At 45.7% G+C, this 103,755-nt stretch overlaps 3 protein-coding genes and 2 pseudogenes across 4 annotated transcripts; 3 read left to right on the top strand and 2 right to left on the bottom strand.

Annotated features, from left to right (window-relative positions):
- The first annotated feature begins 2,212 nt into the window (after positions 1–2,212).
- Positions 2,213–3,747, top strand: LOC128111503 (40S ribosomal protein S27-like; annotated as a pseudogene).
- An 8,117-nt stretch (positions 3,748–11,864) lies between these two features.
- Popdc2 (popeye domain containing 2) lies at positions 11,865–33,352 on the bottom strand. The gene is made up of 5 exons (XM_052739911.1): positions 30,951–33,352; positions 24,632–24,739; positions 23,205–23,238; positions 18,120–18,531; positions 11,865–15,050 (listed from the first exon to the last, which is right to left on the bottom strand). Exons 1-5 carry the CDS (start codon positions 31,439–31,441, stop codon positions 14,965–14,967), a joined length of 1,131 nt encoding a protein of 376 aa, XP_052595871.1. The 5' UTR covers positions 31,442–33,352; the 3' UTR covers positions 11,865–14,964.
- A 7,188-nt stretch (positions 33,353–40,540) lies between these two features.
- LOC128112020 (cytochrome c oxidase copper chaperone) lies at positions 40,541–46,331 on the bottom strand. Its single transcript, XM_052740676.1, has 3 exons — positions 46,128–46,331; positions 43,733–43,821; positions 40,541–40,676 (listed from the first exon to the last, which is right to left on the bottom strand). The coding sequence occupies exons 1-2, from the start codon at positions 46,232–46,234 to the stop codon at positions 43,737–43,739; spliced, it is 192 nt and encodes a 63-aa protein (XP_052596636.1). The 5' UTR covers positions 46,235–46,331; the 3' UTR covers positions 40,541–40,676; positions 43,733–43,736.
- Positions 46,332–53,093: 6,762 nt separating this feature from the next.
- Positions 53,094–53,525, top strand: LOC128111687 (60S ribosomal protein L29-like; annotated as a pseudogene).
- A 1,449-nt stretch (positions 53,526–54,974) lies between these two features.
- Cfap91 (cilia and flagella associated protein 91) lies at positions 54,975–103,071 on the top strand. Of its 2 annotated transcripts, XM_052740674.1 has the most exons (17): positions 54,975–55,183; positions 58,875–58,951; positions 60,070–60,227; positions 61,310–61,393; positions 62,439–62,495; positions 67,967–68,148; positions 73,738–73,915; positions 77,943–78,100; positions 79,751–79,933; positions 80,762–80,904; positions 90,408–90,524; positions 91,736–91,804; positions 93,204–93,350; positions 96,092–96,313; positions 98,908–99,056; positions 99,688–99,779; positions 102,453–103,071. In XM_052740674.1, exons 1-17 carry the CDS (start codon positions 55,066–55,068, stop codon positions 102,746–102,748), a joined length of 2,430 nt encoding a protein of 809 aa, XP_052596634.1. In that variant the 5' UTR covers positions 54,975–55,065; the 3' UTR covers positions 102,749–103,071. The 2 variants fall into 2 exon arrangements, with proteins under 2 accessions (XP_052596634.1, XP_052596635.1); XM_052740675.1 differs by lacking the exons at positions 54,975–55,183; positions 58,875–58,951; positions 60,070–60,227 and having other exon boundaries at positions 61,311–61,393; positions 62,365–62,495.
- The last annotated feature ends 684 nt before the right edge of the window (positions 103,072–103,755 follow it).

Here is a 103,755-nt window from a genome sequence, read left to right as displayed (position 1 = left end):
GATTAGTTTCTATGTATAAAGTGCTCTAAAACCATGGCTGAGTAAATTCACCTCAAAGTAAATTCACAGTGGAACCCCGAAGACTGGCTACTGTGGTGATATTGTGTTCCCCAAAATATTGTGCACCCTAATAAACTTATCTGGGGTCAGAGAACAGAACAGTCACTAGATATAGAGGCCAGAAAATGGTGGCACACACGCCTTTAATCCTAGCATTCCAGAGGCAGAGATCCGCTGGATCTTTGTGAGTTCAAGGCCACATTGGAAACAACCAGGTGTGGTAACAAGAGCCTTTAATCCCAAGAAGTGATAGCAGAAAGCAGAAAGGTATTTAAGGCATGAGGACAAGGAACTAGAGCTGGTTAAGCTTTCAAGCTTTTGAGCAGCAGTTCAGCTGAGATCCATTCGAATGAGGACCAGAGGCTTCCAGTTTGAGGAAACAGGATCAGCTGAGGAATTGGCGAGGTGAGGAAGCTGTGGCTTGTTCTGCGTCTCTGATCTTCCAGCATTCACCCCAATACCTGGCTCCAGGTTTGATTTTATTAATAAGAACTTTTAAGATTCGTGCAACAGGCTACAGAACTTTTGAAGTCCGGATGAAATTAACATATGGACTTGTTGTTAAGAAAAAGAAAAGTTATTAAAAATTTCAAATAGTAACAGCCGAGCAGGAGACAGAACTGCAGGTCATATGACCAGGCAGCCAGCCCTGCAGCCAAGAGAGCCACCCTCACATGGGAATCCCAGTCAAGCTGGTGTAGACAGCTGACTGAGAACTCAGACCTTCAGCTGGTGAGTTCTTTTTGGAGAACGGGGCTGGTCCATCAATACAGAGAGAACAGAGATGGGAACAGGAAGACAGAGGGACGAGGAGACATGAGCATGGCTGGAGATCACCGCAATCAGAGAGACCGCTGGGCACACAACCCTCTCTGGAGTTCTATGACTCCATTAGCTTCCGGTGGTTCAAGGATTGTGCCTTGGCTATAAATCCCTCCTTGAGAAAAAGAAATGCCTTTTTCACCGGCAGCTAGCACGTTAGGATAGTATAGTCCCCCTACTTATTAGAAGACAAATAAATAGTCGCATGGAGTATTTTCTCTTCTATGACTTAATTTAATGTTAGCATTGGCTTTCCTTTGTAGTTTTCTTTTTCTTGCTCACTAATTCAATCTCTTCACTTGTTAGAGATCTGTTCTGATTTTCTTTTTCTCTTGAGTCAGTTTCTGCAGTTTAGACATTTCTAATAACCTGAGATCACAGACTTTTTTGTTGACTACCTCCCTCCAAAGAGACAGGGTCACGGGTTTCAGCTCCTGAAGAAACCTTGGGTATTCTAGCAAGACATTATTCTGCTACATGTGCTTTAGTTATCTTCATGCCTGGCTACAAATTTCAGAAGATTAATGTATTTCCCTAGCATTAAGTCTCCATAAAACTTGAAGTAGAGAATACACTCACTCTCTCATTCAAGTCAAAGACCTCAGAGGTTGTTTTCTGGATACCCTGAGCTTGGATTCCTAGGGGGACCAGTGTCTAAAAATCATATTGCTCAGATCGGAAGGCGTTTTCATGGGTCCTTTCTCTGAGAACTGAAAGGAAAGACCCCGTCCTTAGCCTCATCTGAATGGACCAGCAGTGGACATCTGACTTAAGCTGGACCAGGTAGACTTTACTCTTCAACATTTGAAACTACAACTAAGAGATAGCCAGTTCTTCTCTTCTGGTGGATGGAATTGTTATGTGCAAACCTGAGCAATGAAAGCAGCCCATTTCCCTATGTACAAACCTGAGCAATGAAAGCAGCCCATTTCCCTATGTACAAACCTGAGCAATGAAAGCAGCCCATTTCCCTATGTACAAACCTGAGCAATGAAAGCAGCCCATTTCCCCACGAGAATGGAGAAACATGGAAGGCTAGTCTGCAAGGAAAGAGAAACACGAGGCCTATCTCCTGAGAGAAACAGAAAAGGGAGAGAGTGTCTGGGTTCCTTATGACTTTCTGTTTCTCTGATCGGTCCAATTTTGAAACCTAGCAGTAGTCTTGACATTAATTCCATAAGGTCACTCTGTACTCTTACAATAAATTTCCCTTTGCCCCATTAATACCACTGTCAATAAAAATAAAACTCCCAGAACACATGTTTTATGATGGGTAAGGCTGTAATCACACGTCATAGATTATCTTCCATAAACTTCCCAATAATTCCATGTGTTACCTTATTTTACATGTGAAAACACTAAGGGACAAGGAAAATTATATAATTTGTCCACTCTGGTGCATCTAGTTGTTGTGGAACATTAGTTTAAGATGTGTTACTTTTGTTTATGCTGTGGAACATTTGTTTTAATGATGCAAAGATGTGTTGTACTCTTTTATGTTATGTTTGTTTAGCTCTGTGAAGCTGAGCTTTCCCTGCCTAAAATACCTGATTGGTCTAATAAAGAGCTGAATGACCAATAGTGAGACAGGAGAAAGGACAGGTGGGGCTGTTGGGCAGAGAATAAATACGAGGAAAATTCTGGGGAGTGAGAGTGAGGAGCAAGAAAAGAAGGAAAGGAGGATGCCAGGGGCCAACCTCCCAGCCACACAGTCACCCAGCCACACGGTCACACAGCCAGCCTTGGAGTAAGAAGGAAAGAAGGATATATAGAATAAAGAAAGGTAAAAAGCCCAGAGGCAAACTGTAAAGAGAAATGGGATAATTTGTTAGAAAGCTAGCTAGAAACAAGCCAAGCTAAGGCCGGGCATTCATAAGTAAGAATAAGTCTCCATGTGCTTATTTGGGAGCTGGGTGGCATGCCTCCAAAGAGAAAAAAAAACAACTACATCTATTGGTGGGTGAACTCATGATTCATACCAATGCCAGTTGACCTCAGAATCTGGGCTCTATCCACCATGTTACATGGCTCCTGCTTAATTGGCTTCTAGTATTTAAGACCAGAATGACTATGTACATAGAGCTCTACTCAATTGAGTGCCACTCTGCCTGATCAAAATGATCTGCCATGCTCCCCAGTGTGCCAAAAGTGATAGTCCCCTAAAATACCCTGTGGCCACTTTCAGCTCTGTGACTCTGCTCCTGAGCCTGCAGGTCCTCCTTTGGGGTCCATCAGTCATTTGGAGTCCACCTCTAGTTCCGTGTCCTCCAGAAAACCTGACTCGCGGGTCATTTGAGTCAGTGTCTACAGTGCCTTACGATGGTCCTCAGTGGCTTATTGCATGTATGTCAGGCTTCTGTGATAGCTAAGACTTAGCTTCTTAAAAACAGGGGCTCGAAGTTGTAGCTGAGTGCTCACTAGTGAGCACCTCACCTCTGAGATCTGGCGCGCTGGTGCTGGCGGAGCCGTCCCCATGCCTCTGGCTAGAGAGCTATTACACCCTTCCTTGGAAGAGGAAAAGAAAAAACATAAGAAGAAATGACTGGTTCAGAGCCCAAATTCTTACTTCATGGATGTGAAGTGCCCAGGTTGCTACAAGATGACTACAGTTTTCAGTCATGCTTAGACAGTGATTCTCTGCGTAGGTTGTTCAACAGTGTTGTGCCAGCCCACAGGAGGAAAAGCCAGGCTCACAGAAGGCTGTTCATTTAGAAGAAAGCAACACTAATCATCTATACAAATTCCTGAGTTTGTGTTTTTCACAGAAAGCCTTATCAAGTTCAGTGACTCTACCAAGACAATGTAACTGTGTTTGATTTTATAAAGTAAACAACAGTGATCTCCTATTTTGGTGTCAGTTTTTCAATAAAGTTTTAATTATGGACAAAAAACAAAAACAAAACAAAACAAAAAAAAAAACCAGAGGCTCTGCTTTCTCTTTCTTTGTGTCTCCCACCCACAGTATAATTCGCTGGAAATACAAGGAAAACTCAAATCAAATTAAAGACAGCAAAGTTAAAGGTTCAGAGAAGATGAGAGGCGCAGTTGCTGTCTTTTCATAGGTGTCTTTTCAGAATGGTTTTCATTTATGGATCTTGCTTGAGAATTTGCCAGTGCTACAGTCTAACATTTCAGATCCCCGGAAGATATGACATGCAGAAGATATGACGCTGGAATATAAATCTTCCCTACCTACCGAATCCTTACCTAGCCCTAGAGCACCTTATCCTGGCATTCTGAAAGCCAGAATACTGCTTACCCAGCCTCACACATACTCCTGATCTCACCCTTGGGCGTACGTCTGACCATGGGATGACCATCGCAGCCCCCTACCTCCACCTCAAGAGAGACAGGCTTCTTTGGCTTTGTGAAGAGTTGGGGGGTGATAAGAAAACCCAGTCCTAGCACTTGATGTCTCCTCTGATTCTCAACACACACACACACACACACACACACACACACACACACACACACACACACACACACACTGTTTATGAGCCATAGCTGTAGCCAGAAATTTCTCCAATCCTGCCTCATCCCGTGGTCCGGATGAAACTCTCATACCCGTGGTCCCACAGCCACTTAGGGTGGCCCACGCCTTTAATCCCAGCATTCGGGAGGCAGAGGCAGGCGGATCTCTGTGAGTTCGAGGCCAGCCTGGTCTCCAAAGCGAGTTCCAGAAAGGCGCAAAGCTACACAGAGAAACCCTGTCTCAGAAAAAAAAAAAAAAAAAATTACTCAGAGGCTTATATAAATTACAAACTGTATGGCCTATATGGCTCAGGTTCATTATTATCTAGCTCTTACAACTTAATCCAACCCATTTCTATCAATCTACGCTTTGCCACGTGGCTTCATGGTGTTACCTGTTCTCTCACACCTTGCTTCTCCTGGTGGTGGCTCTCGGCTCCTCCCTGACCCAGCCTTTCTTCCTTCTCTATCCCTCTTGGATTTCCCGCCTGGCTCCATTCTGCCCGGCCACAGGCCAATGCAGCTTTATTTGTTAACCAATGGGAGCAACATATATTCACAGCAGACAGAAAGACATCCTACAGCCACATAGCAGCTTGCCTCATGTGTCCAGTTGGTACCCTGACAACAGCCCACTCATTCTATCCAAAGCTAAATCAGCCTCTTGGCCCAGCTGTCTGTCCTGTCCTATGATAACAGCCGCCATGATAATTCAGCTGTCCAGTCTTGAGGACTGAGTCATCTTTGACTCAGAACATAACAGCACTAAAAATAAAAGTCATTTCTCTCCCCCAGCCCCGCCCCAGTACCTGATTCACACTCATACAATGGCTCTTGATTTCTTCAAGTCTGGGATCTGTTCCTTCCCCTCTAGGCTATCTGAGAGTCCTGGATTTGGGCACCAACCTCTGTATTGGGCTCTCTTCTCCCGGCCCTTCCACCACTGGTCCATTCTGGTCGACTCTGCCAGATAGCTCTGCCCCAAAACCACTTGAAACCCTTTCTCCTGCTCCAGAACTGTCATGGAATTCTCCTGATGGTCTTCAGAAAATCTTGGATTTCAGGACCTTCCCCGGCTAAATCGTTATATCTTCTTTCTTGATTCTCATTTACCTTTTCCTGAAAGCAATTCTTAACCCCTGTTGCATTGAGAGGTAGAAGGAAAATTAGGTAAAATCTCCTGGAAAGGGCAACCCAATCGGTGAATTCCCTCACTTGGCGGCACTGGGGTCAAGGTGGCTCAACTGTGAATGTCCCCTCTTTCTTGTGACTCCAACTTGAAAACTCCCACAGTGTTCAGCTCAGGCTCCTGGCTGAGATTCAGAAGTCAAGCCAGCCCAAGCATGAGTTCGCTCCCTTTTTTTTTTGTTTGCTGGTCTGTTTTTTGAGACAGAGACTTGTGGAGCTCAAGCTGGCCTGGAGCTCCTGAACTTGTTCCCTCCGCTCCTTATTATTTTCCGTGACACTCACCCAAAGTTCAACCCAGAACCTGCCGGCTGCCATGTTTCTTATCTGGAAGGCACAGGGAAATGGATACAAGCAGAGATGAGCATCACAAAACCAGAAGGCGCATTCACTCATTCAGCAAGTCCTTACAGTGTCCCTACTGTGTCTTTGTTAATACTCTTGATAGAAACTGTAATGCATTGAGTGTGAATGCTCGCTATGTGCCAGGTACAGGGTTAAAGGCTTTTCCAGTTCTAGACATAGATTTATTAAATTCTCACAATTATTTCGTGCAAAATGCTTGTTTTGCTTTGTTTTTATGGTTGTAGCTATTTTGCTTGTTCTGCGGTTTTACATTGGAGCAAGCTGAGATGCCCCACAATAAAGTAACTAGATAATAATGTAAAGCCAGGTAAGTGAGAGCTGAAATCTGGGTCGATGTTCTTAACCTTGTTTCCTGTTGACAGAACATCCTCACTCAATGCCCACCCATATTACCCCATATTTATTTGGGGGAAGCATGCCATGGCATATATGCAGAAGCCAAAGGACAGCTTCTGGGACTTGGGTCTCTCCTACCACGTGAGTTCCAGGAGTTGAACTCAGGTCCATTGGGTTTGGCAGCAAGTGTAATAATACTGAGCTGTATCATAGGCCCTTCTTATTTTTAACAAACTTGATTTAATAGACATTTTTCTGGTAATGTCAAGTGTTTGGTCATATCCCATATGGTAAGAACGTAAGTATGAGTAACACAGGAAGACCTTTTCCTTCTGGAACAGTGGTTCTCAACCTTACCCTTTAATACAGTTCCTCATGTTGTGCTGACCCCCAACCATAAAATGATTTCGTTTCTACTTCATAACTGTAATTTTGCTACTGTTATGAATCATAATGTAAATATCTGACATGCAGGACACTGATATGCAACCGCTGTGGGAGGGGTCACAACCCACTTGGTGAGAAGCGCTCGCTCCCGAAGCTCACCCTGGAAGGAGAGCCCTAGCCAGAGCTCCCCAGGCCAGCGCTGCTGGTTTACAGTTCACTTCGGTTGTGGTGGCTCAGATCATGTGAGAGGTGCGTAGATGGTTATAGCGGTGCTGCTTGACCAGGAACAGCCATCTGGCACTTCCTCAGAAGTCTATCGTCCCAGGTCCGGTGCAGGGAGTGGCTCCTGTAGTAGTCCCAGAACTCGGACGCTGAGAGAGGAGGACCGCCGTGAGGGTGAGTCCAGCCTGGGCTACAGAATGAGGCTCTGTCTCAAAGGACTCAGAAGAAGATAAAGAGGAGGAGGAGGAGGAGGTGGAGAGAGCTAGTTGCTCACAGTCTCAAGGAGCCAGGATCTCCGGTTCAGTTACCTTCCTGTCTTCACATGCCCATCTCAATCCTAAGAACCCCCGGGTACTGTTTCTAGGTTCCAGGCCCAGTGCCCCCAAGAAGTCTGTCTTTACTGGTCTTCTAGAGAGCCTATTATCAGTATTTTTTAAAAATTTTTACAGTGCACATACAAGCCCATGTATAAAAACATTTTTATGTATTCATCTTATTAAGAACCAACCATATACAAAAAAATCGGAAAGGTCTACAGCTCACACACCACCAGCCTGCCTTAGCAACAGTCACCCCCCCATGGTGCTCTTCTTTGGTCTCTCCGTGTACTTTAATATGTGGTCAGAGTAGAGACCGTGGATCTAAACGATTCACGCAAAGATAGAAATATTGTTGGATATAAAGGAAATAGGAAAGGGGACAATGAGCTCTGACTATAGAGGTTTCCATGACCCTTTCCTGGATCCTGAAGTCTCCAAGGCTAACAGCTTCTCTGATATCTGGACCCCAAACAGAGTCCCAGGACAGGGCTGGCATCATGCATCCACACACAAGGAAACCAAAGACTGTATATATATATATATATATATATGCTAAATTACATTAAAGTGGTGCTTACTAGGTTAGATAAAATGACACCCTGTAAATGTGAGTTTTTAAGTGCATTTTTGCGTCCAAGTCAGATGTTAAAATAATTTAGGAACTATGTTTGGGGAACAGGAAAAATATAAGTGGTTAAGTGAAGAGAAATTGGATTGTGAGAAAGGAAATTCATGGAAAGGGGAAGAAACTGAAAAGGATAAAGGTTAAGAGCAACTAATATTTTCCTCTTTGGCACTTAAGAGAAGGGACGTAAAGAGAAAGCTTCACTGGGCAGTAGGTGGGGAAATCAGGCCTGAGCAACCGCTCAGGGTCTCAAGAAACCACAAAGAAAATCCTTCTTCCTCACTGCTCTTAAAGAGCCAGAGAAAGAGTTGGTTATGAAGGCGCATGCCTTTAATCTCAGCACTCAGGAGGCAGAGACAGGTGGATCTCTGTGAGTTCGAGGCCAGCCTGGTCTACAGAGTGAGTTCCAGGAAAAACCAGAGCTACATAGTGAGACCCTGTCTCAAAAAAACCAATTAAAAAAAAAAGAAAAAGGTGAGCCAGAGAAAGGGCCCTGACTTGGATAGAAGAGAGAAGCTGAGGAAATTGTAAACGGCATTGGAAATCCAGAAATCCCCAGTGTTCACCTTACCCGTCTTGAAAGGAATGTGCAGGTCATTCCGATAACAGCGCCAGAGGTGAATAGACAGCTAACAACTGCCAGCCGAGTGCCAAGCCTGAGACCCTGTGATATGCCCCAACCACAACCATGACGAGAAAGCTCCTAGCTCTCACGTGCCTGAGAGGGAACCTGGAGAGAAATGAGCTGAGGGAGGTGGTCCAGGGGCCCCACAGAGAAGGATGACAGAGTGGGTGCGTGGCAGGATTGAGTGGGAAAGGAGGGATCTTGAGGAGTGAACAGGATTCAGGCAGTGGGCCAGCAGAGGGCTGCTTCCGGCGTCGGAGCAAAGATTCGGTTTCTAGGCTGTGTGAATCAGATTTGTGGAGTGAGCTTCCTGGGCTTTCCCGTCCGAAGTGAAAACATGTGACAATGGTATACTGTACTTTGGGTAGAAGAGGCACTCCGGGGAAGGATCATGTTGGAGGAGTATATCAAAAGTGAAGTCTCACGGCTTCTAGGTAAATTTCTGAAGGGGAAGACAGCTCTGTGTACGGACACAGTGCCATCTGAAAGTGAAACACTGGCCGACATCCTCACTCATCCTTCCAGCCCTGGGCTTTGGGTAGGCAAGCCAGTGTGTCAAGAACACAGAGAAGGTCATCAAGAGTTGATAAGAACCTCTGAAGATTAGCAGGGGCCTTTTTTTTTTAATCATCAAATGTATATGAAAGAGACACAATACATATACAACCTTATTTCAGAAAAAAAAAATCAGAAACAACACCAGAGCTGTATGGGACACCTAAGTTCTAGCAAGCATAAAATTGAAACCCTAGAGGGGGAGAGGAGAGAAAACAGGACTCCTGACATTTAAGTGGGGTAAGAGGACACAGGATGGTGTGGAGATAGGACGGGCCTCTTCGCCGGGCTAGTGACGTCTGCTGTGAGGCTCAGATGAGAAGACACTAGCCAAGAGAAGTTATGAGTGAAAACATTTAGACAAGCACACAACTACAAAGACCCGAAATACAAGATTGGTGTGACTGGAACACCAGGGATGGAGATGAGCACATGCTGGAGTGTGGATGGGGACGGGGGGAGGAGGGTGAGGGAGGGGTAGACAGATAGGGAAGACTGAAAAGTAGAAATTGCCTGGCAATCCATTTGCTTCTCCATAGTCTCTGCCTGCCGCTTTGATCAACAAAGCTGTGGTGGTTTGAATAGGTATGGCCCCATAGACTCATGTATTGGAATGTTTGGCCTATAGGGAGTGGCACTATAAGGAGGTGTGGCCTTGTTGGAATAGGTGTGGCCTTGTTGGAAGAAGTGTGTCACTATGGGGGTGGTGGGCTTTGAGGTCTCATATGCTCAAGCCATGCCCATGCATGGCACATAGTCTCCTTCTGCTGCCTACGGATCAAGGTATAGAACTCTCAGCTCCTTCTCCAGCACCAGGTCTGCCTGCATGCTGTCATGCTTCTCACCATGACAGCAATGGACTAAACCTTAGAAACTGTAAGCCAGCCCCAGTTAAATGTTTTCCTTTATAAGCATTGCTATGGTCATAGTGTCTCTTCACAGCGATAGAAACCCTAACTAAGACAAAAGCCAAAGCTGATGTTAACTGGTTCAGTGTGACAAAGTCTAATCAATGAATGGTGGTGAGTGCTCCCAGTTCAAAGCAGAGGAAAGAAAACGGGTTTCTTCCTGAAGATGACAGCACCCAATGATCAAAATAAGTTGAATCACTGAACCGCAGCAAGACAGACAGATGCCCCTGTCAGTCACAGGGCCCCTCAGTGAATAAACCTTATGCCAATGTCATACAGTAAGAGGTTCAGATTTTATTCAAGTGGAATAGAGAATCATTTGAAATTCTGAGCTGGAGAATAATGAGCTCTTATATGTTTATTTATTTTCCTCATGGTTGTTAGGTCCAAATCGGGGTCCCCAAAATGGTAGTGCTGGTGACAATGTCCTCAACGAAGGACTTTGGCTGGGTAAACACAAGGATTGTTATTGGGTAAACCGAGCCTAAAGTCGGGTTTCTGTTTACCAGAAAATTGGATCTCACATGGCATGTTTCTGTTTACCAGTGATCTCCCTTAATTCCTTAATCTGCCCCCAAAGGCCAACTACCTTGAGCAAGGGACACCTAGTTCCTGGCTAATCTGGACAATCTCAGCTCAAAGATTCCCACCCTGCTGACTGTCATGTAAAATCTGTTTGCTTTTCCGCCATTCTACATCTCTCTGCCCCTATCCACAGCCTTGGCAGTTTGACCCACAATAAACCTTTCTTTCTACCCACGGAGTGGTCTAGCTTGGTGGTTTCACTGGACTCTTGCACACCATGGTGAAAGGCATTCGGACTCCCACACATCCAAATGAGCCTTGTGCTGTGGGTGGAATAGATTGTGGTGAGGAGGGACATTGCCGAGTTATGCTACAGGGAGTCTAATTCTGGAGTGACACTAGCTCCGTGTTAGTGCTGACCGTGGAGGAGGGTGGGATAGAGTCTGCGGACAGAACTGACAATCTGACAGAAGGTCCCCAAGGTTTGAGGCAGGGACAAATTAGCAAAGAGGAAGATAGAGTGAGCAAAGGGGGAGGCAGGAGGGTGTGACTAAAAATGATGCTTGATTTAAATATCTCTTCCAGAGAATGGGTGGAAAGGGAAAAGGTAAAGGGAAGGAGAGAGAGATCCTAATTTGTGTTATAAAGTGAGTGTGATTCTGATCCTCAAACCTGACAACATGTTCTCAAACTAAATCCAGAAATACATGAAAATATCATAAAGCTGGGTTTATTCTAGGAATAAGATAGATTCATTCCAGGAATGCAAGGGGTTTTTGTTCTTTTTTTCTTCGCTTTTAAAAAATATGTATCCTACTTGTAGAATTTACAGTGTTAACAGGACAAAGGAGAAAAATAATCTCAATAAATGGAGAAGCCTGGTGTGGTGGCACATGCCTGTAATCTCAGCATTTGGGAAGTGGAGGCAGGAGGACCAAGAGTTCAAGGCCATCCTTGGGTATATGGCAAATTTCAGTCCAGCCTGGGCTATATGGAATCCTCAAAACAAAATAACAGCAACAAAAGACAAAGAAAACCATTTGATATGATCAACAGTCATTCATGTTTTTAAAGAAATAGGAATATAGAGAACTTTCATCTGAAAAAGAAAAACATCGGTACATGTCTGTGAAAGCACCACTCAGGGGCAGATACAGGAAGGTTGCTAGTTGAAAACACCGTGAGACCCTGTTTTTGTTTTGCTTTTTTCTTAAGTTAAAAAAAAAAATGCAGCGCCGGGCGGTGGTGGTGCACGCCTTTAATCCCAGCACTCGGGAGGCAGAGCCAGGCGGATCTCTGTGAGTTCAAGGCCAGCCTGGGCTACCAAGTGAGTTCCAGGAAAAGGCGCAAAGCTACACAGAGAAACCCTGTCTCGAAAAACCAAAAAAAAAAAAAAAAAAAAAAAATGCAGCACCCCTTAGACTAGTGGTGAAATATCAAAAATACTTTCCTCTAGATAAGTGTAAAAGGAAGATGCCTTCTGCCATCCACTCTGCCCCTGTCCTGAAGGCTCTCCCTAACCAACAGTCTGCCGTCCATTCTGTCTCTGTACAAGGTCTTACCTAACCAACAGGTACCAGAAAGGGAAGAGAGGGAAAAGGGGGAGGTATGGGCCGGGAATGGAGAAATAAAACTGTCACTATTTCATCTTTGGAAAATGCTACAGAACATACAGATTAATGATGAGAATTCATGCATGTATTTATCATAATCACTGGGTGGAAGTTGAAGTTACAAAAATTAGTTGTATTATGTAAGCAGCCATGGACGATCAGAGCGTAAAAAGTATTTAATGATAGTATTTATAATCACATCAAATTCATCGAATAACTATAAAAGTATTCAAGGACATCTACTTCAAAAACAAAAAAAAATATGATTATGAGAAAACAAAGGAGACTAACGTAAATGAAATGCTAAACCATGTTCACAGGTTTAAAATTCAGTGTCGTAAAGATAACGCTTTTTCAGCCGGGCGGTGGTGGCGCATGCCTTTAATCCCAGCACTCGGGAGGCAGAGCCAGGCGGATCTCTGTGAGTTCGAGGCCAGCCTGGTCTCCAAAGCGAGTTCCAGGAAAGGCGCAAAGCTACACAGAGAAACCCTGTCTCGAAAAAAAAAACCAAAAAAAAAAAAAAAAAAAGATAACGCTTTTTCACACTTAATCTGTTTGGGCTTCAAAACGGACGTGCTGGTTGTAAAGCTTATGTAGATGTATGTGTAAAGGGAAAGAGCTATAACAACCAAGACCCGAGGAACAGTTGGATTGCCAGACAGCAAACCTTACTATAGCACTACGTCACGACCACGACGACAAGGTGGTGTTACTATGGATAGAAACACAGTCAGGAGAGCCGGGATGTAGCACAGGGATGGTACAAAAGCAGAGTGACGGCACAGCTCCAAAAAGAGCCTCGGGGACGGCGACACTTGACTTCTGACAAGGTGGTGACGAGTACTAGCGTGAGGGTTAAAATAACCATTGCGGTAACCAATGCCCAGGCAACCGGACACCCAAACGAACCCTTGCTTCGTGCCATACTTCAAAACCATTACAGGCTGTCATCGGCCTCACCATGAACTATAAAACGTCTAGGAGGTCGAGATGGAGGCCATCTTCAGGGGGACATAAGCTCCTTAAACGTGACACAGAAAACCCTAGCCTCAGGAAAAGGGCAAAACCAACATTACAGGGAAATCAAACCTCTGCTCATCGGAAGGCACCAGTTAGAGCAAACAGTATGCATTTGGGGGGAAATGTTTAAAAGCCAACAGAGTATTTTTAACCTGGTTATTTAAAATATTTCTATAAATCGGTAAGAAAAAGAGTAACAAGCAAATAGAGAAAATAGCTAAGACACTAGCCTAGCCACTTCCTAACAGAAAACACTCACACGGGGTGGGGGCGCATTGGGGGGCTGGAGAGATGGCTCCGTGGCTCAGGGCACCTGTTACACAGCCATGAAGGATGGAGCTTGGATTCCAACAGCCCTGTAACAAAGCCAGTGTCCCAGCACTTTAGCCCCAGCTTTGAGGAAGCCGAAGGTGGTGGTGGGGGGGGGGGGGAAGGTATTAGTATTCATCAGGAAAATGAAAACTGTAGCCACAATGAAATGTTGCTATTCATACCCAAAAGGCAAAGATGAGAGGAAAAAATCATGACAACTGCTGAAGAGTGAGTCTCAAACATTGCTGAAAGGAATGTGAGTTGGCACAACCATTTAGGAAGACTTTTTGGCAGAATCCACTGTAGTTGAACGTGTATACGCTCAATGCCTGAGTCGTGCCTTGAGGGTACCAATCCTAGGTACAGGGAATGCAAATATATGCATCCCAAAGCATCTGTACAAGGGTGTCCACAGGAACACCATTTTAATCACTTCAAGCTGGAAACGATCCATGTGCATACCAAGAGTATATTGGTATATTCCTACACTAGAGAACTGCGTGTCAGCAAGAACCAAGCACTGGAGAGGGAGCGAGGCTCCCCAGCCCACCAGTCCTCAGCTGGTTGAGTTTTCTAGTCTCACCCCAGACAGGTTGACCGAGGAGGCCTTTGAGATGCCTCCTGTTCCAAGCACTTGTAGAGAGCAGCAGCGTGAGAAATAGCATGGAACTGAGTGAGCACTGCCTAGCCGCCCCAGCTAGTCCCCACTGCAAAACATGACACCGGTCTGAAGTCACTGTATCAGGGACAGGTTTGACACAGTATCGGGTAACCAGAGCATACATGGAACTTTGAAAGGAAAAGCAACGTAGAATAGATTCAGCACAGCACGGTGGTGTCCACCTGTAATCCTACATTCAGGGTGGGGAAGCAGGAGGGCTGTGAGTCCAAGACCAGTCTCATACAGTAGCAACATACTGTCTCAATCAAAATAAATAACCAGATAAAAAGAGAGCAGAACAGACTCAACTTGCAAGTCACTTTTAAATGTTTAAGGAAGGAAAATGAATTGGCTAAGCTTATACAATCCTACTAATTATGAATCCAATGCTAGATTCATAAACAGGGCACGGTAATTTCTATTTTCAACTTAAAAGTTGAAGAAAATATCAGGGCTTAAAAATTTTCTATTTCAATAGAAACTTATTTGGGAACAAAAAAAAATAACCACACGGAAAATTCGCTGGATCCTTGCAGACAATTTAAAGCAACAGCATCTGGGAGAGGCATGGGGTGCTTTAGTGAGCGCATGCTCAAGGCCATGGCACGTCATAGGTGCTCCACCCAAATCAACTCATGGGCTCCTCACAACAACCCTATGAGGTGAGTTCCTAGCCCCACTTGACAGATCAGGCTCAGAGGCTGTGTAACCAGTCATGGTTCTACAAGCCATAAAAGAAGGAGTCAGGCCTGATGCCTCTGGACCTTCCTCCTATGAGGAAGGTTGATGAACGTAAGTTTCTCCATGTCACCCTTGGGGCAGTTGTGGGGCTGGCATGGCATGTCCGTCTCCCATCTTGCCCCCGGATCTTTCTGATGGATGTTAGAAGGGCCATTCAGGGAACATGGAAGAGAGCCATCTGCCCCACAGACAACAGCTCTGTGGTCCTTAAAGCTCAGGAGTGTGGGTTGGAGCCAAAGGGGCCTGTGCTCTGGACATAACCTGAGAAGAGTTCTGGAGAGGAGTTCTGGAAGCTGTGGAGAGAAACAGAAAAAGGATATCAACAGCTGGCTCCAGAGGGCTTGCCCAGTACCACAGGATCTTTGCTGGGTTTCCGTTTTCCCTGCGGACCCCATGCCCAATGCCTAGACATGGACAGTTGTGCTCTTTAGTTCTTTCGTTCTGGGATGGGCGGGAGGGGGGGTCACTTCTGAAGTTATCTATCTGGAGTTCTCTCGGTCTACGGTTCTATCCTCCTCTGTCGACACTTCCGAGATGCCCTAAGGAAAACACTCGGCTTCCCATTTGCTGTTCATGGATGATAAAGACAATCCCAGTCCCACACTGAAATTCAACAGGCTTTCTGAGACCCTGCCTTTCATTTCTACCAACAGAGGGGTGGGGAGACAAGGCCGGCAGAGCAGAACTGGAAGAATGACCTGGGAACTCCGCAGGGAGGGACTGCTGCCCTGGACCTGGCTCACACAGGGGACCTCTGCCAGCAGCAGATCAGCCACTGTGGAGACCTCAGAGCCTGCCAGCCTACGAAGAGCAAACTGTCTGCCCAGGAGCTGTTCGCTTGCGCTGGCAGCCATCAGCTTTCCCTCTGAGGGAAGAGTCTGAAGGCAGTGTGACAGCTCTGTCTCTGTCAGAACACACACGGGGCAGGGGGGCGGGGTGGGGGCAGCATGGGGTACAGCACCACTCAGTTCTTCTGAAGCTCGGGAGCAAGACGTGGTCTCTCTCAGCCTCCTCCCAGGCTGCTCCTCGGCTGGGAGAGGACCCTGCCAGCTGTCGGAAACCAAACCACTTCCACCGGGTCCTGTTTCTGTTGAGTTGTGGGAAGGGCTGTCCCCACCAGCCCTTTTCCATGGGGTGGGAAGGCAAAGGGTAGGTCACAGGGAGGGAAGGAGAAGCAGACACGTGGAAACTGTCTAAAATATGACCGATTATGACTACGCCTTCAGCTCTTTCGGAACATTCAGTGGCTTGAAGGTAGAAGCCACCTGGGGTTTCCTTCCTCTCTGCTATTTTAAATAACAGAAGGATAAACACAGGAGGATCTGGGGGCAAACAGCGGTTCTGGGAAAGATCTTAGGACAATTTGGAATCATTCTTGTAGGGGACAAGATGAGTTCAAGCCTGAAAGTTAGACGGATTTCAGCTTGGTATGAGCAATGGATTGCTCCCTGCATGCGAATTACACATTATGTGAAGAGCTCCTGCAAGGACCCCAAGACATCTCTCGATTTTCCAAAGTGAGTCAGGCTCCGGGAAAAGGAAGCCTCAGATTATCCCCGCTGAGGCGATTTTCTGACGCTCACATGAAGTATACTCTATCCCGATTTCCTTCGCCGAGGAGCCAGACACAAAGGTTCTAAGTCTCCTTCTTATTCACCGTGCTGCCGGTCCTCTGACTTTTGGGAAACATCCTTAAAGTCGGGGCTTTGGGGACCTTCATTTGAGTGGTTTTCTTTATCCTCAGAGAAATGAGTACTGGCCTTGGAGGAGTTAGGATTCAGAATTAGCAAAACGGAGACACAGGGGTGCTTAGGGAAGAGAAGAGAGAACAGAGACAGAGATTGGGCAAAGGCGGGGGGGGGGGGGGCAACAGAGCTAAAACTAACATGGGAGAAGTCCAGGGCAGGTGGGGAGGAAGAGGGACACTTAGAGCCACCAACTGAGACATCAGGGACGAGGAGGAGTCAGGGATGGAAAGGAAGCAGAAGTCAGAGCCCTGTGAGCCGAGGAGGTGCTGAGGCAGGCTGGACAGCATGAATACCCACAGGTCACACTGGTCAGCAAGGAGCGGGATGGAGCAGGAGGTGTGGAAAGACAGAGAGGGGACCAGTGAACCCGGACAGTAAACTAAGCTATCGTGGGGCTCAGCGCCTTGGAATTACTCCACGGGGGATGATAACTTCTCTGTCTCTAAAGCTGATGTCTGTCTTCACGGCCTTCATCCCTCTCACTTCTTTCATCGGCTGCGTGGATTGTTTTGGAAATACACGTCTACTCATTCACTCCGTGCACCTCAAAGGCCTTCCACACTGGGGTAGTTCCTCAAATCTGTCGGTGCTTCCCAAAGAACGACAGGTCCCTTTGGTGGTGCCCCTGGCACTTAAAATGCCTTCCAGACTGTGGACGGAGGGGTTTTCCTCAGGAAAAGCCAAGCCTCCACCAAGACTAGGTAGAGCCCAGAGGAAAATGTCACAGTATTGTAAGCTCAAGCAGGGGAACATGAAAGTGACTTCCCAGAACTACTGAACACAGCCTTCTTCCAGGTACACACTCGTAGGAGGGAAATCCTGCCAGCATGGGGAGGCCACCCAGGTCCAGGCCCAGGCCACTGCCCACACAAGTGGGCTGCTGGGAAAAGCCAGGCTGTCCTACACCTGTCACAGTAATGTTTAAATCAAAGCAGTGTCCAGGCCTCTGCCTGAGGGACCAGACCGTTTGCCACTGGGCAAGAGGAAAGCAAGACAGGGCCGTTTGCTTTCCAGAACTATTTGCCTGCCATCACTAGTCTCTTTGGTTTTAACAGTCCGTCCTAGTCAAGTCTTAAGAACGGCTGCTTCCCAGAACTTATCTATCCACCAGGGAGACCATCAGTAGAATGATACCAGCATTCTCTTCCCTTTGAAATACATGCCACAAGACAATACCTCCTTAGTCCCAGCAGTGCATTTAGTAGCTATTAGCAAAGTCTAACCCCTCCCACCCCCAAAAGATTAGCAGCCCGCCGGCCCGCTCTAAATGTCCGTCAATCCGTTCTCTGAAATATAACCACAGCTGTGAGTAGGTTTAGAAAACCCTTCATTGCAAGCATGCACCTGCTGTGAGCACGGGGCTGGGTTAGAGCAGCGAGTCCTCTGAAGGGGGCTCCGAAGCTGCGCTTCCACCCTAAGGAGCCAATACAACCAGCACTGGCAGAACCGGGCACATTCACCTCTGCATACTTACACAGGATCCTTAGCTGGTGGTGTGCCCATGTTAGCTCTGCCCTCATCTCATGTACTCCCCATCACTCCTATAATCCATAAACGACTCTGATCCTGAAACCTCTTCAAAATCCTCCAGCACCAGACTGGTGGAGTCCTCACCCAGGGTGCCGCTGTCAGGTCTGGACATCCTGGCCCGAGACAGAGGCACAGGGAAGTTGGTGGTAGCGGGAGGTGGGGAACAAGGGGCTGTTGTTGGCAGGATACAGATGGGCCTGGCCTGAGCAGGGGACACAGCCGCCTCAAAGACTTCCTCATCATCCTTCTCAGACTCCGGTCCTCCATCTGAGGCTGAGGACCCCAGAACGTGGTAGAGGCTGGGGAGGCGGATGTCGAAGCGCAGCCCAAACTTAGCAAATAGCTTGTCATTGAGGGTGTAGAGCTTCTCGGAGATGTCATAGCCCAGCAGGGCTGCGAAGAGGCGGGAGATGTATTGCTCTCTGTTTAGAAGAAGGTGGAGATTTTTCCGGGGCCAGGAAATGTAGCTGCATTCGGTCTCGGCAGTCAGCGTGACCTACGGGGTTAGGAGCAGAGAGAGGTTTACAGTGCAGAGAAACAAGTGACTATTTTGATTTTGGTAGCTCTCTATGGCCTAGCCGGGAAGAAATCCAGGACAGACTTCTTGTGTGCACTGTGATGTGCATTTCCTGTGTCAGGAACTGGGGACAGTCCCTTGCTCACTTATCCATGACCCCCTGGAGTCTCAGTCTGCGTATCTCGTCTCCTAGGTTCTTCTGTTGTTGTTTTTGTTTGTTTGTTTGTTTGTTTGTTTGTTTTTCGAGACAGAGTTTCTCTGTGTAGCTTTGGAACCTGTCCTGGAACTCACTCTGTAGCCCAGGCTGGCCTGGAACTCACAGAGATCCGCCTGGCTCTGCCTCCCAGAGTGCCACTGCCGCCCGGCCCCTCTCCTAGGTTCTTACATTCTGTGGTTCCACTGCTAACAACAGTGGCTGCCAAAGATTCTGAGTAGAAAGGCTAAGAAAGGGAGGGCAGCATCCGAGGGCTGAAGAGAAAACAAACTAAACGTAAAGATGGTTCATCTTGGGGGTTGGGGATTTAGCTCAGTGGTAGAGCGCTTGCCTAGCAAGCACAAGGCCCTGGGTTCGGTCCTCAGCTCCGGGAGAAAAGAAAAGAAAAAAAAAATTCACCTTTAAGAACAAAGACGTAAGAACCAGGCTTGGTGGCCCGTGCCTGTAATCCCAGCTCCTTGGGAGGCTGAGGTGGGAGGATGGCAAGTTCAAGGCCAGCCTGGGTACCTTAGAGGAGAAACTCAAGGTCTGGGAAGGAGATAACTTCGTGGTAGAGAGGCAGAGCACTTGCCTAGCATGCGTGTGTAAGGCCTTAGGTTGAATTTCTAGTACTAAGGGGAGAGGAACCATGACTGGGGCACGGTCACCAAAAGAGCAGTGGTGGTGGGGGGAGTTTATTGAGAGAAAAGGTTACAAATTAAGCACGCCAAGATGTATCAGATGGCCAGAGCACTGGGGTTCGGGTCTCCGAATCTGCTCTTCACTTGGTTGCAAACCCAGAGGATCTCATGAATTGAGGAATAAAGCATAGAAAAAGAAACTCATGAGCAGAATGGAACAGGTCCCCTCCTTCAGTTATTTATGTAAGGGCCTAGGAATGTCCGCATATTCACTGTGCCCAGGATGCAAACTAGATTATCAGCAGGAGAAACAAGCAACAACATGTTCTTGGCACACAGTAGGCCTCCATAATCCTTGTTAAAATGATGAGTTAGGCATGGTGGCTCGTGCTGTGTAAGCCCAGCACTCAGAAGGTGGAGGCAGTGGGCCAGGAACTGGAAGCCACCTTCGGCTACATGGTGAGTTCTGGGATAGCCTGAGCTACAGCGTGAGCTCCTCTCTCAAAACCAAAACCAAAGATGAGCAGCATGCAGGCTCAGATGAAAATGGAAGCATTCCAAGGATAGCATAGAAAAGGGAACAGACTTAGACAGTTTGCTATGATCTGGCTGACACAATCCTTTCGCTGGCAGGGTCAGGGTGTGAGTGGAGAAGATGGACATCGAGGCTAACCTTTACTGAGCCGTGACTATGTGCCAGGCCCTGTATTGGGTGCTTTATGCTGATTATGAAATGTGGTGTTGGCTTTTGAAGTATTCTCTGTTAGAGATTATATACAACCCCTCAAATTCTTGTTATTTGGAGCCAGAAAGATAGCTGAGCAGGTTAAAAGCACTTGGTGTTCTTGCAGAGGACCTAAGTTTGATTCCCAGCACCTGCTTGGGCAGTTCACAACTGCCTATAACTTCAGCCCCAATGGACCTAAAGCCTCTGGCCTCTGCAGGTACCTGCACTCATAGGCATATACCCCCTCCACACACACGATTAAAAATAAAATAAGTCGGAGTTGAGAATTTAGCTCAGTGGTAGAGTGCTTGCCTAGCAAGCGCAAGGCCCTGGGTTCAGTCCTCAGCTCAAAAATAAATAAATAAATAAATAAATCTTTTAAAAAGACACAACTTAAAAAATCTGGCATTGCCTACTTTACCTCCCATCACCCCCCCTCCTCTTCCTCAGTGTCCGATGTGCCATCCTCTGCTTCCTACTCCCCACAGCCGCCTACTTCGACTAACTGTTAGACCAAGGTCCTAAATTAGTCACCAAGGCCAGGGGCTGTTGCTGGTTTCAGCGTTCCCCCCCTCACCGGCTGGGTAACATCCGTTAAATTACTGCGGTGTCCGGGCATGTCGCCTCTGAGCATTCTGAAAAGGCGCTCACAATCTGTCCCTTACCAACGGCCGAGCGTGTGCTTGTCATGCTCAGTCATAGCCTCTGCCTTGGCAGAAAGTCCCAGACAAGAACCTGGTGCCAACCGCAGAGCAGATAAACGTCTGCCGGTGTCCCCACTTGGATGATGTCAATGTCTGTAAGATCAGACACAGTGATTATGGGCTTCCCCACTGTAGGCTCTTACTGCTTCCATTAAAAATAAATAAATAAATAAAATATGAAACGCCTTTTCTTTGTCTTACTTTCATGGTTGGCTACCACTATATTTATTTTCTGTTTCAGCAAGCTCCACAGAAACCTGTCTCTACTTACTGTCTCCTTTCTTCTGACTTGCTCTTTGGCAAATAAGGCTGTCAATCATTGTTCCTGTCAATCAAGACCCCCTGGTGGCCTCCTAGTTCCATGGGTCAGCTGCACTCTGCTGGGTCACCTCTCTTGGGCACACTATCTTCCTGGGGTTCTCGGGGTGCCAAACACGCCTGGGGCAACCTCCTGACTTCTTTTCAGGTTCAGTTCTGGTTCTTCTTTTTCTCCCTAACTGTAACAGAGGAGGCCAGGTTCTCGACTGCTTCTCTATCTTCTCATTCACTAGGCAATGCTAGCCCGTCCAATGGCTTCTAGCATTATCTGCAGAAAACCCATTCCCAAATTCATCTCTCAAGCCCAGACCTCATTCCTGGGTTCCAACTGGACTATTCCAACTGCCTTTGCAACATCCCCACTGTCCAAGATGAAGCAAACTAAACACATCCCAAGATGCACTTCTCCCCCTCTGGCAAGCTCTTCCTGCAGCCACCCCATCCTTCTTGGTGCTCGGGTCAGCAGCCTCCTTCTTCACTAATTAAGCTTGTTAGAAAATCTTCTGGGCTCCATCTAGAAAATACATGCTCTGGCCCTTATGTAATCTGGTTCCAATGACACCTCTGCAGCTTCCTCTTCGGCTAGCTGCACCCCACCTCTAGGTGCTTCCCTTTCTGTGCCTGAAACCTGCAGCTCTCCCTCAGGACTCCAGCACTTGCTCTGTCCTCTGTCTCACAGATGACCAGAGTGCACACTGTCCCCTCTCAAGCCCTTACTCGGCTGTCACTCAAGGACACCCATGAGCACTGTATTTAAACTGCAGTCTTACTCTGTGTTCTCTGCTGTTCTTTTAATTAGCGGTTATTATTTTCCAACACATTCATCTATTTGTTATATCTAGGGTTTATTTTTGTCCCTCCTGTTGGAATGTAACTTGAATAAGGACAGGATCTGTGCTGTTCATTGATGTATTCGAAACTCTTTCAGCAGTGCCTGGCATATACTAAGTTCTCCAGAGGCATCTCTGAAGGGAATGCATGATGAATGAAGACAGTCATATTGTCAAACAACCTAGCGTCATTTTCTCATGTCTTATAATGTCCTTCCTTGGAGTCTGGAGAGATGGTTCAATAGTTAAGAACACTTCCTGCTCTTCCAGAGGAACAGGGTTCGGTTCCCAGCACCCATGTCAGGCCACTCACAAGAGCCTATAATTTTGGCTGATGCCCTCTTCTGACCTCCCAGGGCACTGCACCTATGTGTACCTACCACCACCACCACCACATACACACAACTAAGGATAAAAAGTCCTTCCCTGAAGGTGCTCTACAAGTCTACTTTCTTTTATTTGTGTGTGTGTGTGTGTGTGTGTGTGTGTGTGTGTGTGTGTGTGTGTGTGTGTGTTGTGTGTTGGGGGTATGTGTGTATGGGTGTGTGTGTTAGGGGGGTATGTGTGGGCATGTATGTATATATGTATGTGGCTGTGCTGGCCTGTGCATGTACATGTGGAGGCAGAAGTTGACTTCAGGTACCTTTTTCTATTGCTTTACACTTTATTTTTTGAGACTAAACCCATCACTTGACATTCAACTAGACTGGCTGGCCAGTAAGTCTCCCAGATCTGCCTGTCTCTGGCCCACCTGGTGCTGGGGTACAGGCACGTGTCACCATGCCCTGCTTTTTTGCTGGGTGCTGGTGATCTTAATTCAGTCCCTCGTGCTTGCATAGCCAGCACTTACCTACGGCACATGCCCCTCACCACAAGCATCCAGGACTGTCTGTAATAAAGTTTTGATAAGTACCAAGCTTTTTCTTCATGAGAACATATGTAAACAGGACACAAGTCCAGTAAAACGGGACACGGATTGGAGGCTAATGATAAATTCTGTAGGAGGTGCCTCTGCTCGGCGCTGGATGAATAATGAAAGCGTCACAGTGCCACCAGCCAGCAGAGCTGGGGTAACTGAATTGTTGAGAGGCTGACATTTGTGTTAAATGTGTGGTGAATGGTGATTCAGGCAGTCCCCGGAATGGCTCTTCCAATCAACAAAGCTAGGTCAGAGGCAAGATCAAGATGAACTGTAACACAACAACATTTGATACCTGCAAAGAGGAAATGGGGCTTTACACAGCCGACAGCAAGGGCGTGGACCTCACTGCTTCTAAATGAGGCACACCCGGGATATAAAAGGGAGGAATACGAGCATGCTTACGTTCCAGGCCGAGAGGCCATCTGGGGTGACAGCCTTCCCTTTGGAGCATAACCCACCTGTCCCTCCCTGTCAGCGCTGTAGCCTGGTCTGGCTGGCCCCAGCCCCCCCCAGCTCTCCTGGTCTTTCTCCTGGTCTGAGGGAGTTCCCAGAGAATGCCTCTGGGCGAGGCAGAGAGGGTGGGGATAGGACAAAGGTTATGTGACTGGAGGGGGTCACAGGCTAGTGGTCCTGTCAATGGCAGCAGAACTGCCTCTCTGACAGTATCACCACAGAGCTAAGTGCCAGGATTGGGACAGAAGCCAGCCCCAGGCAGTGGCATTGCCTGACAAGCGTCTGTTCCGGGGTTAGCTCATATGCTGGTTAGAAGACTCTGGTAGACATCATAGAAGACACACAGAACCAAAGACGAGCAAACTGTCTAGCAGAGTCCCTAAGGGGGTTGAGTGAACCACTCTTAATGATGGTCCTTTCATTTCTTAAAGAAAGAAAAAAAATAGACAGTAGATCCAGACTCCTTCTTGGCTTTGCCACTTTCTGGTTGAGTGCATGATGCTTTGGAACCTGAGATGCTTTATCTGTTAACAGTAACAGCCAATCGAGCAAGCTATGTGAATCAGCCCCGAGGGTGTGAGTGACCCATCGAGTCTTCTGAACCACCAACTGCTCATGGGCAACCAGTTCAGTAAAAACTGTGTTCGTGGGACAGTATTTTGGAGTGTGGAGACAGAGACAGAGACAGGGACAGAGACAGAGAGATGGAGATGTCTTCACATCAGTAGAATAGAGAGCGATGTGCACAGAGCCAGCCCAGAGGGAAGAGCTCAAGCAGGCTGGGGGGCATAGAGGCAGGAAGGTGAGCCCAGCAGCCCTCAGAAGAGTGCTGGGGGAGGGGGCATGGCTCTTGTTTAGAGGGGAAACTGCATTTCAGATAGAGGGGCAAGAGCAGGGTCAAGGATGGGGGACCGGTGATTGGAGAGCTGGAATGAGCCGCATGAACCAGGAGGGCCGGAGCTGCAGCCAGCGAGTGCTAAGAGTTACTGTTACCCTACGTAGGATGGACCTTTTTTTTTTTTTTAGCCTGTAGGCATTAGTCTTTTGGAGGGTTTGCAGGCACGCGAGTGACGTGACTGCCTGTCAGGGACCGACACCACCCTTCCCTGTTCCCCAGACTCGGGAGCCCAGGCACGCTTCTCCCACAGAAAGCAGAGGTCATGACCCCACCCACTCTCAGCATCACGTTTGGTGGTGGTCAAAGTGCAGACGTGAGCGAGGGAGGCAGCAATGTTGGGTGCTTCCAGTGATGGGGGCGGGGGGCAGCGCTGCCATGGGGCTCCCTTATTACCTGAAGATCCCCTCCTCAGAAGGCTGCAATGATTCCCACTCGGGAGAGTCCATGAACTGGTACGGGAAGATGTAGTGCAGAAACTGCCCATCCTGGCTCACTCGAACCCTGACAAGAGGAAAGAAGACACTGGATGGAAAAGGGTCATGGCTGCTCGTGTGCCCTCTGCTGAGGGCACTCATTGCTGACTAGCTCAAATCCTCCGGCAGAAATGCCCAGCTAAAGTGTGGAGAGGCCAAAGCGGATGTGACCCAGTTAAACATGGAAACCAAGCTCTTGTGGAAGGCAGGAAGCAATACCTCCTGAAAACTGCCTTAGGCATGGGCCTTATCCCAAAGCAGAAAGAAACACCACTAGGGTGAGATCTGAACACTGGTAGTTTAAGAATCTCCCGAGTCAGGTGGGAAATCGGGGGAGTGGAGTGGTTGGTTATTTGTTTGTTTGTTTTATTTTGTTTTGTGTTCTTTTTTGTTTGTTTTATTTTCTCTTTATTTCTTTTAAAATTTCCTTTGGTGGGGAATGCTATAAGGGTGAAAAACGGATATGGAGGGACTGGGATACGAGTGGGATTGGGGTGCACGTGTAATTTCCAAAGAATCAATGAAAACAATTATGTCTAAAGAAGAAAACAAAAGAGACTCTCCCCAGTGATTCCACTACGCATCCAAACCTCAGTGCTGGGGCTCTGCTGTCCACTCACCACGTGTGGCTCTTCCGATTAAGATTTACACTCATTAAAATCAAGTGTAGTTAACAGTCCAGCTCCTCAGTCACACTGATCCCACCCCAAGCGCTTCGGTCTGTAGCCGTGTGCAGTCTGTGGCTGCCATATTGTACGGCACGGATGTAGAATGTCGCCGCTGCTGTGGAAGGTGCTGTTCTACCGTCCTCCCTGGCAGGCTACAGGAGCAGCAGTACTGAGGACAGCTCATGTTTGCAAGGGGAAGAAGGACAGCGTGTGAGAAAGACAAATGGATGCTCCGCATGTGCCTGCCCATTTAGTCATCACAGCGATGCAAGGTAGACTGGTTTTGGGTTTTTTTCTTCCTTCCTTCCTTCCTTCCTTCCTTCCTTCCTTCCTTCCTTCCTTCCTTCCTTCCTCCCTCCCTCCTTCCCTCCTCTCTCTCTCTCTCTCTCTCTCTCTCTCTCTCTCTCTCTCTCTCTCTCTCTCTCTCTCTCTCTCTGTTTTACAGCCAAGGAAACAGATGGTCGGGAAACTTAAGGTCATATGGTTACCAGGCAACAACACTGAGATTCTACGTTCTCACCATGATGTCATGTTACTAGAGTTTTGGGGTAGGTGGTAGTGGACAACCCTTCTCTACCCTCAGCAACCATAAGGAAATGAGGTCCCAGAGACCTCATTCAGTGGACGGTCCTGGGATGCACACCTAGCCCAGCGCCATTCCAACCTGCATCTGTGAGACTTTGGGACTGGAGGAAGTCGCTGTGTCTTGCACGTCCAACAGAGACAACATCAGACATTGGATAATCTAATACACTCCAGGAACTAAAACCTCGTCTCTCATAGAACGGAAGTCAGACTTTGCAAAGGGATGTGTCCCAGCAGGTCCCAGGGAAGGGGAAGCTAAAGTCATACAGAAGACCCAATAGACAGGATTTTATGTTATTCCAGCCTGAGGCCACGCTGCATGCCTTTCTTGAAGTTTGGAAAGAGATCTTTTTTCTTTTTCTAAAGGGCCTTACCCCACATCAACCAGAAAGAGTGGGTTTCTGGGGCTGCAGCCAAGAATTCTAATTAAATTTTTTTTTCATTTTATGGATATAATTATTCCATACTGCCGATGAGTTAAGCAACAGCTCTGGCCTTTCTTACGGCCTCAGGCTTGTTTTACAGCTCAGGGTTAGCAACCCCACTAACGCTCCTTGCGGTCACTCTAGCCTTATGGCCAGCACCTACCCTGGTGCTTTGCCCCTGCCGAGAAGGGACCTGTCTGTCAGCAGGACGCCTGGATAAAGTGAGTGGTTTGGGGATGTGATGTAGCATCTAGACATAGATCAAGACCCACGAAGGGCCTTTTGCTCCATTCACCAGAAAACCCAGGCTTTCACATTCGCCTTCCCTTTTGAAGCGAGTTACATCGGGCAAAGAAGGAAACAGACAAGCGACCCTCAGTGGCACATATGCCCACTTGGAAGGAGCTGGTCTTCGGTCACTCAGGAGCTTTTCCTAACTACACCAGTATTCACAGAGCCTCCCCTGCTCCTGAACACTGGGGGCAACAGAGGTGGGAAAAATCTGGCCCTTGCCTTTGAGAGGTTCACAGCTGAGAGGAAGACTCAGGCACATAAATATCTGGCTGCCAATCAGTGTCCTGAGTACTGGGGTAGAGCAGGCTCACAGAAGCGGGGCATGGAAGAGTCTGGTTCTTTGCAGGAAACAGTCTTCTCAAAGATGACATTCCATGTGAGTTTTGAAGGATAAACGGGCTACTGATGAGCAGGTAAGGATGGAGATGGGCAGAGATCTGGGAAATGTAATGAGAGAGCCAGTTCCTAAACACCTTCTGCTTCTCCTCCTCATGCTGCTAGAGTTTCGGCCGGATATGTGGCTGCTCAGCTAAAGACTATGCCTTCTTATATCCTTTGCTGCTAGACTCCCCCCCCCCCCCCCCCCCCCCCCCCGGTCTAAGTTCTGGCCAATGGGATATAAGCACCCTTGAGTCTCCTCTCAGTGGTATTTGATGCCATTGATATTTGTGTGAGCATGCAAGTTACTGAAGACTGTTACTAGTCATTAAGTAATGACCTGTTATATCCTCACTCAAAGAAGAAAGCCTCTCACAGAAGAAACCTACTCACTCCAAGACTAGGAAACATATAGACTGCCTGGATGGTGTAAGAGAAAATAAAGTACACGTTCTCCTACCTCAGGGCCTTCACACACGCTGCCTTCAGCTAGACCAGTTTCCCTCATGGCTGGGCTGACTCCTTGCAGGGAGTCTGTCTGACCTCCCTGAAAAGGAAGATCCACAACTTCCATGCTCTCATCACATTTAGTATCTCTCTTTGGGAATGCCGTGTCCATGATTAATCATTGTGGCACATATTTACTATTGGCTTACGCTCCAACGAGTTCAAGACAATGCTTGTCACATCTGGATCCCGAGTCTTACTACTCTTTTTCTAAAAAATATTTTATTTATTTATTTTATTGCACATTTGTCTGTGTGAGAGTGTCGGATCCCCTGGAACTGGAGTTACAGATAGTTATGAGCTGCTGTGTGGGGTGCTGGGAATTGAACTCGGATCCTCTGGAAGAACAGCCAGTGCTCTTAGCTGCTGAGCCATTTCTCCAGCCCCGAGTCTTACTACTCTTAAGAAATGTGTGAAGAAGGCAGGGGAAAAATAGAAGGAAGGAGGGAAGGAAAGAAAAAAGAAAACAATGACTGGATGAACAAAGATGTACGTGTGTGGGGGTGGGGTGGGGTGGGGGGTGCGCCCGTGTGTGTGCATTTCTGGAGAGAATAAAATCTCAAGGAAAAGCATCTCTAAGGAGAAGACATCAAGGGAGAAGGATGCCTGAGGTATGTATCCTTTCTCCTCATCGTCTCTTCAGGTAAGGAAGCTGGTTCCCAAAGCATGTCACCAAGACCCAACACTGTCTGTCTAATGTAGACCCAGACCGCAAGGCACACTGAGGTGGTTTTTAACGGTTGTGCTGTATCCTTTAACATTGGTGTCCTTGATCACATAGGGGGCAGGTCATTTCCTTGTATTGTAATAGCTTAGGCAGTCAGTCACCTGTTCAGAAGGCTGTACCTGTAGGAGTTGGTCCCATTTCGTCATCTATGAAACTGAAAGAGTAAGTATAGTTTAGCAGGGTGACAGTCTTTGAGGAAGTCACTTTGCTCTCTGAATGTTGGAAGGGATGGCTGCCCTTGTCAAAAACCAAATGAGAAAGCTTCTGGGCGTTTGAGCAAAGGGCTCCCTCCAGGTGACACTCCACAAAGGACAGGGAGGTCTGCATAGGAGGCCTGTACTTCCTGGCACAGAAGGAGTCTTTTCTGTAACTAGGAGGCGTTCACCATTACGCTAATCCAGACGCAGCAATTCCATCTTAAATCCAGAGCCCAGTCATTGGCTAGAAGCCTTTTCCCTCTTGTCCATTCAGCAAAGCTGAGACAGGAGAACAATGATAACGAGTTAAAAAGAACAGTAACAAGAGGGCTGGAGAGATGGCTCAGAGGTTAAGAGCACTGGCTGCTCTTCCAGGGGTCGTGAGTTCAATTTCCAGCAACCACATGGTGGCTCACAACCATTCGTAGTGAGAACTGGTGCCCTTCTCTGGTCTACAAGCATACATGCAGGCAGAACATTGTATGCATAATGAATAAATCTTAAAAAAAAAATAACAGTAACAAAACCCTTATGGCCTGGTTTCTAACTGTTGATGTAAGTTGATTCGAAGTATACTAGGAAAAGCTATGTAGAAAGGCAAGCCTTGTTTCCCCCTTCCCAGGGGCACAGGCTTACACAGTCTGTAAATCTGTCAATCTGTCATATACGAGACATCAGAGCATACAATAACTGTATGTTTCTGCTAACTGAACATCAGGCCGAGGAGAGGCCGCCCTTTACTAGCCCAGTCCCTTCTACTGAACAGAGGAGTCATGAGGAACAAACGGCACGGACCCTCATGAATGGGCAAGGGCCCTCCATTCATGGTTTGTCCTGTAAGCGTGGAGCTGGTGGTGAACACCAGACAATAGGCCCAGTGCATACTTGTCTACAGGTCATTGCATTTGCTCACACTGTCAATTCACTCATACACAGGGGTCTCCCCATAAAAGCTCTCCCTTCATAACTCTGAGTCCAACAGAAAGTCAAAGTCCACAGAACAAATTGGATCCTATAAATGCAGACATAAGTTCGTGTTACGACTTGGACAGTAGCTGTCCACCATCGTCAGAAGCTGCTTTCCCCCCTGTGTGGTCGACCATCTTAGTCTGTTTCCCTCCCCTCCCTCCATCTCTCCTTCTTTCCCTTCCCTTCTTCCCTTTCCCCTTCCTTCCTTTTCTCTTCCCCCTTTCATTCTTTCCTCTCCTTTCCCTTCCCGCTCCTCCCCTCCTCCTTCCATTTCCCTCTTTCCTTTCCTTTCTAGAATGCTCTGATTATCGTCTTTTTAAGGCACCGTTGATCTCCAGCAAGGTGATAGAAGGGATTGTCTATGAACAAGGGCTATGAGGCAACGTTTCAAAGAATGCACAAATGCTATAAAGTATGACACACGGAGCCCATGGTGTTTTCTCATTAAACAGCAATGGCCACTGTTGCCATGGAGGCCGAGTGGACACACTCTGGAATCCTAAAGCCAGCCAATGTCCAATTATCATTCTTCCTCTGAGGCACCCGTCCTCCACTAAATCCCCAGTGAGACATCTGTGGGCATCACTACTCTTCTGTCATGTGGGGCCCTCACATTACAGTATAGACTCTCAATAGAACAATCGGACTGGGAATAAGACAGAGTTATTTCCTTTCTGTAGCTGTCAGTACACGGACTACACTCCAAAGCTTGTATAGGATTTCTCAAATACATGGGGTGTTTCCTTGATACCCCTGGCAGGACAGGAGTCACTGGAAACCTCCTGTTTCTGGGTTTATTTCCTGTACATAGTTGGTGCTTAGCAAATGTTAAATGCACATGGAAGGAACAAATCAATCTTATTTGAAATGGTCAGTTTTCTAAAGCTCATAGAAAGGTTGCTTTCCTTTCTAGAATGCTCTGATTATCGTCTTTTTAAGGCACCGTTGATCTCCAGCAAGATGATAGAAGGGATTGTCTATGAACAAGGGCTATGAGGCAACGTTTCAAAGAATGCACAAATGCTATAAAGTATGACACACCGGAGGCATGGTGTTTTCTCATTAAACAGCAATGACCAATTAATAGGCATTACACATTAGACACACATTACACACATATGTGTGTGATTCTGTGTGTGTGTGTGTGTGTGTGTGTGAGAGAGAGAGAGAGAGAGAGAGAGACACCGGGGTGGGGGTTGGGGGGCCTGGGGGGGGGGCGTGTTTTGGGTCTGGCCTCACCAGACTTTGCAGCAGCAAGTGAACACAGTCACCCTTGATAGCCTGAAAGATGTCCCATGATCTAGTTTCCTCTTGGAAAGTGTCAAGAAAGAGGAAGCAAAGTCACTCCTAGAAAAATCGATTTGGGTTTGTTTGCCTTGCCACATCCTTCCCTCGATGAAGGGGGACACGAAATGGAAAGGGACATTAGGCACGGGAAGTGTGGGCTGGGGGAATTCCAGGCCTTGACAACACGGAATCAATCGCTTACCGGCCAGAGAGGAGCAGGGACAAGCGGTTGATGGGTGTCTCCCCCTCCACGGCATAGGTCTGCTCTGTGGCCAGTGTCAAGACCTGCTCCTGGCAGCAGTGGACAATTTCCTTGTAGACCTGCAGGGGCACCTGCAGGGGCAGGCACAGAGTCCTGTAGAGGAGGTTGAACTCCTCAGGGAGGGTATTCACCCGAAGGCGATACAGCAGATGTGCCAGCTGAAGCAGGCAGGCCACCGTCAACAGGAAGTTCCAAAGGACGATGTCTAGCCCGCAGGCATCAAACCAGCCCCACAGCCCATAGCAGAGGTAGCCTGGGCCCAGGATGCCGAAGAGATAGAAGCATCCATACACCCCGCTGCCTGCCATAAAGCCCATGAGCAAGAAGCAGTTGGCCAGGTGGTAGACAGACCCTTCCGTATTCTGCTCCCAGCTACTGCACACCGGCCTCTGCCAGAGGAGCTGACCCAGCGTGCTGCTGTTGGCGCTCATCTTAGGGGCTCTCAAGCCTTTCCAGGCCTCTCCACTAAGGAAAGCGAGGGGGAAAACAATCAATCAATCTGTACTCCCAGGTGGCTCCTCACCACCGACTCCACCTTTGCTGGCAGGAATGCTTCTGATGGCTCTGAGAAAGAATTCCAGAACATAGCACACTTCGCGGAAGATTGAAAAATCTAGGTTCGTTGTTTGGGATTTTTTTTTTTCTTCTCCCTCTCTCTCTCTCAGCAATCCTCTCGTCTTCTCTGCAGCATTCCAGTAAACTTCTTTGGCTCCGGCTTTCTTAGGATAGTCTTCATAATTAGTTCTCAGCAAAAAACACACATTGTCCTGAGAGAAAGTGGGATCACAACACCAGAAACTTCAGCAGCGCGGGACACCGAAGCCACATCCCGCTTTCTGTTGTTCCCAAGCAGAATGAGGCGTGAGAGCCAGCAGGAGAGACACACTTGTGTTCCATTTGGAATGCATGTTCTCTTGGCACCGGAAGAAAGGGTGACCCCAGAGGGATACCATGTTTGGAATTGGAATCCAAGAGGTACTGGCAGTGAGAGAAAACAGGCCAGGCAAACAGGCAGGCTGGTACAGCACTTAGCATACCTCCAGAGGACAAGATAAGACCCTGGATCAACAGAGACAGGCAGAGAGGGTCCAAGCAAGAGCGAGCGGAGAATTTAGGTCCCCAGATCAGGCAGCACACAGTGCAGATGTCCCGTCAGGAGGATTTGGGGATTTGCATGAGGTAGGAGGAGAGTTCAGAGTGGGAATGCCTGGGGCTATTAACAGAGACAGTCCTGGCAGCAAAACCCGGAAAGACCCATAAAAGGTTTAAGACACTCTGCAAATATCGTCGTGCACTGATTCGACATTCATTCAACAAAAGTGGCCCCTTCAACTCGGAGTTGACCCTCCTCTGCAAATATCTGCACCTAGTAATAGTTAATAAACGACAACACATTACCCAAATCACCACCCCATCTACATCAATAACCACAAAGCAGAATGACTACCTAGGAAATACTCATTTGGTGCTCGACCTTCAGCGGATGTTTATATATATATGAAACTCAGTCATCACCATTCTCCCAGAGTTGAGGAAAATGGAACCTCAGAGAGGTAACATGTACCAACACAAAGTAGCCAGCAAGGCTGGAATTTAAACCCAAGACTGTAATACTTAATTCTCTATTTTAAGTGGGTTTCACAGTGTATTTACTATTTACTATATTTACAATTTCTATTGAAAGGCCGGACATGCCAAACTAGATCCACTGACTCCCAACTCTACGCTCCTAAGACGTCTGATAACTTTCAAGGAACTTTTAAACAAACCCAGGGGATCCACGCTGAGAAGTAAATGTAAACTGTGCAAACACTAAGCCAAAAAACTTGACTTTCTGGCTTCTGGAGGTTTGCTGGGTCTCCGTCTTGGCTGCTGGGGTTGGTAGCACTTTGGCCCTATCATTCCCAAAGTTTAGGTGAGTGCTCAGAGGTCTAGAACCATCCAAATGCTAACTCCGCAGGGACTCACTGAACTGAACAACCTAACAAAAATAAGGAAAAATTAGAAGTTGTTAAATGTGCTGTTGAAGCTTCCATCTCGACAAATACTAAGTGCACACTCAACGTCCTGAATGTCATTTTTCAAGAGAGAGGCCACAAACAATGGCAACTCGATGACGGGAAGAAATTACCACATAAAGCTTAAAGAACAGTGTGACCCAGGAAGCAGGGCAGTATGGGGAGGGCAGAGCTGAGTGAGGGGTGAGGTGTGAGAAGAGGGAGAGCGGAATTTGTCCTGGTAAGATAGACTGCAGAGGCAGAGTTACCCAAGTGTGGAAGCTCTTGGCATGCTAACGGAAGACATGTTAAATCTTTCATTGGAATCAATTGATCTGCAAATGGTTTCATACTCCCCTCTCTCTGGAGAGAGGTAGAAAAGGCACTAGAGCATTTGGAGTACAAAGGCCACAGACTGCTCTCTCTCAGTGCTGCTTTGGACCTGTAATGCCTTTTTGGTGTTTGGTCTGGTTTTATGGTTTTTTGTTGTTTTTTTTTTTTTTCTTAGCCTGGTTGTCACTTCAGCCCAGGCTGACCTGGAACTCACTAGGTGGTCCAGGCTGGCCTAGAATTCTTGGAAATCCTCCTGTCTGGCCTCCCACATGCTAGGATTCCAGGTGTGACCGTGAGGTCATCTGTGCTGTGGAGGGTGGGGATTTCCACACTCGGCTTTTGTCGTCTGCCTGCTTCCCGATCAACCTGCCTACTTTAGCAAGAAGCAGCTGTTTGTGCAGCATGCAAGGGTGGGAGTCCCTGCCAGCTGTGGACAGGAAAGTCAGGGCAGGCAGGCATAGAGAAACAACCATGACTCTGCCCGAGATAGAATTTCAAAGCGGGTCAGCAAGACTACCCAAGGGCTTGGCCCTGACTCTTTAAAGAGACAGGCAGGTCCACTCATCACTGCTGGCTTGTCCAGCATCCCTACCGTCCACCTGTGATTAGTTAGCAGGGGGCACTAACATTTATCTAGCAGCTATCCTTTCTAATGTTAAACAAGATACTGACTGTTTTATTATCTAATTTTTTGACAGGGTATCACTACATACTCCCTGCCCACCCCCTTTTTCTAAATAGAAGGAAAAGGCTTGGAGTAGCTAAGAAACTTGCCTAAGATCACAGAGTTCATGTGTGAATGATGATTAAAGCCTAGGTCAGGGTGAGTCTAAATTGCAATTTTCCACTACACCATTCTCCAAGGTATGTGGGGGAGTTGATAACACCTACATACATTTATTGTTACAGAGGAGCTGACTATGTTTGAGTGGTGAGATTAATGTCCATAGACCAGCAGAATACAATAACAGGAAATTATGTCTTTTTTTTAAAAAAAGCCAGTTAGATAGAGATAAAAGAAAAGTATATATATATATATATATATATATATATATATATATATATATATATATATATATATAGTGTTAAGACACTATGTCCTTCTGAGGAAACCCACAGACATGAAAACACACACACAGTGGAAAAACAGAAGTCAAGTCATTTGACCATTTAAGTCAATAAGGGTTAATTCAGACAAACTGTGAGGTAGTAACGGGCACAAAGATGAATGGAAAGGGATTTGTTTGATCTAGAGGGAAGACTAACCTGGAAAAAAACTGCAATCTCCTAAGAGATAACCCCAGGGTCAAAGGAAAAATCTCTGATGGGGGCACAAAGAATAAAGGGGAAACAATTGCAGGAAGGTGATTTAGGGTGGTCTGGAATCTGGGCAGGTGCTCTCTAGCCGGGGAGGGCACTCGAGGAATAGGGAACAGATGTGTGGGCCAGCCTAGTGTTCTAGGTGTTCACTATGATATAGTAAGGTGGCCCGAGACCTCTCATACAGCTGTGTGACAAACACTTGTAGGTCCCACGGTCAGGTGACGACATGCCTAAGGATGAGGACAAAGACGAACAGCAGCAGCCTAGCTTGCTCAAGTATGGCTTCGCCATGGTCATAAACACGGCACCTCCCATCTCCCGACTGGAGACTGAGTTCCACATCTGTGTTGCTGATGGCCCTGTAGTGGGTGTCCAGCTTCTTGGAGCTGAATGTGTCCTGACTCAGATCCTTCACGGGCTCTTCTTCAGGGAACAGCTTCCTGAACAGTTGCTGACTATTGGATTCTACAAAACTGGACATCGATGTCTCATGCTTCACCAAGTTGTCTCTTTGACATCTGAGTCAACTCTAAGAGGAACTGATCTTGTACACTCAATGTGACCGTTCAGGATGACCTCATGGTTAGGTGGGTGAGATGGAAAACTAGCTTCTTACTCAATATCCATTGACCCCTTCCTCCCGTGAAACAGTTTCAGTTAGTTTCAGTTTGCCCAGGGATCTGACAAGACACGGAAGAGGCGGGCCCTGTTTAAACCACTTAACCTTAGGTGTGTCCCTGAGAGCTACTGTTTTCTAAAAATACACATGACAATATGGCTCCATCAGACTGAAAGGTGGACTTAGAGATTCCATGCTGGGGGACAGGCTTCTGCCTCTTCTGCCTGTCTTAAACAAGAATGTGCATGATTCATTTCATTTGTCCCGGAAGAGAGAACTCTGAGATGAAAATAAACCCGGGCTCTGGGTGGTGCCAGCAGCTACCATACAGTTGCATGCAGAGTTGCCCCAACTCTGAACTCTTACACTTAATGCTCATTTTCCTTGGTGGGAATTTTATATATGTGCTATTGAACTCACTAGACTTGGCAAAAGGTAAAATACTATGAGTTTTACTTTTTTTTCTTTTCAAAGACAGGGTCTTGTAGCCCTGGTTGGCCAGGAATTCACTATGTAGAACAGGCTAGCCTTGAACTTACAGATCCACTTGCCTCTGCCTCCCGAGTGCTGGGATTTAAGGGATGTACCTTCTTGGTTAGGGGTGGAACTTTGGACCTACTTCCCTTTCTCCTGTGCTGGAATTCTGTCTGGCTTGAACTTGCACAGGTCCTGTACATGCTGTCACAAGTCTCTCTGAGTTCATGTGGCACTCACTGGCCCTGCTGCGTCTGGAAAAGGCAACTGATATCTACTAGGAGAGGGAGAATTGGTTTTCTTCAACCGAGTGGCACTGGGTATATCAACCACACGCCAAGGGAGGAAGGCCTCATGGTCAGGAATAGTTGGCCAACAAAATTAGACTCCATGGTGTGTGTCTGTGTGTGTGTTATAGGTGTATATGTGCTCATGTGGGTATCGTGCTTGTGGAGGCTGGATGTCAATGGTGTATCGATTTCCCCCTATTTTTTTTTTCTTTTTTGAGACTGGGTTTCTCAGTGAACCAGGAGCTCAGACTGTCTAGACTGGCTGGCCAGTAAGCTAGAGCTCTGGAGAGCTGATATCTCTCTCTCTCTCTCTCTCTCTCTCTCTCTCCACACACACACACACACACACACACACACACACACACACACACACACACACACTGTCGGGGTTGCAGATGCACACCTCTGGCCCTGGCTTTCATACGGGGCTGAAGATCGAAACCCCAGTCCTCACGCTTGTGAGGCCGGTACTTTGTCCACTGAACCATCTCCCAGCCCTGAAGTTTTTAATAGCTAAATAAAGAACCTGGGGGCAGAGTTACACATGAATTCTTGTGGGAAGCACCTTGAATACCCAGCATAGTAAAAAACATTCAGGTTTTCATTTCTGACCGTTTTTATTTATGTACTCACCAGACTAGAAGCTCTTTATGAGTAGAGTACACATCTTACAAGTCTGTGTATTCTGAGCACAGCAAAGCTGAAACGGTGTACCTGGAGGATAGTCTGTATATGTAATGTATGTTGTCATGTGTGGTCTGAGCTCACTGAGAAGCTGGCTCTGGAAGTGGTGTGGCTCCCCCACCCCCACCCCACCCCACCCCTGTCGTCATGCACACACTTTTATTTAGACCATGGTTCTCAACCTTCCTAATGCTGTGACCCTTTAACACAGCTCTTCATGTGGTGACCTCCAACTATAACATTATTGTCGTTGCTACTTCCTAACTGTAATCTTGCTACTGTTATGAATTGTAATGTAAATATCTGTGTTTTCTGATGGTCTAGGGCAAACCATGTGAAAGGGTTAGTCGACCCACAAAGGGGCTGTGACCCACAGGTTGAGAACCACTGCTTTAGACCCAAGCACGTTTGTTTATGTCCAGTGTCCTCCAAAACAAACTCACCCTGGGTCAGACTGGACTCCTGGCTCAGAAGCAGGGCGAGCAGTCAAGGGCGTTTAAAACTGTGCCCTCGAGAACCGCTAGAAAGTGAACTATTTCCATCAGAGACTATTTATCCCGTAATGTAAAAATGCCTGCAGTGGGGATGGGAAGCTGGAAAGGCCCTCTCATCAGGAATTCCAGCTGCCTCAGCTTCCCGGTCGGTTTCTGCTGGATAACTGTGAGCAGCTGACTTGAGGGTTACCTTCCTGTTGTCTCGTGTCCTTTACAAAGAGGCACTGCTCCACCGACTCTGAAACAAGAACTCCAGCTGGCTGACCAACAGGGCTTCCCTCTTCACTTCTGCCAGGTGTTCTGGGCGCCCGCTTCGATGGTCCTCTGCTGTCTGTCCTGACTTTTGCTTCCTATATACTTACTAAATCCACTTGTTCACGACTGAAAGTGAGGCTGTAGGTCACAGGTCATTCTCCAGTCCAACAGAGCCAACAGTGAGTCAGACCACGTAACTCAATATTTAGGGCTGTCCCAACACATCATCAGCCTTTGCTAAGTACGTATTGGATAACTATATACCTGCAAATGTGAACTTTTATCAGGTACCCGGTACCGTAAGCACTGGGCTCGGATGACAATCGAGACTTACATGCCGGGTCATCAGCTATTTCTCTAAACACCTGTACTCACCTCACCTGTAAAGTGGGGGTACAGTTTCTCCAGAAGCATCACCCCAGACCCAGGGAAGGCAGAGTACTTCTAGGTTTGGCCCTGCCTAGGGACATGGCCTGTTTTCATTAACTTCGAAGTTGAAAGCCTCAAGGTTAGACAAAGGGACCTGTTAGACAAAGTGGATCTATACCGAGTTTAGGAATTACTGAGCATGAGAAAGGTGTGTCAGCATTCGGTGGTCACCCACTAGGTCAAATTCTTTACTTTCCCATTGCTGTGTTAATATCTAAGTATTATTACTGAAATGCTGCATACTGTATCTGGGAAGGCTGTGCACTATGAAGGCTGGGCAGAGGGTCTTCTCTGGGAAGGCTGTGCACTGGGAAGGAAGGGCAGAGGGTCTATCTGAGATGTACTTTTTTTTTTTTTGGTTTTTCGAGACAGGGTTTCTCTGTGTAGCTTTGCGCCTTTCCTGGGACTCACTTGGTAGCCCAGACTGGCCTCGAACTCACAGAGATCCGCCTGGCTCTGCCTCCCGAGTGCTGGGATTAAAGGCGTGCGCCACCACCGCCCGGCGAGATGTACTTTTTATGGGTGTTTTAGTTCCTTACAAATCAGGCAAGAATATCAAACTGGAAAAGGTCAATTATCAATGTGTTGCCTCTGAGCTGAGGGGAATGGGCCCCTCAGACACTAAGGAACACATGGATATTGCCTTTCTAAATATGAATTGGGCAGTATCCATGGAGAGCCTTGAAAACACGCATAACCTCTAAATACCCTTCACTGAGTGATAGGCTGGTGGGTTTCAGCTGATTTCTTCTTTACATGACCATAAAACCAGTCAACACCACAGCATCTCTCTCTCTCTCTCTCTCTCTCTCTCTCTCACACACACACACACACACACACACACACACACACACACACACACACACCCGCCAGAATTTATTTATCTGACACCACCTGCCTTGGCCTGAGACATAATTGTAAGTACACATACAATGTTCTGGTTACGTTACGGTAAGCTACAGAATGAATTCATACATCTAATTAACTGAGAGCAAAACATTAAGGGGAAGAGATATTACAATCTCATTAGCAAATAGGAGCACACTTAGAAAATATTAAAAAAAAAGTCTTATTTCCACTTTAAAATATGTATAACCAGGGCTGGAGAGATGGCTCAGCAGTTAAGAGTGCTTGATGTTCTTACAAAGCAACCATGTCCGGTTCCCAGCACCCACACAACAGCTCACATCTGTAACTCCAGTCCCAGGGGCTCTGACACCTTCAGGCCTCTGAGGGCACCAGTACACAGGTGGTACAGACATACACACAGGAAAACACTCGGACACATAAAAGAAAAATACATCTTTTTCTATAATGCAGAGTATGACTGCACATGCCTCTAACTCCAGGATGCAGGAAGCAGAGGCAAGAGCCCAGGTTCAAGGCTACCTGGGCTACAAGGAAACCCTGTCCCACCTCTCCCCAAATGTAAATACAGAGGGTGTCTGCGACAGTTTATTTAAAGCTTAGCATTGGCTGACGGGGTTGTAGACCTGTCTTCCACTTTGTAGTCTAGGGTGTGTGTGAGCAATCTGAGCAGCAATCCTCTCAGGGACTGTCCTCTGTAAACTATACAGCATTTACTAAAAGTGCTATATCCAAATGAATGTTAAGTAAAACTATGACTAAAGAATCAAAGAATTAGAGAATTCTAGTAACACTACATGCTAGTAGCCAGGTGATTTACAATAACATCAGCGCTCACAAACCTTAAGTATGCTACTGTTTCTTTTCAGACGAGAAAGCAGATTCAAAGACACTGCGACTTACCGATAGCACATGGCCGGCGGCTAAACCCTGTCTGTCATCCTTCAAAGTCATCGACTTGTTGGGGCCGTAATCCTAACTACTCAGGAGGTTAAAGCAGGAGGATCCCAAGTTCAAGGCCTCAGAGTATGGTCCAGGTCTAGCCTGGGCAACTTAGTGAGCACCTGTCTCAACCACACTACAAACAGCAAACACTGGGCTAGGGATAAAGCTTAACAACAGAACACTTGCCTCACTTGCCTCAGGCCCCAGGTCCAATCCCCAGCACAATGACCACGACCAGAACAAAAGGGGGAAACGAGGAAAAAAGCCACACACTTAACCCATGAGTCAGGTCAGTCAGAGTTCGGACCTGACCGAGCGCTTTCACTCTGTGAAGGATTCAACCTCGCCACCCCACCACACATGGAGATTAAATACTCCTCTAGTGACATCCCTCAGCACCTTTTGTTTCTGAGGTTTTCACTTGTCTGGGGTTAGAACACACAGCCTTGTGTATGTACACCAGGCAAGTTCTCAGCCACTAAGCTGAATCTCCAGCCGGCATTTGGGATTTTCAACTCAATGCACTAAAAGGCAAAATAGGTCAACCGCGAGTCTTGACTGAGATGATGTGGCTGTGGCATCACTCTGAACAGGTAAAAGATGTTCATTCCTAGTTCCATATACCTAATTTTGGAGATTTTACTGGTTGAAAGAAGAATCTGCTTTCTCCTAACAATAACTATCTAATCCCGTGATGTCCCAATAATTCAAAAGAAACTCAAAGCACAAGAGTTGCTGCTATACATTGTAAGAGAAAAAGGAAACTGTACATAAAGTTACGTGGGTGTGTGAGGAACAGAAAAAGAAACAACAAAGACTGTTTACCACATTTTCTTTCCTTTTGTTTTTTAATAAATTATAAATACTTTATCCACTTATCAAAGTTCATCAAAGAACTTCCAAAATATTCCATCTTCTTCATTCTTCAGGGATTATTCATTCACAAAGTAGGCCACCTACAGAAAAGATTTTATTTTAGAAACTCAGAGTTCAAACATCAAATCAGATGCAGGGATTTAGGGACTTAAGACCATCAGCAATAAATGCTTCCCTGAAATACTAAATAACTGTCACAATCCTTCTAAACCAGTCATGAAATAAAGATTGCTTTTCAAAATTCTAGTTTAGAAACTAACACGATCCCTGAAACTGTTCATTACAATAACTAATCTTTAGAAGCTTTTGTGAGGTAAAAACACTATTTTTCTTAGAGGTACCTTTAAAAACAGGCCATGGCACTGTACTTTTAACATTAAATAGAAGAGACCTGCAAATCTCTGCTGATCCAAGAGCTTCTGGCAACGGTCCACGTTAAAGTTGGAAGGAAGGTCAGTTCAGTACACACAGTTCCTGTGGGCAGTCCTCCTTGACCCAAGGGCAAGGAAAGAGAAGCCTCTAGGTCCACAGCGAAGATCCAGAGGGAGAGTGGCAGAGGAGAGCGCTGCTGGCCTAGTCTCCACAGTCAGGCTTCTCGCCATGACCCCTTACCCACCCGCACCCTAGTCCCTACGCAAGAGGATGGGGAGCAGCACTGAAAAGTGGCTACTGGGCAGCCAATACTTAGGTCTAACTCAAGAACTTCCTAAACTTGTGCCCTCTGTTTGACTTAGACAGGAAACAAGCCTCACCACACAGACACCTAAATTCCCTTTTTCCTAAAGAGCTTGAAGGAAGAACAATGCACTTGAGTAAAGGTCTGGGGAGGAAAAAGAGGCAGAAACGGAGCTATGCACCATTTCAACAGCCTGCCGCACCCTTACTTCTCAGGTACTGCTTCCTATCAGCGGGGCTGACTGTGAAGGAGGGTATAAATAAACTCCTGGTTCTTCTCTGGGTGGAGAGTCCCTGGTAAGTGGGACTGTCTTTTGCATTTTGGCATTTCAGAGGGTCTTAATAGGTGTTTTGTCTTGTTTTTAAGTTTAAGTGTTACAAATGATCCCTGTAATGCTTATCTTGAAATACTTCTGTAAACAATACAGGTATAAAATAAAGTTCAATTAAACAAACAAATAGCGTCATCATTACTTTAATTGGATTTTAGCGGGTTTTCCATGTTTCTTCTGACCCTTAAACGCAGGAAGGTAAGAACCACCCACTTCCTGATATCTCTAATTAGGTGCTGGATTTGTCTACCTTCTCTCTTAGTAAGAGAAAGGTGTAAGATTGAAGACTGTCTACACTCACTGCCATAAGATCTATTTTTTCTTTATAGTTTCTGAGTCTCTTTTTGCTACTATTAAATCTTGAGACACTTCATATTTAGCATATTCTCTGTTTCTATAGAGTTAGCAGATGGATGTAAAGGACTTGAAAATCATCTAGGAGTTACGAGTCAGCAGGTGAATTCTGGAAAGTGTTCCTCAGGTGTTTCTGAGGTACAGTTCTAGGTGAGAACCAGTGGCTGATGTAGAGAACTTTGAGGTAGAACATGGAGAGGGTAACACTTATCCCCATCTGCTATGAGCCAGCTCCGATTAAGATCTATTGAGGGTTTGAACTAGGGGCCTTTCATGACACTGTGGAACAACCTAAGTTTGGGAAGCATTTTTCCTCAGGAGAGGTTCTCAGAAAATATGGTCTACCAGTCTAAGAGACACACCAATTTAATCAGGCTTGCCTCGGAGCAGGGCAGGTAGCTGTGCTGGAGTTTACTACGGGCAGAGGCTTGGTTCTGAGGTACATGCTCCCATGCATTCCAGCAACACATCTTTGTCATTAGTATTCCTTCTAAGTCTTACGACTGAAGATTAAGGAAATGTACAATCCTAAAAATGAGCGAGCTGGCAATAAAAGCTCATGAAGAGTCATGAGTAAAACCCAGAGTGCCTCTGTTTGGAGAATACAAAAAATGTAATCCCACCACTACCCTTCACTGTACCTCCAATTCTCCCATGAAGCTCTAGGCAGAGCTTAAAACAACTGAGTAGAAAGAGCTAGAACACAAAGAAAGCCATGACAGACGTTGGGGCCTGTATCTTCAAACACTCTTCTCTTCCAGTCACACTTCTTATCGGGGAGGGGGTATTTATCTCCTTTCTATACTTCAAAGACCATGAGGAGTCATGGGTGAAATTCCAAAGGGAGGGAAAGAGAAAGAAACCACCTCTCTGCTACTATTAAACTGGAATGTGGCCTTGGTATCTCTCTGCTGTCACTAAATCAGAGGTGGCGGTGAGTTGTGACATGAGAACTGCATAAACAGAATGCTTGCCTGGAGGCTGAGGTTCCAGTTTGGATCCTGCTGAGCCCAGCTCAGGAATCCTGTCACACTGAACCACCATTAATGTCCCCATTCATTCACTCATTCATTTGATTAATGATACCCTAATGGGCATCTACTATGTGCCAGGCAGTGGTCTTGGTGCTAGGGATAGGCTGGGAGTGAAACCAGATGCTTCCCAGAATATACACCCTAGCTAGAGGGAGGCAGGATGATCACTGTAAGAAGATGCTCGGTATACAGGTGGTAACTGTAAAGACAAGAGTAGCCGCTAGCCACAGAACAACTATTAACCTTTTTCTAAATTAAGAATTCAGTTCCCCGGCCTCATTAGGCCCAATTCAAGTGCTTAATAGCCACACTGGAGAATGTGGCTACCATCTACCTCTGCCATCATAGGAAGGCCTACTGGACATAGCTGGAACAGCGGCAGGGAAAGGGGTACTACTTCACACAGGGCATGGAGGAAAGGCCCCTCTAATGAGACTTTGAGACAGCAACTGGAATAAAACAGGATACTTGAACTTCCCACAGCTGTGAGCCTCTCTGATTCTGATGTAACGCCAAAGGCTCTTATCAAACCAGTTCTCAAAAGCTTCGTATTGTCTCAGATTTACTGGCTGCTCTCAAACGCCATCATTTACTACCCCATACTAGGAACTGAAAAGCTACTTTTTAAGTGCTATTTAAACACATTAGATTAACCAGGCAAGCTACCTTCCAGAGAGAACGCTGCCCTGTAGCTAACTCTGTAAAGTAATACACAAACTTGAAGCAATACAGTTGACTCACCCTGTCATATCTTAAACCCCAGGGCTCTCATGCACTCCTTGTGGGCCTCGATGAGATGTCCACAGTGTTCTTCTCCTTTCTCAATGATGCTGTAAAATAAAAGGCACTGGTTACCTAATAGACAGAAAGCCCAGAATATATGATAGTGCAGGGGAGCGAGACTGTGAGTATACAGAAGGTGGCTGAAGTTACAAACAAAACTCCACTACACCAAACAGCTTGGCTCCTGTGCTCTGTTCTTCTTACGACGGTTCCACGCCCATTTTTGGGCCTATTATCACACAGGAATTAACTTCCTGTTTCTCCTTATATTCAAACACACTAAAACCTACTTGTAATCATTAAACACCCAACAATATAAATGTCAAAAAAGATCCACCCGGGCGGTGGTGGCACACACCTTTAATCCCAGCACTCAGGAGGCAGAGCCAGGTGGATCTCTGTGAGTTCGAGGCCAGCCTGGGCTACCAAGTGAGTTCCAGGAAAGGCGCAAAGCTACACAGAGAAACCCTGTCTCAAAAAACACAAAACAAAACAACAAAAAAAGATCTGGTAGCCAGGAGCTGTAAGATGAATCCTTCTTTGAAAGATTAACGGACATTTCATTGATAAAAATCTATAAAGTAGCCATAAGAGCTAGAATGTACTGACACATGCCTGAAATCACGTTTGGGAAGCTGAGGCAGGAGGAACCTAAGTAGGAGGCCAGCCTGGGCTACATGTCAAGACCCTGTCTCAAAAGGAGTTGGGGAATAGGGTCTACTATTAATCCTTACCAGCAAATGAGAGACTGGGTGGGACTGACGGTGAGGTCCATATAATAGAAACCTTACAGAAATGCTGGACTATTCCATTTACTGGACTCATTACACACACGGGAGGCAGACATGATAAGTACCTTGCACAAGGTCATCAAATTGGAGGATCAGGATTCAAGGTCTGCCTGTATTTCTAAGCTCTTAATCTTGACATCACATTTCCCAAAGTTTCCAGGAGCATGCATTACCATTGCAGGAACCTCAGTATCAAACCTATCTTTAAATTCTCCATTTACAGTATGGCTTGCAAAGTTGTGATAATAACTAAGGTACACTTACTATCTTACTATACTAACGAGTAATTTCTCTTTCGTGTATGTTTTTTAAAACATAGTCTCACTCTGTTGCTCAGGCTGCACTTGAACGGTGGCAATCCTCCTGCTTCGGTCTCCCCAACAATGAATAACAGGTGCTCCCCAGGCATGACCACCCATATCTGTTTCTACTATTACTTTCCTACTTTGGTGGGAGAAATAGACGGAGATGCATATTCACATTAACTAAGGACTCCTAATGAGATCTGCTCCAGAACTGAGACTTCATAAAAGTGAGAACAAACAAAACCTTTTGTGACTTGATAAGATAAACATTAATGTCACCGATATTGTAGACAGGGTTTGTTTTTTTTAATTTGTTTTTATTTTTTTTATTTTTTTTTTTTTTTTTGGTTTTTTCGAGACAGGGTTTCTCTGTGTAGCTTTGCGCCTTTCCTGGGACTCACTTGGTAGCCCAGGCTGGCCTCGAACTCACAGAGATCCGCCTGGCTCTGCCTCCCGAGTGCTGGGATTAAAGGCGTGCGCCACCACCGCCCGGCTAATTTGTTTTTATTTTATGTGTATGGTTGTTTTGCCTACACGTTTGTCTGTACATCATGTGTATGCAGTGCCCGGCTAATTTGTTTTTATTTTATGTGTATGGTTGTTTTGCCTACACGTTTGTCTGTACATCATGTGTATGCAGTGCCCACAAGAGCCATAAGAGGTCGTCGGACTACTCTGGGACTGGAGTTGAAGATGGTGGTTAGCTCTCGGGTGGGTGTTGGGAACTGAAGCCAGGTGCTGTGAAAGGGCAACCAGTTCTCTTAAAACAGAGCCATCTCTCCAGCCCCAGACAGGCTGTTTTTCAACCTTCGACCCTTGAAAAGGGGAAAAGGGATCCCTACAGAAATGTATCCTGTGTCCTACTATACGCTCACGTTTTGGAAAAATTCTTAGAAATTACCTGAAAATTTTACACTTTGGTCTTGCTACATTTACCATAGCTAAGTGGTACAGGAATGGCTGCTGACAGACCTCCGCATATTTTAAGTTCCGTTAAGTCAAATAGCATCTTGACGCACTTCTATATATCTGGACCTAAGAAGGCTAAAGGGCATTGTAGCAAGGAATGAAGGACGAGAACCTCGGGGCCAACCTGACCCCTTGCCCTCTCCCGTTACCCCGGAGACTGAGGTGCGCGCTCAGGGAACAGGGTGACTGCGAAACTATGGGTCCCCTTAACTCCGGAGTGCCCGAGAGCAGAGCGGAGCCGAGCCTGCGGAAGCCCGGCCGGCCGTCCCTCCCCGGCTGCGCACTGACCACGCATCGCGCGCCTTCTTGGTCTCCGGGCAGGCGCAGCAAGGCTTCAGCGGCTTCTTCTCCTGAGCCTCAGGCGGGGCAGGGCTGGCGGCGGCCAGACCCGGCATCTTTCCAGCCCAAAGCAGCCACGAGCGCACACGCGCAAAGATCCCGAGCAGCGCCCAACCCGAGCTGCCTGCACCCACTTCCGCAGTCACGCTAAAGAGAACGGGAAGTCCCGCCTCTCTCCGAACGGAAGCGAGCCCGAGCTGCGCGTGCGCAAAAGGAGCGGGACCGAGGGCATTGACCCAAGGGCATGGCTTCAGCGCAGGCGCAAAGGTTAAAAGGTCACCCAGAGGGTTCTTTTTGAGATTGCAATTTAATTGCAACATTTTTTCTTTCTCTTTCCTCCCTATAAACCCTCACATATCCATACCCTTTCCCCACTGTCCTTCAAATTTATGACCTCTTTTTTGTTTTTTGTTTTTGTTTTTGTTTTTTTTTTGAGACAGGGTTTCTCTGTGTAGCTTTGCGCCTTTTCCTGGAACTCACTTGGTAGCCCAGGCTGGCCTCGAACTCACAGATATCCGCCTGGCTCTGCCTCCCGAGTGCTGGGATTAAAGGCGTGCGCCACCACCGCCCGGCTCATGACCTCTTTTTTAACTAATTGTTATTGCATGCATATATATACACACATATATAAATGTATACATATATATTCCTAAATATAACCTCTTCAGTTCAGTATAATGCTACCCGTATGTATGTTTTAAGGATTGACCTTTCAGCACTGAACAACCAATTAGTGTGCGCTTCCCTGGGGAAGGCCTCCTTTCCCGTTCCCAGCTTTCCTCTGTTTTTCCTTGAGTTGATGCCTTTTCTCCATCTGATCTGGCGTACTTATTTCACCCAGAGTTTTAAAGTGTGCTTGGGCAGGCCTTGCAGAGGTGGAGGATGTGGAGACAGCTGTAAGGCCTCTCAGTCCCTCCCATGGATGTTGAAACTGTAGCCCAAGAAAGCAAAAAAACTTCTTGAGCACCATAAGAGAAACCATTAGTGAAATTCAGTTCCTTTGAGTAAGGTCCTGGGGCATTTTATGAACTCCCTCCTTCTCTGCAGATGTTGGGGGCAAAGGTCCCCTAATTCCTATTCCTCTCCGGCATATATGCTAAATCTTCAGCTAACATTTCATGATGCCGTAGTTATGAAAGAGAATATGAAGCTTTTTAGTCTAGTTTCAACGCTCTCTCTCTCTCTCTCTCTCTCTCTGTGTGTGTGTGTGTGTGTGTGTGTGTGTGTGTGTGTGTGTGTGTAAGTTCCATGGCTTCAGCTTGGCCATTCTTGCTATATAGACGTTCACTAAGATGGTACTGGGCACATATTTGAGTGACTTCCTTAAACTAGCTTTGAGCTGGGGGGCGGGGCTTATTTTTTAAAATACAAGTATTTATAGACAAGGTCTCTACCTTAAGCTGGACGACCCCGAACTGATCATAAAGTGTTGGAATTACAAGTATGTGCCATCCATGCCTGGTTTATAAGGGCTTTCCGAATGCTAGGCAAGCACTCTACCAACTGAGTTACAGACCTTCAGTCCCCAACTGGTTGTAGTATAAATTGTCCAATCATATATTTGTCACTACACCAATTAATAAAATGAATACTTTTTCTTGGCATTTCTTAAATTCGAGTAGGAACAAGATAATCTTGAGCATAATAGCTGTATAGTGCTAAGTTTGAGAGTCATTTAATCTTCCTAACAAGTTGAGGTTCAGAAGTGCGTGTAATTTGTTGAGTTACATTCCTCCTGAGTTTCCCCTCTCCCCATATTTCATTTACTCTCCCATGCCATGTATCTCAGTGCACAGTAGCTTTCATTTTACAACCACTGACCTGTATTTGCTTGTGCTACTGCATTTTTTTAAGTATAATAAATGAACCAAGAAGAAAAAGAGAGAACTGGAAAATTTATGAAATTAAGAGGATCGAGTTTGATACAAATTGTAGGCCAAAGGGGGGGGGGGAAACGGAAACTTTTTTGTAACTGACAATTTTTCATACCATTTTTCCCTTTGTGAAAGGAAGTTCCTGGAATGAACCACACCTTACTCGGAACTTCCTGCATGGCTGATCAATTGGTTACAAGTTTAATGATGTAGTGAGGGTGGCATGTTGCTAGTCCACAGGCAAATTGTCTTGGAGTAGCTTTAGCCCTCTTAGCGGCCTTTATTGCCCCCTTCTGTACGTGACCTAATATCTTGGTGAGTATTAGGTAAATCCTTTGGGATGTACAAACAGACCCTCTAGTTCCCAGCCACCAAAAGGCTAAGAATACAATCAGATACTGTCTGAGGCTGTAGCTGAGATGTCCTCACTTTCTTGTGACCCGTCTGCCTAATGTTTTTGGGACCGTATTTGGGAAGTGTCTTGATTTATGATTTCCTTTGTTCCTTTACTATAAAACTATGTGAGACTATTACCATATTGGCAGGTGGAATTTGGGGTGATGTGAAACTGTGTTCCCAGACCATGGCCATTCCTATTTGTCTCCAGAATAAACTGCCTCTCACCCCTTTGATGTAAGAGGTGTATTTTGAAGTGGAATTGGTGTTGACTGACCACAACAGTTCTCTGTGTGACATCCTTAGTTAGCAGCAGCAGGCCCCAGACAGTGCAATCTTCTGCCCTTGCTTTCTCTAGATTGATGTGTCTGAGCCCGTAATAACTCCTTGGCTGTCTCTTGAACACCATGACCTACAATAGTCGCTTCTTGGAGGTACAATAGCCTCCTGCTCATGCACAAAATAAAAAGCAAACTGGGAATGGTGGCACAAACTTATAATTCCAGCCCTCAGGAGGCTGCCACAGGAGAATGCAGAGTTTAAGGCCAGCCTGAGTGTGGAGGCCCACAAAGATTTCCTAGTGAGATCTGAGCTTGCTTTACCCAGCAGGGCTGCATTGGAGGATTGCTTGACCATGTGTGTGGTTACCAGGTGATTGGAAAGGGTCTGCATTTCACTGTGCTGGGGGGAGGGCTTTTGCTCCACCCCTTGGCATTTCGGTAAGTAGCCCTTTAGAAGAGACAGAGGGGGCAGTGGATTAGGATCCAGGCCCTCCTGAGGATCTCCTGTGTTTCTATCTATTTCTCTCCCCTCTATCTTTCTATCTAAATTTGTTATCCCTCACTCCTCAGGAGCACCCTGGGGTAAAATGTGGGAGCCGGTCTCCCAGCTGGACTCCCACACCTGAGCTGTTTACTAGGTTCAAGTCCAGCCTAGGTCTCAAAGCATGCTCATGTTTAAAAAGCAAACAAGAGATCTCCTTTCAAAAGGGAAATATTTACTAACTTGTACTCAGCTACTTAACTCTCAATTTAGGATGCAATCACTAACTTATACAAATGGGTTACTTTTTCCTTTTACCTTTTGTGAATGAGTACGCATAAAGCTTTACTTTTCTTTCTCAGCCTACATGCTTGACGACTAAGATGATTTGTTTTATATTAAATGGAAATTAAGAATATAAAACATGCCCAATTATTGTTTCCTATTTAATCCCAAGAAAAACATCAATAACCTATTTCCCCCAAGAAGAGCTATAATTAGGTTATTAAACTGAAGGGCCTGAGAGAGAGCTCAGTGGGTAAAGATACGAGCCACCCAGCCTGATGACCTGAGTTCAATCCCCAGTACTCAGTTGGTGGCATGAGATAAACAACTCCATACATATACTGTCACACACACACACACACACACACACACCCCAAAGATTTAAAACTTGAAAATAGGTTAACATATGGAGACTAAGAAAAGATAAGATTAGTAAGAAGAAGTTTAATACTTTTTATATCCAGTTATTGCTCCTCAATTTTTATTTTAACTAGCAAATTTTACCCTTCTTAACTCTCGGACTGTTATTACATTTACTAAATTAATAGGTGACAAGCTTGAAGTAGTGACTTGAGCAGAGTTAGGTGGGCACCAAATAGCAGTTCTGTGAGTGGGATGACAGGGCCACTAACACAACCAGCAACTAAGGAATTACTTCTTTTCCTTTTTCTTTTTTTGGTGTTCAAGACAGGGTTTCTCTGTGTAGCCCCTGGCTGCCCTGGAACTCACTCTGTAGACCAGGCTGGCCTTGAACTCACAGAGATCTGCCTACCTCTGCCTCCTGGGTGCTGGGATTAAAGGCATGCGCCACCACCACCCGGCATGAATTACTGTTTAAAGTTCTTCAGTGATAAAGATGTTCTATGCCTACCACGCCTAAGTTTGATGACGTCACCCAAGAAGGGGTGGGTGGTTGCAGTGGCAGAGTAGGAGCGCCACCGTGTGTTGAGAGCGGAGAATTACAAGGCCTACATTCTCATCAGTGGATTTAATAGCCAGCCTCTGTGTTGCTTACAGAACTAAGTGATTTTACATAATAATATTTTCATGTCTGCCTCTGAAGGAAAAAAAAGCATTCCAATTTCCCTGGGGAAATACACACTATACCATATTCTCTGATTTCTGATCTCCCTGAAAAGACCGAGTTTTTACCTCATTTGCAGGCCAGTTCATAAGTGATGGTAGAAGCCATCAAACTACTGGGTCACAGAGAAGGGACAGTTTATTTGTAACAGCAGCAGCAGCAGCAGCACAGAACATTAGCATCTTTTTACCAGGTTCCAGAATCCCATATCCCAGGGGTGATGTGAAAAAGACCAAATGATAGCCACACAGGTATCGGGTTGCTTTGTAGGAACACAACATTTGTAATGAAGAGAAAAATGTCCACCACCACCCCCCCCACTTCTGCTTAAAGGGCAGTGCTGCCTATCACCCAGCATTGTTTCCTACTCAAAGGGACAAGGACAGACAGAGCCCTGTAGAGGGTTCTCTCAACATGATCAACTCTTTCCTTTTAACTAAATTTCATTAACAAGCATCCCTTTTCAGTACTGGAGTTTCTTTTATGCAACTATACGAAATGACTAGAACCTAACTTCATGAAGGCCGTCCATTAGCCGTTTATTGTTTACTGTGGATGTAATGTTTAGGTCCTGCCCAAATGAAGCCCTAGTCTCCACCGTGGTACTTAAGGGCAATGAAGTCATAGGATGGAGTCTCCGTGATGGGATTTGGACCCTTATAAGCAGAGACTCATCACTGTCCCCCTCGATGATGTCCTATGAGAACAGAACAGAACAAGAAGGTAGCACTTATCAGGAACAAAACTGACTTGCACCTTCCTTTTGTTAGACATTCTAGATGCCTTATGCGAAATGAGTATCTGTTGTTAAAGTCGTGTGCACTTAACAGCCCCATGGCACCAGGACATCTATGTAACATTATTATCACAGTCTAAAGGAAGCAGACATTCGTCACCTCACTGTTTCTATAGGTCAGGAGTCGGGGCACAGCCTCAGGATTTTTATTAGATTGCAATTAAGACTGGTAGAAGTTTCTATCTTATCTGAGGTTCCAATGAAGATTAATATGTTCCCAGTCTCACTTCAGTTATTAGAAAAATTTGGTTTCTTGCTATTTTAGGGGTGAGGGCTTTGACTTCTTTCTGGTTATCAGTTGGAGGCCACCTCAGCTCCTAGAGGCCCTTTGCAAGTTCTTTGCAATGTGAGGTTTCCCAGCGTGGTCACTTGTTTCCTCAAAAACCCCTTATGAAGAGAGAGCAAAATGAATATTAAAGGTCTCTGTAAAAGAATCAGTCACATGGCCACTTACTTCCCACCATGGTTTGCAGAGTGTTTTGGTTAAGACAAGTGCTAATACTAAAGGAGTAGGTCTCACACAGGCCTCTGAGGCATGCTTAACTCAAACCCATGAGCACCCAGCCCAGGACAGTTATGAAAGCATCCTAATCTGAACTTGCTTAAACCATTGAATTTTTTTTTTTTTTTTTTTTTTTTTTTTTGAGCTGAGGATCGAACCCAGGGCCTTGTGCTTGCTAGGCAAGCGCTCTACCACTGAGCTAAATCCCCAACCCCAAACTTTTTTTTTTTTATTTTTCGAGACAGGGTTTCTCTGTAGCTTTGGAGCCTGTCCTGGAACTCACTCTGTAGACCAGGCTGGCCTCAAACTCACAGAGATCCACTTGGCTCTCCCTCTGGGATTAAAGGCGTGCGCCGCCGCCGCCGCCGCCGCCGCCGCCGCCGCCACCGCCACCACCACCCGGCAAACCATTAAATTTTTTAAAAAGTATTTTATTAGTACCGTGTGTGTAATTGGGGGGAGGCCCTTGCTGTGCGAGCATGTGGCGGTCAGAGGCCAGCTCTGTGGAGCTGGTTCTATCCTACTACCTTTACGTGAATTCTGGGGATCAAACTCAGGTTGTCTGGCTTTCGTTGTCTCAGAAGGCAAGCACCTTAACCTGCAGAGGACCCACCATGAAGACCTTTTTGGGCTTTTTAAAAAAACCTCAATTGTGAGTTGCTAGAGTGCGACCTTTTCAGAGAGAAATGACGACCCCATGTTGCAATGTCACAAGGTTGGACACACCTACCAGAGCACAAATCCTAAGGGCCCAGGTTCCTGGGGGTCACCTTAGGACTTTACCACAGGTCGGTTAATTATCTGAAGATAAACTTCAGACATAGACTGTGTGGAATAGATCCCAAAATAGAGAGAAGTGTTGAATTATTTATTACCTTAAGTTCCTGGTCCGGGAAAATTCCCTCATTTCTATAGTTGTGAGTCCATAAACCAAAATTCAGAAGGGAAAAAAAAATTCAACAGATTCCCAAAATATGATCTAAAGCAAAATATTATTTTAAAAGCTGTGAAGTTCAAGCTAATTAGAATATCAGATATGTGGAAACGCATGCAGCCAGAGCAGCAACACTAAAATCAATAAAGCGTTATGGCTCCAAACTCACAGTTACACCTGCCTCAGGTGGGATTAAAGGCCTGCAGTAGCACACCCTGCTCATTTCTTGATTTTAATGCATAAGAAAAATAATCCAGGGGAGCCGCCGGTTACCGTTCCGACATGGCCAAGTCCAAGAACCACACCACACACAACCAATCCCGAAAATGGCACAGAAACGGTTATCAAGAAACCCCGGTCACAAAGATACGAATCTCTTAAGGGGGTGGACCCCAAGTTCCTGAGGAACATGCGCTTTGCCGAGAAGCACAACAAGAAAGGCCTGAAGAAGATGCAGGCCAACAACGCAAAGGCAGTGAGTGCGCGTGCAGAGGCCACCCAGGCCCTTGTGAAGCCCAACGTGGTTGAGCCCAAGATGCCAAAGGGCCCCAGCCGCAGGCTCAGCTTTCATCGCTCACCCCAAGCTCGGGAAGCGGATTAGAAACTGCATGGCCAAGGGTCCTAGGCTCTGAGCCCAAGGCTCAAACCAAGGCAGAGGCCTCAGCTCCAGCTGAGGCTCCCAAAGGTGCCCAGGCCCCTGTGAAGGCCCCATAGAAAAGGGCCTTCTGTCTGCCAGACAGATGGACTGGTGTGACACACCTACACACTATTTGCAGAGGGTCAGGACCCCATGCTGTTTTTACAAATAAACTTGAGGCAGGATCTGAAAAAAAAAAAAAAAAGAAAAAAGAAAAAAAAAGAATCCAGCATTTATCTTATCTCTATGATCTGTATTCAGGATAGCCATGTTGGTTTAGGAAAGTTTTTTAAATTACAAAATGCCAGAAACACTGTTCTAGAACAAAATGAGGACTTAAAAAAAAATCTTTAATGAGACAAACCGACAATAACATCTTTCTTTGAGTCAACCACGTAAATTTGAATGTGTACTACATGATTAAACAAAAGAATTAGTATTAACTTTGTTAGCTGTGATAATAGTAAATATTTTTTTAATCTATTACTTGGGCTAGAGTGTATCTCAGTAGGGGAATGCTTGTAGCATATGTGAGACCCTAAATTCAATTCGCAACACACAAAAATAATGAATGAATTAATTAATGAGTAAACAACATTATTAATTTAAGATACTGGTTACTTTTAAGGCAAAGTGATAAATGAAATTTCTTTTAAAAAGAAGAATGCGCCGGGCGGTGGTGGCGCACGCCTTCAATCCCAGCACTCGGGAGGCAGAGCCAGGCGGATCTCTGTGAGTTTGAGGCCAGCCTGGGCTACCAAGTGAGTCCCAGGAAAGGCGCAAAGCTACACAGAGAAACCCTGTCTCGAAAAACCAAAAAAAAAAAAAAAAGAAGAATGGACCGTGGGCAAAAGGTTCTGAGGACTCTCAATAGCTGACCCATTTTTGCCTCTTTAGTTTTCCTCGTACTTTTTTTCTTTTCTTTTCTTTTCTTTTTTTTTTTTTTTTCCAGAAGCAGAGCCTACTACGCGTGCGCCGAAGTGTCCGCATCTGCTCTAAGGGCAGCAGCCTGGAGACAGAATTTCAATTACTGATGTCCTGGCCGACTCTGAAGCTGATATGCTCTTGGTTACTGAACCAAGGCCCAGCATTTAGGAGCTTGGATTCCTCGATCCTGTGGAAAGGGGCTTTCAGAAGGTTACGAGACCTCCCAGTGGTCTCCGAAAAGAGACTGGTGGCGAAGGTCGTCAGTAGCAAATTGGTCTTGGTCTTCTAGAGTAGCCCTTTTCCCAGCATTTGACGTGGACCCTTGCTGGGCGCAAGCGAGGCCATCCTCCCCCTCTTCCTAGCCCCACTTCTTTCCACGCCCGCGTTTCCCCCTTTCTCTCGCCTCCTTCTTTCCAGTTCCCAGTTCCTCAGGTCGCCCTGCATCCCGCCTCTTCATCCTGCCGTGTCTGTCCGCCTTGCATCCCTACATCCATCCATTCTGCCCCTGCAACCTGCCTCTTCAAACTGCCCTTCTAGACCCCGCCCCCACTCCCACCCCACCCCTCCCAGCCCTGCCGCCCCGCCCCTTATCCCGGCGTGTGCATCTGAGGTTGCCATAGCTACGGCGCACCCAAGCTACCAAGCCTCCCGTAGCTGGTGTTCTGCTGGCGGGAGGAAAGAGGCAGCACCATGAGCCGCACAGTGACCACCCAGGAGCCCAAGACCAAGCTTCAGGGGTTTCGGTACCGGTGCCAGGGGTCGAGGGCCAAGGGCAGCACCGCCAGTCGAGCGTACGATTTCCTGTACGGTAAGGGCTAGCCACTCCTCCGGGGGGGCTACAGTGACTTGGTAGGGCTGTGGTGAGTGAAACAACAACAACAAGCAAGCAAGCAAACAAACAAAAACCTAGCTCCAGGACAAGCCCTCTGTCCCCGACCCCATAGTTGCACGCAGGTGGCCGCGCGCTCTGCAGCGCCACAGGTGCGCTCACCTTCTCCAAGCGACAGGAGGGGTCACCTTTGTTCTCCTGGTAATTTATCCTCCTGAAACCTGGTCTGAGGTTTTGGATGCTCTTTCAGAAACGTATGAAATGACTTACAGAGCTAGAAAGTCAGGCAACGTGCCCGCATTCAAACTGCATAAAATGTGCAATGGAAATGATCTTCCTGCCTGGACAGCTCCAAATTCAGTGTTCTTGGTAAAGAGGTGCCAGTTTCTCCCCTGTTTGTTTTCGGAGGCCTTTTGTTTTCTTTCAACCTTTTTATCTATCAAAACATTGTTAATAGACCTGGTGAACTGATTCCCCCAGGGCTAATTAAGCTCCAGTCTATGTTCATGCCCTGATTTTCCACTTGTGGTTTATTTCTCCCGGCCTTAAGTTCTGGTCCATTCATGTTTGTAGCCTTCTCGAACCTATTCCTAGTGCTGGTACACAATGTTAGGTATGCAAGTGTTAACTAAATATTGCTACAACGATTTTTCTGATTTTGCTCGCTGTAGAACAAAGCTGTCGCCCGAACCTAACATTCTTTACAACTATGTCCCTTTGGATTCCCATAAAACATCCATAAGACCCATTTTCCTTGGCCTGGGCTGTGTCGTGACTGCTCACATGATCTGCCCAGTGGTCTACTTTGTCGCTCCTGGTTTCATCTCAGGAAATAAATCTAATAAATGTTTGGCCCAGGGTATTTGTTTCCCTTAGGGAAAAATCTACTTGGGAAATCAAATGTCTCTCTGAAAGCTGCTTATGAATTTAGTGTCACATTGTTTGATTTCTTTTTAAAAGATAGTTTTATATTTACTTATTTTATTTTATGTGTATGAGTGTTTGCCTGCATGTATGTATGTGTACCACGTGTGTGCCCGGTACTCTTGGAGGTCAGAAAAGGGCATCAGATCCCCTAGAACTGGAGTTACAGATGTGAGCCACCTCACGGGTGCTGGAATGGAACCGAGCCTTCTGCTAGACTCTAGACTTGCAGCTAGACTAGCAACAAGTGCTCTTAATAGCTGAGCCATCTCTCAGGCCTCCCACGGCTTGATTTTAATAAATAATACACTCAGTCTTCAGTGCCCTTCATCATTAAAGATATACCCGGTGAGCAGGTACTTATAGTATCGGGTTAATCAGTTATTGACCTTTGGAGAGATAACTTGGGTCCACCATCGACCTAGAGTCTTTATAAATCTAAGGGATAAATTCTAAAGATGACTGATATTATTTATTTCTTATTGGAGAGCGATATTTTCTTGCCATGTCTATAATTCTCAAGAGGGCATGCTGTTTGCATCCTTCCAGTATACTGAACACGGAAAATGGTTCTTAATTTATCTACCCTCCGTGTGTGTGTGTGTGTGTGTGTGTGTGTGTGTGTGTGTGTGTGTGTAGCGGGAGAGGGGTAGAAATCAAGACTGGAAGCCCTCCTCAGTTGGTCTCCACCTTATTTTTTAAGACAAGGTCTCACGGGACCTAGAGCTCACAGATTCTACTGGACTGCCCGGGGCATCCTCCCGGCCCCACCTCCCCAGTTCTGGGTTACAAACACACAGGCTGCTGTGCTGGCTTTTTATGTGTGTGCTGGGATCTGAACTCGCATCCTCATGCTTGTGCCCTAAGCACTTTGCTGAGTGAACCGTCTTCTCTGCACAGCTAAATTTGTTCTTTTGACTGGAAATGGGAATAGTGTCCATATACAAGATTCCTCCTCTTGAAGTATTTTTTAGGTGACCCAGACCCCAAAAGAAATCCATTCAGAGGAAAAAAAAAAGACGGAGTATGTAGGGTATTGTGCTTGAAATATGATCGGCTTTTTGTTTGCATTCCAATTCCATAAGCTGAATTGGAATTCCCAGGAAAGAAACACATGAAACAGATTCCCTGCTAGATGGGAGAGGGTAACAGGACCATCAGCTGCTACAGTTAAGTGATGTCTAAACTCTCTAATTTGCTTTCCAGTTAAGAAATTGCAAGCCAGGCATACTGGCACTTGCCTCCAGCCCTTCCTTCCTGCTCAGAAGGCAGAGACAGGAAGATCTCCTGCATCCAGGAGCTCAAGGCTAGCCTGGACAGCATAGCAAGACTCGGTATTGAAAATGAAAGAGGGCCAGTGAGATAGCTCAGTGTGTAAGGGTCTGATGACCTGGGTTTCCTTCATAGAAACTACATGGTTCAAGGAGAGAACTGGCTCCTGCAAGTTGTCCTTTTGTGTCTGCACATGAGCAGTGACAAATAAACAAATGCAAAACAAATCATTTCCAAAATGTACAGCAGTGGCACAAAGCTTGTGGGAGCGACCCAAGAGTATCTGATTGGATTGAGGCTCGCTCCCTGAGCGGGAACCGATCTCAAACGCTGCTCGGGCAGCCAAGAACCTGAGACTAGACGGGTCGTGAACCTAGGGGAAAATAAAATACTGCTGTTCTGCTAAAGGAATGTAGCAAATGACTCTTAATGACATTCTGCTATCCTCACATATCAGTGTTTTGTCCAACCATCATCAGAGACGTTTCCTCCTGCAGCAGAAGGAAATAAACACAGAGACCCACAAAAGGACAATATGCAGAGAATAAGAGACCTAGGAACACTCAGTCCTACATGAGATGCCTGCATCCAATCCCTCTCCTCAGGGAATTCTGAGGAAGAGGAGGTGGAAAGATTGTGAGAGCCAGAGGGGATGGAGGACACCAAGACAACAAGGCCTTCTACACACAGCGGGACTGATACCCATATGAAACCACAGGGACTGTGGTAGCATGCACAAGCATGCCTGGGTCCAAGCCAGACGGGGTCCCAGTGCTGAGAAGGGAAGTGGACACAAGCCCCCAACCCTAGCCCAGAAACTGTCTCCACCTGATAACCACTCACAAAGGAAAAATTAGTTCTCTCCAACAGAGTCTCACTGGATATATAAACCACACCTAAGGGCAGGCCCCATGCCCAGCCGTAGATGGCCAACAAAAAATAAATACAGTGGTATTTTTGGAAGTCCTTTGTCCCATAATGCTTTGGTAGGGCTTTTTGTTTTCCCTTACAGATCTTTTGCATATATATCATGGTTTCCATTTTTGAGTTTTTAATGGGATTTCTATGTAGTAAACAAATGTGTGTGTGTGTGTGTGTGCCCTTATATGTGTTTTTTGTGCTTTTCTTTGGGTCTTTTTCTTCCATTTGTTTTATCTTATTCCAATTTGTTTGCTTTTATTTTATCTTATTTTACTCTATTATTATTTTTTAGATGCTTGTTTGTTTTCTAAAGAAAGAGAGAGAGAGAAAGAAAGGGCGTGGATTTGAGTGGAAAGGGAGGAGGATCTGGAGGAGTTGGAAGAGGGAAAATCATAATCAGAATATATCGTATAAATAATCTATTTTCAATTAAAAATAGAAAAAAATAAATAAAAACGAGAGAGATACAAGGGAGAAATTCGCCTTCTTTCCTGGTATTCTCACTGGAGATGTAAACATGCTTTATTCTTCATCTCACTTTACTGCTTTACAGATCCGTTATTTATTGTGTCCAGTGAGCGAGACCATGCACAGGCGAATATCCAAGCCACCCTGGTTCGAAGCAGACTGGTAAGTCTAGCTTATCTACTAGCACAACCCGATCAATCTGAATCATCTGGTTTGAGTTCTGTACTAACCAGATGGATCGGTCAGGACTTTGGGTACTGTAGGAGTTACTGCACCATGATTACAGGGACCGGGCATGTTAATAATACATGTAGCTCATTGCCAGGCTTAAGTAAGAGTGAACAAAGAACCCATAAGCTGGGCTGGAGAGATGGTTCAGAGGTTAACAGTGCTTGCTGCCCTTGCAAGAAGATGGGAGTTCAGTTCCCAACAACCACGTGTGGTGACTGAACCACCTGTAATTGAGTGGCCTATAACTCCATTTCTGTGGGATTGGATGGTCATCTGGCCTCTGTGGACATCTGGATTCATGTACACACACACACACACACACACACACACACACACACACACACACACACCGAGAGAGAGAGAGAGAGAGAGAGAGAGAGAGAGAGAGAGAGAGAGAAACCCATAAGCTAAGTCAATGGAAATGAGGTATGCACCCATGTTAGGAAATTTAAGTAGCCGGGCGGTGGTGCTTAAATCCCAGCACTCGGGAGGCAGAGGCAGGTGGATCTCTGTGAGTTTGAGGCCAGCCTGGACTACAGAGTGAGTTCCAGGAAAGGAGCAAAGCTACACAGGGAAACCCTGTCTCGAAAAACCAAAAAAAAAAAAAAGAAAAAAAGAAAGAAAGAAAGAAAATTTAAGTAGTGGTAAAGCATACACAGCACAGAATAATACAGTCCCTGCACCCGCCACATAACTATTGCTGCCAGCTTTTTTTTTTTTGGGTTTTCGAGACAGGGTTTCTCTGTGTAGCTTTGCGCCTTTCCTGGAACTCACTTGGTAGTCCAGGCTGGCCTCGAACTCACAGAGATCCGCCTGGCTCTGCCTCCCGAGTGCTGGGATTAAAGGCGTGCGCCACCACCTCCTGGCTGTCACCAGCTTTTTGAGTATCCTCTTAGAGATAGTCTGTGCAAGTACAAGTAACTCCTCCTCCCATGCTAGATACATTGTTTTGTACTTTTGAAAAAGCTTACGACATAATTAAGTTGTATTAGAAAAGCTGACCATATCATTTTGACCTTTTCCTCTCTGCCTCACTTTCCTAACATTAGAGAAAAATTCCCAACTTTAGGTTCATGTTCAGTAACCTGTTTCATTATCCACGATGTTCTATGTACTGGAGCAAGTCAGATCCCGTCCCATCCTTTATCAATCGAGAATGGAGGGGACAAGAAGCCAAACACAGGGACGTCCTCTGGCTCCATGCTGCGTAAGTACCAGGGGGTCCTGCTCCAAAACAGATGCAGGTTTTTAATGAACATATTGATATTTTTAGACATTATAATTACTCTGCATGATTTGAAAACTTCTAGCTGTGATGTAAATCCCTCTTTCTAAAACAGGCCTGGTTAAGAAGCAAAAGCCATACATTTTATCTATATAAATGTTATATTTATTAACCATATATTATTATATATTAATTTTATAATTATTTACAAAACATATACATATATTAAATAAATAAATTATAAGATATATGTTTATATGATAGTATATATTATTAACCATATATGGGTATATTGTTTTATGTTTATATCTTTATTTACAAATGTTTATATTTATATAAATATGTATGTAGATATATTTACAATTAAACAATATTTATACATGGTTATATATGTAGGCATGCGTGTTTATGGTATGTTAAAGGACAGCTCGCCATCAAAGATACGAATGGTCCAGTCTATTGTTCCTTTGGCTCACTTCAGAAATTACAAGTGATCTTTTTTGATGGAACCTAAACTATGGTTGGTTTTTTTTTTTTTTTTTTTTTTTTTTTTTTGGTTTTTCGAGACAGGGTTTCTCTGTGTAGCTTTGCGCCTGTCCTGGAACTCACTTGGTAGCCCAGGCTGGCCTCGAACTCACAGAGATCCGCCTGGCTCTGCCTCCCGAGTGCTGGGATTAAAGGCGTGCGCCACCACCGCCCGGCTGGTTTGTTTTTTTTCTTGTTTTTTGTTTTTGAGACTTACAAGTAAAGCACCTTCAAAAATAAATCTCTTGAAATCTTGATTATTTAAATGACTTGCAAGTAAGTCATGGTAAGTTAATAAATAATAATGTGTCCCGGACAGGGCATAGAATTAGTCTCTGAAACTCTGCTATTTCCATTAAAAGTGACTATTTTTGTATTTGGGATTTTATAAATCTACTCATTTCCCAACTCTGATTTCTTCCTCTTACCAGATCCAGTACTTCTGTCTAGTCTAAGACGGACAGCTAGGTGCACTCTGTCACAACACCCAGAAACACGACATGTAGAGACGATGAATGTATTTCTCTGCTTCATTTTAGAATGGATGCTTCTTTCCAGATGCCCAAGGAAGAGTACAAAGATCCAGAAGTTTCTGGAAGGAATCGCTATAAATTCTTTGACAGGTAGAAAGCAAAGGGTAATAAATGTTAGAGCCTGGAGGTTATTAGGAGCCGTCCTTAGGGTGGTGGCAGCAGTTACATTCTTAGGCGGGTGCAGCCCGCCAGCCATCGTGTTCAGTTCCTTACTTAAATGTTATCTAATCTTCACAATAGACATAAAGGGAGGACATATGAGTTACCCATGGCAACAAAGGATGTATAGTTGATACCAAAACATAGGCATCAAATGAAGTCAAATATAACATATATCTTGAAACCACAGTGTAGGAGAAATTCCTAAATGTGTCCAAATGGACACTACTTGTGAATGTTGCTCAAACCCAGATAAAAGATTTTCTTTATTTCATTTGTAACTCCTACTCCTGTGACAATCATATACTCAAGGTGGACTAATCTAAAATGAGGATATCCTTGCCAATCTTGGGTTGGAAAATAATCTTGATACCACATCTGAATAAGCTTCCTTTCAAAGGTGAATTCCTGATCTACAGTGTCATATGTAAACATTTCCTGATGGAGATGTTCTGATACTGACTGGTTGGGTTGTTTTTGTTTTTGTTTTTGAGAAATTTAATTTCTTATCTAAAATAGATGCAAATTCGTAGGCTCTTGGGAGAAGGGGGAAGCTTTAAATGAGGGCCTTGGTCATTTCAGAAGGTCTCAAGAACTTGAGAAGTTGCCAGAGACTGATAGGTACTTGAGGCCCAAGTGCAGACATGTTTCTGAGCGCATGGCTGCGGAGGAGATGGCAGCATGTAGACTGAGGATGCATCTGAGCACATGGCTGCGGCGGAGATGGCAGCATAGAGATTGAGGCTGCAGTCCCCAGCTGTACCCGATACTGCCTGGATCTCCTGGGCCAGATCTGGGAATTTGCATTTTAAATAGGAACATCTCCAGTGGTTTCGTATACACACAACTTTGAATATTGCTAACTTCTTTTTAGTTTGGTCAAACTCATTGATTTTTTTTAGGGAGGAAATATTAAAGTAAGAAGAAAGCTTGAGCCAGTACGAAACTCTCACGTGTGTCCCCCTTTCCCTCCCAGGCCCTTCCTTCCATTTCTTCAACAGATGCCACTCAGTGTTGTCTTAGCAACGTCCAAGTAAGTGACTTTATTTCAAAACTCTCTCACCCCATCATTCACTTCACGTTTACTTCAGGAAGACAGTTCTCCAGATCAATACTTTGCAGCCTATGAACCACTGACCACCATAGACAGGAGCCTTCCTGGTCCCGCCGGTGACTTTCTGGGTGCAAAGGTCTGAGCAATACTGTTCTATGACTTTTCTAGTGAGTCACAGGTTACACTTAAAAAGAATAGGAATAGCCAAGCATCAGACATAGGCTGCTGTTTTATGTACCCTCTGTTTAATAAAGGTGAATGGCTATGTCTATATGGATATAATGGTTATGACATTAAATATGTTTCTGATAATGAGTTATCTGTGCTGCTATAACCAATTGTCATAAACTAAGGAGTGAGTGATTTATAAGTAATAGAGATTCATTTCTCATGTTTTTGGAAGCTAGGAAGTCTAAGACCGGAGAACCAGCATTGAGTGTCTGGTGAGAGCTCTCTGGTATGGCTTCCCATGGTGAAAAGGGGAAAGGCAATGCTCACACATAGTGAGAAGCGGGAGGACAAAGGGCCCTAGGTCATTAACTCTAGCACATGGATAAGATTCCAATCCATCCGTGAAGGCTTACACTTCCCAAGAGACTCCACCTTTGAGTACCATCAAAACTGGAATTAAGTTTTTCATCCATAACACACACACACACACACACACACATACACACACACACACACACACACACACACACACACACACACACACACACACACGTGTCCTCTTTTGCTTCCCTAGAATACACACTTGTTGGTGTACAAAGGTTTATTTCACATAAAGGAGTGAGACACACCAAGAGCATAGTGCAAGGAACAAATGGCATTCATTTCAGGGCAAAACTGTGCCTATCAACACTGTTCCTCTCGCCTACGATGGCTACAGCGGTGTCAGCTCTTGTCGCCTGGAACTGGTACAGGAGAAGTGCAGGACAGGAAACAGCCACAGCGGCTCCTCTAAGATTCCAACACCAGAGCATCCAACCCTGAAGACCAGCCAGGACACAGCAAGGGCCAACCGGGGAGCCATGAGGAGTTGGGGGTGGGGGACGGTCTGAGTCCTGGTCAAGGCTGAGGAAGAGGTAGGAAGAGGCCACTCTTGTTTTACCTTCCCCTAAAGCCAACAGAAATGGCGGGAGACCATAGTTTGAAGAAAATCAGCAAAGAAATTGCACAGGAAGTTACTACAGGTGTTCTGTCTGAGAAGACTTCCTCTTTTGCATCCCTTTCCTGGACTCTCCTAAGAACAGCCTAGGCATCAGAAACCGTCCTCTGAAGAACTGAGGCAGCCTTATCATACTCTAACCGCATTGGATCAGATAGTTCAGATGTGTGGTTGTAACTCTCTTGTGATTGGGATAACATAAAGACACTTGGGCATGCTAGGAAAGCACTCTATCGCTGAGCTATATCCCCATTCTCCCCATTTAAGATAGTTTTGACACATAGCTCTGGGTGTCCTTGAACTCATGAATCTCCTGCCTCAGCCTTCTGAGTGCCAGGATTACAGATAGGCACTATTACATAAAAATGAGGGGGGGGGGGGGGAGGGGGGGAGGTGGAGTGGGAGGAGGGATGAGAGGGGGATCTGTGGTTGGTATGTAAAATGAATTTTAAAAAAAAGAGTGAAAAAAATAGAAAACAGCACTCTGAGCACTGTTAAAAAAAAAGAGAGAGAGATTTCATGAGTCTCAGAAGAGCCTTTGGCCCTTTAAACAAGTATGAGACTGTTACAGACTATGGGGACTTTTGAATTGGACTAAATGCATTCTGCATTATGTTATGGCTACAAGCCTAAGGGAGCCAGAAAGTGGACTGAGGGTTTGAATAAAAAATGGCCCCCACCGGTCCATAGGGAGTGGGAAAAAAAAGAAAGAAAACATCAAAAAGTAATCTTACTGCTTATACCATTTAGTAGTGGGAGTACCCTCTCATTTTCAATGAGTCATGACATTTTGGGGTTGCTTTTGTATAAACTTCCATATACTCTGGGATGGCATAATACTGGTGTCCAGTTATGTTTGAAATAGAAGTTAATAGAATAATTTTTGATGAAAACAGAAGAAGCTATAAACAGTATTAGATTACTATTTGAATAGCTACATAAATTCCATTAAATATATGTATTTATTTTTACATTTTAGACAGATAGTTTCTTAAGGCAATGTAGCTCAGGCTGCCCCATGCTATGAACCCCAGCTCAGGACTAAGGCTAGCCTCAAACTCTTATTAGTCATCATCACTCTGGAGGTTGAGGCAGAAAGATTGCCATAAGTTCAAGGCCAACCTGGGCTATATGAGACCTTGTCTCAAAAAAAAAAATCCAAAACAAAAATCCAAAACAAATAAACTAACCATTTTTGTTGGAACCTGTTTCCTTCTAACTTGTGAAGCTGGACCCTCTCCATCCTTTAAACCTCTACGTATGAGGAAGTTTCATCAAACAGTATCCATTTCACCTTCCTCTGCTTTCTGTTGGGTGCATTATCTTTCCATGCATCTGTTAGAAGTTCTCCTTTTGGATTTGTGGTCGCCCTTTACTTACTTTTCTGTGGAACTGGCAATTGTCTTATTGATTTCTAGGGGCTTCTTATATAGAGAGGATATCTAACATTCTCTCATAAATGTTGCACATCCTATTTTCAAGTTTGCTGTTTATATTTTAAAACTATGATATTCCAAGTCTGAAAGTTTGAGCTTACCCCTTATTTCTTTTACAAGCCATGCATTAAAAGGCCTTGACTCAAGGATGGTACACTTTTCAGACCTTTTTTGAAGTTTAACATCTACTTATCTGTCTGTTTCTCTGTCTATGTATGTGTGTGAGTGTGGGCACACGGGTGCCATGCCTGTCCGTGGATGTCAGAGGACAACTTCTGAGAGACAGGCTCTCATTCTCTCTTGTTGAGGGAGAGTCTCTGCGCAGTGTGCTCCAGGCTACCCGAGGGAGGGTCTCTGTGTACAGTGTGTTCCAGGCAATCCGAGGGAGGGTCTCTGTGCAGTGTGCTCCAGGCAATCCGAGGGAGGGTCTCTGTGCAGTGTGTTCCAGGCTACCTGAGGGAGGGTCTCTGTGTGCAGTGTGTTCCAGGCTACCTGAGGGAGGGTCTCTGTGCAGTGTGTTCCAGGCTACCCGAGGGAGGGTCTCTGTGTACAGTATGTTCCAGGCAATCCGAGGGAGGGTCTCTGTGTACAGTGTGTTCCAGGTTACCCGAGGGAGGGTCTCTGTGTGCAGTGTGTTCCAGGTTACCCGAGGGAGGGTCTCTGTGCAGTGTGCTCCAGGCTACCCGAGGGAGGGTCTCTGTGCAGTGTGTTCCAGGCTACCCGAGGGAGGGTCTCTGTGTACAATGTGTTCCAGGCAATCCGAGGGAGGGTCTCTGTGCAGTGTGCTCCAGGCTACCCGAGGGAGGGTCTCTGTGCAGTGTGCTCCAGGCTACCCGAGGGAGGGTCTCTGTGCAGTGTGTTCCAGGCTACCCGAGGGAGGGTCTCTGTGTACAATGTGTTCCAGGCAATCCGAGGGAGGGTCTCTGTGTACAGTGTGTTCCAGGCTACCCGAGGGAGGGTCTCTGTGTGCAGTGTGTTCCAGGCTACCGGAGGGAGGGTCTCTGTGCAGTGTGTTCCAGGCTACCCGAGGGAGGGTCTCTGTGCAGTGTGCTCCAGGCTACCCGAGGGAGGGTCTCTGTGCAGTGTGTTCCAGGCTACCCGAGGGAGGGTCTCTGTGTACAATGTGTTCCAGGCAATCCGAGGGAGGGTCTCTGTGTACAGTGTGTTCCAGGCTACCCGAGGGAGGGTCTCTGTGTACAGTGTGTTCCAGGCAATCCGAGGGAGGGTCTCTGTGCAGTGTGTTCCAGGCAATCCGAGGGAGGGTCTCTGTGTACAGTGTGTTCCAGGCTACCCGAGGGAGGGTCTCTGTGTACAGTGTGCTCCAGGCTACCCGAGGGAGGGTCTCTGTGTGCAGTGTGTTCCAGGCTACCCAAGGGAGGGTCTCTGTGCAGTGTGTTCCAGGCTACCTGAGGGAGGGTCTCTGTGTACAGTGTGTTCCAGGCTACCTGAGGGAGGGTCTCTGTGCAGTGTGCTCCAGGCTACCTGAGGGAGGGTCTCTGTGTGCAGTGTGTTCCAGGTTACCCGAGGGAGGGTCTCTGTGCAGTGTGCTCCAGGCTACCCGAGGGAGGGTCTCTGTGCAGTGTGTTCCAGGCTAGCTGGCCCTTGAGCTCCCTGCTGCTCCTTTCCCTGTCTCTTATCTTCCACTAGGAGTGCTGGGGTTACAGATGCATGCCCCTGCAGTGGGCTCCAGGCATCAAACTCAAGTCATCAGACTTGCCCAGTGAACACTCTTACCCCCAAGCCACCTCCCTGACCCCAATATAAATATTTTTACTTGTGCAATTTTTTTTGAGACAGCTTCTTACTATATAGCCAGATTTGGCCTCCAACTCATTACGTCCCTATCTCCCTAGTCCTGGATTATAGTCCTGACTATGTATGCTAACAAAACAAAAGAAAAACACTTTTACTTATTTATTTTGGTTTTTTTTGTTTTATTTTTGTTTTGTTTTGAGACATGGTTTCTGTGTAGTTTTGGTGTCTGTCTTGGATCTTGCCCTGTAGACCAGCCTGGCCTTGAACTCACAGAGATCCGCCTGCCTCTGCCTCCTGAGTGCTGGGATTAAAGGCGTGTGCCACTGCCGCCCGGTGGGTGGCGGGGAGTGTTTTTATGTGGGTGTGGGAGCACATGTGTGACACTGGACAACATGTGGGAATCAGTTCTGCCCTTCCATCATGTGAGTTCCAGAGATCATACTCAGGTTATCAAGCTTGTTGGCATGCTCCTTTTCCCACTGAACTATCTCACTGGCCCCTCCTTATATTCTCTATCTAATACACACACACACACACACACACACACACACACACACACACACACACACACACACACACTTTTGCAGTCTCATTTTGGCAGTGTTGCCTGTTGTGGAAGGCATTTGCTCACCGCTGCACACACTCACCCTGTTACTCCAGCCTTCATTCAGGAGTCACCGTCCACAAAGACAAGTGACTTCTAGCGCTCGCTTCCTTCCACGCACATTCTCTCCTCCGCGTGTCTATAGGGAAACCACTAAGTCGGGATACGCCTAAGAGCAGAGATGAAGCAGGGACAGTAGCAATGCTGAACAGGTCCAGAGGTGTGGATACAAGACTCCCACCCCAAAGCCATCTCTAGCTGTTTCCCACACAATGCTTTCATGAGGAGATCCGGGTATTTCTGTCCACTCACTGCCAACCAGGTTATTCTCTAAGAATTGTGGGGCACACTTAGTCATACTGGACTCTGTGCATGTGAGCATTTACGGGGGGATGGGCTTAATAAAGCTCAAAGACTTGTTTTTACCTGGTTCTTTAGTATTTTAGATGTTCACGTTGAGTTTCTGCCTTTAATTTTACCCTCCTAGGCTAGAACCATTTGTGTTTTCTCCTGAATCTTCCAAGTATGCCATCATCCCTTCAAAGTCGACTGTGGGCACTCAGACCGATTACCGGGATTCAGATGTACAAACAGATCCGTACACTCCAGAATATGTCGTGTGTCAAGACACTATTCCTGAGCTCTTGACCCTGGCTAGCCTGACTTGGGGTGAGTTGGTAATTGTCACTGAATATTGCGAATAGTAGTACATGACCCTGAGTTCCTGGGAATGACGCATATTCAGGCAGTTCTGGTTTATACGGTGAAGTGATAACTCAAGTATTGGGAGAAAATATTTGCATGTAAAATATTAGGGAGGGGCTGGTCTCAGTCTTCAGACTATACAGGACTGCAAACTATTCAACGGCAAGAAAACATAACCTTATTTAAAAATGGGCAAGGAGCCCAAATAGACATTTCTCAAAAGAAAACAAGTGGCCAGAGATTTATTGAAAAACAAAGATGGGTTCCAGAATGCAGCAAGGTAGAAGAGAAAGTGGGATAAGGGTCATCCAGCAGCAGCAAAACTATTTTTATTGGCAGACAGTGTTCATTCAAAACCTTAATAAGGGTCTGGGATGATGGCTCAGTGGTTAAGAACACCGATCTTCCAAAGGACCTGGGTTCAACTCCCAGGACCTACATGGTATCTCACAATCATCTGTACCTTCAATTTCAGGGAACAGGACACCTTCTTCTGGCCACGCATGCAAGTGGTGCATAGTCACACATGCAGGCAAAACAATACCCATGCACATAAAATAAAATGTGACACATTAAAAAAAAAACTAATAAAAGGCCACTGTGGCAGTGCACACCTTTAATCTCAGCACTCAAAAAGCAGAGATAAGTAGACCTCTGTGAATTCCGGGCTAGCCAGTGTTACAAAGTGACACCCTGTCTCAAAACAACTCACTAAATATCAGAACTAAAAAGAATGATCCACAAGAGAGCTGATCATGAAATCAATGTGCAAGAAAGACCAGTAACGTCACTGCATGATCAGCATGTAATCAGAAAAGTTCTTGGGAAAGGTCACAGCATAACTGTAACAAATAATAATGTACTTGATCACTTAATGACTAGACATGCCAAGACTTTATTGAAAAAAAAAATAAAAATGGTCCTTTAGGCCTACAGAGGTGTGATTAAGGCAGAAGTAGACCACGCTTGTGAGTGGGAAACTCATGCTCAAACGGATATGATTTTCTTCCTTAATGAGCTATACCTTCAAGTAACTCTGACTGAAATCCCTACTCCTACTCTAACTGTCCCTGTGTAAGTTAGCTCTCTGTATTTGACTACAAGCCCTTTGGGAGAGAGTGGACCCAGCAGGAATACACCGGGAGGGTAGATTTAGCAGTTTCCAGGATTAAAGCAATCCTATTTTATGTTCTAGCTTCCAGATTGGAGCATTTCTTCTAAGAATCCTAGAGAAGCTCACACTGGGCACAGTGAGACAGAGCAGGGGTGAGCTCACACTGGGCACAGTGAGACAGAGCAGGGGTGAGCTCACACTGGGCACAGTGAGACAGAGCAGGGGTGAGCTCACACTGGGCACAGTGAGACAGAGCAGGGGTGAGCTCACACTGGGCACAGTGAGACAGAGCAGGGGTGAGCTCACACTGGGTACAGTGAGACAGAGCAGGGGTGAACTCACACTGGGCACAGTGAGACAGAGCAGGGGTGAGCTCACACTGGGCACACACAGTGAGACCTGAGCAGGGGTGAGCTCACACTGGGCACAGTGAGACAGAGCAGGGGTGAGCTCACACTGGGCACAGTGAGACAGAGCAGGGGTGAGCTCACACTGGGCACACACAGTGAGACCTGAGCAGGGGTGAGCTCACACTGGTCACAGTGAGACAGAGCAGGGGTGAGCTCACACTGGGCACACACAGTGAGACAGAGCAGGGGTGAGTTCACACTGGGCACAGTGAGACAGAGCAGGGGTGAGCTCACACTGGGCACAGTGAGACAGAGCAGGGGTGAGCTCACACTGGGTACAGTGAGACAGAGCAGGGGTGAGCTCACACTGGGCACACACAGTGAGACAGAGCAGGGGTGAGTTCACACTGGGCACAGTGAGACAGAGCAGGGGTGAGCTCACACTGGGCACACACAGTGAGACAGAGCAGGGGTGAGCTCACACTGGGCACACACAGTGAGACAGAGCAGGGGTGAGCTCACACTGGGCACACACAGTGAGACAGAGCAGGGGTGAGTTCACACTGGGCACAGTGAGACAGAGCAGGGGTGAGCTCACACTGGGCACAGTGAGACAGAGCAGGGGTGAGCTCACACTGGGCACACACAGTGAGACAGAGCAGGGGTGAGCTCACACTGGGCACACACAGTGAGATCTGAGCAGGGGTGAGCTCACACTGGGCACAGTGAGACAGAGCAGGGGTGAGCTCACATTGGGCACAGTGAGACCTGAGCAGGGGTGAGCTCACACTGGGCACACACAGTGAGACAGAGCAGGGGTGAGTTCACACTGGGCACAGTGAGACAGAGCAGGGGTGAGCTCACACTGGGCACAGTGAGACAGAGCAGGGGTGAGCTCACACTGGGCACACACAGTGAGACAGAGCAGGGTTGAGCTCACACTGGGCACAGTGAGACAGAGCAGGGGTGAGCTCACACTGGGCACACACAGTGAGACAGAGCAGGGGTGAGCTCACACTGGTCACAGTGAGACAGAGCAGGGATGTTCATTACAGCCTTGTGTAGATGTAGATGTAGACAATCCAGGTGTCCATCAGAGACGTACACTTAAACCAGATGAAGTCCTAGATCTCTCTGTGAGTGCAGTCAAGTGCCCCCACCATGGAGCTGAGTAAAGACAAGTTTCAGAATAATACATGTGTAATGGCTTTTCAGCCTTTGGCTAAGAGCAAGCCTAGACTAACACATGGATCATGCTTTGCATGTGACTGTTTTTAAAATCAGTTCATTTGTTTTCACGTAGTTCTTTTTGTTTCTTCTCTGAATCAAATTTGGTCTCTGATTGCTACCCTATCAGGGGAATAAACATCAATCATAAGAACACAAAATAGACTACTATCCTTGACCCCGACCTCCACTTCAGGCGACTTACTTCACCTTCTAGCCCCTTGGTTTCTTTATTTGCAAAACAGGAATCATTATACTTCTGTGATAGAGGTTTATTGAAGAGTAAATAAATTTGAACAGTTCTTGCTATATTGTAAGTGATTAAAAGTATAATTTATCACCGGGAGGTGGTGGCGCACGCCTTTAATCCCAGCACTTGGGAGGCAGAGGTAGGTGGATCTCTGTGAGTTTGAGGCCAGCCTGGTCTACAGAGTGAGTTCCAGGACAGCCAGGGCTACACAGTGAAACCCTGTCTGGAAACAAAACAAAACAAAACAAGAAAATGTAACTTATCATAAGTCATAGACACATGAACCTCCAAAGATTCACAAAATGCCAAGGTTGGGAAGAATACTCTAAAATTCCTTCTGTGTTTTTCTTGGGAGAGGGAAGAGGAGAACAGGGCTCGCTATGGTGATTAAAGGAATATTTAACTTTATTTTCAATTTTTTAATTTCTTCCATTATGAAAGGCAAAGATATTTGATATATACTACAGCTGCCTAATATGAATATGTCATTTTCATACTTTTTGTTTAAATTACTAGACCAATTCCTACAGAAATACTATAAATATATATATTTATATATATTAAACATGGGATTATCCATTTCTTTTTTAAGCTGTTACCTTCTAAGAACATATTTTACTTAGGTTAAAAATTATAATTATGCGATTGTGGGAGGGCATGGGGGAGGGTGTGTGCATATGAGTGCAGGAGCCTGTGGAGCCAAATGAGAGCATTGGATCCCTTGGAGCTGGAGTTACAGGCTGTTGTGAGCTTCCTGATTTAGGTGCTGGGAGTCAGACTCTGGTCATCTGCAAGAACAGTGTGTACTCCTAACTGCTGAGCCTTCTTTCCAGGTCCTACTCATTTCTTTAAACGTATATTTTTCTTCATACATTAAATGAATTGAAAGTATTTCCACTGATTAGTAAACAAGACTTGAAAGAAATAGAACAGAAAATTAAGAAGTAACTCATTGTATGTGGTAGAAACATATTTTTTCTTTAGACTTTTCTGGATACTTTTTTTTTTTTTTTTTCGAGACAGGGTTTCTCTGTGTAGCTTTGCGCCTTTCCTGGATCTCACTCTGTAGCCCAGGCTGGCCTTGAACTCACAAAGATCCGCCTGCCTCTGCCTCCCGAGTGCTGGGATTAAAGGTGTGCGCCACCATCGCCCGGCTGGATAATTATTTTTAAAATGAAACTCACTCGACACCTATTTCCTTTGGTAGTTTTTAGTCTTATGAAGGTAATGCACCAAGTCACAGCTGTGTTTAGATCCGCTAGCCACAGAATGTGCAACTGTATCCCCAAAACCTGTGCCAGAGAAGGCTAGGTTGAGCTAGGTCTTGGCTTGTGTTTCTGAGCTGCTCAGGAGCTATAAATGCCTCCATTGGCATTTGAAGCCTTAAAGGTGGAGGTGAGGCATAGTCCTAGACTGTATATTCACAATAGGGGACAAAATGCAAGGAATCGTATCAGCTAATGGTCATTTCTTCATCTGTTCTTTTTAAAAAGTATGTTTCTTTTTAACTTTCATTTAACAAATTCTCGGTCTCTGATCTATTTCTCCCTCTGCATTTAACATTTTCTAGAAATTTTATGTATTTTTATTATAAATATGTGGGTGTTTTTGCCTGCATATATGTCTGTGCACCACGTGTGTACAGTGCCCACAGAGGTGCCAGACCCTCTGGAACTGGAGTTACAGATGGTTTTGAGATAGATGCTGAGAACTGAACCTGTATCCTTTAGAAGATCGGCCAGTGCTCCTAACCACTGAGCCATCTCCCCAGCCCCCTCTGCATTTTAAAACATGGACTTGTCTAGTACAGGACATTCTAAGGTCTGATCATTTGTAGGCATCGACCATTCCACCAGTGCTTTCCTTGAACATGTGCAACCCAAGCAATATTGCTGCTTGTTTTTCACTCTCAGCCTTTTACTCTTTGGGGGCGCCACCCAGCTCCCCAGTAAATACACACAGAGCCTTATTATTCCTTATAAATGCCCGACTTTAGCTTGGCTTTTTTCTAGCCAGCGTTTCTTGAATTATCCCGTCTACCTTTTGCCTCTGGGCTTTTATCTTTCTCTATTCTCTATACCTTTCATTCTTTCTTACTCCGTTGCTGGTTGTGTAGCTGGGTAGCTGGCCCCTTGAGTCCTCTCCTCCTTTTCTTGTTCCTTGATCTTTTCTTCCCAAATTTCTCCTCCTATTTATTCTCTCTGCCTGCCAGCCCTGCCTATTCTTTCTCCTGCTTACCTATTGGCTGTTCAGCTCTTTATTAGACCAATCAGGTGTTTTAGAGAGGCACAGTAACACAGCTTCAGAGTTAAACAAATGCAACATAAAAGAATACAACACATCTTTGCACCATTAAACAAATGTTCCATAGCATAAACAAAAGTAACACATCTTAAGATAATATTCGACAACCAAACAACTTCTGCCTCAGTAAGAGGAGGCGCGGAAGGCACAGGTCACACAAGTTTTGAGGTACCCCCGGGAGCCTTTCCCAGTGACGTCATGCTGGAGCCTAGCCTTTGGATTCAGAGCAGGGCAGGAGGAAGGCAGACAGTGGTGGCTTGTGGGTGTGCCCCGTGTTCCTGAGCTGTGACACCCACCCTCCTCTGCAGGCCGAGGTCTCCCAGCGGGACAAGCCGAGGTGGAGATGATAGAACGGGCCCGGGAGAAGCGTGTGTGGGAAACCACTCTGCCCCCACTCAACGACAGCTTCCAGATTGAGAAGAGGAGGAAGATGATGAACGCCATGGAGAGGAAGGAGTGGGCCTTCAGAGAGGGAGAGATTGAAAAGTAGGTTCTCTGGCTCCTGGACATTGGTGAGAGCAATGTTCTACACTTTATTATATTATTATTGTTGTTGTTCTGATTATCATCATCATCATCATCATTATTACTATTATTTTGGTTTTTTGAGACAAGGTTTCTCTACATAGCCCTGGCTGACCTGGATCTCACTCTGTAGACCAGGCTGTCCTTGAACCTGGAGATCTGCCTGCCTCTGCCTCCCAAGTGCTGGGTGGCCACTTTACTTATTTATTTATTTTTAGCCTGGAAGCATTTTCCCCAAATACCTGTTTAAAAATAATCCTCAACCTGTGCAGACAGGAAATGGGGCTTCTAGTTCTTTTGGGAGCAGTTACCCACTCATGGCGTGGCGCTCAGGTCTCTCTGAGTCCCACCAAACATCCTCCTAGACGGCCCTCTCATTCCCACCCTCCAAGGTTTCATAGGACGCCCGAGTTCTAGCTGGAGCTGATTCCTACTGGAAAGGCAAATTGTGGAGACTTTGTCCATAAAGAGAAGAGCTTGTGTGGTGATGTGCATCAATGACACTATGTCTAGGAACTTCTTCAGTTCTCAATCATTTTATCTTATGGTAGTGCTGCTGCTGCTGTTGATGATGATGAAGACGATGGTGATTGTTGTTATAATGCATCACATAAGGCCATTTCAACACATATATATGTGCTTTGAGCACATTCTCTGGATGTGTTTTTGGCAATGAGGTTGTGGTTGATGTCTAGAAACGATGAGAAATTATTAGGAACAAAGACTCCTTACCAAGCATGCAGGGAAGGCCTTGCTGAGGTTGGCAAGCTGTTTCAGTTTATATTGAGGCCTGTACTGCTCCACAGCAGCGCTATCAAAGCCCCTAACATACAAGAGAAGGGCCAAGAGAGGACTCAGTCTATTGCTGAATTTTTTCTTCCAATTCCTTTTTGATCAAGCCTGAATTGAGACTATGTGAAGTTTTGGTAAAAGCTGACGACAATTCATTGGAAGACAGTATGTGTGGCAGGCGTACTCAGTGTACTCTGTGGTCTGTAGACATCTAAACTTGGAGAGGAATGTATCTTGTAAGAAGGCACATATTTAGAATATTTCTGGCCAGGGTGATCGATCACCTCAGAAGGCAATTTAAAACTGAGTCCAATTTTAATAAAAGTGCTTACTCCCCCACCCCCATGTGCAGGGGCTCTGCCCTATGAGATGGTGAAGCTGGGTAAATGCATGGTTTCTGGGCCTCAGCGGAGCTGCTTGTGGCCTGTTGGGGCTGAGGGTGAAGAGGGGCCAGAGGATGAGGTAAGAGTCTGTTCCCGTGTCCCCCTCCCCTAGGCAGGCACCAGGCAATGTGCTGGGCCGTGTGCTAATGCAAGCAGAACCCAGCCAAGGGAAGAGCTCTTGGAGATGGGAGACTTGGGAGAGGAGGCATCTGGGAGTGTTGTAGGGAGAGCAAGAAGCCATTAATGTCCATGATGACGAAGAGGAAAGGTGTGCAAACTTTGTTGCCTGTCTATCTTTTGTGGGACCTCCAGCTCCCCAATAGTGAGTGACTTGGACACTTCATATTCATTATGAAAGCTTAGCCTTGGCTTAGGCTTTTCCCCACTAGCTCTTATAGCTTCAATTAACCTGTCCTTTGTAATCTATCTACATTCTCCCATGTGGCTTGGTTACCTCCGTTCTGTACCGCATGTCTGACATCTTCAGAGTCTGTGGCAAAATCCATGCCTAGATTCCTCCTCCTCTTCCTCTCTCACCTGGAAATCCTGCCTAGTCTCTCCTGCCCAGCTATTGGCCATTCAGCTCTTTATTAAACCAATCAGAAGGCTCATCCGAAGCCTACTCAATCAGGAGGTGTGGACTCATGAGTCCACACCGGAGCAAACCTCCCCGATAGTTGTGTTTCACACTTAAGCTTGAGAAGCTGGCGGGCACTTACTCATTTAGCGCCCACAACAACCTCGTGGGGGAGGTACTATTATCTCCATTTTGCAACGGAAGAAACCGAAGTAAGAGGAAAATGGAGAGGTGACTCTGGTACCACCTGGTGCAGCCACTGCCTGCTTCACAGTGGGATGTGTTCTGAGAGATGTGCCGCTAAGTGAGCCCATTGCTCGTGAATCTCAGAGTGCACTTTGTCAACCTGGGCAGTTATCGGTCACTCAGTGCGGCCCTTTGATGCAATTAAAGATGTGATATGTATAAGGTGTACGAGGCTTGCCGCCAGCATAACATGGCATAAAGTCTTACACTAAACTTTCCAAATAACACAGTAAAAGTAATAATAAAAGCCCGGTCTGGAGGTTTAGGCCTGTAATGTCAGCAGTCAGCAGGCTGTGAGGCAGGAAGGATCAGGAGTTCAAGACCACCTGTGATGGCGTATTGCGTTTGAGGTCATCCTGGGCTACATGAGGCCCTGTCTCTAAATAAATTAATTAATTAAATAACAATAAACAAGCAGAGTAAATCTGCCAGCCTCCATAGTGGGTTGTTAACCATTACCAAGTGCTGAAACATTATTGTATTTGCTGCGCTTTCACAGAGCTGGCTGCCCAGGACGTCTGTTTACAGCAGCATCACCATAAATGGGAACAACGTGTTCAGCTATGGCATCTCAGCAACTGCGCCATCACTAGGTGATGTGACTTGTGCAGCTTCTTTACAATGTTACAGGACCCAGTATATAAGACCCACTGTTGGTCCCAGTTCATCGTGTAGCCTGTGACTATATATCCTTCACTCTAGGAAGCAGGGAGACTGTTCCCAGGTGGCTTCATGTTAAAAGCATCTGCCTCTCCAAAAGCATGTGTCACCTGGCTCCACCCTCCTCCACTGTTTGCACTTAGAGAAGGTCTGACACGCGCCTGTCCTCTCTCTGCCCTTGGCCTTTTCTGAGATGGAATTTCCCTGTGTAGTCCAGGCTGGCTTTGAACTTGTGTCCTCCTGCTCAGCCTTCCACATGCCGATGAGCATACCACTCCAGGCTCCCCAAAGCCTTTTGAACCGTTTCAGCTCCCTGGTTGAGGCTGGACCTCCCCTTTCTCAGTGTGGCAAACCTCACCCCAGCTTTCCTCCCCCCACTTCTCCCCTGCTTGTCCCCTGCCCGGCCTGGAACTGATCTTGTGTGGTAACGTTGGCTTGTGAGCCTGTCTGCCAGCAGTGTGTCTTGTCTGTCTGTCGTTGTCCTCCTACCTGGCACACGGTGGGCACCTCATAAACACTGGACAGATGAGTGTGCAATTAAGTGAATGGATTTCCAAGTGGGAGTGAGACGTGTGCAGAGCTCAGTTTGGACCAGGAAAAGCTTGACAGCCATTTGGAGCAGAGACTGGAAGGAGGGAGACCATCAGCTGCGAGGGCAGGTTAGGAGAGCGTGGTGGAATGGAGCAAGAAGTTTCTAGAAGAGGAAAGATCGGCAGAGGGGAGGCAGGGGTAGACTGGAATGAGCCGGGTTTGTTGTTTGGTTTGTTTTGAGATCAGCGGAGACAGCAGGGGGTCTAAGTAGGCCAACGGTGGTTCTGAAGTAGCTGGGGCACAGACTTCACCACCACCTGCATGGGGTTGGATTTGTAAGCAAGGCAGCCAGAGAACACATTAGCAGGGAACACGGATTTTAAAAGGTCAATGGAGGAGTTCCCACTATGTGTGGGGACCCACCCTGTCTCAACATCGCTTACAACCCCAGCTTCCTTCACTCCCTCTCTTAACTCTTAGCCTAGAACCGTCGACAAATGTCTTGTTCTCTAGGTTCAGCTGCCTAGAGAGCCAGTCTCTTACCTTGTGGGCCTGCTCTGCTCTTTGTCTGTTTTTTGTCTTCCGGACTGTGCGCAAGCATGCGCCCCCTTCCCCACGCTCCCACTGCGTAGAGATCTGCCGCGGGAGTGTCCTCCCCTGGATTTCAACTCACTTGTCCCAGTTTGGCCACAGTGGTCTTTTTAAAGCACATGGATATGATGCTCACAGGAAGGGCCTGCTGTGGCTCTCAACTAGACCTCCCGGTTTGAGACGGTAATACTCTATAACCCACCCCAAGATTGCAGGAGCTGCGACTAGAGGTTCTGAAGCAGCTGCTGAAGAGGCGTGAGGAGAACCAGAATGAGGTGGACCTGAGGCACCTGAACGCCCAGTGGTGTAAACTGCAGGAGGCGAAGGAGGCCAGGGTGGCGCAGATCCAGCGCACACACGTATCAAGTAATATGTGGCGCGAGCCGGCCAGGGTGGGGACTGGGCTTTGGGGCTTTGACTGAGTCTCACTGAGCTATGATGGGGTTCTGATTGGGTCCGAGTGTATCACATAGGCAAGGGAGAGAGAGGAGTTACTTTTGAAAGGTGGGCAATGGACAATCGCTAAGAAAGTCAGGTCACCGTGTTCTAACAAGTAGTTGAGTATGGCACACGCACATATGCCAGTGTTGATCTTAGGTTCCTACATTCCTAGCCCAAGTCTCTGCTTAGAAAGTCTATGGATTGACTGGTTTTTTTTTTTTTTTTAAATTCTTGCCCCCTAAGATATTTTAGTCTTCCTTCTTCCTAATTGCTTCTCTCCAAGAAATTTTTAATGCCACAGATATATTTATGCTTCTATGTCCACTAATTATACATTTTCATTTTATGCGTAAAAACAAGAAATATTCACTTTATTATTTGTTCAGGGCAAGATTAAGAATGACTACATGATGCCGGGCGGTGGTGGCGCACGCCTTTAATCCCAGCACTCGGGAGGCAGAGCCAGGCGGATCTCTGTGAGTTCGAGGCCAGCCTGGTCTCCAAAGCGAGTTCCAGGAAAGGCGCAAAGCTACACAGAGAAACCCTGTCTCGAAAAAAACCAAAAAAAAAAAAAAAAAAATTAAAAAAAAAAAAAAAAAAGAATGACTACATGAGCGGCCGAGGAGATGGCTCAGTGACTAAGCACACTTGCTGTGCAAACACAAAGACATGAGTTCAGATCCCCAGCACCCCTGTGAAAAATTAGGTGTGGCCATGTGTTCAGATGTTGACATTTTTTCTTTTCAATACATGACTAGTTAGTAATGGACTTGAGCATGTTTTATAGATAAATAGTCGAATGCCAACTATTTCACAAATTCTAGCACTCCACGTCACATAAAAAGCCCTGCAGATGAACCCTAAGCAGCAGGTAACAGGTGCAAGGCAGCAGTGGCCCTGGGCCCTCCTGCAGTATAACCCTTCACTCTTGTAACAGGGCTTCCCTGTTAGCACTGGCCTAGGGAGAGCTGGGGAAGGGGATGGCTCTATGGGGAGACGTGAAGGAAGAGCACATGAGTGTGAACGTGTGACTCCCCAGATGAGTGAGTGTTTGGATATGCACAAACGCACTTTCTCCCTCCACCCACCAAGCACATGGATATGATGCTCACAGGAAGGGCCTGCTTCTGAAACCCTAGTGTTAGCCAGCATGAACCTGCAATACTCCCTCTGCTAAGAGGTGGGCTGATCTAGCAGTCCACTTAACATTTATTTTCTATTTACTTTGGGTTACTTTCAGTTACTTCAACTTCTATTGACTGCTTCTTCTTAGCCCAGAGCTTGCCGTCATCAAAGGGATGTGTGGGGGGTGGGAGGGGGGTGCATGTGCGCATGCATGACTCCACATTGAGGACACTAGCTGCTGATTAAGTTTCTGCCACCCCTGCCTGTCCGAGCCACACAGGTGGCAGGCAGACCTGCTCCTACCGCTGCATTCTGGCTGTCCTGGGCCATGGTAAAATTCCATCAGCTCCATATCCTCCTGGTGAATCAACCTAGAGTTGCTTTACTCTTCGGCCTTTATAATTCAGAGCAGTATCTGGGAGAGAATCGTGACAGTGCTTTTTATTTCAGCCCTGAGGAAACTTGCAGGAAGAGGAAGGAATATAGAAGGGAAGCTGAAGAGGAGAGACATTATTAGAGAGTATTCCGATTTTGCATCTCAGGTCTACGGACCTTTGTCTCGCCTTGGCCGTTTCCCAGACAACAACTCGGAGGACTTTGTAGTCAGAAACCGCTACCTCAACACCTATGAAGGTAAACAAACCTATGAAGGTAAGCAATAGAATACTTTAAAAAGCACCAACAAACAGGCTTCATCTGCTTGTCAACACAGCTTCAGAGGCAATAAAAACTCAGACTCAACGAAGAGAAAAGCCCTGTAGAATGATTAACAAAGAGCAAATTCAGTTAGCCCCTGAACATGGTGGCTAGGGGTAGTAGCCAATGTCTGCGGTTCCAACCCCTCAGAGCTGGAGACAGGCAGACTTGCTTAGCAAGATTTCTACCTAAAAGCAGATGCCAGCAATCAAGTTTTAAAATGTATTTTTGTTTAAAAACAAACCTTTACACCAGGTTTATGAAACAAACAAGATATTTATAATGAGATTAAATATGTCAAAAGTCTAGAAGACAGGGCAGAGTCACCAGATAGTCAATTCATGAAGAATTCTGTGCCTCTTATGAAGCCCAAGAGACTTGTTTAAATTTTTGTAAGTTCAGCTCACAAGCCAACACACCATCTAGCCAAGATCACGAGTTAGAAGTCAAATTCTTGAACCTAGAGCCCTGGCTGGTGTCTCCAGAGCAAAATACCATGGGTTGGTGAACACCCACTTTAGACTGTATAGACTTGCTGCTGGCGACTGGTTACACTTTCTATAGGACACATATTTATTTTAGAATAGTTTCTCACTGTACCATCCAAGTCACTGAGAACAGACGCTAACTCCACATACTCCACACTTTAGAAATAGTTCATGCTCTTAAGAGACGGCACCTTCCAAAGCTCCCAGACCTCACGGGACACTCTCAGCACATTAAATGTAAGCACTGGACACTAACACCCCACGCTTCCTGCCGCAGGGTTAATGGAACTTGAATCATGTCTCCCCGATTTTGTGACACAACCAAGATTCAAAGCTCCAAAGCCCAGAGTCATTACCACCAAGGCCGGCTTTCTGAAGAGGACCGCGCGGATGGACTACGAGCTGGCAGAGGTTCACAAGGTATAGTGGGACTCTGAAGACCAGACGTTTCCACTCACTCCGACTTCTGCAGAGGAATGCTGCACCCTGAATTGCCTATCGTCATGGGCAGCAGTGACTATGCATCCGAAACACAACCTGCATTCTCCAGACTTCCTCTCTCAGAGGTCCCTGATCTAATGTGCAAGTCCACCTTCACTTCAAACTGTGACAGGCCTTTCTAGGGGTCAGCTTCCTCTATCCAGAAGTTCTGGCTTTCTAAAAGGGTTTCCACTTGGGCTCTGTATAGGGTAAAATCTGAAACCATGGAGGTTAGCAAATTCTAGTATTAGGAATTACTTTGTTAAGAGCCTTAACAGGTTCTGTTTTCTTCCTTTTATGTTTGCTGTGAGGGCACCATGAAGAAGAGGAGATGTGACTGATTTCTTTTCCATCTAGTTTAAAAGTCAACTAAGCAAGAAAGTTTGATGGCCATCAAATGCCAGCATCAGAATCCCATGGAGAGCTTGTTAAAATGTGCTGCTAGGCTCTAGGCTCCTCTCAACAACCGCACCCCCCCCCCCCCCCCGCCCCCGCAAGAGTTTCTGCTCAGCAGATCTGGGCGAGGCTGTGGAGATGGGCAGTCTTCACAAGTCTCCTGGTGATCCTTTGCTGTTGCTGTAGGCCCAGGAGCCGCACTTTGGAATCCCAGGTTTATGACATCCTCCTGTCCACAGACCTTCGCTTGCTCCACTGATTCCTGTACCATATAACAATCTATGGGAATCAAACTCATCAGGAAAAAAAAATAGGACCTTGAGGACTGGGGGGGATGGCTCAGTCTGTAAAGAACTTGCTGGGCAAGCATGAGAACCGAAGTTCAACCCCCAGCACACAGGTAAGAAAGCTGGGTGTGGTTACGAGTAGTTATAATCCCATCACTGAGAAAACAGACCCGGCATCCCTGGCACTCACTGGCCAGCTAGCCTGGTGTAATCAGCACGCTCCAGGTCCCACTGAGAGATCATGAAAAAACCAAGGAGGAACCTCTCAAGGAACAACACCTGAGTTTGACCTCTGATCTCCACACACATGAGCATGCACATATACCTACACATACACATAAGAACACAAACACATGTGAACACACTCACATGCACTTTGAAAGAGCTTAGGACCTTGATAATGATCGCATATACTTCTTCCCCTACCACATCCATCTGCGTTCACCTTTCCTGAACCCTGTGCTCACCAGTCTCATTTTCTGTGAGAATTTCTTCCCCGTACTTTGTATTGTGTTACGGAAACTCTCTTTCCCTCCTGATTTGCTAAAGCTTTTGATCATGTGCTTACGTTACTTTATCCGATGCTCAATGATGTTTTCAGAGCAATGTTTTACATATCCTAATCTGTCCTGCATCAATGGCTGACCTTGCTTTGATCAAGATACATCGCTCATTTTAACACATTGTTGGATCTGGTTTAACGTTGTGCTTCTCTGCTGGCGGGTGAGATGGCTCCCTTATTCTTCCTTCCAACTTGTCCACGTGTGGCACCAGAGTTGAACAGGTCTCCTGAAGTGACCTGGGAGCATCCCTTCTTCCTTCTCCTCTGAGAAGAATTTAAACAAGACGGAGACGATCTGTCCCATCAGTGTGGAAGGATGTACAAACATAGCTATGTAGGACTGGTATCTTCATGGAAAAGAACTTGACCTGGGCTTCAATCTCTTGACAGAATGTACAGCTCCTTTGCATCACTGTGGTGAATTATATTATTTAGAATCTCATTTCATCTGTTCAACTTTTTGACACGATCACTGCTCATATTGCTTTTATAATATTTTGTTTTATATATAACCATGTCCATTTTTTTCATTCGTAACATTGTTTATATCTTAACTCTTTTTCCTTAATCTTTTTTACTGGAGTGCAACTCATTTTCTCAGAACTATTTTTTCCAAACAATGAATTCTCAGGTTTAGATAGATATTCACACCACTTTCTCCTCTTGTATTTATTATATTTCTTTCTCTTTGAGTTGTTCTGTGATTATTTTCATACACTAGGAGAACTGAATGTGTAGATTATCAATTTCAATAATTCAGCAATTTATGTAAGTAATTATGTAATAATTCAACAATTTATGTAACTAAACATTTCCCTTCAAAACGCTGGTTTTTTCTACATCTCATTAGTTTTGATATGTGATGTCTGCCATTCTTAATTTCTAGTATCCAAAAGTATCCAATGTGTCTCTGATCCTGTATTCGATGTGTTATAAAATTTCCCAGTATGTAGGAATTTTAACTGAGTTTCTGGTGAGCTTCTAGCTTATGGGCACTGTGGTTAGAGTCCAGAGTCACTTTGGTACCAACAATTTGAAGTTAGTGAGGCTTTGGGCTGAAGGCGTGAGTCAGGGCACATAACATCCAGCATGGACAAGGCCCTGCTTGTCCTAGCGGTGCCGAGAGGGTGAGGCAGAGAGCGAGGAGAAGGGCAGGGAAAGGAGGGAGAGACTAGAATGTCATCATTCTTATAAATCGATACATGCCCATCTTCAGATAACATCTGTTTTTATACTGTGCCTCTCCGACGTGTGGGACAGATTGTTTCCAAGGCCCCTCCATCCCTGGGACATAACTGTCATTCAGCTCACTGGCAGTGTGCTTTAAACACACAATACAGTTTCACTCTCTTGAGTTCTTTGATACGAGGCTCATGCAGCCCAGGTAGGCCTTGAATAACCGTGCAGCTGAGGAAGAACTTGAACTCCTGATTCTCCTGCCTCCACTTTCCAAGTTCAGGGATTATAGGTGTATGCCAACACACTTGCCACGTTTTTTACCTTTTTTGCTTAAAAAAAAAAAAAAAAAGGTTTTCTCTTTGATTGATGAAAAAGAAAACACAAACAAACAAACAACAACAACAACAAAAAAACAGGGACCCAGGAGATGGCTCAGCAGATGAAGGTACTTGCTGAGGAATCCTGGCAGCCCGAGTTCAATCCTCAGAAAGGCTGAAGGAGAGAACTGATTCCACAAAGTAGTCCTCTGACTGCCACATGTGCACATGGCACACACACACACACACACACACACACACACACACACACACACACACGTGCACACCACGATGACACCGAATATTTTAAAAATTAAGAAAGAACAAAACAAAAGAATTTATTTTTATTTACCTTTGTTGGTTCCTCCTCTGCCACACTTCCTATCTTTATAGATGTGTAAGTCTCTGACACCTGTCATTTTTTCCCGCCTTAAGAATTTGATCATTTTAGGCGTGGTCTGCCAGCAGTGAGCTCCAGGGTTTGTGTCCAAGGTCTTTCTCCTCTGCTTTCAGCTGGAGGAAGGAGGTAAAAATTCACGCACAATAAAGTCCACCCTTTAAAGTGTACAGTTCAGTGGCTGTTAGCGCGTCTACAAGGTTGTGTCTGTCATCACTATCCATCATCCCCCCAGAAACAAACCCCATACCTCTTAGCAGTCACTGCCAGTCCTTCTCTCTCATTCCCTGGCCATCTCTGTTCTACTTTCTCTTTATGGAAGTGTCTGTTCTGAATATACCGTACAAAGAGAGTCCCACAGTAAATAGCATCTCTTGACTAGCTCCATTCATCTAGCCTTGTGTTCTTGAGGTCCACTCATATCTAGCACAGTTCCAGGTCCTGGTCCTCATTCTTTTTTATGACTGCATAATATTCCATTGTGTGGATATGCCACATTCTACTTCTCCACTCTTAAGCTGATAAACATTTCATTCTTTCTACTATTCATACTGTAGACTTCTGTGTTCTAGTTTTGGATAGACATGTTGTTTTTGGTTCTTTTGGATGTATCTCTAGGAGTAGGATCATAGGTCAACAGCAGTTGTTTCACTTTTCGAGGAACTTCTTGATTTTTCTTTTTCTTTTCTTTCTTTCTTTTTTTTTGTTTTTCGAGACAGGGTTTCTCTGTGTAGTTTTGGAGCCTGTTTTGGATCTCGCTCTGTAGATCAGGCTGGCCTCGAACTCACAGAGATCCACCTGCCTCTGCCTCCCAAGTGCTGGGATTAAAGCCGCCCGGCCGACTACACTATTTTTATCTCAGTGGCAGTGTGTGCGGGATCATTTCTGTACATCCTTTCTGCCTCTTGTTGCCTGTTTTCTTCTAGCCATTTCAATAGGAGGGAGATGGTGTCTCCGTGTGGTCTTGGTTTGCATTTCCCTGACGATTGATGACACTAAGGATCTTTTAAGGCACCTGTTGGCAATTTGTATGTCTTTTTAAATCATGTCTGTTTGAATATCTTGTCCACTTTAACGGCTAGTTGTCTTTTTATTACTGAATTTAAAAATATTCTAGAGACTAGACCTTCATCACTTTGAAGTTGTCCTCCCATTCTGTGGGTTATCTTTTCACTTCCAGACAGTGTCCTTCAAAGTGCAAAGGTTGTTTAGTTGGTTGTTCGGTCTTTTCACTTTTAAAAGAAATTTATCTTATTGTTTTAAGAGAGTGTGTGGTGTGGTTTGTATGTGTGTGTATGTGTGCATCAATGCAGGTGCCTGAGGCGGCCAGAAGAGGGTGTTAGACACCCTGGAGCTGGAGTTACAGGTGGTTGTGAGCCGCCTAATGTGGGTGCTGGGAACCAAACTCTGGTCCTCTGCCAAGAACAGCACATGGGCTTAACTTCTCGGCCAAGTTTCCATCCTGAATCTCGTCTCGCCCTGTACAGAACTCTACCCTCAGCCTTTGTCTCTCCTTCACCATCTGATCGATTGCAACTTCTAGCTGGAAATCTGCGGTCATCTCATCGTCATTAGAGGAAAGGTAGTGATTCCCACACCCTCCGGTGTCTTCCAGGGGCTTCTCTGTTTGGGGCTTTCTTCAATTTAAGGAGGCTATGTATGCACTTTTGTCTTTATTTGAGGTGTTTATCTTATTTGCTGTTCCTTAAGTTTCCTAGCTCCTTAGCAAGGTCTTTAGAATAATTCTGGAAAGTTTCAGCCATTACTGCTTGAAATATTTCTTTTGTTCTTCCCTTCCTCCCTCTCTTTTTCTCTCTTTGGCTTCCTCTCCTCTTCCTCCCTTTTCTTCATCTTCCTTTCCTTTTTCAGACAGGGCCCATGTAACCCAGGCTGGCCTCAAACTCACTGTGTGGCTGAGGATGAGTTTAAACGTCAGATCTCCCTGTCTCTACCTCCTGTGAGCTGCGTCATGGCCGTGAGCCACACTGCTGCTTCTGTGTAGTGCTGGGATTGAACCACCCGGAGCTTCAGCAAGCCCTCTGTCAATGCCCAGCTCCTCCACTCTTTTCTTAGGATCTGGTATAACATTTGTTATGCGTTTTGCTCTTATTTCACAATTCCTAGATGTTCTGTTCTGTTTGTTTTCTTATTACAGTTCACACTGGGATACTTCTGTTGAACACTTTCAAGTTATTCGATTCTTTGGCTGTGTTAAGTTGGTTTAGAGCCTATTAAAAGCATTTTCCATTCTGTTACTGCATTTTGCTCTTCTAACTATGCACTGTGGTTCTGTTTGAACGTTTTCATCTCTCTTTGCATTGCTTTTCTGTCCTTGTGAGTTGTCTATTTACCACATCAGTTTCCTTAGCAAATGAATCAGAGATATTTGTAAATCTCTGATGATTCCAACATGTGCATGCGTGAGTCTTGTTGGTTTGTCCATTTAGATAGACTGTGTTCTTTCTTGCTTTTTAGTATACTTTCTAGGATATAGCCTAAAAGTGACAGTCTAACATCTGGCACCAGATAATAAGAACTAAAAAAGTAGGTCCCATTGTAGTGTTCTATTAATCCTGCTGGGAGGAGCTGGATCATGTTTCCTGTCTGATGGATCTGCAGGTATTGGAAGTGTTGCGTTATTGTGGTATCCTTGTTTCTGTTTTTCCTCTTGGGTTTGGAGTGAGGTGCATTTACATGGAACCTCCTGGTTTGGAATATCAGGTTCTAGAGACTCATCAACATCAGGTTGTTAGGCAAGCATCTTCCCAAGGCTAAACTATTTGGAGAATCCAGGATTATATGAGGGAGGGGTGATGAACATCTTTCAAAGGTTCTTTGTGAGCTATGCCAGAGGAACCATGGAGGAGAATTGCCCAGAATGGCCTGAAATAATTGCTACAGTATATTTTCAAGCCATTCTTGGTAAAAAAGATTAAGTTGGAGAAGCACATGTAGGTGGACAGATGAGTTGGCTCAGCAAGTAAAGGCACTTACTACCCAATCTGACCCGAGTCCCATCCCCAAGACCCACAGGGTGGAAGCAGAGAGTCAACTCCTGAAAGTTTTCATTTGATCTGCACATACACGTGTACACATACACGCTCACACAAACACACTAAACAAACAATTTTTAAATATGTCTGTAGTGAGATAAAGTTTCCCTATGTGACTCATGCTAGTGTGGGCCTCATGACTCTCCTACTTCAGCCTTCTAAGCACTGAGATTGCAGGAATGATCCGCCATGCCCAGTCTCATTGGAGTGTGGGGTGAGGTTGGGGGTGGGGGGGGGTGCGTGGGGGGTGCACGTGCACTCACATGTGTGGGCCCAAGGTAGATGTTGGGTATCTTTCTCAGTTGCTCACCACCTTGTTGAATTTTGAGATAGTGTCCTTCACTGAACCTAAGCCCCAGGCATCCTCCTGTCTCTGCCTCCCCAGGGTTAGGCTTACAGGCACACGCTGCTATAAACAGGCACCTGCTTAAATAGATTCTTAGAAGTCAGAAGAGGGTCCTCGTACTTGCTCAGCAAGGACGTCACTGACTGAGCCACTTCCCCAGCCCCATATAGGCATCTTTTAAAGCTTTTGTTTCTTTTTGGTACTGGAGGTTGAACTCAGGCTTCACGCATGCCAGACTAACATCTATCACTGAGCTCAGACCCAGCCCTGAACATCCTTATAGAAGTTATAAATACATAAAACATCCTTATAGAAGTTATAAAAGGGTCGGGTGATGGTGGCTCATGCTTTTAAGTCCAGCACTTGGGAGGCAGAGCCAGGTGGATCTCTGTAAGTTCGAGGCCAGCCTGGTCTACAGAGCGAGATCCAGGACAGCCACCAAAACTCGAAAAACCAAAAAAAAAAAAAAAAAAAAAAAAAAGAAAGAAAAAAAAAGTTATAAAGTATGTCTGCTCTTGGTTTTGGTTTTTTAAACTTGGTGTCTTGATATCTATCTATGTGACTATTACCAGCTATCTTACCATTTTTAGCACTTTAAAGATGGATTGTTGTATGTGGTCAAAATATGGAATCAGCCCCCTTACTAGTAGATATCTAGGTTGTAGATCTTTTAGCACTGAACCCAAAGCTTCAGTGACTCCTGCCTGCACCATTTGGTAGATGGGTGAACACATCTGATGTTCTTAGACACGGAATTGCTATATGCTGTACAGACTTCTCTTTGGGCCACCAGCTCACAAATAATGACACACAGAGACTTATTATTAATTTTCAAGGCTCAGTCTATAGTTTAGGCCTGTTCCTAACTAGCTCTTATAACAAAAATCAACCCATATTTTTATTAATCTATGTTCTACCACATGACTTTTACCTCTATCCCATTCTGTGTCCCTCTCATTCTGCGTCTGGCTGGCTTCTCTACCTCACTTCTTCCCAGAGTCCTCTCTGTGCCTGGAAGTCCTGCCTGTACCTCCTGCCTAGCTATTGGCCATTTAGCTCTTTATTAAACCAATCCAAAGGTGCCATAAGCAAAGACACATCTTCACAGTATACAAAAAGATTATTCCACAACAGTGTGCATTTATCATTTTGATGAATATTGCCAAATTTTCTTATATAAATATCTGTTTCTGCCATACATATAAATGCCCATTTCCCCCCATCCTTACCAACCTTGGTTTTGTGATTTCATGTGGTATGGCCCCGGGCTCTGCTCTCTGAGTTCCCCAGCTGTCTGCATGTTAATATCTGCCCACGGCTGCCCAGAACTGACGTCAATTGCTGACAGTTTTGTTTTGGACAAATCCAGAATTTCTATCACCTATTGCAGTTAAGAGATGCTAAATTTCACTTATGCTTTGTGAAATTTCACTAGTTTCAACTTTTAGTGGTGTGTGTGTTTAGACATTACTTGCCTGTGCTTTTATGAAAAACATCCTGTAAAAAACGATTTTATGACAAAAATGAACTAATGTATAGGATTTAAATCATAACAGGAGAACTTTTAAATTTAAAAATTTCCCCCGTGGCTAAAATGGAATTGCTGAAATAAACCTTGTGTATAATTTTGACAGGGTTTTTGGTGATACAAAAAGGGAGAAACATGAAAAAATACAGAACACACGCTCTACCACCAGAAAATGAGTTAATTTTTTTTAAAATTCACACTTCCAGGCCAAAGGGAAGGTCTCTCTCCGCTTAGAGACAGAAGCCGTTCAATCTTCTCCAGCTCCTCTGCAACAGCAAAACACACTAAACATTTAACCACTCCCTACACAGGAGAATCTCCTAGTTTTTAATATTTATTTAAACACAATAAATTAGTGATGTGTGAAAGCAGAAGCTTGGACTTACACATGTGTGCACACAGGACAGAACCTTTTAAAAATAAAAAATAGCCGGGCGGTGGTGGCGCACGCCTTTAATCCCAGCACTCGGGAGGCAGAGCCAGGCGGATCTCTGTGAGTTCAAGGCCAGCCTGGACTACCAAGTGAGTTCCAGGAAAGGCGCAAAGCTACACAGAGAAACCCTGTCTTGAAAAACCAAAAAAAAAAAAAATAATAAAATAAATAAAATAAAAAAATTAAAATAAAAAAATAAAAAAATCCCACAGATCTCTAATTGAGAGATTAGGTTGTACCTATTTTTGGTACAAAAGTAGGTAGGGGCTGAAGAGACAGCTCAGCAATTAAGAGAGCTCACTGCTCTTGGAAAGGACCCAGATTTGGTTTGCCAAGGACCAGGGTTCAGTTCCCAGCACCTACATGGTGCTCACAATCACCGTAACTCCAGGTGTGAGGGATCTGACTCCCACTTTTGACTTCTGAAGGCTTCTGCACACACACACACACACACACACACACACACACACACACACACACACAAGTGAATATATGTACACTCAGGTATGCACACATACTCATAACATAAAATTAATTAAGTCTATTTAAAAATAGATGCCACGTTTATTCAGTGGTTAATGTATTCTAATTTGTTTCTTTTATGTGCATTGGTGTTTTGCCTGCATGTATGTCTGTATGAGATGTCAGATCTTGGAGTTACAGACAGTTGTGAGCTGTCATGGGGGTGCTGGGGATTGAACCCAGGTCCTCTGGAAGAACACCAGTGCTCTTAACCACTGAGCCGTCTCTCCAGCACCCGGGTTAATGTATTCTTAGCAATGTTATAGCACATGGTGGGGAATACATGCGCCCCAGGCAGAACTTTCTCAGCTAACCTTGAATCCAGGCATGGGGATCCAGATTGATATCCAGATCTACAGTCCAAATCTGGCACTGGGGGAAGGTGGAAAAATAAGGGATGACATTGGCTGGCATTTCTTTCAGGCGCTGCTGGATAAGAAGAATAAAGTCCTAGAAGGAAGGAAACCCCTGCGACTCCTGCAAAAGAACCCCCTCCCCCAGACTCGGCTCCCAACCCCCACGTTGGAGATGAGTTCCTCGGTAAGTCGGAAACTTTCACGTGACACACTGAGTTCAGGACTGCAGTCAGTTCACACTTAGGGTAGTTTGGGTTGGAAACGAATGTGAGCTAGCAGCGTTAGTGTCTCAAGCTCCGATTTAAAATCAGTTCCCTCTCTTTTAAATTTCTATTGAGATTCATTTAATTTTTTTATTTTATGCATACGGGCATTTTGCCTGCACACGTCTGTGCACCACATGCATGCATTGACCACGGAGGCCATTGAGGACACTGGATTTACTCTGGAACTGGAGTTACAGATGGTTGTGAGCTACCATGTGGATGTTGAAAATGGAAACCCATCTCTTCACCCACCCACCCCCAGTTCCCTCTTAATTTGTATGTATCAAACATCTAACTCATACAAATATAATCCATGTGAAATCTAAACTTTTCAGTTTTTTCAAGAGTAAAAACACAAAGGATACAAAGTAGCTATGAGAAGGTAATCCCCATGTATAATACAAAAAACGAGGAGGAGGTGGGAAGGGATGAGGGGTAGGGGGGAGACAGAGAAGGAGATAGCCTGGCATGGCGGCACACCCCTGTAATCTCAGCACTGAAGCCCAAGGCTCCTCCCTTATTCTCCACCATGACGTCCTCCCAATTCGCGTGTGCTCTGTTTTAAACCCACCGAGTCTGGCATGTGCATGGGCACAGGACCGTGGATTGGAGCATGGGTAGCTTCTCAGGGGTTACATCCCTGAAGAAAACGGTCCTCCCCTCTCCTAGCACTGGAACGATGGTTTAAATTGATTTCTGTAGCGGATGACTCTTGCCCACTGTAGTCTGATTTTGCCAGTTCAGCTAACTCACGTGAAAAGCACCCTACTCTAGCTTACTTCCTTCATCGTTCATAAGCGACCATGAAAATCCCGGTGTTAAAGGACATCATTAGCTGCACTTGTGACTTCAGAATGATGTTGTTGGGAGTGGCTATCTTGGCAGTCCCATCATTTCTTTCTTTTAGTCTATCGTAATGATGTATTATTCATAATTAAAATGATGACTTTTGACGATACAGTAGGTAATATCTACGACCCTGTGTGTTGGACGACAGCAGACCCACACCTTAGCCCTCTTTCCATTCTTTTGGCATAGACTGAAGTCTCAGGCTTGAACTAGGTCCCCCAAAGTGTTTGCTGCTCGAGCTGCTGCTGTCCTCACCCCAATTCTCTCTCTGTCTCTTCAGGAAGGAGACATAGAAATGGCTGTGATCCACTTGCAGAAGTTACTCCGGGGCAGAGTTGTGCAGAACATGGTGCGTAGGTCAGACCCCCGGCCAGCCTTCCTCCTGCTATAGTGAATAGTGGAGACTGCGTCTGTCTGGCTGCCCAGGCGAATCCCCTCCCACACCTCGCTCTCCTGTTCCAGTACTCTGGAATTAACTCCCTCTCCCTTCTAGTGCCGTCCTTGTCCCTCTGGGCCACACACGGTCAAGATGAGAAGAATCACCTGCCGTCCTGTGCCACGGTTGGAACTCAGGCTGTGCGAACTCTTTTTTCCTTCTGCGAAATTGCTGACTCCCCAGATTTGCTTATCTGAATTTTGACTGTTAGAGCATTGCAAACCAAGAAGGATTCCCTAATTTTCTATTATGTCTTAAAACAATTTGTGTTTGTGCAGAGTGGGCAATATCTGTGCTACAAACACATAGTCGTTACAGTTTTGAGCTATATGCCCATGCTATATCCTGTGGGTATCCTCTCTTTTTTCCTACCAGAACTCTCATTTTAGAGGGAAGTAATTTGAGTCTGAGGGATGTTCCCTTAACAACCAGCAGGCCCCGTGCTGGTCCTGACTTGAAGCTTTGGCCGGATGATCTCGGCCACCGCAGCAGGCACACCTCACTTGGAAACCCACTTGAAAGCCCTTTTTCTCGGTTTTCCCTCCTTAGGGCTTCAGTTCTTGAGAGACTCCACTGTGCAGGGCAAGGTGAACGCCTGTGCTGAGCACTGGGCTTCCCTCGCCTCTCCTTAATCCAGACAATCTTGCAGTTCCCTTCAGAGAGCAGATTGTGTGCTACGAGCCAAGGGGCTAGTTCATCGGAAAAGCAAACCGGTCTAGAATAGTGCCATCGCAAGTTGTTGGGTTTTGTTTTTTGTTTTGTTTTTGTTTTTGTTTTTTTGGGGGGGAGTTTTGTTTTTTATTTTGGTTTTTGAGACAGGGTTTCTCTGTGTAGTTTTGGTGCCTGTCCTGGATCTCACTCTGTAGACCAGGCTGGCCTCGAACTCATAGAGATCCACCTGGCTCTGCCTCCTGAGTGCTGGGATTAAAGGCATGTGCCACCACCGCCCGGCCCTGTTTTTTGTTTTGTTTTGTTTTGTTTTGTTTTTAAGGAGACATAGGAATTGAGTGACAGACTTTAGTTTTGCTGTAGTTGCTACCTTGTCTGTGGGAGGTGGAGCAACGCGCGCGCGCACACACACACACACACACACACACACACACACACACACACACACACATACACACCATGCACGCACTCCTGCACCCATCCACAGAGGGCACATGGGGGAGTGGTTCTCGTTGGTGAACAGCGGACACAGAATTTGCTGCTCACACGTGCCTCCCAGCTCACTGCCTGGCCCTGGCAGTCTTGACACAAGGTAACAGGCAAATCTTTCTTTTTTCCCTTTGTCTTTTTTGCTTTGGCGCAGATGTTCGAGGGCAAGGAGAAGCGACTGGAATTGATCCTGGAGTTGCGCACCAGCCACGCCCTGCAGGAGGATGAGAAGCTAGTGAAGAAAGCCGAGAAGCAAGTGACCCTGGCCCTGCAGCGGCAGAGGAACCTGCATGAGAACAAGGTTCTGCCCTCTGTGACTTGCTGCGCCTTCCCCTCAGTGGTTACTGTCCTCAGCAGCGCTGTAATAACGTTCCGTGAGAAGATTCTAAAATTCCTCCACAGCCCCGGCACACAGCATTCTGTAGCAGCCCACAATGAGTGAGGTGTGCCCTTGTTGAATCGAAAGGACGCTCCGGTCTTAAAAACCAGAAAGAAACCTCAAAACCAAACCAAACAAAGTCGCTTTTCCCAACTCTAAGATTTCCCCTTTCGATTGTTCTTAAACATCGAGTAGTGCTGCTGAACTCCCTTACACCTGGGTTAGCGGCATGGCTAAATGAATAAGAACAACAACAGTAACATGAAGAAAAGTACAATGTGAGATTTCTTATAAAGCATTAACATTTACTGCAGAATTTTGGAGCCACGGGTGAATTGCTCTTGCTGGGTTGAGCTACCCGTTAAATATGCCACTGTCTCGCGATGTTTGGTGACTTTGCCAGGCTCTCCTGCTCTGCCATCTGCCATAAAGGACAGCCAACCCCCCCACCCCGCCGTCCAGCATGCATCCCTCTGTGCTTGCTCTCAAGTGTTTCCGACTCCACTGTAGTCATTTACTCCTGTTCCCAGGTGTCCATAAACCAAACCTAAAAATGCATCAGTTTGCACAGTTTAAAGTAGTAGTACCTACGGCAACAATGACTGACCCGCTTTTAGTGAACACACACGACTCTCGTGCTATATGGGAATTGAGGACAAATAATAACCAACTTGGGAATGACACCAGCTTTACTTTTTGTTTGTTTGTTTGTTTTGTTTTTTGTTTTGTTTTGTTTTTCCAGACAGGTTTTCTCTGTGTAGCTTTGGAGCCTGTCCTGGAACTCGCTCTGTAGACCAGGCTGGCCTCGAACTCACAGAGATCCGCCTGCCTCTGCCTCCCGAGTGCTGGGATTGAAGACGTGCACCGCCACCACCGCCGCCCGGCCAGCTTTACTTGTTTATATGACAGCGATGCTGTGGTGCTCGGTGGGCTTTGGGGAGCAGGTGCAAGTCCACCTAAAAGGAGATCTGAGGAAAGATGGGGAAGGATGTGGAGTGTCTCAGTCTGGTGGTCCTGGAGTCTTGGCGATGTTTGGACAGGGCGTGGAAATCCAGTGAAAGAGTAGATCCTGAGGTGCGGTGGGGAAAATGCTCTCCTTGGCCCTTTGAGGCACATGGAGCTAAGCCAACTGTGAAGCAGACATTCACGTCAGCTAAGCTAGGTGGAAAGGTCTCTTGAGAAAGTGCCACTCCTCCGAAGACTACTTAACTTTGTCCTGCCAAGGTACCCGGTGCAGGGGTCTCAGGGAGGGTGTGTTCCACATGTTCCATTTCTGTGGGAAACTGTTCTGGAAACACAACTCCACTTTGTGATGAATAAATGATACGGCTGCAGCAGTGATGCCCTTCTAAGCACTTTTACTTTCAAATTGCATTTCCTTACCTGAGCATGCCTGGCTACGTTTCCTGGCAAAGGACTGAGGCTGGGCATGAAAAGGCAGCTGTGGAGCTTAGGTTAGCACCTGCCCCTTACCTTGGAAGTGAGAGCGTTTAGGTCCATGACGACAGGGAGAGAACCCGTCTTCTCTGGGCTGAGCATCCACTTGCTGATACATGAAGGAGCAGTGAGTGACATGCCCTAGCTTTACCCTTTTCAGCTCTCCTGTTTAAAAACAAAAAACAAGCCGGGCGGTGGTGGCGTACACTTGGGAGGCAGAGCCAGGCGGATCTCTGTGAGTTCGAGGCCAACCTGGTCTACAGAGTGAGATCCAGGGCAGGCACCAAAACAACACAGAGAAACCCTGTCTCGAAAAGCCAAAAAAAAAAAAAAAAAAAAGTTGAACTTCAGGGCTTTGAAAGTATGTGTGGGTGAGGATGGGGATGAGGGAGCTGATCTAACAACTGCCCTTGACAGACAGCCTCAGCCAGTGACCTCATTGCCCCCCACCCCCACCCGAGACTATTCCTTCCCTTTAGACACAAACCAGAGTGGGCACAGAGCAGAGTGGTCAGTGTTAAAGATGCACTCGGTGGGAAGAAGGGAGACGTTCCCTTATGCTCAGGAGAGGGCAGGGAAACACATCTTAAACACATTTCTTATGTGAAAGCCAGGACATGGATATCCATACATCAGTGCGGCTTACTCCTGGCCGAGCACTCCACGGGCCCCTTACTGTACCTCGGTGATACACGGACATTTAAGCTCTATCCTGTGCTGTTTCAAAGATGATTGTTAATAGCTCTGAAGCTATTAAAAGTCTACAAAGTACCAAGGTTTTCCACTTTCATGCTATTCAATGTTTTACAACTCTTCGAGCTTGTAGAAGACCAGACATTTAAAAATTAAAAGTGCTCATGGGTGAATTTCTATTTTATTAAATTGAATACACTGTTATCTTCTTGTTTTCCTTCATGTCGGACTTTCTGCATAAAATTGAAAAAAAAATTACATTGAGTGTGTCACTGAGAGAATGAGTCAGTGAATCCTCTTCATGACTTAAGAGCTGTGAGCCATGGGGACTGACTGGGCAATCTGCTTTCTCAGATCTAAGCCTGTATTACATTTTCCAATAAGTGCCCAGGGGTGGGACCGCTGGGGCATGGCATTCCCGGTGAAGGCTGTCCCAACAAGAAGTGGCCTTGCTCGGTCATTCTGAGTCACCCAGCTCTTCATAGTCGCCGTTCTGAGCGGAGCTCATCCTCACAGCCTGTATTGTTTTTAAGGTGTCGGTCATTGAAAGCCATCTGGGTGACCTGGAGGGAAGAGTGCTGGCAGACATGCTTGACTTTCTGTCCAAAGAGCTGGTGCGATTGCAGGAGGAGCGGAGGATCCACGCCTTCGCCATGCTGGCTGAGCGCCAACGGCGCATGCGGGAGGCGGAAGAGAGCGGTCGGCGCCAGGTTGAGCAAAGGCGTCTGCAGCAAGAGGACCAGATATTTATGGAGGCAAGTGGGGCGGCAGCCCGGTGTAGGTAAACTCCCTAGATTCCAGGGCCCAGGAGGAGCCAGGTTTAACCAAAGACATCTCATGCTGTGATGTCTCCCGGAATCACACGGACAACTCATGACATAAAACAGGATTTGTGTTTTGTCTTCATTTTATTTAGCAAATACGCTGTTTCCACTCCATATATTGTGGGTACTCCGGAGGGAAGACACAGGCACAGCCCTGCTCTCCAGCAATTTAAATAACATAGAACATGTGCATAATTACAATGAGGCCAAGAATGGAGTCCTCCTTAAGGAATTATGGCCAAAGGGAGACACAGAGAGAAATCAAGAATAATGACGAGTCCATGGCTTATGCATCTGGAAGCTGTGGCTACTCCTTTGGGAGGTAGGAAGCGGAGAGAACAATGGGTCAGAGGTCAGAAGTACAATCAGGAATTCAGCTGAAGCTTAGTTTGGGACTGCCGAGTGGAAAAGGCAGACTTTTCAGTCGCATCTGGGAAGGACACAAAAGAGTTAGCGTTTTTTCGGCCTGCCTTAAGGTCTACTTTGTGCAAGCACATATGTCCTCATGCATACATGGCCGGTATTGAACGCCCCTCATCTCTACTTTATAACCCAGCTATCTAAAGTTCAATGTCTTTATAGCTTGCTTCCTGAATAAACGCTCAGCTTCGTGAGAGCAAGCATGCCGTGTGTTCACATTGTGCTTTCTGCACCATCAACATGGGCCCTGACATACTAGACATTCCACATGTAGGTCTTGGTTGATAATGTACTGAACTGCCATTAAGATGCTAACATCAGGAAGGCGTGGAGCTTAAGGTTGACCTTGGGGTTCAAGGTACATAAAGAGTAACTATCGCATACTTAGGTTGGGCTCCTGGGCCCTCTAAGAAACAGGTCCCGGATAGTTGCTGAGTCCTGGGTATTATCTCAGATTCAAAGAAAAATTCAGACATGAAAATGTTTTTGCCTCCACGAGACTCACAATTTGTTGAGACATATGCATACATGCAAAATACATACATACAAAGCTTAATGTGTCATTGTTGATGCTCTTGATACTTCCTGGGTGTGTATACATGGGCATGTGTGTGTGCATGTGGATGAAACAACCAAAGCTAATTAATTTTGCCTGAGATTACATAGTTAGAGAGCAAAATTCTAAAGCTGAGTAAGTGCTGACTAGGACCGTCGTGAAAGCAGAAAGAGGCTGTGGTCAGGAGGGACCCAGTGGCCTACTTAGGTACTAGCAGCAACTCTACAGATACTGGTTTTGTCCTAATTCATTATACTGTATATTTATGTGCTCTGATTCGATCTCATGATTTTAAGAAATCTTCAAGAAGAAATTAAGGGCCATTATGACAATTCAGTAAATCCTTCAGTGACCTGGGATCCTTCCACCTTCTGCTCTGCAGCCTCTAATATGGCCCCTGTGGCAACTTAAGGTGACAGTTGTCACCACAGGTTTTGTGTCCATGAAATAAAACATAAAAAGAGAGAAAAGGAAGAGAAAAGGGGAAGCGAAGTCTTTCTTTGTAAGAATCTTTTCGAGAAGTTGGGCCTATCAGCTCAGCGCTTATTCTCTTGGTCGGATCTTGGTTATTGTGGCCATGACTAGAACCTACAGGAACTAGGAAATGTAGTCCTTGGGTGCCTGTTTGCCTAGCTGAAATCCAGAGATTCTGTTATTTAACATAAAAGACAGAAAGGGTATTGGGAAATATCCCCTAGCCTCTGCTGCAGTTGGGTGGCTTGGCCAAGTCACATGACTGATAAGGACAACCAGGATCCAAACCAGGTTATTGATCATCACTGTTTTGCGGTGCTTTTTACCAACATCCCAGTAAGATCCACAGTTGTGAGATGGGCTAACTGGATTGGGCTGCTCAGAAAGCACAGGTAGAGGGATGAGAAACAGACTAGTGACTTCATGAAAGAAATTGATGAACCATGAGATCATCAAGTAATGGGGTGTGTGTGTGTGTGTGTGTGTGTGTGTGTGTGTGTGTGTGTGGTGTAGACGAATTTCTAAACAGTCTTATTCAATAAGGAATGCAGAGCCAAATACAGGGGTAATAGCCGAAGAGATCAGAGAAACAGCGAAGAGCCACGACTAGACTTAGCTTACCACCTCGCCCTCGCTTCCCCAGGGAGAACTTCTTCCTGTCTAAACTGCGCTTTTACTGCCTTCCTGTTCTGCCTTCTCATTGGCTCTAAGCCCAGCCACATGACTTCCTCGTCACTGCCTGTCTATACAGACCTCCAGGTCTCTATGGTTAGTACTGGGATTAAAGGCGTGTGTCACCACACTTGGCTGTGTCCTTGACCACACAGAGACTCTGCCTGCCACGTGATCAGATTAAGGGCATAGGCTACCACCGCCAGACTTCTGTTTATGGCTCGCTATATGACCTCTGATCTCCAGGTAAACTTTATTTATTAGCCTACAAATAAAATACCACATTTCAGCACAAATAAAATATCACCACAGTGTGTTTTTTTTGTCTTGTTTACAATAGACGTTCTTAAGCACTATATTAAATAGATACATTATTAATTAAATATATGTTTAATTTCGGCAGCTGATCAAGGTTCACCAAAGTACCGTAACCTCCTATCTGGAAGACATCATACTGGACACCGAAGAGAAAACTGCGGAAGAACAGGCCAGAGCAGAAATTGAGAGGATCGCTGAGGAGATCAATGACATCGCTTATGAAATGGAAAACCGGTATGCAGCGTGAGAAAAGACTGTGAAACGGATGATGACATACCTCTTGCTGTCCAGGTGTAATCTTTCAGACACTTCAGGCCCCACCACAATGGAGAAGCCATGCTTCGGTGCCCATTTCTTTGCCAGCATGACTCGCTGGAACGCCGCATGCCCATACCTCTCTGCGGGAGGAGCACTGGGTATTGAATTCTCTGTTTCCCTCTATCCTGGCTTATTTCCATCCTAAACATCATTACAATACCCAGAACATAAAAGCAAAGTATATATATATATACATATATATATGTATATATATATATGTATATGTATGTATGTATGTATGTATGTATGTATTTGACATTATTTGGACTTAATCCCAAAGTATTTTAGACTTCCAAGCATTTGCTGAATAACAAATGCTTCATAGCAGGCTGGGTAGGGTCAAATTCTAATTTTTTTATGAAGCCGAACGAGCTTGTCAGGAATGTGCTCTTTCAGATCGCCCAATCAAGGGAAAGGTGGCGTTTAGGAGTTGCGTTTAGGAGGCCACACAGATCTCGGCATCTATCAGCAGCCCGAGCAGAGAAACCAGGGGTTTGTGTTTTATTCGTCTGATCGTTTGCTTGATTTTGTTGTTGTTGTTTTCTAGTCGAACGTCTCTTCAGTCAGAGGAGATTGTTGCCGAGTTGGTGTACAGTTTTCTCATCCCAGAGGTACAAAAGGACTTCGTCAAAGAGAAAGGTAAGGGATGGGATTCTAGACAAAGGTGTGGTGGGGTTTCTGAAGAAGCTGTGGGTTCTTGCTTTAGAACTTAACCACTCTCTGTTCCTGCAGTTTGGCTGCAGAACCTAATCACCTCCAGCAGGGGGCAGGATCCGCGCCAGTCAGATTGGCAGAATGCCAAACTTCACTGTCTTTGACCGGAAGTTCTCAGGTTCCCGGGGAGCTGTTTTCCGTGACCCTCAGTTGCAGCCTTCTGCAGACAGAGAGCAGAAACGATGGGTGCTGAAAAGCAGGGGTGCCCAAGGTCTAAGGACATTTTGCTGTTTCCCAGGTCACTGATAGTGCTTCTGCTAGGGTGACATCTCAGTATAACAGTTTCAATTTGTCCTTTGTCGAAAACGACACGTTTTAAAATAATGGTGCTTTTAGTCAATAGAAAAGGAAAGAATACATCTTAAAAGGAAAAGGAATCGGGCCTAGAGAGATGGGTTCGTTAGTGGTTAAGGGCACATACTGCTCTTCCTGAGGACCTGGGTTTGATTCCCAGCACCCATATCAGGTGGCTTACAACTTCCTGTAACCCCAGAGGCAAGGGGATCTGACACCTCTGACCTCTGTGGGGCTTTGCATTCATATGGATATCCCCCCTCCCACATATACATAATTAAAATAATAAAAATAAAAATTTTAAAAAGAAGAAGAAAAAGATTTTTCCAGAACCCTCAAACTGTTGGGGCCAGATCTGATCCCAGAGAGGGGTGTCATTAGGACGAGACTATAAAATAACGACACACAAGCCTTTAGTATGTAGAAACCTCTGGAGAGATTGAAGCAGAAAAGCGTAATATTTGCTTGATTATGGACAAAGGGCTAGTGAGATTCTAATGCATTAGGTCAAAGAATGTTGATATTTTTGCTTACACATGGTAGCATACTTTTAAAACAGGTACTCTCTAGCACTCGGGTCTTAGTCTGTTTACAGTGTCTTTTGTATCTTTCTTGTTTTATTGCAATCAGTGTATTTATACACATCTTGGCTACGATCCTTATATTCCCATCAGAGTAAGTGTTGGACAGCAGAGTGTGTGTGTTTCATGTTTTCACAAAACCACCTAATGGCTGCACAAAAGATGGCTTTGCTCCCACCATGCATTACAGTGTCCATAGTGACAGAGTTAAATATTTAGACCAAGTAATATATATTATAGTATAAAAGGGCTGCTATGTGTTCAAGATCCTTGAGAATTAATGGTAAATATTAAGCCTTCTTCAGAGCCACCTTCCCTAAGGGGATTGAAAGAGATGGAAGAAAAAAACGGGCTTAACATTTATTAGTTTGTAAGCCCGTTTTTATAATCTCTTATAACAGTTATAGGTGCATTCTCATTTTTCAGCCAAGAAAATCAGTGATTGGAAACAAATAATTAGCAGGTTGACTCATGACCGATGTAGCCCCCCAACCCCTGCTTTTTCAACCATGTACTGTGCAAAGTAACTGATACCCAAATAGCAAAGAATACCTAGTACTTTTTAATTTTCCTTTTGGGGAAAGGGTCTCATACATTATATAGCCCAGGCTGGCCCTGAATTAGCAATCTTCTTGCCTTAGCCTCTTTAGTGCTAGGATTACAGGCATGTGCCACCATGTCTAGCCTATGGTACTTCTTACTGTCCTTATCTAGCTAGCTGTGTGGTGTGGGATAGATTATCTAATTAATTCCCTTGTGTCTACACTCTTCTAAAAATGAGACTGCTAATAATATTCTCTTTTAAGGTTGTGGTTGAATTAAATGAGTGATCACATGTCAACTGTTTAAAACTCTCTAGCACAAATTAAGGACAAGTGCAGATTGCTAACATCTCCATCATTATCAACATCCCAAGGGCTTCAGCTGTTGCCTGTATTAAAGCTGAGGAATACATGTCCGTAGGATTCACACCTAGGACTGCCTTCTAAGCTCATAGTCTCAGATGTTCCCACCCACTGTCAGTAGATCTGTTGTTTCTGGGCCTTGGCGAGGCAGAAGAAAGACACAAAAGTGTAGCTGAGGAAAGATGTTCATGCCCTGGCCCCACCATGAGAATGAGAAAGGAATGGTCCAGAGTCAAGATGTACCCATCAAAGGTATGCCCTGGCCCCACCATGAGAATGAGAAAGGAATGGTCCAGAGTCAAGATGTACCCATCAAAGGCATGCCCCCAATGACCTACTTCCTCTACTAAGCCCCACCTCCTAATGGTCCATGCAAATATGACTCAATAGATTCTTTGTTATATAAACTTTATTATTTTTTAAAAAAACCTTTTATGATTAAAAACATCACGCACCAAAATTAACCAGAGCCAAAGTCTATACAGTCAATGAACTTCTATAAGGTTAGGTTTGGCATTTGGATTAACTCATTGGCAAAATTAGAACCTTGATAACCCAATTATTTCTCAAAAGTGCCACAGCTGGTGACCAAGCTTTCAGTGGAAGAACATTTCAAATTCAAAAGATAACAAGTCTGGTTTACTTTTAGAAAATGTCCTTCTAAAACACATAATTGGTCATTTTTATTGAGTACAGTTAACCCAAAGCAGAAAATGTGTTTTGAAAGTTAACGGTTTTTTTTTTCACTCCTATCTTAAAAACACTGAGAAATGGTTTCAAGCAGAAAAGTAAAACCTTTTCCTGTTGCTTTGGTTCAGTGAGGAATGCCCAGCGGAAGCACATTCTGGCAGCTCATGATATCATTCACAGCAACACGGAAGCTATGATCCATAGAAATGCCACCATCTACCAGCAGATGGAGACCCTTCAGCAAAAGCGGTATGAGGACTCAGTCTCAACTACAGAACAGAGTCCAAGTGATATAACAAGTTCACAACAGAGTCCAAGTGATATACCAAGTTCACAGCAGAGTCCAAGTGACATGCCCAGTACACAGCAGAGTCCAAGTGACATGCCCAATGCAGAACAGACTCCAAGTGAGGAAGACGTCTAGGTGAACCTGACTCTTCCATCAGGAAGGAAGCCCAGGAGGAGAGGCAGCTCCATTCAGCTTTAGGAGCTACTCAACCAAGTATGATATGAATGGACTGTTGTTTAAAACAAAAAAACATGAAGCACTTCCATCGAAACTGACTCATCTCATCTAGGTTATGTTGCCTATTGTTGAGTTTATTAGAAAGTTAGAGTTGGTTCTATAGCAATTGGATTCTTGTGATCTAAAGAGTAAGACTGTAGGGTTTTTTTTGGGGGGGGGGGCGTCCTTTTATCATATAAGTGTACTCCATCACAAATAAAGCATCATGGAATGTGTGAGCATTATTTGCAAAGCTTGTTCTCACAGAGATGGACAAGGGGCCCCATAGTGCATTGTGCTCCCTGTAAGCACAGACACAGCATGATGCAGAACCTGTTGAGTTCAACCCAAACATCTGCAGTGCACTCTGGGAGGTGGTGTCAGGCTCAAATAAGTGTGCATATGCATAAAACTAAGATGATCCATATTTGGCATGGGTCTACTCAGTGGGATATAAGACAGGAACACACTGGGTAGGTACAGGACCTGCCTGGTATACAAGCCTCACATCCCAGAGGCTAGAATCTCTTCTGATGATTTTGTTGGCTTAGCTTACAGAGGCCCCCAAACATATCTTCCCACTTAGAAAAGTTAGAATTTTGAGAAAGGTTCACAGCTGTGTTTCCCTGGTGGGCACTAGTGTATGTTTGCAAGTCATCCCAGTACAGATGTGTTTTACCAGTTGGGGCCATTTTTCCCTTAAGTAGTTGGTTGCTTGGTAACACAGTTGACATATAGCACATTACCTACCAGGTTCCTAGGAGAACAGAGCTGAAGAGGCAGCCCACCGAGAGGAGAGTCTTCATTAACCCATGGTTGGTATATACAATATTTGTCAATAAGAAAAGATAAGATAACGTTGTAAAAGATGTTGGCAGTAAGTCAAAGAGAAACAGCAAGAGATCGGAAACAGTGCTCATGACCTC

Source organism: Peromyscus californicus, unplaced genomic scaffold (assembly GCF_007827085.1).
Source record: "Peromyscus californicus insignis strain IS unplaced genomic scaffold, ASM782708v3 Scaffold_16__1_contigs__length_79575227, whole genome shotgun sequence".
Classification (NCBI taxonomy): domain Eukaryota; kingdom Metazoa; phylum Chordata; class Mammalia; order Rodentia; family Cricetidae; genus Peromyscus; species Peromyscus californicus.
The sequence above is the reverse complement of the archived record's forward strand: the minus strand, read 5'-3'. Positions and strand labels throughout refer to the sequence as shown.

Excerpts from the sequence above, each read along its gene's own strand:
- Popdc2 (XM_052739911.1), bottom strand. The coding sequence starts at position 31,441 with ATGAGCGCCAACAGCAGCACGCTGGGTCAGCTCCTCTGGCAGAGGCCG. Across the intron at positions 23,239-24,631 it reads TCTGAGGAGGGGATCTTCAG|AAGCAGTGAGGTCCACGCCC; the intron begins GTAATAAGGGAG and ends TGCCTCATTTAG. Across the intron at positions 18,532-23,204 it reads ACGCCCTTGCTGTCGGCTGT|GTCACGCTGACTGCCGAGAC; the intron begins GTAAAGCCCCAT and ends CTAACCCCGTAG.
- LOC128112020 (XM_052740676.1), bottom strand. The coding sequence starts at position 46,234 with ATGCCGGGTCTGGCCGCCGCCAGCCCTGCCCCGCCTGAGGCTCAGGAG. Across the intron at positions 43,822-46,127 it reads AAGAAGGCGCGCGATGCGTG|CATCATTGAGAAAGGAGAAG; the intron begins GTCAGTGCGCAG and ends TTTATTTTACAG.
- Cfap91 (XM_052740674.1), top strand. The coding sequence starts at position 55,066 with ATGAGCCGCACAGTGACCACCCAGGAGCCCAAGACCAAGCTTCAGGGG. Across the intron at positions 68,149-73,737 it reads CCTGGCTAGCCTGACTTGGG|GCCGAGGTCTCCCAGCGGGA; the intron begins GTGAGTTGGTAA and ends CCTCCTCTGCAG. Across the intron at positions 96,314-98,907 it reads AGGACCAGATATTTATGGAG|CTGATCAAGGTTCACCAAAG; the intron begins GCAAGTGGGGCG and ends TAATTTCGGCAG.